Below are 144,179 nucleotides of genomic sequence, written 5' to 3' on the forward strand. Positions count from 1 at the left end.
TTATCTTTTAAGGGAAAATCATTGGCATGGTATAGGCTATGCGATGATATTGGATCATGGAATTGGAATCGTTTGAAATCGGAGTTCCACCAAAAAAATTATCCTATGCATCTAGTTCATCGTGATCGGAATTATATATATAATTTTTGGCCTCGTGAAGGAGAAAGTATCGCTCTATCTTGGGGGAGGCTTAATTCAATGTAATATTCATGTCCCAATCATGAGCTCTCAGGAGAAATTATTATCCAGAACTTTTATGCTCGGCTTTCTCGTAATGATCAAACCATGCTTGATACTTCTTGTGCTGGTTCCTTTATGAAGAAGACTATTGAATCCGGTGGGATCTTTTGGAAAGAATTGAACGCAACTCTGAAGATTGGGAACTCGACAAAGGTAAAGAGTCAGGTATTAAACCTAAGTATGATAGTGTTAAATCTTTTATGGATACCGATGCTTTTCAAAAGTTTAGCACTGAATCTGGACTTGACTCTGAGATAGTAGCCGCCTTTTGTGAATCATTTGCTACTCATGTTGAACTCCCTAAAGAGAAGTGGTTTAAATATCACCCACCTATTAAAGAAGAAATTAAATAACCGGTACTAGTTAAAGAAGAAACTATACTTTATAATGTGGATCCAGTTGTCCCTTCTGCTTATATTGAGAAACCACCTTTCCCTGTTAGGATAAAGGAACATGCTAAAGTTTCAACTGTGGTTAAGAAAAGCTATATTAGAACACCTAAACCTAATGAACAAATTAAAGTTGAACATACTATTGCTATGGTTAAAGATCTCTTGGAAGAAGATATGGATGGGCATGTTGTTTATTTCTGTGAAGAAGCTCCTAGAATTGCCAAACCTGGTAAGAAAGATAAACATAGGCCTATTGTTGGCATGCCTGTCATCTCAGTTAAAATAGGAGATGACTTTTATCATGGCTTATGTGGCATAGGTGCTAGTGTGAGTGCTATTCCTTATACCAAGAAATTATGAATGACATAGCACCCACATAGATAGAAGAAATAGATGTTACTATTAAACTTGCTAATAGAGACACTATATCACCAATTGGGATTGTTAGAGATGTTGAAGTCTTGTGTGGAAAAACAAAATACCCTACTGATTTTCTTGTTCTTGGTTCCCCACAAGATGACTTTTGTCCCATTATATTTGGTAGACCTTTCTTGAACACTGTTAATGCTAAGATAGATTGTGACAAACAAACTGTCGGTGTTAGTTTTGGTAATGAGTCTCATGAGTTTAATTTTTCCATGTTTAGTAGAAATCTTCATGAAAAAGAATTTCCTAGTAAGGATGAATTAATTGGTCTTGCTTCTATTGCTGTACCACCTACTAATCCCTTAGAACAATATTTGCTCGACCATGAGAATGAGTTTCATATGCATAAAAGAAATGAAATAGATAAAAAATTTCTTTGAACACGGTCCTATGCTTAAACACAATTTGCCTATTGAAACTCTAGGAGGTCCTCCTCCACCTAAATGTGATCCTGTGTTTGAATTAAAAAAATTGCAAGACACTTTGAAATATGCTTATCTTGAAAGAAGATATATCCTGTTATTATTAGTGCTAACCTTTCAGAACATGAAGAAGAAAGATTATTGAAAGTTCTGAGGAAGCACCGAGCTGCTATTGGATATACTCTTGATGATTTAAAGGGCATTAGTCCCACCCTATGTCAGCACAAAATTAATATGGAACATGATGCTAAATCCATTGTTGATCACCAACGTCGGTTAAATCCGAAGATGAAAGAAGTGGTAAGAACGGAAATATTAAAACTTTTGGAAGCAGGTATAATCTATCCCATAGCCGATAGTAGAAGGGTAAGTCTTGTTCATTGTGTTCCTAAGAAAGGAGGTATGACTGTTGTTCCTAATGATAAGAATGAACTTATTCCACAAAGAATTGTTAGAGGCTATAGAATGGTAATTGATTTTAGAAAATTAAACAAAGCTACTAGAAAAGATCATTACCCTTTGCCTTTTATTGATCAAATGCTTGAAACATTATGTAAGCACACACACTTTTTCTTCCTTGATGGATATTCTGGCTTTTCACAAATACCTGTTTCTCAACCTGATCAAGAAAAGACCAATTTTACTTGTCCCTTTGGAACCTATTCTTATAGATGTGTGCCTTTTGGTTTATGTAATGCACCTTCTACCTTTCAAAGATGTATGACTGCTATATTCTTTGACTTTTGTGAAAAGATTGTTGAGGTTTTCATGGATGATTTCTTTGTTTATGGGAAGTCTTTTGATGATTGTTTAAGAAATCTTGATCGAGTTTTGCAAAGATGTGAACAAACAAATCTTGTCTTGAATTGGGAGAAGTGCCACTTTATGGTTAATGAAGGCATTGTCTTGGGTCATAAAATTTCTGAAAAACGTATTGAAGTGGACAAAGCTAAGGTTGATGCAATTTAGAAAATGCCACGTCCTAAAGATATAAAAGGTATTCGTAGTTTCTTAGGTCATGCTGGTTTCTATAGGAGATTTATCAAAGACTTTTCAAAAATTTCCAGGCCTCTTACTAGTCTCTTGCAGAAGGATATTCCTTTTGTTTTTTATGATGATTGTTTAGAAGCCTTTGATACACTTAAGAAAGCCTTAATTTCTGCACCTATTGTTCAACCACCTGATTGGAACTTGACTTTTTAAATTATGTGTGGTGCTAGTGATTATGCCGTTGGTGTTGTTCTAGGACAAAGAGTTGATAAGAAACTTAATGTTATTCATTATGCTAGTAAAACTCTAGACAGTGCTCAAAGAAATTATGCTACTACTGAAAAAGAATTCTTAGCAGTTGTGTTTTGCTTGTGATAAATTTAGACCTTATATTGTTGATTCCAAAGTAACTGTTCACACAGACCATGCTGCTATTAAATATCTTATGGAAAAGAAAGATGCTAAACCTAGACTTATTCGATGGGTTCTCTTGTTACAAGAATTTTATTTACATATCATTGATAGAAAATGAGCTGAGAACCCAGTAGTTGATAATTTATCTAGGCTTGAAAATGTTCTTGATGACCCACTACCTACTAATGATAGTATTCCTGATGAGCAGTTAGCTGCAATAAATGTTTCTCATGGTACTCCTTGGTATGCTGATTATGCTAATTACATTGTTGCTAAATATCTACCGCCTAGCTTTACATACCAACAAAAAAAAAGAGTTATATGATTTAAGACATTACTTTTGGGATTACCCACACCTTTACAAAGAAGGAGTACATGGTATTATTAGACGTTGTGTACCTGAGCATGAACAGGGACAAATCCTATGGAAATGTCACTCCGAGGCTTATGAAGGGCATCATGCTGGAGATAGGACTGCTCACAAGGTATTGTAATCTGGATTTTATTGGCCTACTCTCTTCAAGGATGCCCGTAAGTTCGTCTTATCTTGTGATGAATGTCAAAGGATAGGTAATATCGGTAAGCGTCAAGAAATTCCTATGAATTATTCACTTGCTGTTGAACCATGTGATGTTTGGGGATTTTATTACATAGGACCTTTTCCTTCTTCTAATGGGTATACACATATTTTGGTTGTTGTTGATTATGTTACTAAATGGGTAGAAGCTATTCCAAACCGTAGTGATGATCACAACACCTCTATTAAAATGCTTAAGGAAGTTATTTTCCCAAGGTTTGGAGTCCCTAGATATTTAATGACTGATGGTGGTTCACACTTTATTCATGGTGCTTTCCATAAAATGCTTGCCAAGTATGATGTTAACCATAGAATTGCATCACCTTATCATCCTCAGTCTAGTGGTCAAGTAGAACTTAGCAATAGAGAAATAAAATTAATTTTGCAAAAGACTATTAATAGGTCCAGGAAGAATTGGTCTAAGAAATTAGACGATGCACTTTGGGCTTATAGAACAGCATATAAAAATCCTATGGGTATGTCTCCTTATAAAATGGTTTATGGAAAAGCTTATCATTTGCCTCTTGATTTAGAACATAAAGCATATTGGGAAATCAAAGAAGTCAATTAGGATTTCAAACTTGCTGGTGAAAAGAGGTTATTTGATATTACCTCTCTAGATGAATGGAGAACCCAAGCTTATGAAAATGCAAAATTATTTAAAAAATAAGTTAAAATATGGCATGAAAAAAGAATTCAAAAGCATGAGTTTAAGGTCTGAGAATATGTTCTTTTGTACAACTCGTTTCAAATTCATTGCAGGAAAACTCCTCTCAAAATGGGAAGGTCCATACGTCATCGAGGAGGTTTACCGGTCTCGAGCCGACACTGAATAAAGCGTTATGTCTCAGGTACGCCTATTAATGTTGAAAGTAATATTATCCAAACTTTGACACCGGAAGAACACATAAAAGAGTCCTTTCGGAACACTCCAAAATCGTGAAAATAAGGAGGTACGTGATACCGTAAGTAAACGGACTCCGAAAAATCCGCAAAAATATTTTTTTATCAGTGTTGGAATATTTTTGAATTTTGGGAATAAAGAAACTTCCAGGAAGCCTCCCCTAGTGGGCACAAGACACCAGGGCGCGCCAGGTTTGCCTAGCGCGCCAAGGTGGGTTGTGCCCACCTGGGACACCATCTGTACTCCGTTTTTCTACCATATGCTTGTCCTCCAAGATAAAAATTGTATATATACTTCCCGAAACGGTTGGTCACTGTATCGCGGAGAAATCCTCTATTCTCTTTTCTTGCTATTTTCTGTGTAGACCTGAAAATATGTCTTCCCAAGACTCCAAGGGGCACTATAGCTAGACCTCCGAAGAAGATGAAGATGAATCGGTTCCTCCCCGGTTCAAAAACGAGAGCATGGGGGCATTATGCAAGAAGATAATAAAACTTGAGATAGATAATGACGAGTTAGGATAGATAATTTTATTCTCCGTCAGAAATTGGAGGAAGCAAAGGGCAAACCCTCCACCTTTTCACCACCACCACTGCTTGGAGATCCAAGGATAAGATCTCTTCTTCTTCACCAACATCACCTTCTTCACCAAGGAGAACTAAGTATCGGGTATGGGCACTCCCCTTGGCTTCCGCCAAGCTTGGGGGAGGTGCCCTGGTATCGTATCATCCCACTATCTTTTTGATTTTACTTATTTTAGTTCGATCCTTTTGCTTTAGATGAATAAAAGTTTTGTTCAATCCTTTCTTCTTTGAGAGTGCTTAGTGATATATCTTTGTAATTGTGTGCAAGTTATATAATATAAGTTTAATTTGAGTTTTTGCTTTCTTTAATCTCATGTTGCAAATAAAGAAAATAAATAAGAAAGGAAAGAGAGAAAGGAAATAAATCAATAAAATTATATACTAATCCTATGGTAGGTGATGGAACCACATAAGGAAAAGTATAAGTAGAAAATTTTATTAGAGATTGACAAACATAGCATTAGTCAATGATGCAACTCATGAAAGAATTAATAAGGGAAGAGAAGATTCACATATAAATATACTATCCTAGAAATCTTTTGTGATTGTGAGCCCTCATCAAAATATTATATGCCAAAATTATTGATGTTGGACAAGGAAGACAACTTAATGATTTATGTTTGTTCATATTCACATAGAAGTTATATTGTCATAGATCCTTTAACATGTGGTGCTTGCCCCCTATCTTTGCTAGCCAAAAATTCCGCACTAAGTAGAGATACTACCTGTGCATCCAAAAACCCTTAAACCCAAATCTTATGTTCAAGTGTCCACCATACCTACCTAGGGATTGATCAAGATCCCTCAAGTAAGTTGTCATCGGTGCAAAAAGGCAATAAAAATTGCTTCTAAAAGTGTGAGATCATTTAGTGTAAGAAAAAATTAAGCATTGCACGAACTTGTGATGGTGAAGAATAAAAGCGAGAGACTGCATAATAAAGGTCGCTATCACAAGGGGCAATGTAACATGACGTTCTTTCGCAGTAAGGGATTGAGCATACAAACAAATAAGTGCATGACAACCTCTGCTTCCCTCTGCAAAGGGCCTATCTTTTACTTTTATGTACTTACTTTTATGCAAGAGTCAAAGTTTTTATCTCTATTCCTTTTATTTTTCTCCTTTGGCAAGAATCATATGGTGAGGAGAGATCTAGGCACATATCTCCAGTTGAATATGGGTGGCATGAGTTACTATTGTTGAGATCACCCTTGAGGTGAGTATGTTGGGAGGCGAAACCATAAGCCCCTATCTTTCTATGTCTCCAGTTGAAATGTTTTTCTCATGGGTACGCGGTGAGTGTTAGCAATCATAGAAGACTATATGATGGTTGAGTATGTGGACTTGCCTAAAGGCTCCGACACGTGACTCTTCCTTAAAAGATGATGTAGTTGCAAAGTTGACTGAGAACATAGTTTGTTGGTTTCCAATAGATTTTTTGCTTTATAATTTGATTGTGTGATGAACTAATACTTATTCATGAGAAGTATATGATAAAAGTTCAATGATAAAAGTCCTGTGTTTAATTTTGTTGATGTTATAATAATCAATATGATGCTTCTATGTCTGTATTTAGTTTTTATCGACACCTCTCTCTCAAAGCATGTGGACATGTTTTTTGATTTCGGTTTTCGCTTGAGGACAAGCGAGGTCTAAGCTTGGGGGAGTTCATACGTCCATTTTGCATCATGTTTTCTTACTGTTATTTATGATGTTTTTATCCATAATTAAGCTTTTTGGAGTAATTCTAATGCCTTTTCTCTCATAATATGCAAGGTATACACCAAGAGGGAGAATTCCGGCAGCTGGAAATCTAGACCTGAAAAAGCTACGTCAGGCTACCTATTCTGCACAACTCCAAATGAGCTGAAACTTAACGAGCATTATTTATGGAATATATGAGAATTATTGGAGCAAATAACTACCAGAGGGGGCCCACCAGGTGGGCACAACCCACCTGGGCAGGCCCTGGTGGGTTGTGCCCTCCTCAGCCCACCTCCAGTGCCCATCTTTTGGTATATAAGTGATTTTGACCTAGAAAAAATAAGGAGAGGACTTTCGGGACGAAGCGCCGCCGCCTCGAGGCGGAACTTGGGGAGGAGCACTTTTGCCCTCCGGCAGAGCGATTCTGCCAGGGGAACTTCCCTCCCGAAGGGGGGAGTCATCGTCATCATCATCACCAACAACTCTCCCATCTTGGGGAGGGTAATCTCCATCAACATCTTCAACATCACCATCTCCTCTCAAACCCTAGTTCATCTCTTATGTTCAATCTTGTTACCGGAACTATAGATTGGTACTTGTGGGTGACTAGTAGTGTTGATTACATCTTGTTGTTGTTTACTATCACTACAAAAAAATACACTTCCATTTTTTGTCATAGTAGGTCACGTTTTTTGTCATGTGTGTACATCCATGACAAATTTATGACAGAATCAAGATAGTCATACTTGTGCTGTCGTAGAAGTGTTCCATGACATTACCAAAATTATCATCACGGAAGTGTCCACTTCCATGACGATAAATCGCGTGTCACAGAAGAGCTTTCGTCAAGGGTGACCGACACGTGGCATCCACCGTAACAGAACGCCGTTAAGCTATCGGGTCCGGTTTTGGATCCGATAACCCGTTAACAGCCCCGACCAATGGGGGTTTTCCACGTGTAAAATCATCATTGGCTGGAGGAAACACGTGTCGGCTCACCGTTGGGACAGATGTCATCCACTCATTGGAACCAAAGCGCCTATGATACGTCGACACGTGGCATGACCCAATAGAGGCCCATTCCTGTGAACAGGCCGGCCCGTTTGACTTGGTCAAAAGGTGGCGGGCCGGCCGACGGCAAGCCTGTTAATGGCCTGTTTGCATATAGCCCATTTACAGCCCGCTAACCCAGGGCCCGTTTATGGGCCGACCATAATGGGTCGTCCAATATAATTCCAGCCCGTTTTAACTTCCGCCCATGTATGGCCCATGACGTCTTTTGGCCCATATGAGGCCCTTAGTAACCCTCGACCCATTAACGACCCGTGGTAAAACTGGCCCATAATGAACAGTGTATCACTTTAGACCCATTAACGGTCCATTATTCTGTTGGGCCGTTTCTAGCCCATGTTATCTTTCAGCCTTCTCAAGGCCCATTTATTTTTGGGCTCATTTCCAGCATTCGGTTACTTATGGCCCGTTACTGTCATTTTCCGCTTGTGGGCCAAATTCAGCCCGTGCTTACAGTCGGCCCGTTCGTCGCCCGTTAATACGTTGGGACGTTTTCATAGCGTCATCAAATATAGCCGATTAACGACGGCCCATTATGGTCGGCCCATGAACGTATGATTCCAACTCTAGACTGTTTACGGCCATAAAGCGATATGTTATTGGCCCATGTTTGGGCAATCAATCATACGGCCCGTATAAGGCCCATTGATGATACGGCCCGTAGAAGGCCCATTGATGATACGGCTCGTAGAAGGCCCATTGTTTCTACGGCCCGTAGAAGGCCCGGTGTCACTACAGTAAATATGTAGCCCATGGTTATTGTGGCCTAGTTTTAAAAAATAGGTTATTGCAGCCACTAGCAAACCGCGGAAAAAGAACAGCACTGACTACAAGCAAACAAATAAACAAGACAACAAGGAAATAAATAAGCAAGCAACTTACGCTAGGCTATCATGACAATTACACATATTACATCCACTGGGCATCAAAGTTCGCCACCAGTGCAAATATAGGGAACAAAGAAGCATATCATATACACTGGTTGTCAAATTTGGCGACCAGTGCAAATAAACGCCGCAGCAAAACAAGTCCAGAACTAAAACCACTTCAGAAGATCTCAAGAAACAATATCCTGGGTACCCATAATGCTGGCAAGATGCTTAGCAAGCTTATTAACTTTCTCTTGTTTGGCACTTAAATCCTCCAGCGCTTGTTGTTGCACCAGAAAGTACGCATCTGAATTCTGCAGGGACTTCCTCAGTCCTTCAGCTTCCTGTCGCAACACATCTGATCGAAGTCTTTCAACTTGAAGCTGAGACTCAAGAAGACGAACTAATTCAGGAAGCAAGTTCGAAGAGCTTGTGCCAGCAGTAGTGGCCAGTAACTCGAACACTACATCAAGACATGACTTCTGGGTTCTCTCACTGTCATCAAGGTAGTTTTTATCAGCTTTCTTGGAGACCAACAGGGATGTCTCACTATCTTGAACCTTATTTGCATTACTTCCTTCACCATTGCATAACGGGGTATTGTTCTCCAATATTTTGTCCGCATTCTAAAAGAGAAACAAGCAGACACATCACAGGTTTACCATGTTGTATATGAAACTCATTTTGGTAAATCAGTTCAGTAGTAAAGTGCACAGGATAACAACATGAAACAAACATATATCTATGTACCATGGTCACTTTATGGTCTATATCATTCTAGTTTTTGTTGCCAAATCAAGATAGAGACACAGTTCAAATAATATTTGTTCAAGACAAAGCAGAATAGATAGAATATAAGTGTGGGAAACTATAGAGACACTTGTAATGTGCATGACATCAGAACATAACTCTTTATTCAATTGAAACTGAAATCAATATAGAGCAAGTTACAACAGCAAACCAGTTAAAGAAACAAGTTTAAAACATACTTGTTGCGCCATTGGAGTTCCAATTCCATCCTTCAAATTTGAAAAGAGTTGGTCTGAGTAAATACAGTGATGCAAGAGCAAAGGAGTATGAACCATAGCTACATAACCTGACCTGAGAACAATTCTTCTTCTCCTTTAAGCGTTGAGTTGGGATTCGGAGTGGTGGTCCTCGTGCTTTGGGCACTGCAATTCCCTTACTAACTTCTCGTGTTTGGGTGCTCTATGATGGAGACGGTGCTGTGCCAACTGGAACTGGGTTACTATCTGCTGGGGTTGGCGTTAGAAGGGGTGTAGCTGGTTCTCTGTCCAACTGGGTAGGGGTACAATCTGCGAGAGTCTGGTTTATGTGTGGTGGGGCTGGTTCTTGGGCAAGTACAACCGTGGTTCTATATGCATCAACTGGTAGCACTATCTTTTCTGAAGACCGTTTTGTTACTCCCTTAGATACTGCCATCACCCTCTCCAATTCAAATGGTTGATAAACAAGAAAAGTAATTGAATGTACAGACAGGATAGGGTGATGGCAGTATCTAAGGGAGTAACAATTGATGCATATATGGTAATTAACTGTCTAAACAGGATGGCAGTATCTAAGGGATAAGGGAGTAAACATTGCGATGCCATTTGATTAGTTTAGTAACAAGGTCTTCAGAGCAGACTATGCTCTAATTAACTGTCTAAACAGACAGGATAGGGTGGCATTCACACAAAGCATGTCTAAACTAATCAAATGGCATCGCAATGCAAGACACCATACGCACGATATGAGCAACATAACCCTGCCAAGTTAATTAGAGCATACACCTTGGGGGGGAATAGGACTGGTCATCTGTCTCTGAATCCCCCTCTAAGGAGCTATCCATAACCAGCGAGATATGCGCTTCGTCAGATAGCATAGTCTGCTCTGAAGACCTTGTTTTCACTCCAGAATTTTCCATCACCGTGTCAAATGGCTGATGCACATGAAGAGTAGTTGAATGTACTAACATTGTTGACAAATGTAATACGTAACCAAAAAATGGATGGCCTGATATAATTCACATATAAGATGACTGGCTAAGCAGGATGGCATTGCAAAATTCACATATATGATGCTTGGCTAAACAAGATGGCATTGCATAATTCACATGAACGATGAATAAACTAAATAGATGGCATTCACAAAAAGCATGTCTAAACTAAGCAGTTGACATATTTGATTTATAAAGTAAGCAATGCAAGGCACCATATGCATGAAATAACCAACATCAGCATGCCAAGTTAGAGCGAAGACCTCATGGGGTAAATAGGAGTGGTCTTCTGCTTCTGAATCCCCCTCAGAACAATTATCTTCCTCTTGATTACGATCCGAAATGGGTGGGGGGGGGTTGCCTTTGCGCCCACCATGGAGCGACGTCTGCATGAAATTTTATTGCCACGCAAGGCTCGTCTCTTTTGTTCTACATGTTCAGTTCCATTATGTACAATAACTGACATGCATAAGAATAAAACATAGTGAGATTACGTAAGGAGTGCATGCACAAATCCAGAGTGATGGTAGCAAACTGTGGATAGACCCAAAACCAATGATAGCAGGCAGATAATAGCTTTAGTTTAAAAATACAGATAATGGCTCCTTTAATGTTTGTTTGCACCCAACATGAAACTCATAGTAGACACCCAAGATTAACCGGATAGTACTAATTGCTGCCCCAATATGTACCCCACAACCATTTAAAAACTCAAGTTTCAGCATAAGTTTGGACTTGACTCGGAGTCTAATAGGTGAACACGATGACAAAGTAGCATGTCATCATATTAAGCGATGCATAACGTAAGCAGATACGGAAGAGTGCGACCTCTCTTGCGGACCCGTGTAGTCCTCAAGGTCATCTGCTCAGTTGATGATGGTAATGCAATTGTCATGGCTGCCGGCGACGGGGAAGAAGATCTGAGGCGGCAAAAGACAGTCTGGAGAGCGGATCCCTCTTGTGGTGAACCCTTCCATCGTTGGAGCAGTTGAGCTGGGGTGGAACATAGCACTGCAGGAGCAGGACAAACCACACAAGGTTTTCTTTGACACATATCTGTAATAGAAGTAATTGTGTAAGGGCTTGTTTGAATTTGAGGATTCTAACATTGCAGGGATAGGAAATAGACAGGAATAGGATTGGAATGCGTGTGCAAAATAGAGAATTTAAAAACACAGGATTTCTGCCAATCTGGGTGTTTGGTTGACAATAATTGGAAGATCACACGATGCAAAGAAGCATGGTGAGATTAAGCCAAACCACAAGAAAATGTACGGTTATAATGCTATTATGCTACTATCTCTTAGTCTTGTGCTTCATGAATAGGAATTTGAAAAGGAGGACAAGTGGAAATTAAAATTCCTACGGTTTTTCTTTCAAGGAGACACTAAAGGAACAAATCCTACAGTTTTCCTTTGCTCCATTCCATTGCACCAAATTCATGAAAAGTAGTACCATACGAAACTTTCCAATTCCTATGTTTTTCATTCAGTTTTCCTTTCAAACATTGGCGATTCTAGTAGGCAGGCTTGAGCAAGGAAAGCCTACACTAAAAAATGTTTTTGTGCTACTTCTATTACTTTGGACCCAGGCCACTGCCCTACTATCTCAACTCCCAGGGCCATCGACAAATGCACAGCTCAAACGCGCAGAGATAAATAATGATGGCGTTCAAGAGAGTCCATCACGGATAGCTAAGTTGCCTGGTACCACACTGCTTGTCATATAGTAGGATAAAATGATCGTATTTCCCGTTACTCCGTGTGCTCAGTGGACAATATATATAACATGTAGAGTAAAAAAGATATGCAACAAGTGTACAACCTCTTTGGCGAAGCCATGTCGATCTCAGCGTGACTGGATTGGCCGGTGAGGATGCTCCGGCTGACTTGGCTGTCGGAGGAGGGGAAGAAGATCTTAAGCGTCTGGAGATGGAGCCCGAGGTACTGCTCCGCTGTGATGGAGGGTTTCGTCGTTGGAGCAGCTCCGGTGAGTTGTACGACGCCGAGCCTGAAGGAGGACAAGAGAGACAACGTTAACCTGAGTGGAATTCTAATAGCATCTCCAATAGATGACGTAAAATACATAACCACAAAGTGCTAGATGTATACATCAGCCGCTCATCTCCGAACTTAACTGTCGAAACTGAATTTAACTGTTGAAACTGAACTTAACTGTCGAAACTGAATTTTGCTGTCGAAACTGAATTTTGCTCTCGAAACTTAACACACTAGAGGTGAGGCTACACGTCAGTCGACTGACTTTTTCATCTCTAGTCAGTCGATTTTGCAGCCGTTGGATACGAAATCAAGGGCCTGCAGTTCATCTTGAACCTCCAGCCCCCTGAGCTGCCAGCCACCACCGGCCAAACAGCCGCCCCCACCGCCAGTGGCCGGCGGTGCGCCGCCCCGCCCGCCCCAAAAACACTCCCCACCGCCACCCCGGCCATCCCTGTAGGCCCCCCCATGCCGAGCTTTTTCTCCGGCGATCCCCACGCCACCGCCCCACCACAACCAGTGACCACCGCCCCACCCTGAACCCTAAGATAGATAGTGGGGTACCTCTCTGGCGAGCCCACCTCCCCGCTACGGCTGGTTCTTCCTTAACTCCGGCGAGCCCCCCCCCCCCCACCCTCTGAAAATCGACTGACCCAAAAGTCAATTCAGTCGACTGAAGTGTAGCTAAATCGGAGCAGCATCGCAAGCAAGAGAAAGAGCAAGAGCAGCCCATGCAGGGCCCGAGAGCAAGAGCAGAGCAGTAGCGCGAGCGAGAGCTAAAGCAGCAGCAGCTCCTACTGATGTGGATGTCACCGCCGAGGGAGCGATGTCGTGGAGGAAGTGGCCGGCGACGCCGCCATGGATGGAGCCGCGCCGTGTCTGCTCGGGACCGAGCGCCGACAGCACCGTGAGATCGAATCAAGAAGAAAATGCGGCGATTAGTGTACAACCTCTTGGTGGCCCCGATTAGGCCGTAGCTTCATCCGAGGAAACGGTGATGATGATGCTCTTCCGGTGGTGGGAATGGAGGTGGCGCAAAAGACGAGGGGAACATCGGGGCATCTCATTGGAGGTGGAGGACGGGGTGGCTGAACCGGCGGGACGACCAGATCGACGACGGATCCTCATTCGGTACGGTGGATGAGGGACGTCGAGGTGTTGCTGTGGACGACGTCGTCAGGGAAGAGGCTCCGGCTGGGTGGCAGACGGAGGAGGGTGTGGGGCTTCGCGGGTTTTCCAGGCCTCGGTGTACGAATGGGTGGGCGAATGGGATGGGAGTGGGGAGCCATGGATTAGGGACGCGCTTGTCCGAAATGTGGGGTAAGTTACGAAAGTACCCCCACCGATTTGAGGCGGTTCTTTCGGTTTAGGGGTATCACGGGCATTTCACATGTCGGTATTTCACAGGAGGTGGGAGTTTTCACGCGCATTGTAATTTTGGAATAGCAAGGCGCGGGTTTAGATGGAGGGAGTTGTCGGAGCACAACGAGACAAAGATATATCTTAAATATTTCGAGCTAACAAGGCGCGGGTTGAAATTTCCGTACAAGCCTAACGTGTACTGTACCAAATTAATTCGCACTACAAATGTCATTCAGAACTTTGAATTCATGTTATGTTCAATTAAAATATTTTGCTATGTGTATAATGCATGCAACCTAGTACTCAAATGAATGTTTTAGTGCATTCCAAATGTATATACTACCGCTTCAATATGAACTAAATTTGAATTTGTTTCTCTATTTGAATAAGATCTACAATAATGATTGTTGTGAAGTCAAAGCATTTGAATTTGTTTCTCTGTTTTAATAAGATCTACAATCGTCATTATTGTCAAGTTAAACCATCGTTTGTATATTATCTTCACAGCACACCACATGATTAGTCTCGAGTTACATATGAACTATGTGTACTATATGAACTCGAACTCGGTTTTTTGAATCCACTTTATGTTGATTTCAAGTCATAGTACATTTCAAGCTCTAGCTAGATCTTCACAAACTATACCATGTCTCATATGTATAATGTGTTTATCACATTATATATGGTGCCCCACCCCCTACGCCTACAAGTTTTTAGATGTGAGTTGCAAACACCACACATTACCACAAATTCAAATAAAATGTGAGAATGTTCGATATATAGTATTGTTTAGATTGTTCGATATTTAGTTGTAAGCTACAAACACCACACATTACCACAAATTCAAATAAAATGTGAGAATGTTCGATATATAGTATTGTTTAGATTGTTCGATATTTAGTTGTAAGCTGCAAACACCACACATTATCACAAATTCAAATAAAATGTGAGATTGTTTGATGTATAGTATGGTTTAGATTGTTTGACATTTAGCTGTGAGTTGAAAACGCCATGCATTATCACATTATGGTATAACATGTGCAAAACCACAACACGCGTATCACCGCTATATTCATGCATGCATATGTTTAAAACACTATGGTCTCCTGTTCAAATATATGAATCCACTTTCATATCAAATTATGATCTTTGTTAGTCTCCTACAACCACACAATCCTCTAACCTTTGTAGATACCACTAACTTTCTCTCGTGCATGCACACGCCCTCCTCGCCCTCCCCCTCCCTCAGCATTCTATCCATCGCGCACATTAATTTTTTTCTTTAGGTCGTTCTCCCACAGTCTCCACAACTCCTTTCTGACACAGACCGATTGATAAACCTCTCTAGCGATGTGTGCCTACAATATACACACACACCTTCAATCTCCTTCTTTATGTGTCCTTGCCTCGTGTCTCTCATATGGTCCCACACACGTGTAAACTCTCGCCCCTCTTTTCATCGATCTCACAACCGCACACTCCTCCCCCTATCTAGCTACTAGCTCGGCCTCTCGCACCACCTCCTAGTTCCATTCTCTCTGTCTAACCGTCTCGCCGAGCCTTATTTGCCTCTAACAAATGGACGTACACCGACTGATCTCCTGCTATACATATAGCTAGCTAGGCCCTTATAACTCGTTTTCCCCACGCGTCGATCGATCTACCTCATTAGTTGTGTCTCTCCCTTCCTCCGACAAACAACAATTGATCTACCAATCTAGTTAGGTTTGCTTACCAAACACATGGTTCCCCTTCATCATCCATGGATGTGTCCCAAAAGATCTATCATGCACAGGCACACATAGAAACACATCCCCACTCTTATTGATAATATTGGAGTTCCACCCTCAGTTTGTCTAGTAGGCCTCTCCCACCATCTTCGAGAAGCAACTCCATCACCCATCCAGCACTCTACCCCTCTCCCTTCCTCTCTCTCTCCTCTCTCTCTCTCTCTTTGTCCCATCCTATTTCCCGTCCTTCAGTTATGTATGGACGTCGACCGATCTCCCTCAAGACATAGTTGGGTCTCTCCTTCTCAACACATATACGAGTCGTTCTACCTCTATAGTTAGGCCTCTGCCTACCCCTCCCCCACCCCCTCGCACACCCCCCCTGCCACACACAAACTTGACCTGTGCCCTCTAACGTTCCGGTAGCTAGGTCAGTCGCCCTATATCTTTGACTTGCACGCACACACAATTTCGATGGCTCTCTTCATTGATATCGCACCCACCCACTTGATCCTCTCTTCGACTCTATCGATATCTATGACCCCTCCCTCTCTTCACGTGGATCACCCGACCCTCTATATATGATATGGATAGGCATCCATTTCACACACATTGCATGCAAGATTTTGTTTGAGATGTCATCGAAACATATTCCCATAAATATATTCACGAAATCAACCTCCCCCCAAAACAAAAAACACTCACGAACGCACAAGCCATTTGTCTAGGTTTGTATCTCTCACACACACCCACGTAGGTGGGGGACGTGCACGAAGAGAAGAGGTGCATGTGTCGGCGTTCTGGGAACGGGGGTCCCTAGACTTGCCTGCCTGCGGCCTGCGGCGTGGCTCAAATGGGGGCCCAGCGTGGCCCATCTTCATCAACACAAGACTCGAGACCCTCGCGAGGGGCCAAGCCTCGCGGGGCGGACGACACGGCGCATCCTTAGGCGCAGCCTCCTCAGGCTAGCTCGCGAGGAGGCGGAGAGATCAAGGGTGGGTACCTCGCGAGGTGCCCATGACGCAAGCCATGACGACTCAGGGCGCCAGGCGCGCGCCAGCGCGCGCAGCGTCCTTCTTTCCTCTTTGGTGCAAAGGGGGCAAGCGCAGCTGCGGAGTACCGAGGCATCAGGCAAAGGTTGCCATTTCGGTGCAACGAGACCAAGACCAGGAGGACTACGAGACGGAGGTCACCATGGAGCCCAGCACGGCGTCACCACAGAGCCTTTGGCAGGCGGAGACCAACTTTAGTCAGGATAAGCGTACCTGCTGTCCCCCTTCAAATTAGCCCGCCATTGTTGGCTCCCTTCCCGCTCAATATTTGGGAAGAGGACCAGGGCCTCTATAAATAGGACCAGCCACCCACATAGCAAGGGGGTTCGGGACGGTCGACAAGTGAGAGTAAATCAGAGAGAGAGAGAGAGAGAGAGAGAGACAAGGGTGACTGAACTCCTCCCAGCAGTTCATCACCCCAGCCAAGAACAGACCCTCGCGAGGCTGTTCTTCCTTGTATTGTTCATCCTCATCAGCCCCAAGAGGCAATCCACCAACCACACACTGGAGTAGGGTATTACACCACAACGGTGGCCCGAACCAGTATAAATCTTGTGTCCCTTGTGCAGTTCTTCTGGTAGTTTAGATCCTTGCGAGACGGGGAGGTAGAAGGCGTGATCTCCGCGCGCACCCCAGTGTTCGAACCTTAAGGGTCTGCTGGAACCCGGGATCCGACATTTGGTGCGCCAGGTAGGGGTGCGCCGGAATTTGCCTTCTTACCGCTCCGCCTCCCGTCGCATCGTCATCACCATGTCCGGCGACTAGGCGGGCAACCAAGGTCCATGGGCGGCGTGGCCCACCTGCGCAGAGCTGCCCGCCTCGGGCGACCCCGCGCCCCAGGCAGCTCGTGGTCCGCAGGGCGCTGCGGGCCGCGGCCGATGCGGACAGGCCTCCGCAACCCTCACACCACGGCAAGCGCGGTCGGCGGCAAGGGCCTCCAATCACGCCGCGACCACGACACCCTACACCCGTCGGGAGCAGGCGAACTCGAGGGCCGCGCTGACGGTGGCCCGAGAGCTGCTGCGGTGCAGACTGCTGGAGGGCGGCCACGAGGTGCTGCTGGAGCGAGTGGCGGAGCTCCTGGGCTTCGCCGCCTCGGGGGCTCACCCCTTCTCCACCCGGCTCCCATCTCAAGCCCAGGGCGACCCGCGCGGGGGCTCCGCACGCGCCCGCGGACTCCAAGGCTACTCCGACGCCAGTGAAGCTGTCAGCACCGGGCCGGCGGCGGCGCTGCCCCCACCCGCGGCCCGCGAAGGCGAAGGACCCGACGTGACCCGTGGCCCCGGAGGGCGGCCGTGTTGCCACCCCGCAGTAGGCATGACAGGTGGGACCGCGTGGCATGAGGGGCATCACGGCGTGGCACTCGGGATGAAGGCAATGGAGGAATACGTGCCCCTCATGATGGACCAAGGACACCCTCACGAGAACGGACAAGGCTCGCTCCTCGGCCCAAGCTGGGGGGACGAAGCAATGGAAGCTGAGCCCTTCCAGGAGCCTCGGGACGAACCCGCTGGCCACGCTGGAGGCAACGATTATCGGGCACCGGTAACTCTTCAGGGGCAGGTATACGCTAACCATGGATCGCAGGAGGTGCAGGTCGCCACGGCAAGCAGCTGCCCCGCTCCCACAGTCTCCTACCCCTCGGGAGAAGGGCGCAGGGGGCTGCAGGAGAGGGGCCGGGATCCGACATCACCACCGCGGCGTTCGGAGCAAGGCGTTCTTAGGAGGTAGGCCCTCTGCTGGGGAGGTGCCTCAGGGCCTGCCCCTGGCAGAGGACCCGTGGTCATCGGGGGAACCGCTGGCGACCGCTCTACCCCATCGGGCGGCGTCCTGGGTTCCGGTCGTTGCTGATGGCACTAGAGTGTGGCGCAAGGCGGGGCCCTCGTCTGGCGATATGAAGCAAGGCCAGTACCTGTGAAGAAGGCCAAGTGCCTGTGAAGCTCGCCGCCCCGTGACACTCTCACGTAATAATGAGTGGGGCTGTACACGCCCCGGAGTCTAAGGGGTGCCGGCCTCAGGCCCTGGGGCTCCCTCCCACGCCCAGTGGACAGCACTTAGCTCCGCGCTGGTGAGAAGACGTCCAAGACTAGATTAGATGCCGGACGCGGCCTTTTGTCTGCTTTTCGTTGCCTTTTCCTTTGGTTGTATATTTTCCCCCACTGGATTTAAGTTGAATTTGGATTTGAGCTTTGCGTGTGTTCGGGGAAGGGGTGCTTGGTCTCGTTTGAACCGTTTCTCGCGTTCTGGTCACTGCCTCACCACAGCTGCCTCCCCTCACGAGCCCCTCACGAGTCGGGCCGGGCCTAGCTCGAGCGCAGCCCAGACTGCCGCTGTCACTCCCTCGCGAGATGACCCTCTGGTGCTTGTGGGGGTTGTCTTCTCATAAAAAGGCCCAGAGCCTGTGAAGCAAGGCGAGTGCCTGTGAAGCTCTCGCGTTCTGGAAAAGGCCCAGAGCCTGTGAAGCAAGGCGAGTGCCTGTGAAGCTCTCGCGTTCTGGAAAAGGCCCAGAGCCTGCGAAGCAAGGCGAGTGCCTGTGAAGCTCTCGCATTCTGGAAAAGGCCCAGAGCCTGCGAAGCAAGGCGAGTGCCTGTGAAGCTCTCGCGTTCTGGAAAAGGCCCAGAGCCTGTGAAGCAAGGCGAGTGCCTGTGAAGCTCTCGCGTTCTGGAAAAGGCCCAGAGCCTGTGAAGCAAGGCGAGTGCCTGTGAAGCTCTCGCGTTATAGAAAAGGCCCAGGTCCCGTAAAGAAGGCGAATGCCTGTGAAGTCATTGCGCTCAGGAAAAGGCCCGGAGCCTGTGAAGAAGGCGAACGCCTGTGAAGCCGTCCCGCTCGGGAGAAGGCCCAGAGCCTGTGAAGAAGGCCAACGCCTGTGATGTTTCTCATCAAGCAACGATCTCACATCCTGAGGACCCAACCAGAGAGCACCCGAGGCGTCGCGCCTTCCTGCAGGCCGCCTCGGAGCCAGCATGGAGCAAAGGTAAACCAGCTCACCGTCAGGCGCGCCCGCAATTTGACTACTACTGATATGATGGACACAGGTTTTTACATGAGGGGCTTCCCCTCCCAAAATGCTCTCACAAGCCATCAGGTCAAAAGCCTGAGTTCTATTCATGCAGGGTGAAAAAGATAGGAGCAATACACACTCAGTCGGACCAATCCCCCAATGCGTCCCCGGAAGCACCTCCCGAGCCTTCGCTGGGGTCGCCGAGCTCGCTATCGTCGTCTGCGTCGCCGCCAGCAGCGTCAGGGCCGCTCGCCGCGCTGCCCTCGTCAGCACCCACGATCACGTCGTCATCGTCCGAAGCGAAGGCCCTGACAAGGGCGTCCACGTTGTCTTTCACCCAGTGCGCCAGGTCACCTCGGACGGCCTGGGAGACTGGGGCGATGATAGCGTCAAAATCGAAGCGGGGATCCATGTTCTGGAGATGGCTGAAGACACGGGAAAAGGCGCGCCTGAGCAGAGCGCGGCTCCTCTCCTCCACCAACCTGTCGGCCCTGACCGACCGTGCCTCCAGCTGCGTCACCACAGCGGTGAAGAACTGCAGGTTGCCGGCATAGTTGATTGTGTGCGGCTCGCTGACGGCTGCCTCACAGATATTGCCCAAGGCAACGTTAGCCCTCTCCCTGAGCGTGGTGAGCATGGGGCCGTGCGCGTGCTCCAGGACTCGCCGCTGGCGTATTTCGTCGGCATTCTGACGCTCAACGGCCTCAGCCTCTTCCATCCGCTGGCGAAGACGGAGCACCTCGGCCTGGGAGGCGGCCAACTCCTTTTGTGCTGCCTCAAGGGCGGCCTGGGAGGCGTCGGACCGCCGCGTCGCCTCATCCCATTGGGCCCTCAGGGCTGCGGTTCTGCCCTGGCTTCGACCCGGATCATCCCCAGCTTCCCCTCGAACTCACGCTCGAGGCCTTGGCGCGCCGTCGCCACCCGACGACAAACCTCCTCCAGGACACGCGCCTCCTGCCTAGTGACATCGTCTTCCGCCAGCGTCACTAGGCGCTCCCTCGTCTCCAGCTGCTCGTACTCACGAGTGTGTTCGGCGGCTTCCAGCGTCAACACTTCTTCGCGCCTCTGGAGCCCGACCGGGTCGCCGGAGGCCACCCGCATCGACGCAAGGGCCAGCTCGCGCAGCTCCACTTGCTCCTCCAGTGAGTGGCACCAGATCAGGAGCTCGCGAGCCCGCTCCCCCGCCGCCTCTCGCCACTGGTCAGCTCTCCGGGCCTCCTCGATGGCCTGGGACCGGGCCACTCAGGAGGCCTCCAGCGACGCCTTCTCCTCTTCATCGTCAAGGTCACGCTGACGACGTGCGAGGGCGATGGCGGCCTCCAGCTCGCGCCTCCCTGTGGCCAGCCGTAGGCCCTCGGCCTCCAGGCGAGCGTCTTCGTCAGCAAGCACCTCCCCAAGCAAGTCCACCGCGTCGGCCGCTCGTCGAAGGAACCCTTGGCGGCGAACGCGGCGCTCCCGGGCGCGCTCAAGCACGTCTTCCACGCCATCATCTGCCCCAAGCAAGCGCCGGGGGCCGCGAATCATCGTTCCTCCTCCGGGCAGGGGGCTGGGGGCTGGCGCCCTCGCGACGGCCGGGCGCGCCGCATCAGAAGCCCGGCCTAGGGCCAGCCCGTCTGCAGATGAGGGGCGCAGGAAGCACCTCAACCGGTCGCAGTCCACGACCAGACGAGAAGCCCACGGCAGACTGGCTATTCCCTGAGAGGGCCCACGAAGGAAAATCGCGGGGAATGAAGGACCGCGGTGCACCTCAGGATGGTCCACCCCTTCAGACGCCCTCATCACAAGGGCAGAGCTGCTCGGAGCATTTGAGGACGGTAGAGAGGGCGAAGCCAAAGGAGGCGGCACCTCTGCTACTTCCGCGAGCTCGGCCGGAAGGGGCCTGCAGAGCAAGGATTAGTGAAAGCAACAAGGGGATCAGGAGCCAGAGAGGAAGAAGACTTACTCGTCAGTAGCGAAGTACTTCCTGTGCTTCAGCACGCGACAAGGGAGGTCATCACCCAGGGCCTCCCTCTTCCTCCGGAGGGCCTCAAAGTCCACGTGGAAGCGGCCCAAGAGAAGAGCGCAAGGATAAACCTGCCGCGAGGACGGAGCATCAGAGCGGTCCGCGTCAGGGGCGCCTTCCTGGCGCATGTTGTCCATTACCTCGCCAGAAGACGCGGCTGGGGCCTCCAAGGCCTCAGCCCCGGGCGCTGGGAGCGGCTGCTTGCCACCTTCAGCCACAGCGGCACGGGTCTTAGGAGCTGTCCCCTCGCGAGCGTCACCCGGCGCTGCCACCTCATCAGGAGCCCCCTCGGCCACTGGCGCCTCCTGCCTCCCTGCTCCGCTACTTGAGGAGGAGTCGCCTTGGCCGATTGGGAGGTCAGTCACCACCACTAGATTCTCGCGAGGTCCTTGGAGGCCGGCGGGGCAAAGCCCCCACTCATCAAAGACGGGCATCTGCCTCACGAAGTCATCCCTGTTCTGGCAGAGGTACAGCAGAGCTCCTCCCCGCTGGATACTACCGGGGTTGGGGTCGCCAGTCAGGACCAAAAGCATCGTCCTTAGCGCCGCGGGCGCCAAGTCTTCTTCCTGAAGCCTCATGTGATCACCATGCCCACTGAAGGCCCACATTCGATGAGAATGGCGCTGGAGAGGGGCAATGCGGCACAGCAGGAACTCCTTCACCACCTTAGGCGCTGTCACGTTGAGCGATCTCAAGAACGTGAAACGGCTCCAGACGAAGGCGAGCCATGGGCTCTTAAGTGTCTCCTGGCCCCAGCCTGAATTAGGTACGGCAGGCGAAGTTGGCTTCGCTAGCCGGGGGCTGGGCACCCCGACATCGACGTACAACCATCGCTCGCGGAACCCGGCTGGAGGCGGAGGGAGCTTGAAGTCAATACCCGAGGCCGCGGTCTTAGGCGCTGCGACGAAGCTCACGCACGCCGAGCGTTGAGTGGGATCGGCAAGGCGTAAAGAGAAGAAATGGCGCAGCAAGGCAACAGAAGGAAGGATGCCCATCAGCGCCTCGCAGACAAAAGCAAAGACCGAGAGGAGGGCAATGGATTCAGGACCCAGATGCATCATGTGGATCTGGTAATGAGAGAGGACGGCATTGAAGAAATTGGAGAAGGGGGGAACCAGACCCGCCCACAAGGCATCGGCAAAGTAATGAACCTCGGTGATTATCCTATCAGTGGGGAAGTGAGACGTAGGCCAGGCCGTCGTCCTCCCACATTCGTTGAAGACGGTGGCCAGAGCCGGACTGAGCTTATCCAGGCTCTCCAGATTGAGTATGGTTGAGCGGCCGACGGCGGGGGCCACCGACAGCGGCGGGCAAGATGGAGACGTGGGCTTCTTCCCTTTCTCTTTCCTCGTCGGAGCCATGGCGGTCGACAAGAGAAGGGAAGTGTGAGATGGGATTGGAGGCGAGAGCCGAAGTTCGAAGGGAGGAAGAACAAGGGACGTTCAAGCAACAGGAAGAGGGGCGGCTGTGTACAACTGCGGGGCAACCTAGCAGGGCGCAAAATAAGGGGGTGTGGGCAAACAGTACCGCCCACGTCCAATCAACCGCCACGCGGCGCCCCAGGCCGCAGGCTGTTAGGGCCCGCGGAGCTTCGCCCCTGCCCTTTCGCCTTTCAGCACGGCCAAGTCCGAGCGCGCCTTGGGCCCGGGGGCTACTGTCGGCGTTCTGGGAACGGGGATCCCTAGACTTGCCTGCCTGCGGCCTGCGGCGTGGCTCAAATGGGGGCCCAGCGCGGCCCATCTTCATCAACACAAGACTCGAGACCCTCGCGAGGGGCCAAGCCTCGCGGGGCGGACGACACGGCGCATCCTCAGGCGCAGCCTCCTCAGGCTGGCTCGCGAGGAGGCGGAGAGATCAAGGCTGGGTACCTCGCGAGGTGCCCATGACGCAAGCCATGACGACTCAGGGCGTCAGGCGCGCGCCAGCGCGCGCAGCGTCCTTCTTTCCTCTTTGGTGCAAAGGGGGCAAGCGCAGCCGCGGAGTACCGAGGCATCAGGCAAAGGTTGCCATTTCGGTGCAACGAGACCAAGACCGGGAGGACTACGAGACGGAGGTCACCATGGAGCCCAGCACGGCGTCACCACAGAGCCTTTGGCAGGCGGAGACCAACTTTAGTCAGGATAAGCGTACCTACTGTCCCCCTTCAAATTAGCCTGCCATTGTTGGCTCCCTTCCCGCTCAATATTTGGGAAGAGGACCAGGGCCTCTATAAATAGGACCAGCCACCCACATAGCAAGGGGGTTCGGGACGGTCGACAAGTGAGAGTAAATCAGAGAGACAGAGAGAGAGAGACAAGGGTGACTGAACTCCTCCCAGCAGTTCATCACCCCAGCCAAGAACAGACCCTCGCGAGGCTGTTCTTCCTTGTATTGTTCATCCTCATCAGCCCCAAGAGGCAATCCACCAACCACACACTAGAGTAGGGTATTACACCACAACGGTGGCCCGAACCAGTATAAATCTTGTGTCCCTTGTGTAGTTCTTTTGGTAGTTTAGATCCTTGCGAGACGGGGAGGTAGAAGGCGTGATCTCCGCGCGCACCCCAGTGTTCGAACCTTAAGGGTCTGCCGGAACCCGGGATCCGACAGCACGCACGGTGCACGTACTCCCGTCTCTTTCCCAACCACACCCACGTGGGTACACGGTGGAGCTCATTTCTGTATGAAAAGGCAGCCCACGTGGTAACTTGACACATGTACTGGTTGTCCACTAGATGGAGGGAGGATCGTCTACCATGGGTGAACAAACAAATTGTGACTTGACGCGTTATGTTAAAAAAGAGGCAAACCATGTGGGGCCTACCTTAGAGGCAAGGTTCTATACACTGGAGTACTTTTGATGTGTCCCGTCAACTCACAGAACAAGGAGAAGCTTGCTTAGTACGCCTTCGCCCCCGCCCAGGGGCGCGGTACCTTGCAGGATGAGGTGAAGCTAGCTTACTACGCCTTACGCCCGCTCTCTCGCCCACGCGCGCGGTGGCTCACAGGACAAGGAGAAAAATTTACTAATACTCCCTCCGTTTACTCCTCGTCCCTACCTTGGTTAGAGAGATTATCATATTGTTTGGAATATATGTCCTTTAGTAGATTTCAATATGAACTACTAGTACATACTCCAAACTCTGATGTATATATACATATTTTAGAGTGTAGATTCACTCATTTTGCTCCGTATGTAGTCCATATTGAAACGGATGTAATAGTACGCACTCTCCCTCGCCACTCGACCCTCGCCACGTGGTGGACGTGCAGCAATTCATTCGGTCTCATATAGCCAGAACGATATATACTGCAGTACCATTATTGCTCGACTTCCCGAAGAGGCGAAGAGCCAATCGCAAGGTTAATAGTTTGGAGATGCCAAGCGCAAGATTTATAGGAGAACGAGTAGTAGGTGTCGCGTCCTTTATAAATAAAGTTTTTTTCTTTAGTGGCACATACGCAATATAAATAGGTTCATAGGGAGAGAAAAGGAAACCGCTCCAGTATATACATAGGCATGACGAGCCTACACGGTTTGCTTGCTGGGGTTGCTCTTTCAGTTTTCACACTCTCTCGCACAAAACCACTGTGGCCACATCTCTCACATCCCGGTGGATCACGTCCGCCGGGGGAAGGGGTGGACGCTTAGTGTAGATGCGGTCGCCGTCGCTGACGTCGAAAACCCACTGTCGGCACATCCCGATCAGGGGTCCCAGCCATTCTCTCTCACAAAGCCGGTGAGGTTGCCTTCGTCCATTGCTCACTGCCGCGACGTGGGTAGTTGCCTCCTCCCGCCGCCCTCCTCTAGGTTGAGCTACGTCCCGACATCCCTCAGGAACAACTCCCTTTACAGCCGGCTTGCACCGCTGCTCCAGCTGCCCACATCACTCCATGTGGATATTTCTCTACTTCTTTTCCCCGCACATACATCTACTGGCTTCTACGTACTGTATTTGTGATGAGTTTATGTCTCATCAACTAGTCGCAGTAAACTTATTATAATCACGCTTCTTCAATTTGTTTGCCACAGAGATGCTCATCTCGATTTTGGTGAAACTGCACAAAATGATCTGGTAGTCAAAGGGTTGCAAACTTCATTTCTTAGGAAGTGCCGACATTGCAAGCAAATTAAAGCCTAGTTAGGGTTTACGGTTCAAGGGCTAGGGACTTCATGGATCGTTTTTTATTTAGTTGTCTCTATTTCAATGGCTAGGGACTGCATGAGTAGTAGTAGTACTGTACGCCTTACGCCCGCTCCCTTACACACGCGCGCGGTGGCTCGCAGGACGAGGAGAAAATTTTACTACTCCCTCCGTTTACTCCTCGTCCCTACTACCTTGGTTAGAGAGATTATCATATTGTTTGGAATATATATATGTCCTTTAGTAGATTTCAATATGAACTACTAGTACATACTCCAAAAACTGATGTATATAGACGTATTTTAGAGTGTAGATTCACTCATTTTGCTCCGTATGTAGCATAAAGTTGAGACACTTATTTTGGAACAGAGGGAGTACATATTTGCTATGATCTGTCAATCATTGAGATGCAATGGCATACATGTTAGTCTCCTTTGTATTCGATGAAATGTTGCAACGGGCAACCTTGGACGCAAGATACATGTAACAGAAGCTGGAAGCTTCATAGCATTGTACTGTCTCGCTGATAAATTATAGTACGTACTATACAAGTACTTCCTCCGTTCCTAAATATAAGTCTTTGTAGAGATTTCACCATGAACCACATACGGATGTATACAGATGCATTTTAAGTGTAGATTCATTCATTTTGTTCTGTATGTAGTCCACCTAGTAGAATCTCTACAAAGACTTATATTTAGGAACAGAGGGAGTACTATGTAAAGAGTTAGGTGTCGCACGGTGTCCAGAAAATATGGTGATAGTGTGATGTGGGCCATGTAATCACCGAGCCTGCGTGTTTTCACCGCTCTTGCACTCCTCCACCGTAAGAATGGAGAAATTTGTAATCTAGTAGCACATCCTTTCGCCGAAAGCGTGGGACATCCAGCAGTCCTACCACCTCAGTAGTAATGACCAATGAGCCATCAAATCACATAGACCCAGCAGTAAGTAGGACGGACGAAGCAACCATCACTCTTGAATCCGCTTTTCCCTTCAACGCAGGCGCCAATGAGAGGTCGCGTCCGCTCTGCCCGGGCATGAATCTGGCACTGACCACTTCGGGCGGGAAGCGTGCGCGGGCGATGGAGGGGCTTTGGGTGGGCCAGGCTGGTCAGGAGCGGGCGTGGCAGCTGTCCGCCTGTTCCTACCGGACGCCCGGAAACGAGAGGATGCACCGACTCTGGCGGCTAAAATCGTACACTACACACCATCTCTCTGTAGGAGTAGGTCGATCTGTCGCTCTCTCTAACACACACACATATTGTTAAACACACACACGCACACGCACACACAGGTTCATAGAATAGGAAAATCGTGTGAGTGTGAAGCCATAGGAAGTGAGATACAAATGGAGTACGTACAAGAAGAGAAGAGGTGACGAATATTCCATCAAACCTGGACTGAGGAGTAGTACTCCCTCCATCTAGGTGTTAAGTCATCCTACGGAAATCAGACATTCCCAAAATGTTTAGGCGTCATCCATTAACTTCGCATCTCAATCCCCTCCCGTCCTCGTTGCTAGCGAGCGTTGTTACTTAGGGAGTGTTTGGATCCTTAGCAAGAACAACTTATAGCATAGTTGGGCAAGGTTAGGCGTTTGTAACTGTTAAAATATGTTAGCTTTTGTGGGCCAGCTAGCTTGGGTGGGCTAGAAAAACCTTGGTAGCTCAGGAGAGCCAGATCGGCTCGCTTCCGATGGCAAACTTCGCGTAGTAGTAACATAGACTAGTAATATATGCATGTTGTACTAGTCCAAGTTACTCACCACTATGACCAGCCTAAGCAATGTAACAAAATGCGCCTTACTTTGCCTTGTTATCTCCCCCGGAAGTCCAATGCATGGAGTGCAACTATGCGTTGATCAATCAAAAAATCAAAGTCGGTTTGCATGCGAGTTAATACGTGGCCCTGCATGGTAGCTAAAACGGCATCTCTTAGTTGTTTGGATTAATTGTTGCATTTAGAGACAGAAATCAGGGCTTTGATTGGAGGAATGACTGGTCAAGTTTCTCCTTCTCCTCCAATATGCTTGCACCTTGGTCCCGCTGCACGTTCTAACGTGACTTATTACACCTAGAGGGAGGGAGTCGTACAAGATACGATGGCACACTGACTTATGTCGAATACAAGTGCCCAAAATTGTGTGCATGTTATAAGAAGGATTCACTTAAAATAGTGCGTGAGTGAACAGAAGCATCAATTGGACAGTGTTCCCGAGCATTAGCGAGATGTCTGAGGTAAGATACACCACTGGCGCTTTTAACTTTTCTGATTAATTTGTTTGTTTCACCCTCTGAATGGTGGGACCAGCGTACTACGTGGAGAGAGGTAAGGTGACTAAGGCTGCATTATTTCTACACCACTGTGGAGAGTCTTACCACCAAAGCCACATGACACGATTATGATTTAAATCCCAATGACTCTGACACCCACAAAAAAACATGGCATGCTTGTCACACGAATGCAGGAATGTATAAAAGGTTATTTTCCTCTCGTTGAACATAACGGGAGGGTTGTTTAGCTGGTTAGCCTGTTCGCTCATCAAACTTGAGGTCTCAGGTTCGATAACTACACTTGAGCATAATTCGTGCCAGGAGGATTCTTTGACTGGTCAAAATGGATGGATGCGGAGCTATATGATCTCATAGTGACCGTATAATCACCTCATCACGTATAAGCTGCAGTCTCGGCGCTTGTTTTCTAGGGTTTGCACTCTTCACACTCTCCATTATATATATACACGCTGGAGCCTCATTGCTTGTAGTTGCTCTCTTCACACTCTCTCACCCTCTCCAGATCTAAACAAGACTTCGTTGGCCTCTCTCTCTCTTCCCTCACTTTTGGTCTACTTGTAGTTGCTCTCTTCACACTCTCTCACCCTCTCCATATCTAAACAAGACTTCATTGGCCTCTCTCTCTCTCCCCCTCACTGCTGGTCAAAGAGCCGGCAGGATCCGTCCGCTGGGAAGGGAAGGAGGCTTAATGCTCTCGCCGTCGGCGAGGGAGGGAATCCACTACCGGCGCAGCTGTTCACTTTCACCAAGCAGCGGCGCGGGAGGGCCTCCGACCCCTTCTTCTTCGCCGCCGTACATAGTGTGGGTCGAACGTACTTCGGTCGCCCACCGAACCACACCCCAAGAATCCTAAGGTATAATTCACTTATTCCACATGCATTGCTCTAGCTGCATGTGGGCTTTTTCAGCTTCTGCACTCGAATCTAGGTGTTGGATCAAATAGAAAAGTAGTGGGGAAAGTTGTATACCATGAATCTAGGACGTGGTTCAAAGAGGAAAGGAATGGGGGAAAGTAGTGGGAAAGGTTGTATAGCATGAATCTAGGACGTGGTTCAAAAAGGAAAGGAAGGGGGAAAGTAGTGGGGAAAGTTGTATCGCATGAATCTAAGACGTGGTTCAAAGAGGACAGGAATGGGGGAAAGTAGTGGGGAAAGTTGTATAGCATAAATCTAGGACATGGTTCACAGAGGAAAGGAAGTGGGGAAAGTACTAGTATAGACTGGCTATCCAGCACCTGCGTTGGTCGAAAAGGGAAAACAATGACAAACACAGTACGCACATCTGTAATGAACTAATCTTTTGTTTTGGGGGACAAGGCTGTAGAGTTTGAGCAGGACTAGATTTGATGCGCTCGCATAGGGAAAGGTGTCTAAAGATAAGAAAACTGGGACCAACACAAATATGCTCCTTGGTTGTTTGTTCTTTGTTGTAACAGACTGTGCATCACCCCCGTACATCGGTAGATGCACATGGTGCTAGTGCATCCACTGTCCCGTGCAACTCTTTAGCTGTTGTTAATCTAAGGCCCTGTTTGGTTAAAAACTCCCTAGTCCCTACCTGCTTGGTTCCAGGGACTAAACATGGACTAGAGGTTATTAAATGACATTCTAAAAGACCATGTTACCCCTAGTAATGAACTAATAGAGACAAGGTGCGATGCATGGCAGGGGCAACTATTGGAAAAAGTCCCAAAAAGACTCTCCCTCGGGGTCTTCTTTCTTTAGTCCCAAATGCCCACTTTTAGTCCCTAAAAGTCCCTCCTATTTGGTTTAGATGGGACCAACACGGAGTTTTTTAGTCCCTCCACCAAAATGTTCCTGTAAACTAGCACCCTCTAATAATAACGCTGGAAAATTGATGCAATGCCATAGTTAAAACCAAATTACATGTTTAACGAATTTTATTGTTAATATAATCTCTCTGTTAATATTAGTCAATGCCACCATTTGAGTAATGCTACTGTATTGCTTTCTTTCCCATTTAGATAAGGTAGATGCTTCTTTTTGTTGGCTTCTGTGTCATCCACCGTTATTGACCACTAGTTGTTTCCTTTGCACATCTGTGTAAACAGGGTTATCTACTTCACCTCGTTGCCATTGTGACCTTTTGTTGCACTGCACAAAACACTTTTGTTTTAAGAGTGTTTTGTGCAGTTCAACCAAAATGTCACACCGACAACATTGGTTTATTGCTTGATCTTAGTGGAACTACACAAGAGGAGATCTTACTTCCAATCCATGTTGGCAAATTTGGTTCAGATCTTCTTCTTGTGAGTTGTTTGAATTCTGCGTCATGAGAGGTTAGTACTAGCCTTCTTTCACATGATTCTGCAGTGTGCTTTCATATGTTGTGCTACTTGTACGGTAATGTTGCTTGATTTTAGTGAACTGCACAAATGGAGACAAGACTTCCATTCCGTATGTGCACCGCAATATCCCATTGAGGTAAGATACGGATATTTCACAATTGTTGGCCTGTATTTTGCCACTTTCATCAGAAAATTAATGTCATTGTTTAGTGCTATACTTGTGCAACCTAATTGACATGCCAAATCTTACATTGAAGGCGATGCTTGTTTGTTATTGAACCAAGTGATGAAGGGGAAGAACAAGCGGAAGAGAAACAAAAATCAACTCCTGGTGCTGTAATGAAGCACTGCAACTGTGATGACACAAGTAATGATATAGTTTTGCATCTTAATTTATTGCTATGGCTGGAACGATTAATTGTTTTGCCACTGATTTGATGCCACTCTTAATGTAATACGTAATTATCTCTACTTGTGCAAACAGGGATCTTCTTTGAAGATACCATATATTTTAGTGGTACTGCACAAGAAGATGTTGGAAACATTAATCTAATCAAGGAGTATATAGTAAGCATGGCCACCATAGTAGATAGCAACAAATGGTTCCAGACAAGTGCTTCATCTGTATGCTCTACACAATAAGCCTCCTGACAAAGGTTTGTACTCACCCACTGATTTCATCCATATGATTGAGCTTTGTCATCTCTATTGGTGTTGTGCTACTGTTTAGATACTGCCATCAAAAAGTGGTATTGTCCTTGAGAAGTGCTTCATCTATGCTGTTTTAAATATTTCCTTTCCTTTTTTGAGCAAACAGGGATGCTAGCATTTAGTTATCCTCTTGTCTTTGCACCACAGGATCATCCTCCTCTGAAGAAGAATATGGAGTACGTGAAGTGACTAGTTCCGATTATGCCAGGATGAAGAAGCCCTGTCTATCTTCTCATCAGAATGAGCAGTTGAAGGATGGTTACATTACCCCCCACAAGAACAAACTAACTTTAGCTCAGAAGGACTGACAAATCTCCATTTTTCTTACTGTGATGCGCGAGTACCATGTTGTTCTAGGATTCTTTCTGGTGAGTTCCATTTTTCTAAAAGTGTGCTCTACATGGACCATGTCGGTGCCTGTTTAAACTGTTAATTCATAGTACAATTTGCTTTATACTAATCACTTTTTTGTATTTGTGCAAATAGGGTGCTCAGCTTGATTTCAATGGGAACTGCACAAAATGTTCATGAATACATCGAATCATTCATTTCCACCACAAGAAAGGAGGTGCCGATAAGTTCAAGGTGTTGCAACATATAAGGGCGAAATCATACAAGCTACGCGCGAATTTGGTTGATTTTGGTGGAACTGCACAAAAAGAACAGCTGGTTTATTTAGCACGAGGTGCCATGTCAATGTCCGAACTGATGGAAAACCCTGCCCATTCCACAATCGTAGGCATTTGATATTTTGGAATGGGAAAACCTTGTCAAATTTTGCTCAATGATTTTAGCAAGAAGACATGCGTTTGATATTTTCGAATGGGACGCCCTTTGCTGTCAACAGCGTCGATCCATTTTTTATTTATTCTTTAGTTGTGAAGTAAATATTGGCTCTGACATGTGAATCATTGAGATGCATAATCATCGATTGTTTTGAATGTTCTCTATGAATTGCCAGGCCTGTGTGTTTGATTGCAATGTACGGGAATGCTAAAAAGCTGCTCAAACTCTTTGTACTCCTTCTGTTCCTTTTTACTTCCCACATTGTGAAAGTACATACTTTTTTCTATATGATTGGTCAAAGTAGAGATACTTTGACTGCAGACAAAACTTGTATGCAGACTAGAAAGGACCGGATGGAGTACATGTGAAACTGTTGCAAACAAGGTGATCACCCTGGGAATAATGCTAGTACGTATTGTTTTGCATGTTCATCTAATGCCAGTGATACAAGAATTCGAACTAATCGAAATAAATTCATTCATACACGGTCGGATTTCATATAAACATGCCGGATTTCATTACATTTCATACATTCTTCAACTAAAAAGGGGTGTGCTGGAGGTATAATTAATTAACTGAAGCTACCCACATGTGTCATGTTGAGCCGAACAGAAGCTTCAGTGACTTAACTGAAGGTGCTGGTGCGTAACTGACATGTGGCCCAGATGCCTGTTGGGCCCACGTGTCAGCCAGCCAACTGCACCAGCAGTTAAGTAGAAGCAGCGTCCTTCTCCAACATAGCTCTCCGACTCCACGTCGCCGCCAAGAAGCTAACAGCCGTCAGTGGTCAGCCCGCCTAGCTTGGCTTCAACCGAGGGTAGCAGCGGTGGCCTTACTTGGACCCGAGCAGCGGCGACCTACCGTGTTCTACTCTTCCTCGTTTTCTGTGTGTGTAAGTGCACCTAGTGCCCCTTAGTGATTTTGGTGTATTGAAGACTTATAGGTTAAGGGACTGATGTGTTTGTGAGTGTACACAGGTCTATAAGTTTATGAGGAGTTTGATATTTATAGTGAAAGTTGACCCCTAAAAATGAAGTTCTTTGACCGAAGACTTTTGATTTCTGGAGACTTTCTGAAGACTTTGAAAGTGAAGAAATTGGTGTGACCTTGAAGACTTAGTATTCATTCGAGGAACATGGAGCGTGAAGATTTTTGTTTTCGTAGTTTCATTTTCTCTTTCTTGAGTCATAGGAAACACCGTACTGTTAAAGGGGGTCGAGGAAATACTAAGGAAAAATTTCCATGTGATGCTCAACTCAAAATCCTACACCTACCAATCCCTTCGAATGAAGCCATTGGAAATCTCATACAGTTCAGTCATATTCTTCAGTGACAGAGACGAAGTTCTTCTGGTCTCTGAGGAATTTGTTTTGACTGAGGAGTTAGGAATTCGCTAGTGCGGATTACCTACACCGTGAGGAACATGATAGCCCTGAGGAATTTGATACTCAAAATTCCGACCGTTGCTGTGCTATGCGCCAGCTGTCCCAAAATATCTACCCACCTAACGGTCATATCATTGAAGGACATTTATGTCTTATCATGTCAGGCTACTCCCTAGGCTATAAATAGCCGCCCCCTACAACCACTAGCTGGTTGGCTGCTCCGAGAGAAACTGACACTTGTCATTTGAGAGCATCCCATCCTTCGAGGACTTTGAGTGAAAATCATCAAGTGAGGAAAACCCAAACCCAAACACCTACAAACCCAAAGTCATTGAGCATCACTGAAGAGATTGATCCTGCGTGGATCCGACACTTTTTACCTTTGAAGACTGTGCATCTTCCAGACGGTTAGGCGTCATGGTCTAGAGCATCCAAGAGGAAATTGTGGATCACCGAGTGACCGAGTCTGTGAAGGTTTGGAAGTCACCTGAAGACTTACCACGAGTGATTGGGCGAGGTCTATGTGACCTTATGTAGGATCGAAAGTATGTCTAGAGGGGGGTGATTAGACTACTTAACCAAATAAAAATCTAGCCTTTTCCCAATTTTAGTTCTTGGTAGATTTTAGCAACATAGCACAAGTCAAGCAATCAACCTACACATGCAATTCTAAGAGTATAGCAGCAGAATGTAAAACAATTGCATATGAAGGTAAAGAGATGAGTTTGAGGGAGCAAACGCAATGTTGACACAGAGATTTTTTATATCCGTGGTTCCGATAGGTGGTGCTATCGTACATCCATGTTGATGGAGACTTCAACCCATGAAGGGTAACGGTTGCGCGAGTCCATGAAGGGCTCCACCCACGAAGGGTCCACGAAGAAGCAACCTTGGCCGTCGCCCACGAAGGACTTGCCTCACTAGGGTAGATCTTCACGAAGTAGGCGATCTCCTTGCCCTTACAAACTCCTTGGTTTAACTCCACAATCTTGTCGGAGGCTCCCAAGTGACATGCAACCAATCTAGGAGACACCACTCTCCAAGAAGTAACAAATGGTGTGTTGATGATGAACTCCTTGCTCTTGTGCTTCAAATTATAGTCTCCCCAAAACTCAACTCTCTCTCATAGGATTGGATTTGGTAGAAAGAAGATTTGAGTGGAAAGCAACTTGGGGAAGGCTAGAGATCAAGATTTATGTGGTTGGAATGGAATATATTGACCTCAACACAAGTGTAGGTGGTTCTCTCCCAGAAAATATGTATTGGAAGTGTAGGCATGTTCTGATGGCTCTCTCCACGAATGAAGAGTGGGTGGAGGGGTATAAATAGCCTCCACACAAAATCTAACCGTTACACACAAATCACCAAACTCGGTGGGACCGAATCATGAAACTCGGTCAGAATGATTTAGTTCAAAATGTGAACGTTAGGATTCTCGGTGGGACCGACATGTCAACTTGGTGGGACCGATTTCGTTAGGATTAGGGCATAACGTAATCTCGGTGAGACCGATTACACAAACTCGGTGAGACCGATTTTGGTAATGGACTAACAGAGAGTTGGTCAGGCAAACTCGGTGGGACCGATTCGCTCATCTCGGTTGGACCAAAGTGTTACGAAAGGGAAACAGAGAGTTTACATTGCAATCTCAGTGGGACCGATCGCTCATCTCAGTTTGACCGAAATGTTACGAAGGGAAACAGAGAGATTACAATCCCATCTCAGTGAGACCGAGATCCCTATTGGTGAGACTGAAAAGACTAGGGTTTCTTGCAGTGGCTATGACAACTGAACTCGGTGGTGCCGGATAGAAAGAATCTGTGGGGCAAAGTTGGATATTTGTTGTGGGACATATGTGGATATGAGAAAGTAGTGGAGGGTTTTGAAGCATATTACTAAGCATAATGAGCAAGCACCTCATTAAGCAACACCTCATCCCTTCTTAATAGTATTGGCTTTTCCTATAGACTCAATGTGATCTTGGATCACTAAAATAGAAAATGTAGAGTCTTGTGCTTTGAGCTTGAGCCAATCTTTTATCCTTAGCATTTTGAAGGGTCCACTTTCTAATCCATGCCATGCCAACCATTGAGCTTTCCTGAAATATTCATCTTGGATTAGCATTAGCTCAATGAGCTATATGTTGTTAGGAATTACCAAAACCAGCCAGGGATAGTTGCACTTTCAATCTCCCCCTTTTTGGTAATTGATGACAAATGATAAATAAGATTGAAAAGACATCGTCGCTTTGAGAAGTATGTGATAAGCAAGAGCTGCCCCTAAATTTGTGCATTACTTAAAATTTGCTTTCGAATGCAAATGCACAATCGATTAGGATCATGGGTTACTCTTCCATGTCACATACATCTTGGTGGAGCGCTCAAAATGATAGAGATTAAAAGCATGCACTCATCACCAAGCAAGTGAATGATCATATAAGGAATGTAAAGGATAGCATCATTCAACCAAACATTAATGTAGCATATGATCAACAACATGATCAACAAGTATCTCACAAGTAGCTCATACAAGCACACAATAAAGTTTCAAACAAACCAAATAAGTGTAAAGAGAGATAAAAATCAACAATCTCTCTTTCTCTCTCTCTCTATCGAAGCCTGTGATCTATACATTTTTCTTCCCGTTTGGCAACAAGTTACCAAAAAGTTCAAAAATGCATAGTGCTAAACGACTCTGAGGCTTGATCTTCGGGAGGTGGTGTAGAGAGAAATCTAAGGACGAAGGCTTCCGATGAAGTAGTTGAAGCTGATGGAGTGGGTGCTGGAGGTGGCAGTAGAGCTGTGGCTGCGGGTGCTGACACTGAAGCTTGAGTATCTATCACAAGCACTGCAGCAGACCTAGGACCTCACGCACTCTCTTGAAAGCATCAGTGGTAGACTTGCCCTTCTTCTCCTCTACTTCCTCCTACCTGCTCAACTACAATTTGGATCTCAGTTACCTTCACATCTAGATCATAGAATTTCTGCTCAACGATCCTCTCCAAACTCTCCTGGTTCTTAGTCGGGGTGGACAAGCCCTTCTCAATCCTCAAGGTGGATTGGATCAGATATCCAAGTTGATCTTGTTTGGATTTCAAGAACACTTGAGATGCCTCTTCAATACTTGGAATCTTTGCAGCTTTCTCTGCTCTTGCCTTCTCTCTCTTCTCATGTGCTTGAGCTGAAGATGTTTCATTTTCATCCATCACCACGGTGTTGTCTTCAAATTTAGGATATATGGGCAGGTGCTCCTTATCCAAAAGATATGTGCCTGCGCGCATATTTGAGTTAATGAGCTCCTTAATTTGTGGGGCATACCCACAACTTCTCTTCTAGTCAACAACAGTCCTCTTGATTGTCTCAACAATCAAACTCATGACCTTGAACTTCTGTGGGACATCAAATATGTGCAGCAAGTTTATAGCATGTCCTTTGATCATCTTGTGATCACCTGACTTGGGTAGTAGTGTGTGCCTCAGAATCCAGTTTATGGTAGGCAGACCAGACAACAAGTAGGGGACAGATCCAAACTTGTGTGTATCCAAAGCAACATCTGGGATCTCTTTATACATGTTGGCCATTGTGTTGTGGTCTTTCTTCTTCTCAGCATATACATCCAAGTCATCCTCACTTTCTTTTAGGGCATTGATCAACTGAGCCCATTCATCAACAGACGACTGGTACCTGGTACCCTCAGACATCCAAACAATCTTCCCATCTGGATAGAAATGGGCAGTGGATTAGAACTGCATGATCAGCTCATCATTCCACTTGGTGAGCTTTTGTGCAACAAATTCATCAACTCCACATGCCTTAAAACTGGCATACACTCCAGGATAGTGATCTTCATTCTTCTAGATGTACTCCTAGTCTACCCATCTCATATCACGCACAATGGGCTTCTTGTCAAGCAACACTGTCTCATAGAAGTCCTGCTGTTCCTTAGTGTGAAACATGTAGTCCACATCAGTTCTTCTCCTGATAGCATATGGATCAGATTCTCTCCATAGTCTCAATCCTGCATTCTTCCTGATTTTCATGTTTTCTGCAACTGGATGTGCATCATTGTGGTCAGAGATCTTAGGTTTCAGCTTCCTTAGCACTTGAGTTTCATTTTCTTTAGCAGCTTCACGCACTTGGGCCTTATTCTTTTCCTCAGCAGAACTGTTTCTAGTGCTTCTCTTGGGCTTTTGAGCTGGAGCAGTTGCCTTGGGAGCAGCTTTGGGCTTAGATAGAGCAGCCCCTGATCTGATTGCATCTCCCATGAGCTTTTGAGCTTTGGGTGCTGGTGCAGCATCCTCTTCCTCTTCATCATCATCTCTCATAATTGATGATCTGCCAAGAACTCTGGCAGTGGTCTTCTTGACCCTTTCCTTCCTTTTCTTGCCTTCTCCAACTGCCTCTTTAGATGGCTTTGAGATTTCAGCAGTGGATGCTCTGGCCTTAGACATGGGGACTCTCTTTGCTGGTGCCTTCTTATGCATCCCTGGCTTGACTACAGCAGATGAGCCATACTCCTTTTTCAGCACCTTTTTCTTGGAGCTGACTTTTTCCTCAACAGCCACATAATCCTCATCCTCTGAATCTGAGGTCTTCTTCTTTCTTGTTCTGGTGGCTGCCTTTGGCAAGTTACTTGGTGTGCTCCTTCTGCCATCATCTGATGAACTGGAGGGACTAGTGCCCTCACTTAGTTGAACCTGCTCCTCAGACTTGTTGTAGCTATCACTTTGGTCAGACATCATGCAGGAAAACTATCAGCAGACCCTGTGAATAGATTATAGATTAGGCAGAGTAGATGAGCATCACAAAATACAGGAGTTTTGCAAAACACTTGACTCAAAAACTTAGTTTTAGTTCTTCACAGAAAGCATTTCAGATCTACCGATTTGTAAACTCGGTGATACCGAAGCAGTTTTTTGGAACCTAAACTAGTGAACTCGGTCAGACCGAGTCACAGTTCGGTGGCACCGAGACTTCTAGGGTTTCACGAAGAATTGAACTCGGTCACACCGATTTGCAATTTTCGGTCAGATCGAAAACGTGTGTGATCTGGCCTAAGCCAAAATCGGTGAGACCGATTTCCACAACTCGGTCGGTCCGAGATGAATTTGGCGGAGACCTAACCCTAAATTTTCAAATCAAAACTAATCTACGGGATGTTTTCGCTGGACAGGATGATTTCAATCGTGGCAAAGATCATGGCAAAGCAATGTGCTAAGAATCAGAGTTATGGATTAGCACAAAGATCAAGTTCAAGAATAGAGTTATCTGCTCCTTATACTCCTCAGCGAAATGGTGTCGTGGAGCGCAAGAACAGGACTCTTGTTGAGATGGCCCGCACTATGCTTGATGAGTACAAGACGCTTCCTCGCTTCTGGCCTGAGGCAATTGATACTGCATGCCACATCATCAACAGGGTATATCTTCACAAATTCTTCAAGAAGACAACATATGAACTTCTCACTGACAAGAAACCCAATGTGAGTTATTTCAAAGTCTTCGGTGCTAAATGTTGGATTAGAGATCCTCATCACAGTTCTAAAATTGCACCGAAAGCACATGAAGGTTTTATGCTCGGTTATGGTAAGGACTCGCACACCTACAGAGTCTTCAACACCTGTCATCACAAGGTTGTTGAAACTGTAGATGTGCGATTCGATGAGACTAATGGCTCGAAAAGAGAGCACCTACCTCCTGTGATAGATGAAATACCTCCTGAGGAATCTATTAAGTTCAAGGCTATTGAGGATGTCCTTCCTACTAAAGAATCTGTTGAAGAAGTCATTCCAGAACATGAAGAACGTCATGCTGATGCACCTGAGGAAAATGGTGCTGGAGAAAATACTGATCAAATTCCTCAACGACAGCCTGCTCATCCTCGCGTGGAAAATGAAGTGTAGATTGAGAAAATCAATAGCAACATCAACATTCCAGGTCCTCTCACACGCTCAAGAGCTTCACATTTATCTAACTTTTGTGGGCACTTTGCTTTTGTCTCTATCACAGAGCCCACTAAGGTAGATGAAGCATTTCTGGAGCCTGAGTGGATTCAAGCTATGCAAGAGGAATTACCTCAATTTGAGCTCAACAACGTCTGGGAACTGGTCAAACGTCCAGATCCTTGCAAGCACAATATCATCGGCACAAAGTGGATCTACCGCAACAAGTAAGATGAAAATGGCCTTGTGGTGAGGAATAAGGCACGGCTTGTAGCTCAAGGCTACACACAGGTTGAAGGAATTGATTTCGATAAAACTTTTGCACCTGTTGCTAGACTTGAAGCTATTCGCATATGACTTTCTTATGCTAACCACCATGATATCATCTTATATCAAATGGATGTGAAAAGTGCATTCCTCAATGGTAAGCTTGAGGAAGAAGTATATGTTGCTCAACCCCCAGGTTCTGAAGATCCAAAGCATCCTGACAAAGTCTTCAGACTCAATAAAGCCCTCTATGGCCTCAAGCAGGCCCCACGGGCATGGTATGATACTTTGAAGGAATTCCTCATGAAGAAAGGCTTCAAACCTAGTTCACTTTACCCATCTCTTTTCACTAAATCTTATGATTGTGAATTGTTTGTGTGCCAAATATATGTTGATGATATTATCTATGGTTGTACTGACCAACATTATACTGATAAATTTGGTTATATGATGAGGGAGGAATATGAAATGTCTATGATGGGAGAATTGAAATTCTTCTTAGGTCTTCAAATTCGTCAACAACGCAATGGCATATTCATATCTCAGGAGAAATACCTCAAGGATGTACTGAGGAAATTTGGCATGCAAGATTGAAAAGGAGTCAAAATCCATATGCCCACAAATGGTCATCTATGCACTGAGAAAATGGTATTGACTTCGATCAAAAGGTATATCGCTCCATGATTGGTTCTTTATTGTACTTATGTGCATCTAGGCCAGATATTATGCTTAGTGTTTGCATGTGTTCCTAATTTCAAGCTACACCGATGGAATCACACCATAAGGCTGTGAAGCATATTCTTCGATATCTAGCTCACACACCAACAATTGGATTGTGGTACCCCAAGGGCTCGGCTTTTGATCTCATTGGATTTTCAGACTCTGACTATGCTGGTGATCGTGTGGACCGCAAGTCAACATTTGGCACATGCCATTCCTCGAACGATCCTTGGTCTATTGGTCCTCGAAGAAACAGAACTGTGTATCACTGTCTACTTCTGAAGCTGAGTACATTGCTGCTGGTTCTCGTTGTGCTCAACTACTATGGATGAAGCAAAATCTCAAGGACTACGTCGTCAACGTGAAGAATGTGCCACTCTTGATGAGGACATCAATACCCTTGTTACACCCATAGCCCCTACTGTTACATATACTGGACCAATTACTAGAGCTCGCGCACGCCAATTAAATTACCAGGTACTTTCGTTTCTTGGTAATGATTCTAATGTTCATGAGATTATGATGCTGCCTAAATTGGATACATTTGTTTTGCTTACAAATGAAGGTCCTAGCTTGGAGAAGGATGAACATTGGAGCAAGAACACGAATGGAGTTGATGGCATGCGCAAGGGGATCAAGAACGGAGTTACAAGTGATGATTTCAGGACTTTGAAGCCGCCATAAGGAGTGCATGAAGCCTTGGACGAAATATACAAGATGCCACTTCATAATATTCGTCCATAGGCTATTCCAGGTGCTGCGTCACCTTATTAATGGGCCAGGCCCATGTAATTTCGAAATACTTAAGTATAGGCTATTTTTAGAGTCCGTATGTGTGGGGAAACAAGAGTTAGGGTTGGTTTCGGACCCCACCCTCAAGGGCCACGAAATTCCCCTCTCTTCCTCCATATATACAGCCCTTAGGGCGTCGTTTAGACTTGGGTTTTGTTTAGATTAAAAGTTCGCCATAGCTGCAACTTCGCGTACTTCGTTTGTGTCCAACGACCAGACCAAGACGTCACAGAACCCCACCTTGATCAATAAAGCTTTCATCTTATATTCGCAATATCCGGATTGCAATCTCAGTTTCTTGCTTGTTCTTCGTTTGCTCGCAGGAAACAGGCCCTCGTGGTCAGGTTGATCGTGCTCCGGCGTGGTCAATAACCCCTCGGAAGTTGGTTTAGCGATTGCTAAGGCGCGACGTCTCGCACGTTCGTAGTCGGATCGTCAAGGTCGACTCCCACAGAAAACGATAGCCACCATCTCATCGAAACATCGGGACACCTTTGCCTCTATCAAGTGGTATCAGATTTCCAGGTTGCTCGGTGAGATTTTACAGTTTTTCGTAGATTAGATCGAGTCTGTTCTTCATACCTACAGTCCACGAAAAAGCCACACAAAAAAAATTAGGGTTAGTTCATCATATCCGAACCAATCTGAGCCTTTGCATAATCTTTTTAGGGTTTTTGCTTTGTTGAATTTGCGGTTGCATCGTCGTGTCAAGTTGCTGGTCTTAGAGTCTAGTCTTTTAGAGTTTCGAGTTCTGGTCATAAGTTGTCACGCCGCCGCCGCACCATCATCATCGCCCATCTACCACTTTTGCTTATCCGCCACCGCTCTGAATCCTTATCCATATACCACATACCACCACCGCTACCATATACCACCACCGCTGCCATATACCACCACCATATATCCACCACCAATCCGAGTTCTTCTCATATTAGGTTTGTTCTTGAGATCAATCTCAATTCCGATTCGTCTTTCCTTGCCTGCGTAGGTCTCGGAAAAAAAAAAAGAGTCTGGAGACCCCCGGGCAGTTTTTAGGCCAAAATTTTCTCGGGCAAAAATTTTTTTTCCCTATCCTATTTTTAGGCTTTTCTGAGTCTTTTGAGCCACGTGCCATCATAGTGATTTTTTGTCGCACTTTTTCGTCGTTGCTGCCCTGATTTCCGAAAAAAAAAAGTGGAAAAAAAATTTTCGTGCCCATCCTATCAGTTTGACGTGGGAAGAGTTTTGAGACACTCGCCATTATAGTAATTTTTCGCAAAAAAAAAAAAAAAAGAGGAGCGCAAAAAAAAAAGAGGAGCGCAAAAAAAAAAAAAAAGAGGAGCGCAAAAAAAAAAAGCGAAAAAAAAAAGTTCCAGAGTGTGCTTTTCCCTTATTTACGTGCAGCGCCGTGATTTTGTTAGTGTTCTAGGCTCGCGTCTCTAGCACGGTCTAGCCTAGGACCAGCACAGTACCGTCGTTGAGCGTTTATTCAACTTTGCATCTCTGAATTGATTATTGCTGACCCTTTTTGCTACCATACTATAAGCCTTCCCAGCTCCACATACCTCTACGTCGTGCGTTTGACTCTCCCTGGCAATCGCTCTATCCAAGCTTTTGAGAGTTTTGACTACAACGGTTGCCGATCACCGCCTGCTGCTGGGTAAGAACTGGTAAGAATTTGAGATTTGCTTGACGGATTTGTGACACCCGCCACCACCACCTCTTGTTAGTATTCTGTAGGATCATATTCTTGTGTGTTTTCTATTGTTGCTAACCATGGCAGGATCACAAGCCGACGAGACTGACTGGGAGAACATGACGAATCAGGAGTTGCATGATAAATTTCAGCAAATGATGAATGGACAGGTGCAGGATGTGCTAAACAGATTTGAAGAGGCCATGGAGAAGATAGATGACATGGAGAAGACGTTCGAAACAAAGCTCGATGACAGGTTTAATGAATTGCTCGCGCGTCTTCCACCACCACCACCGGCTGCACCTAACGCACCTCTACAACAACAACAACGACGACTACCTACACATCGTGAAACAGCCCTCCGCCGAGCGAGCCGTCTCCCTCTTGCACCTGGCCAAACTGTTGGTGCTGCTGTTGCTACTTCTGTGGCTCCTGCTGCTGATGCGGAGGAGGATGATTTTGCTGGCGATTACGAGGATGAGGTTGATCAAAATCAGAACTACGTGCCACCACCAGCACAGCAACCATCAGGTCGTCCACATGCAAATAATGGCAATGGTAGGGCTCACCCTCAGGTACGAGATCATGACCATCTCCCTAAACTAAAATTGAATATTCCACCATTTGAGGGTAGATATGTTCCTGATATATATCTTACTTGGGAGTTAGAAACTGAACAACGATTTACATGTTTACAATATCCCGAGGAGAGACGTGTTCCTGCTGCTGTTTGTGCATTCACTAGTTTTGCATGTGTTTGGTGGTCTGAGCATTGTAGATTATATCCCATTCCTGCTACTTGGGCTGCTTTGAAAACTGCTATGCGTACTCGTTGGGTTCCACCATATTATCAACGTGAATTACTTCAAAAATTGCAGCGCTTAAGACAGGGAAAAAATTCTGTAGAAGAATATTATCAGGAATTACAAACTGGCATGATTAGATGTGGTATTGTTGAGGAGAATGAAGCTATGCTTGCACGTTTTATGGGTGGATTAAATAGAGAGATTCAGACGATTCTAGAGTATAAGGAGTATACTAATATCACTCGTTTATTCCATCTTGCTTGTAAAGCTGAACGTGAAGTGCAGGATCGACAGGCATTGGCGCGGACTAACTTTTCTGCAGGTCGACCTTCTTCATGGACACCACGTGCATCATCTACTTCCACACGTTCTGCTTCACCGGCGCCTCCGTCGGCTGCCACCTCCAACCGTGATACAATAAAGCAGGCACAATCACCACTATCTGCCAAGAGCACACCTTCTGGGCCTGCAAAGAGCTCTTCTTCATCCATGGCATCAACAGGGCAGACACATGATATTATTTGTCGACGTTGCAAGGGTGGAGGTCATTATGCGAGAGAATGCCCATCTAAGCGTGTGATGATTGTTACTGAGGATGGTGGGTATGAGTCCGCTAGTGACTATGATGAGGAGACTTTGGCTCTTATTACACGTGACGAACACGGTGGAGACGATTCTGATCATGAGACGCAATACATGGCTCCTGAAGATGCTGACAGGTATGAATGTTTAGTTGCTCAACGTGTTTTGAGTGTGCAGGTTACACAAGCTGAGCAAAATCAGAGGCATAATTTGTTCCATACAAAGGGAGTTGTGAAGGAACGTTCTGTTCGCGTGATCATAGATGGAGGGAGTTGCAACAACTTGGCTAGCATCGAGATGGTGGAGAAGCTATCTCTCACCACAAGACCACATCCACATCCTTACTACATCCAATGGTTCAACAACAGCGGCAAGGTTAAGGTAACACGTACTGTTCGTGTGCATTTTAGTATCTCTACATATGCTGATTATGTTGATTGTGATGTGGTACCTATGCAAGCATGTTCCTTATTACTTGGTAGACCATGGCAATTTGATAAAAATTCTATTCACCATGGTAGAAACAATCAGTATACTCTTGTTCATAAGGATAAAAATATTACTTTGCTTCCTATGACTCCTGATTCCATTTTGAAAGATGATATTAATAGAGCTAATAAAGCAAAACAGGAGAAAACTAAGAGTGAAAATCAGATTGTGGCAAAAGAATTTGAGCAACAAATGCAGCCTAATAATAATAAACAATCTAGTGTTGCTTCTGAAATTAAATTGAAAAGTGCATGTTTACTTGCCACCAAATCTGATATTGATGATCTAGATTTTAGCAAATCTGTTTGCTATGCTTTTGTGTGCAAAGAGGCATTATTTTCATTCGAGGACGCGCCTTCCTCTTTGCCTCGTGCTGTCACTAACATTTTGCAGGAGTTCGCCGACGTCTTTCCACAAGACGTGCCACCGGGATTACCACCTATTCGCGGGATTGAGCATCAAATTGACTTAATTCCCGGTGCATCATTACCCAACCGTGCACCATACCGTACCAATCCAGAGGAGACGAAGGAGATTATGCGTCAAGTACAAGAACTGCTCGACAAAGGTTATATACGCGAATCCCTTAGTCCTTGTGCTGTTCCTATCATTTTAGTGCCGAAAAAGGATGGTACGTCGCGTATGTGCGTTGATTGTAGAGGCATTAATAATATTACTATTCGTTATCGTCATCCTATTCCTAGGCTAGATGATATGCTTGATGAATTGAGTGGCTCTACAATATTCTCCAAAGTTGATTTGCGTAGTGGTTACCATCAAATTCGTATGAAATTGGGAGATGAATGGAAAACAGCATTTAAAACTAAGTTTGGATTATATGAGTGGTTAGTCATGCCTTTTGGGTTAACTAATGCACCTAGTACTTTCATGAGGTTAATGAACGAAGTTTTACGTGCCTTCATTGGACGATTTGTGGTAGTTTACTTTGATGACATATTGATTTATAGCAAATCTTTGGAGGACCATTTGGAACATTTACGTGCTGTTTTTATTGCTCTACGTGATGCACGTTTGTTTGGTAACCTTGGAAAGTGCACCTTTTGCACCGACCGAGTATCTTTTCTTGGCTATGTTGTTACTCCACAGGGAATTGAAGTTGATAAAGCCAAGATTGAAGCTATTGAGAGTTGGCCGCAGCCCAAAACGGTCACACAAGTGAGGAGTTTCCTTGGCCTCGCTGGTTTCTACAGGCGTTTTGTGAGAGATTTCAGCACCATTGCTGCACCTCTCAACGAGCTTACAAAGAAGGATGTACCTTTTGTTTGGGGTACCGCACAGGAAGAAGCCTTCACGGTATTGAAAGATAAGTTAACACATGCTCCTTTACTCCAACTTCCTAATTTCAATAAGACTTTTGAGCTTGAATGTGATGCTAGTGGAATTGGATTAGGAGGTGTGTTATTACAAGATGGAAAACCTGTTGCATACTTTTCTGAAAAATTGAGTGGGCCTAGTCTGAACTATTCTACTTATGATAAAGAATTATATGCTCTTGTTCGGACCTTAGAAACATGGCAACATTATTTATGGCCCAAGGAATTTGTTATACATTCTGATCATGAATCTTTGAAACACATTAAAAGTCAAGCAAAACTGAACCGTAGACATGCTAAATGGGTTGAATTCATTGAGACTTTCCCTTATGTCATTAAACACAAGAAGGGTAAAGAAAATGTTATTGCTGATGCCTTGTCTCGTCGTTATACTATGCTTTCACAACTTGACTTTAAAATATTTGGTTTGGAGACCATCAAGGATCACTATGTTAATGATGCTGAATTTAAAGATGTATTGCAGAATTGTAAGGAAGGGAGAACTTGGAACAAGTTCGTTCTTAACGATGGATTTGTGTTTCGTGCTAACAAGCTATGCATTCCAGCTAGCTCCGTTCGTCTTTTGTTGTTGCAGGAGGCGCATGGAGGAGGATTAATGGGACACTTTGGCGTCAAGAAGACGGAGGATATACTTGCTACACATTTCTTTTGGCCAAAGATGAGACGGGATGTTGAGCGTTTTGTTGCTCGCTGCACTACATGTCAAAGAGCTAAGTCACGACTCAATCCTCATGGTTTATATATGCCTTTGCCTGTACCTAGTGTTCCTTGGGAGGATATATCTATGGACTTTGTTTTAGGTTTACCTCGAACAAAGAAGGGGAGGGATAGCATATTTGTTGTCGTGGATAGGTTCTCGAAAATGGCACACTTTATACCATGTCATAAAAGCGATGATGCTGTTAATGTTGCTGATTTGTTCTTTCGTGAAATTATTCGCTTACATGGTGTGCCAAATACTATTGTTTCAGATCGTGATACTAAATTTCTTAGCCACTTTTGGAGATGTTTATGGGCTAAGTTGGGGACTAAGCTGCTTTTTAGTACTACTTGTCACCCCCAAACTGATGGACAAACTGAAGTAGTCAATAGAACATTGTCTACTATGCTTAGGGCTGTTTTGAAGAATAACAAGAAAATGTGGGAAGAATGCTTGCCTCATATTGAATTTGCTTATAATCGTTCATTGCATTCTACTACTAAGATGTGCCCTTTTGAAATTGTGTATGGTTTCCTACCTCGTGCACCTATTGATTTGTTGCCTCTTCCATCTTCGGAGAAGGTTAATTTTGATGCTAAAGAACGTTCTGAATTGATTTTAAAAATGCATGAGTTAACTAAGGAAAACATTGAGCGTATGAATGCTAAATATAAACTTGCTGGAGATAAGGGTAGAAAACATGTTGTGTTTGCACCTGGCGATCTTGTTTGGTTACATTTGCGTAAAGATAGATTTCCTAATCTGCGCAAATCAAAGCTAATGCCACGTGCTGATGGTCCTTTTAAGGTTTTAGAGAAAATAAATGATAATGCATATAAACTTGAGCTACCTGCAGATTTTGGGGTTAGTCCCACTTTTAACATTGCAGATTTGAAGCCTTATTTGGGTGAGGAAGATGAGCTTCCGTCGAGGACGACTTCATTTCAAGAAGGGGAGGATGATGAGGACATCAATACCATTGTTACACCCACAGCCCCTACTGTTACATATACTGGACCAATTACTAGAGCTCGCGCACGCCAATTAAATTACCAGGTACTTTCGTTTCTTGGTAATGATTCTAATGTTCATGAGATTATGATGTTGCCTAAATTGGATACATTTGTTTTGCTTACAAATGAAGGTCCTAGCTTGGAGAAGGATGAACATTGGAGCAAGAACACGAATGGAGTTGATGGCATGCGCAAGGGGATCAAGAACGGAGTTACAAGTGATGATTTCAGGACTTTGAAGCCGCCATAAGGAGTGCATGAAGCCTTGGACGAAATATACAAGATGCCACTTCATAATATTCGTCCATAGGCTATTCCAGGTGCTGCGTCACCTTATTAATGGGCCAGGCCCATGTAATTTCGAAATACTTAAGTATAGGCTATTTTTAGAGTCCGTATGTGTGGGGAAACAAGAGTTAGGGTTGGTTTCGGACCCCACCCTCAAGGGCCACGAAATTCCCCTCTCTTCCTCCATATATACAGCCCTTAGGGCGTCGTTTAGACTTGGGTTTTGTTTAGATTAAAAGTTCGCCATAGCTACAACTTCGCGTACTTCGTTTGTGTCCAACGACCAGACCAAGACGTCACAGAACCCCACCTTGATCAATAAAGCTTTCATCTTATATTCGCAATATCCAGATTGCAATCTCAGTTTCTTGCTTGTTCTTCGTTTGCTCGCAGGAAACAGGCCCTCGTGGTCAGGTTGATCGTGCTCCGGCATGGTCAATAACCCCTCGGAAGTTGGTTTAGCGATTGCTAAGGCGCGACGTCTCGCACGTTCGTAGTCGGATCGTCAAGGTCGACTCCCACAGAAAACGATAGCCACCATCTCATCGAAACATCGGGACACCTTTGCCTCTATCAACTCTACTGTGACAATGAGAGTGCCATCAAGATTGCTCATAACCCAATTCAGCACTCGAAGACAAAGCACATTCAGATTCGTCATCATTTTCTTCATGATCATGTGTTGAAGGGCGTCATCTCTATTGAGCATGTGAAGACTGAAGAACAGCTAGCCGATATCTTCACTAAGCCCTTGGATGAGAAGAGATTTAGTAAGTTGCGGTGTGAGCTAAATATCCTAGAATCTTCGAATGTTCTTTGAAAAGGACACTCATCCTAACACTTATGCAAAATTGATGACTTAGATGTGCAACACATGAAGAAACGTTTTTCTTCAATCAATGAAGAATAACACTCTAAGTGTGAAGAAATTAACGAAGAATTTGATTCTCAGAACCCTACAACAATTGCACGCGGTGTCTGAAATCATCATTCTTATACGGTGGGTCACGCCACCACAAAATGTTGAAAATATTCAATTGAGTTTTTCCTCAGTTCTTTGAAATTCCTCAGTTGTTTTTCAACTTGCATTATCTTCACCATTTCCGTCGTTTTTCTTCATTGGCTATATATATATATGAGTTTGTGTCCTCTACAACATTCACTTATAGCTATTTCTTCATATTGTCTTTTCTACTAAGTGAATGTGATCGGACCCTTCCCCCTCTATGCTATACTCAACCCAATCTATTCACAAATTCTTCATGTGCGTTCTATTTGAAACTCGTTCAAAATCTTCACCGTGTCCTTGTCAACTGAAGAATTTGCGAACGGAACTTTTAACTTATCCTATCTAATTTTTTGTCTTTGCCGCTCAAACCGTTCCCCATCCCACGACAACACTTATCTATTCACCCACGATCCCACACGATCTCCACTTCTCAATACGTGGGTGATACATGTCAAGCGAATGAGAAGGGTCAGGGGCACGTTCGTCCAATTTCTTCGAGCGAACAGTTTTTTCACCGTGGCTATAAATACCCCTTCCCTTTCTCACTTCACTTTTACTCCGCTCGTTCTCACTCCAGCTCAAGCTTCTCAAACCCTAGCGCCGCCGCTACTTCATCATCGCCAGTGAGGAAGCGCTTCACTGCCTCGATCTCATCGCCGTCGTACTCATGCCGGCTGCGGATTTCTTCACTATGTCGCCACCGTAGCTGTCTTCCTCTGCCAAGTTAGGGCGTAGAAGATCTGAACTGACGAACTTCACATCTACACCTCTTAGTTCGTCGTGTTCTTCGTCCAGGGTAATTAAAAGTTATTTTTACTTCCCTCCTTGATTTGACAAATTTCTACAAATTCTTCAAAGGTGTTTATTCTTCAAATTCATCACACAGTGAACACCTCACATGTCATCTGTTCTTGATTCATTTCTCTAAGCTATATTTTTTCCAAGATTCCTCAATTGTGTGGATTTTCGATCTATACAACTCTGGAACCTAAGACAAAGAATGCTTAGTGAAATTCTTCAAGACTCATCTGGTCAAATTCCTCAAACTTGTTCTTTTTGAAAAACCACTAAGAACACATATGACCTCTCCATATTCCTCGCAACTATACTCTGTTCATAGGTACTCATGTCAGCTACTAAATCACTAGGTTCTCATCAACTTAACTCATTTGTAGCGTTCCTCGAAGAAAAGTTACATACATCTTCAGAGAATTCCATTGTTCAAATTCCTCATCTGAAGAAAATGGCTGATGGAAAGAAGCCACAGAAAGGAGGAAAGAGGCCTGAGGTCAACACAGCGCTTGAAATCCCTGATGATATTTATGCTGGGTACTGCACACCCCCTGAGGAGGACAAAAATCAGTGCAAGGTGCACATTCAAAAGATTGAGAGGAGATGGGCAAGAGAGTGGAGGGAGTACAGGTATGTTACTCCCAAGTACATGAAGAAATTCACTCTCAATCCTCCATGCCCAAGACCTCCATTGGCACCTGGCCAAGAAACAGATCCCACCAGCCTCAAGCGCGGTGAGGATTATCCTGATGAATGGGCCAAGCGCCAGGCCAAGCTAGCCAAAGTAGCTAAGGAAACAGTGAGGAAATTTAATGAAGATTCTGCTGCTGCTGCTGCCACTGCTGAGGCCTCTGCAAGCAAGCCAAAGAAGGCCATGCCAAAGAAGCCTGCTCACAAGCCAAGTGCTTCACCCTCAATGCCCTCATGGCCAAGTTCCTCAGCAATGCCCTCACGGCCAGACTCTTCAAAGCCCTCACGACCAACTCCTCATGCTGCTCCCAAGTCCTCAACTCCTCCGCCAAAGTCCTCAGCTGCTCCGACCAAATCCTCAGCACCTGTGCATCTCGCCACGTGCCAAAGAATGACAGGCATATCTATTGCCTCAGGAGCTTCTGCTAGTTCCGCAGCTGCACCAAATTCCTCAATAGGCCCCTCTCTGCTAGAGAAAAAGGTCACTGCCGGACAAGGTTCTCGCCCAAGTCCTCACAAGAGGCAAGTCGCCTTCCAAGTGACGTCCGATGAAGATGAAGCTGATGATGATGAACTTGCAGAAATCATCAGAGATAGGCAAGTCAGGGCCGCTAGAGCCAAGGGCACAAGTGCACCTATGCTTTTGGATCCAAAGTTGATCTTTGAGTACATTGATCTATGGCACAAGGACCCCAATACTCCTATGCCTGATTTCAAGCTGACTCCTGGCCAAAGTCATATGTTGACTCACTTCATTTAGGAAGAAAAATGGAATTTTGAGAAGGCCAGGCAGATCAAGAAAGCATAGTACAAGAAGGAGCGTTTCCTGAAGAAGAACGTTGTCTCTATGACAACTTAAGAACTTGTCACAATTCAATCAGAGATCAAGAAACTCAATGATGAATTTGACGCATATCGTGCTGACTGGCTTGGATCCAAAGTCAGGTTTGTGAAATTGACTGAAAAGTTCACTTCCACTGTTGTAGCCCCAACGCAACAAGAAATTCCTCAGGCTGAAGCATCTGCTCAGCCTACTGAAGAAAATGCCACCACCGCTGATGACACTCAGGTTGCTGAAGAAAATGCTAATTCCAGGGCTGATGACTGCATTCCAGCCACGAAAGAAACTGCCAGGGCAACCACTAGTGTTGTGCCTGAAGAAAGTGAAGACGTCAGGGCAACTGCATCAGTTGCGCCTGAAGAAATTCAACCAAATTCCTCTGCTCCTCCAGCGCCTACACCAACTCTGATCCTTCCATTTGCATCAGATGTGAAGAAGACTAAGGCTGCAGAGTGTGCATCAGTGAAGAAAAGGAAGGCACCAACTTCATCAGATTCTTCAGCCCCAAAGAAGATGAAGTCATTGACTAGCTCATTTGACAAACCAATTGATGTTGTTCCTATCTCAACCATGCCATCAAAGGACCTTGTTCCTTTTGATGAAGACTATGTGATTCCAAGTGAATCCGATGAAGAGAATCCTTCTGCTGCTTCGTTAGAGCAGTTGGATGAAGAAATTAAAGTGGATGAAAACCCTTCAACCCCAATTATCTCATCTCCCAAGCCTCAGTTCACTGCTGAAGAGGCCGGCGTTGAAGAAATGGATGAAGAAGTCGATGTGGACATTGGATGCACCACACCAGTGTTGAATGATGACTTTTGGGAAAGTAAGCACCCCAATTCTCCTTTGTTCACTCCTCTGCAACAAATTCCTCGGACCCTAGTGACTACTGAAGTTCAAATGGGATCGGAAGAACCTCGTGCAACTCCGTCCATCCATGAAGAAATTCCAGCCACTAGCGCTGATGAAAATATAAATGAAGAATTATAGTCCCAGGCTACCACTGAAGAAGTTCCTGAAATTCCTCAGCCCGTGGAACCTGAGATTGAGATCCCTGAGGTTGTGATGCAATTGACTGACACTCCTCACCCCAAGCCAAAGGATCCCTTCTCGAAGAAACACAAATTCAAGGCTGGTGACTTTTTTGGCGAGCATGTATTCTTCACTGACTACAACCCTAATGACTCTGCTCGTCTGAGGAGGAAGCATTTCTGGACTGCAAGCCAGGCCAACTTCTATTCTTCATTGCTTTTCAACAAGGACAAAATCTTCTACCATGAGCATATTCCTCATGTGGACATGGAATCATTGCCTTGTTTGTCTCCTGTGCTCGGTGTGCTTCATGACGCAGGACTCCTCAACTTTTTCTCTGACATTGTTGATTGGAATGAAGAGCTCATTCTTCAGTTCTATGTGACACTGCACATTACCGGTGATCCTGAAGACATCAACACCCGGGTCTTGGACTGGATGACCGATAATACTCATTAGAAGGCACCGGCCTCTGAATTGCTTCACGCCCTGCCCATCAGTCCACCTAGTGAAGGAGCTCGCTGCCTGTACCAAGAACCTGAACTCACTGCTCATTACATGCAAGTGTTAATGATGCCTCTAAAGCCTGATCAAGCCCCAAGAACCAAATTCCTCGTAAAGGACTTACTCTATGTGCCCAGAACAGTCTATCACATTCTGACGAGGACAATGAGTCCCATCAAAGGCTACGACTCATCTTATGAGGAAATTATTGGCATCATGAAGAATCTGCTATTCAATATAATTCATAGCACTCCTATCAATTACTATGATTTCTTCATGAGGACTCTGGCAAATGTTGCACTCTCTCCGTTTGAGTTGAAGCCTTATGCTCCTTGGATTATGAGATTCCTTAGAACAAGGTCTTCACTCAACTACAAGGTTGATTTTCAGAATCCCCTCAGCTACCTGCCCCCGATTGAAGTCCTCAAGTAGACTTATACCTCAGCTGATGAAAAGGGCAAGGCACCTCTGTTCATTGATGAAGGCATTCATCCATTGGATGGTCTGTTTCGCAAAGCTGCATCTTACTCCACCAATGATGACTCTGCCACTCATGATTCTGCTGCCAATGCACCCAAGTCTACTCCTCAAGCCACAGCTCCATGTGTGATGACTGACCGTGAGCTGCTTCTTAGTCTTCACCAGAAGTTGGATCGAAACCATAAATGGGTTAAGCATTAGTTTAGTCTATTCTTCACAACATGACTGCTAGTCATAATGCAGTGAAGAAAAACCATTACTACCTCCATGAAGTTTTCGATCGCACCTAGGCTGTCCTCCCACATCTGTATGGTGAAGAAGATCTGAAGAAAATGGGTCTCAAGGAAGATTTTGACTGGTCTGCACCTCCATTGAAGAAATTCAAGAAGGTCAAGGTTCCTTCTTTGGTGACCAGCTCATATTCTTCATCGCGTGAAACCGACGAGTTTGAAGACTTGGATGACACTGCGGCAGGCCCTACAACGACAAACGACCCCAACAACGCAGGCGCTCCTCCATTAACTTGATATTCTTTAGGGGCGTTAGTCCTCATTTTCAACCCTTTTGGTCATTAGATGACAAAGGGGGAGAAATTTGAGTTAATCTTAAAGCGGGTCTACCTATATGGGCATTTTTTCTCTAAGTTACAACTCTCGTTCTTTTGAAGACTTTGCTGGATCGAGTTGTAATCTTAAACTCTATGGTGGCCTGATACTTTTGTTGTGTTTTTCTGCATGCTTATTCCTCATTGATGTTAATGCACGCATGCTGAATTACATCAGTCACCATATTTCATCATGCATTTCAAATTCTTCATATTATCTATTAAATGCGTGTATGAATTACAAGATATAGGGGGAGATCTCCATGATACTACTCTTCAAAGTGTGCATTTCTTCAAAGCAAATTCCTCACTATGCACATCTTCAGGGGGAGTTCTTCTATATCTTGCAATCACATTCCTCAATTCCAGTATTTACACTTCATATGTTTATCCCCGTTGAAAACTTAACCTATATTGTCATCAATCACGAAAAAGGGGGAGATTGTAAATGCATGTAGTGCCCCTTAGTGATTTTGGTGTATTGAAGACTTATAGGTTAAGGGACTGATGCGTTTGTGAGTGTACACAGGTCTATAAGTCTATGAGGAGTTTGATATTTACAGTGAAAGTCGACCCCTAAAAATGAAGTTTTTCGACTGAAGACTTTGGATTTCTGAAGACTTTCTGAAGACTTTGGAAGTGAAGAAATTGGTGACACCTTGAAGACTTAGTATTCATTCGAGGAACATGGAGCGTGAATACTTTTGTTTTCTTAGTTTCATTTTCTCTTTCTTGAGTCATACGAAACACCGTACTGTTAAAGGGGTCGAGGAAATACTAAGGAAAAATTTCCATGCGATGCTCAACTCAAAATCATACACCTACCAATCCCTTCAAGTGAAGCCATTGGAAATCTCATACAGTTCAGTCATATTCTTTAGTGACAGACGAAGTTCTTCTGGTCTCTGAGGAATTTTTTCTGACTGAGGAGTTAAGAATTCGCTAGTGCAGATTGCCTACACCTTGAGGAACATGATAGCCCTGAGGAATTTGATACTCAAAATTCCCAACATTGCTGTGCTATGCGCCAGCTGTCCAAAAATATCTACCCACCTAACGGTCATATCATTGAAGGGCATTTATGTCTTATCATGTCGGGCTACTCCCTAGGCTATAAATAGCCTCCCCCCTACAACCACAAGCTGGTTGGCTGCTCCGAGAGAGACTGACACTTGTCATTTGAGAGCATCGCATCCTCCGAGGACTTTGAGTGAAAATCATCAAGTGAGGAAAACCCAAACCCAAACACCTACAAACCCAAAGTGATTGAGCATCACTAAAGAGATTGATCCTGCGTGGATTCGACGCTTGTTATCTTTGAAGACCTGCATCTTCCAGACAGTTAGGCGTCATGGTCTAGAGCATCCAAGAGGAAATTGTGGATCGCGGAGTGACCGAGTCTGTGAAGGTTTGGAAGTCACCTAAAGACTTACCATGAGTGATTGGGCGAGGTCTGTGTGACTTAGCTCAAGGGGATATACGGTGAGGACTAAGTGTCCTGAGCTGCGTGTTTAGGACTGGGTGTCTGGGACTATGTGTCTTCAGTTTTAAATACCTAGCCTCCCTAACCAGACGTACAACTGTCATAGCAGTTGGGACTGGTCTACCAAATCATTGTCTTCATCAAGCTACCTGGTTCCATTTCCTCAAACCTTCCATTTCCTCATTTATGTGTTGTGTCCTTGTTCATATCTTTTTGAAGATTTTGAATAAAGACTTTCTCTATTTCCTCAGTTCAATTTCTTCAGCCTGTTTGTCTTATCCTATGTTATCATGTGTTTACGCTTTCTGTACTCTGTGCTTGTTTTCATTTCATCATGAAGACCATGCTCATGCACTGTTATGTTTACTTCTGAGTAATTATTCCGCTGCAAGTAGTTCTTCACTCTGGAATTTCCTCACCCTGAAATTCCTCCGTGAAGACTTCATAAGAACCGCCTATTCACCCCCCTAGTCGATATAACGCACTTTCAGTGTGGTGCGGCCTCGCTGGCAACGGGGCGGGGCCTTAGCGGAGCCGGCGATGTCCTCTGTCTTGTTAACGGTGGGCGGCTCCTCGGCGGAGTGGGGAAATCCTCCCCCTAGTTGCCGACAGGGTGGTGCCTCGGCGGAGCCGGCGGTGTCCTCTGCCTCGTCGTTGGCACCGCGGGGCCACGTTGGAGCAGGGCCTCGTCGACGCTAGCGGAGCGAGGACTCGTCGGAGCCGGCATTGTTCTCTGCCTCATCCTCGGTCTCGCCAAACAGCGCCTCGCCCGCTTCATCGAAGTCTTTGTAGGTGGCCGCAGCCTCCGCCACCCGCATGCGGTACCGCCAGCGCTCGAGGCGGCCCTCGCGGGGGAGTGGTACGAGTCGAGCAACGCCTCCTACTCCGCCAGCTCCGCGGTGATCTGCTCCTTCGCCTGTAGGTGCTCCTGGAGGAGATGGTGGTTGTAGGCGGCGTCGGCCTGCGCCTCCCGGAACTGCTCCTCACACTTCTGCCTCACCGTTTACATATATTGGGCATGGGCCTCGCCAATGGTCATGGTGCAATGCACCGGCGAGGATGGGGAGGAGGAGGGGGTTGGCGTCGGATCGTCGACTACCATGTTCTCCATTGGGACGTCGTCGTCGTCCTCTGGCTGCCTGCCGGCCAGCCAGTCGGCAGCAATGGCTGCCATTTCCTTGTGGTCCGTCGTCCGCCCGTTAAGAAGAGCGCTAGAGCACGAGGAAGCCATGCTGGGCATTAGTGGTGTGGACAGGAGAATAGGAACGGATGCGGATGACTGCGGCTATGGCCGGCGCAGAAGTTTATATAGCAATGGTGGGCGGCGGAGGGATGGATGTGTGGCGCCGGAGTAGCCGCCTCGAAAACCGCATATCATTAATGTTGGAGGTAGAAGGACGGACGGACGGCACTTGTGTCATTTGAAGGCGGAGCAATTGCATGCACCGGGAAGCGGGGCGGGCGGCGCTGACCGTTTCGGGCGGAAAGCGCGCGGGCGAGGGAGGCGGTCTGGGTGGGCTAGGGCAGTCAGACTCGTGCTTGGCAGCGGGTCGGTCCAGCAGCCGGACATGCTGGCTCGCCACCTACCTCGCCGAGCTGAGCGACGATAATTAGACGATGGACGTAGCTTCCGACCAGGAGCCGGCGCCACTGTCTAAGCCGGTTCATGCCGTGTTCACCATAGAGCAAGTGCGGCCGCACTTCGAGGCCCTAATGGTGGAAGAGCTACTAGCTCAGGAGGACCTGTGCTGCAACCTCTGTCTCCCCAATGAGCACCGGTGAACAAGCGAATGACAATGCCGTCGCGGACATGTGGCCCTATGATCCTGGCTTCCCGAATTAGAAACGGGCGCTGTATCAGACCATCCGTAGGGCCCGCAACACCCTCTCTGCTGTCCTTTGAGTTGTTGCGCTCGCCGTGGCGCCGCCGTCTCGCATTGTCAACATGGTCAACAGACATGAGGATGAGGAGATGACTTTACTTGGAGAGGATGACAGTGGGAACCCACCAGGGCCATAGCCGCACGTACGCTAGTGCGTCCTTATTAGTATATAAAATAATATATTTTTTTGCTTCCTCCTGGTGTCCTGACATCAGGGTCCCACACCACTGTCAACCTCTGTAGTCAATAAAAGAGAGAATTGCACAACAAGAGGCCGACAGCTGGGACCAAGCAGCTCGAGCAGTGAGAGCACTGCAGAGTTTTTCTTGAGCGATGTTTTCGAGGTCTGAGCTCTGCAGAGTTTTTGTTGAGCAATGTTTAGCCCAGATATTAATTTTTCTCCTCTGAACAACAACGAAAACATCGCTGCAGCTATTAACTGGGCGGGCTGTGGCCCGTCTAGCCCAGGCCAAATATCCAGCCCAGATATTAATTTTTTTCAGCTGAAAATGGCTAGCCTGGCTATACTTTTTTTAGGAATACCCAGGCAAGGTCAAGTTGTTATTCTCCACCCCGCTGGGCTGCAAATCTTTCCTAGGAGGGATGCATTAGGCTTGACAAGAAAATGAGCTTGAAGAAATAATAAATGGGATGTAATTATAAAAACCAGACAATAACTATAAAAAATGCACCAAAGACGTAATTACTTTATAAAATATTATTTTTGGATATTGAAAATTTTAATTTCATTAATTGTTGCGAGCGCAATGTTTCGTTGGATTTTACGTAATATAAATTTAAATTTAAATTGTATTAAATCTGACTAGAAATTTCGGGATAAAAATATTTCGGATCCCATCAAAATGTGGGAAATTTTATTGAATTCTATTTTGAACGGTTCGTTGAAATGGGTTGTACTTTTAACAAACTGTAAATGGGCTATAGTAAATTCCATTAGAATTCAAAAATTGGCTGCACATTTTTTCAAATCTCAAATGTGCTATAAGTTCTCTGCCGCACACTTGTGGCCTTACTAAGTTGACGCGTCCCCTCTACAAAAAGAGTTGATCGGTATGCAAGGCTTTGTCAACTTATAGTCAACACATGCTTCTAGCAGCAGTGGCCGTTGGATGTCCATCCAACGGATGCCGTGCTTCTTCTTCAATCTAGGATATTCTAGCTTCACCCGCCCAAAAAATGATTCCTCCCCCTGACGTCTGGGGCACACCGTTTCGGAAGCTGGCCTGCGGGCCTACTAAGTTGACGCATACCAAGGGCTTTGTCAACTTAGTCAATATAAATGATTCTAGCTGCAGTGACCGTACGATGTCCATCCAACGGCCGTCGTGCTTCTTCAACCTCTGGTCTTCTTGCTCCAGCCGCCCAATGCAGCGCCGGTCATGCCGCCTGCTCCTGCCTCCCGTGGCTGGCTATGCTGCCGCGCAGGCCTTACCGCCCACTACTACTCCCACCATTGGCCAGGGCATCCCTCCACTCACCCACACCCCTTGTTATTCTGCGGCGACGGCAGCCTCACACCGCAGCCAAACCAGTGAACCTTCGTACTCCTCTCCGCGTGGGCATCCACTGCCGCGTCTTCCCCGGCTCCGCGTCGTCCCGTTCCTAGGCCTCGCCGTCGTCCACCGCCCTGGTGCTCTCGTCGCGGCGTGGTCAACGTGGTCAAGGAACAACTTCCATCGGAAGAGTACTATACATGGAGAGGCTGACAGCTGGGTCCATGGCAGCCGCAAGGAAGTGCCTCCTTATTACGCGGAAAATAATTATTCCTCCACCTGACAGCAGGGACCCACCGGACGAGCCATCGTATTTGGCGAAAAAACATTTCCCCCTGACTGCTGGGACCCACCGGATGGGCCACCGTATTTCGCGAAAAAATGTTCCCCCCGCTGTTAGCTCGGACCCACCGGAAGTGCCTCCTTATTACGCACAAAAAAAAGAATATCCCCCTACTAGTTGGGACCCACCTTGGTGGGTGGCTAACTTGTGGGCCTACTAAGTTGACGAGGATGGAGTGCTTTGTCAACTTAGTCAATATGAACGATTCTAGCTCCAGTGATCGTACGATGTCCATCCAACGGCCGTAGTGCTTCTTCAACCTCTGGTCTTCTTGCTCCAGCCGCCCGAAGCAGCGTCGGTCGTGTCGCATGCTCCTGCCTCCCGTGGCCAGCTGTGCTGCCACGGTGGCCTCACCGCCCCTACTATTCCCATCGCTGGTCAGGACCTGCGTCGACGGTAGCCTCACACCGTAGCCGAACCAGTGAACCCTCGTACTCCTCTCCACGCGGGCTTCCACTACCGCGTTTTCCTCGGCTCCGCATCGTCCCCTTCCTAGGCCTCGCCATCGTCCACTGCCCTGGTGCTCTCGGCGCGGCATGGTCAACATGGTCAAGGAATGGCTTCCATCGGACGTGGACTGTACGTGGAGAGGCTGACAGCTGGGTCCACGGCCGCAGCAAGGAAGTGCCTCCTTATTACGCGCAAAATAATTATTCCTCCACCTGACAGCAGGGACCCACTGGACGGGCCACCATATTTCGCGAAATAAACGTTTCCCCTGACTGCTGGGACCCACCAGCTACATCTTCGCACACAAGGAAGTGCGTCCAGGCAAAAACAAAAAAACGATCACCCCCCCTGACTGATGGGACCCACCAGCTACATCTTCGCACGCAAGGAAGTGCCTTATAGTTGGGACCCACCTAGTTGAAGTGTACGTAGCGTTGTCATTCTGGTCGCGAACGTGTATGTACATACTGGTCAATGTAGAGGCACGCACGTGTCGTAGTAGTGGCGCAGACGTAGCATGTACACGTACGTACATTGGCCAGGGTGCAAGAAAGTAAATACAGCCATGTGCGTACATACGGGCGGGGTCTCAAACGCCTACTCGCGCGTACGTACGGCCATGGCTCGTGTACATGGCTGGGTCCGAACGGAGAAACAACGTCGTCGTCGTGTTCATGGGGAGCCAACCGGCTGTGTCGGAACGGAATGCATCATCGTGTTCATTGGGAGGACTTGGATGGAACAACCGATGGAAACAAGGCCTGGCGTACCGCAGAACGGAGGAAACAACCTTGTGTTCGACCGGCCACATTCGAAATGGGATCCTGTTCATAGGGAGGGGTCTGGCGTACCGCAAAATGGAGGAAACGGACCTCCTACAGTCGAAACGGGGGTCCTGTTGATCGGGAGGGGTGTGGCGTACCGCAAAATGGAGGAAACAGACCTATGTTGGAGCGCTACGGCCGAAACGGGGGTCCTATTCATCGGGAGGGGTGTGGCGTACCGCAAAACGGGACTCCACGGGATATTGTTCATCGCCACCGTCGACCCCCTCCAGCCTCCACGGGCAACTGTTCATCCACCGCCGACCTCCTCTAGCCTCCACCTGCGACTGTTCATCCACGGGCTCCTGTTCATCTAGCCTCCACCGCGCACTACTCCACCGGCTACTATTCAACCAGCCCTCTCCACGGGCTCCTGTTCAACCACTCCTCCACGGGCTACTGTTCATCCTTCCCTCCACCGTCTACTGTTCATCCTGCCCTCCACGGGGTGGTCCTGTTCATCCTGCCCTCCACGGGGTCCTGTTCATCCCGCCCCAACCGGCTCGATCGATCGGGTCCTATTCATCGAGAGGCAACACCACGGGGTCCTGTTCATCCACCCCCACCGGGAACTGTTTATCCACCCCCCCCCCCCGCCCGCAACGCTCATTGTTCATGCAGAGGCAGCATCAATCGGCTTTAGTTAGCAGCAGTAGCGAAGGAATCGCTCGATCGGGTTCAGTTAACAGCCATCGATCGATCGCTCGGGTTCAGTAATGCGTAGCCTTCAGTGCAATCGCTCAAGTTCAGTTAGAGCCCAACGCCTCGCTCGGGTTTAGTTAGAGCCCAACGCCTCGCACCCACGCGCGTGCGGGTACGAGAGAAACGTGCATCGCTCGGCCCTGACCACCCACCATAACAGGGAACACCCTGATATTTTCCTCGCCCTCGCTTCTACCATGGTTTTTTCCGTCATGGACGGCCCAAAGAATGTCATGCAGCGGCGTCTCTGGCCCGCCCAGGACGAAAAGCCCATTTTCTGTCATGATTTTTTGTCATAGAAGTAGGAGCCCACCACATCTATGATGATACCGGGTTTTGTAACAATTATCGTCATAGAAGTGTCATAAGTATGACAGAAAAAATTCGTTCGGCCCAAAATGTCACGGATGTGTCCTTTTTGTAGTGTATATGGTTTATTTGGTGGAAGATTATATGTTCGGATCCAATATGATATTTAATACCCCTCTATTCATGAACATGTTTATCATTTGTGAGTAGTTACTTTTGTTCTTGAGGTCACGGGAGAAATCTTGTTGCAAGTAATCATGTGAATTTGATATGTGTTCGATATTTTTATACTATGTATGAAAGTGACTAGATGAAATTCCCGTGTACCCTCAAGAATGCTTTGCTTATCATAAGAGACCGTTTTGGCCTGTCTTTTGCCTCAAAAGGATTGGGCTACCTTGCTGCACTTTTGTTACTACTATCGTTACTTGCTCGTAACAAATTAACCGAACATGGCCTTAAAGAAATCTCTTCCTCGGGATTTGGTTGCTCAGGGAACAAGTATGAATATACTGACTTAAGGAAACCGTTTCCAACTCTGGTATCCTTTTTCCTATATTGATTATTCCCCCACCAAATTTCATATGATGAGACTGCTCGGTTCTGGGGTGGTTTGCTTCACTGTATCCACATCTTGATAGAACTTACCTTACATGTCCATGCTTATACTGGCTCCAATTCTTTTCATATCTGCTGACTTAGCTGAGTGACAAGTTATCATGACTGTGCTATATGCCCATCTCACAAGTCCGAGAGTGAATTCCGAGGGATGTGTTGTCCAGCACTGACCACCTTCCATGACGTTGTGAATAGATTTCCTGGTGAACACCCAATCTTTTTACTCCTTGCATTGGATTTCGCAACTAATTGTAGGTCCTCCAGGTTCAAAGCAGTGAGGTGTTTCATAAACGTTCCCCTGACGGATTCTGACTTCTCGGTAGAGTTTCAGAATCATCTTGACTGGCTCCACTGCCTTGAGTTTCAGATATGTACCAAATATTTGACTGTCGCTTGTTGTGGCCATGATGAAGGGGTATTGATGAGGACATCAATACCATTGTTACACCCACAGCCCCTACTGTTACATATACTGGACCAATTACTAGAGCTCGCGCACGCCAATTAAATTACCAGGTACTTTCGTTTCTTGGTAATGATTCTAATGTTCATGAGATTATGATGCTGCCTAAATTGGATACATTTGTTTTGCTTTCAAATGAAGGGCCTAGCTTGGAGAAGGATGAACATTGGAGCAAGAACACGCATGAAGTTGATGGCATGCGCAAGGGGATCAAGAACGGAGTTACAAGTGATGATTTCAGGACTTTGAAGCCGCCATAAGGAGTGCATGAAGCCATGGACGAAATATACAAGATGCCACTTCATAATATTCGTCCATAGGCTATTCTAGGTGCTGCGTCACCTTATTAATGGGCCAGGCCCATGTAATTTCGAAATACTTAAGTATAGGCTATTTTTAGAGTCCGTATGTGTGGGGAAACAAGAGTTAGGGTTGGTTTCGGACCCCACCCTCAAGGGCCACGAAATTCCCCTCTCTTCCTCCATATATACAGCCCTTAGGGCGTCGTTTAGACTTTGGGTTTTGTTTAGATTAAAAGTTCGCCATAGCTGCAACTTCACGTACTTCGTTTGTGTCCAACGACCAGACCAAGACGTCACAGAACCCCACCTTGATCAATAAAGCTTTCATCTTATATTCGCAATATCCAGATTGCAATCTCAGTTTCTTGCTTGTTCTTCGTTTGCTCGCAGGAAACAGGCCCTCGTGGTCAGGTTGATCGTGCTCCGGCGTGGTCAATAACCCCTCGGAAGTTGGTTTAGCGATTGCTAAGGCGCGACGTCTCGCACGATCGTAGTCGGATCGTCAAGGTCGACTCCCACAGAAAACGATAGCCACCATCTCATCGAAACATCGGGACACCTTTGCCTCTATCAGGTATGGCCTTACATGATAGTATCCGCAGACTTGACAGACTGTGGATCTCACAAAAGAATTTTGTTCATGACAGGATATCCTTTGATGATTCTCATAAGTGAGGACGCATGCCTCAAGACTGTTATTCACCCTTTTGATTATTCATTTTGTCGGTATGTCCATGGGGTTAGTAGGCTATGTGATGCTTTACCATAGTTGCCAGGGTCAAACTGTCGAATGGCCCCTCGGTCTGATTTGACAGACCTAGGTATTCAATACTAACAAATCTGAGCATATACGATTAACTGAGTGGGTTTTTTCCTTCATATGGGGGCCTTACAAAAATTGAGCAGACCCCTTAGGTGAATATTCATGGTGATCGATACAGACTCAGACTATCCGGGGTATCTGCACCACGTGGGTCAGGCAACAATTTTCATACCTGCATTGTCGGTCTTGGTTCTTCATTATTGTTCTCTTTGTTTGGATCCTTTGCTGAAAGAGCTTGGTTATATTGCTTCTTTGTGTGACCATATGTACAGTCCACGAAAAAGCCACACAAAAAAAAATTAGGGTTAGTTCATCATATCCGAACCAATCTGAGCCTTTGCATAATCTTTTTAGGGTTTTTGCTTTGTTGAATTTGTGGTTGCATCGTCGTGTCAAGTTGCTGGTCTTAGAGTCTAGTCTTTTAGAGTTTCGAGTTCTGGTCACAAGTTGTCACGCCACCGCCGCACCATCATCATCGCCCATCTACCACTTTTGCTTATCCGCCACCGCTCTGAATCCACCATATATCCACCACCAATCCGAGTTCTTCTCATATTAGGTTTGTTCTTGAGATCAATCTCAATTCCGATTCGTGTTTCCTTGCCTGCGTAGGTCTCGGAAAAAAAAAAGAGTCTGGAGACCCCCGGGCAGTTTTTAGGCCAAAATTTTCACGGGCAAAAATATTTTTTCCCTATCCTATTTTTAGGCTTTTCTGAGTCTTTTGAGCCACGTGCCATCATAGTGATTTTTTGTCGCACTTTTTCGTCGTCGCTGCCCTGATTTCCGAAAAAAAAAAGTGAAAAAAAAAATTTCGTGCCCATCCTATTAGTTTGACGAGGGAAGAGTTTTGAGACACTCGCCATTATAGTAATTTTTCGCAAAAAAAAAAAAAAAAGAGGAGCGCAAAAAAAAAAGCAAAAAAAAAAAAAAAGAGGAGCGCAAAAAAAAAGCAAAAAAAAAAAGTTCCAGAGTGTGCTTTTCCCTGATTTACATGCAGCGCCGTGATTTTGTTAGTGTTCTAGGCTCGCGTCTCTAGCACGGTCTAGCCTAGGACCAGCACAGTACCGTCGTTGAGCGTTTATTCAACTTTGCATCTCTGAATTGATTATTGCTGACCCTTTTTGCTACCATACTATAAGCCTTCCCAGCTCCACATACCTCTACGTCGTGCGTTTGACTCTCCCTGGCAATCGCTCTATCCAAGCTTTTGAGAGTTTTGACTACAACGGTTGCCGATCACCGCCTGCTGCTGGGTAAGAACTGGTAAGAATTTGAGATTTGCTTGACGGATTTGTGACACCCGCCACTACCACCTCTTGTTAGTATTCTGTAGGATCATATTCTTGTGTGTTTTCTATTGTTGCTAACCATGGCAGGATCACAAGCCGACGAGACTGACTGGGAGAACATGACGAATCAGGAGTTGCATGATAAATTTCAGCAAATGATGAATGGACAGGTGCAGGATGTGCTAAACAGATTTGAAGAGGCCATGGAGAAGATAGATGACATGGAGAAGACGTTCGAAACAAAGCTCGATAACAGGTTTAATGAATTGCTCGCGCGTCTTCCACCACCACCACCGGCTGCACCTAACGCACCTCTACAACAACAACAACGACGACTACCTACACATCGTGAAACAGCCCTCCGCCGAGCGAGCCGTCTCCCTCTTGCACCTGGCCAAACTGTTGGTGCTCCTGTTGCTACTTCTGTGGCTCCTGCTGCTGATGCGGAGGAGGATGATTTTGCTAGCGATTACGAGGATGAGGTTGATCAAAATCAGAACTACGTGCCACCACCAGCACAGCAACCATCAGGTCGTCCACATGCAAATAATGGCAATGGTAGGGCTCACCCTCAGGTACGAGATCATGACCATCTGCCTAAACTAAAATTGAATATTCCACCATTTGAGGGTAGATATGTTCCTGATATATACCTTACTTGGGAGTTAGAAACTGAACAACGATTTACATGTTTACAATATCCCGAGGAGAGACGTGTTCCTGCTGCTGTTTGTGCATTCACTAGTTTTGCATGTGTTTGGTGGTCTGAGCATTGTAGATTATATCCCATTCCTGCTACTTGGGCTGCTTTGAAAACTGCTATGCGTACTCGTTGGGTTCCACCATATTATCAACGTGAATTACTTCAAAAATTGCAGCGCTTAAGACAGGGAAAAAATTCTGTAGAAGAATATTATCAGGAATTACAAACTGGCATGATTAGATGTGGTATTGTTGAGGAGAATGAAGCTATGCTTGCACGTTTTATGGGTGGATTAAATAGAGAGATTCAGACGATTCTAGAGTATAAGGAGTATACTAATATCACTCGTTTATTCCATCTTGCTTGTAAAGCTGAACGTGAAGTGCAGGATCGACAGGCATTGGCGCGGACTAACTTTTCTGCAGGTCGACCTTCTTCATGGACACCACGTGCATCATCTACTTCCACACGTTCTGCTACACCGGCGCCTCCGTCGGCTGCCACCTCCAACCGTGATACAATAAAGCAGGCACAATCACCACTATCTGCCAAGAGCACACCTTCTGGGCCTGCAAAGAGCTCTTCTTCATCCATGGCATCAACAGGGCAAACACATGATATTATTTGTCGACGTTGCAAGGGTGGAGGTCATTATGCGAGAGAATGCCCATCTAAGCGTGTGATGATTGTTACTGAGGATGGTGGGTATGAGTCCGCTAGTGACTATGATGAGGAGACTTTGGCTCTTATTACACGTGACGAACACGGTGGAGACGATTCTGATCATGAGACGCAATACATGGCTCCTGAAGATGCTGACAGGTATGAATGTTTAGTTGCTCAACGTGTTTTGAGTGTGCAGGTTACACAAGCTGAGCAAAATCAGAGGCATAATTTGTTCCATACAAAGGGAGTTGTGAAGGAACGTTCTGTTCGCGTGATCATAGATGGAGGGAGTTGCAACAACTTGGCTAGCATCGAGATGGTGGAGAAGCTATCTCTCACCACCAGACCACATCCACATCCTTACTACATCCAATGGTTCAACAACAGCGGCAAGGTTAAGGTAACACGTACTGTTCGTGTGCATTTTAGTATCTCTACATATGCTGATTATGTTGATTGTGATGTGGTACCGATGCAAGCATGTTCCTTATTACTTGGTAGACCATGGCAATTTGATAAAAATTCTATTCACCATGGTAGAAACAATCAGTATACTCTTGTTCATAAGGATAAAAATATTACTTTGCTTCCTATGACTCCTGATTCCATTTTGAAAGATGATATTAATAGAGCTAATAAAGCAAAACAGGAGAAAACTAAGAGTGAAAATCAGATTGTGGCAAAAGAATTTGAGCAACAAATGCAGCCTAATAATAATAAACAATCTAGTGTTGCTTCTGAAATTAAATTAAAAAGTGCATGTTTACTTGCCACCAAATCTGATATTGATGATCTAGATTTTAGCAAATCTGTTTGCTATGCTTTTGTGTGCAAAGAGGCATTATTTTCATTCGAGGACATGCCTTCCTCTTTGCCTCCTGCTGTCACTAACATTTTGCAGGAGTTCGCCGACGTCTTTCCACAAGACGTGCCACCGGGATTACCACCTATTCGCGGGATTGAGCATCAAATTGACTTAATCCCCGGTGCATCATTACCCAACCGGGCACCATACCGTACCAATCCAGAGGAGACGAAGGAGATTATGCGTCAAGTACAAGAACTGCTCGACAAAGGTTATATACGCGAATCCCTTAGTCCTTGTGCTGTTCCTATCATTTTAGTGCCGAAAAAGGATGGTACGTCGCGTATGTGCGTTGATTGTAGAGGCATTAATAATATTACTATTCGTTATCGTCATCCTATTCCTAGGCTAGATGATATGCTTGATGAATTGAGTGGCTCTACAATATTCTCCAAAGTTGATTTGCGTAGTGGTTACCATCAAATTCGTATGAAATTGGGAGATGAATGGAAAACAGCATTTAAAACTAAGTTTGGATTATATGAGTGGTTAGTCATGCCTTTTGGGTTAACTAATGCACCTAGTACTTTCATGAGGTTAATGAACGAAGTTTTACGTGCTTTCATTGGACGATTTGTGGTAGTTTACTTTGATGACATATTGATTTATAGCAAATCTTTGGAGGAACATTTGGAACATTTACGTGCTGTTTTTATTGCTCTACGTGATGCACGTTTGTTTGGTAACCTTGGAAAGTGCACCTTTTGCACCGACCGAGTATCTTTTCTTGGCTATGTTGTTACTCCACAGGGAATTGAAGTTGATAAAGCCAAGATTGAAGCTATTGAGAGTTGGCCGCAGCCCAAAACGGTCACACAAGTGAGGAGTTTCCTTGGCCTCGCTGGTTTCTATAGGCGTTTTGTGAGAGATTTCAGCACCATTGCTGCACCTCTCAACGAGCTTACAAAGAAGGATGTACCTTTTGTTTGGGGTACCGCACAGGAAGAAGCCTTCACGGTATTGAAAGGTAAGTTGACACATGCTCCTTTACTCCAACTTCCTAATTTCAATAAGACTTTTGAGCTTGAATGTGATGCTAGTGGAATTGGATTAGGAGGTGTGTTATTACAAGATGGGAAACCTGTTGCATACTTTTCTGAAAAATTGAGTGGGCCTAGTCTGAACTATTCTACTTATGATAAAGAATTATATGCTCTTGTTCGGACCTTAGAAACATGGCAACATTATTTATGGCCCAAGGAATTTGTTATACATTCTGATCATGAATCTTTGAAACACATTAAAAGTCAAGCAAAACTGAACCGTTGACATGCTAAATGGGTTGAATTCATTGAGACTTTCCCTTATGTGATTAAACACAAGAAGGGTAAAGAAAATGTTATTGCTGATGCCTTGTCTCGTCGTTATACTATGCTTTCACAACTTGACTTTAAAATATTTGGTTTGGAGACCATCAAGGATCAATATGTTAATGATGCTGAATTTAAAGATGTATTGCAGAATTGTAAGGAAGGGAGAACTTGGAACAAGTTCGTTCTTAACGATGGATTTGTGTTTCGTGCTAACAAGCTATGCATTCCAGCTAGCTCCGTTCGTCTTTTGTTGTTGCAGGAGGCGCATGGAGGAGGATTAATGGGACACTTTGGCGTCAAGAAGACGGAGGATATACTTGCTACACATTTCTTTTGGCCAAAGATGAGACGGGATGTTGAGCGTTTTGTTGCTCGCTGCACTACATGTCAAAGAGCTAAGTCACGACTCAATCCTCATGGTTTATATATGCCTTTGCCTGTACCTAGTGTTCCTTGGGAGGATATATCTATGGACTTTGTTTTAGGTTTACCTCGAACAAAGAAGGGGAGGGATAGCATATTTGTTGTCGTGGATAGGTTCTCGAAAATGGCACACTTTATACCATGTCATAAAAGCGATGATGCTGTTAATGTTGCTGATTTGTTCTTTCGTGAAATTATTCGCTTACATGGTGTGCCAAATACTATTGTTTCCGATCGTGATACTAAATTTCTTAGCCACTTTTGGAGATGTTTATGGGCTAAGTTGGGGACTAAGCTGCTTTTTAGTACTACTTGTCACCCCCAAACTGATGGACAAACTGAAGTACTCAATAGAACATTGTCTACTATGCTTAGGGCTGTTTTGAAGAATAACAAGAAAATGTGGGAAGAATGCTTGCCTCATATTGAATTTGCTTATAATCGTTCATTGCATTCTACTACGAAGATGTGCCCTTTTGAAATTGTGTATGGTTTCCTACCTCGTGCACCTATTGATTTGTTGCCTCTTCCATCTTCGGAGAAGGTTAATTTTGATGCTAAAGAACGTTCTGAATTGATTTTAAAAATGCATGAGTTAACTAAGGAAAACATTGAGCGTATAATGCTAAATATAAACTTGCTGGAGATAAGGGTAGAAAACATGTTGTGTTTGTACCTGGAGATCTTGTTTGGTTACATTTGCGTAAAGATAGATTTCCTAATCTGCGCAAATCAAAGCTAATGCCACGTGCTGATGGTCCTTTTAAGGTTTTAGAGAAAATAAATGATAATGCATATAAACTTGAGCTACCTGCAGATTTTGGGGTTAGTCCCACTTTTAATATTGCAGATTTGAAGCCTTATCTAGGTGAGGAAGATGAGCTTCCGTCGAGGACGACTTCATTTCAAGAAGGGGAGGATGATGAGGACATCAATACCATTGTTACACCCACAGCCCCTACTGTTACATATACTGGACCAATTACTAGAGCTCGCGCACGCCAATTAAATTACCAGGTACTTTCGTTTCTTGGTAATGATTCTAATGTTCATGAGATTATGATGCTGCCTAAATTGGATACATTTGTTTTGCTTTCAAATGAAGGGCCTAGCTTGGAGAAGGATGAACATTGGAGCAAGAACACGCATGAAGTTGATGGCATGCGCAAGGGGATCAAGAACGGAGTTACAAGTGATGATTTCAGGACTTTGAAGCCGCCATAAGGAGTGCATGAAGCCATGGACGAAATATACAAGATGCCACTTCATAATATTCGTCCATAGGCTATTCTAGGTGCTGCGTCACCTTATTAATGGGCCAGGCCCATGTAATTTCGAAATACTTAAGTATAGGCTATTTTTAGAGTCCGTATGTGTGGGGAAACAAGAGTTAGGGTTGGTTTCGGACCCCACCCTCAAGGGCCACGAAATTCCCCTCTCTTCCTCCATATATACAGCCCTTAGGGCGTCGTTTAGACTTTGGGTTTTGTTTAGATTAAAAGTTCGCCATAGCTGCAACTTCACGTACTTCGTTTGTGTCCAACGACCAGACCAAGACGTCACAGAACCCCACCTTGATCAATAAAGCTTTCATCTTATATTCGCAATATCCAGATTGCAATCTCAGTTTCTTGCTTGTTCTTCGTTTGCTCGCAGGAAACAGGCCCTCGTGGTCAGGTTGATCGTGCTCCGGCGTGGTCAATAACCCCTCGGAAGTTGGTTTAGCGATTACTAAGGCGCGACGTCTCGCACGATCGTAGTCGGATCGTCAAGGTCGACTCCCACAGAAAACGATAGCCACCATCTCATCGAAACATCGGGACACCTTTGCCTCTATCAGGTATGGCCTTACATGATAGTATCCACAGACTTGACAGACTGTGGATCTCACAAAAGAATTTTGTTCATGACAGGATATCCTTTGATGATTCTCATAAGTGAGGACGCATGCCTCAAGACTGTTATTCACCCTTTTGATTATTCATTTTGTCGGTATGTCCATGGGGTTAGTAGGCTATGTGATGCTTTACCATAGTTGCCAGGGTCAAACTGTCGAATGGCCCCTCGGTCTGATTTGACAGACCTAGGTATTCAATACTAACAAATCTGAGCATATACGATTAACTGAGTGGGTTTTTTCCTTCATATGGGGGCCTTACAAAAATTGAGCAGACCCCTTAGGTGAATATTCATGGTGATCGATACAGACTCAGACTATCCGGGGTATCTGCACCACGTGGGTCAGGCAACAATTTTCATACCTGCATTGTCGGTCTTGGTTCTTCATTATTGTTCTCTTTGTTTGGATCCTTTGCTGAAAGAGCTTGGTTATATTGCTTCTTTGTGTGACCATATGTACTGTCAGGTGAAATATTTCGGCAGTCATAACCTTATCCACATTCAGATATATATATATATATATACATATATACGGTGGCGCTAAACTAAGCGAGCGCGTAAAACCAGTAATCGTACACTCCGGCCGCCCCAATTACCCGTTCGGCGCAAGTCCAACGCCACCAGCCCCGCACTTTACAATTGATGGTAAAACACTTGCAGAAAAATAGTAACGGGTTTAATTCTGTTACTGCTGGTAGTGCCCTAGATCCGTCCCGTGGGAATGTATTTGCTAATGACGGTAAAACAGATAGCAAATATGGTAATGGGAAAAGTAGGTTTACCAGATTGGACCCAACCACACTACTACCCATGGCTCTTACCATTTTCCATGGTAAAAAATATAAGCATATATGGTAATGGAACTAAAATCATTACACACGCCTCCCGCGACTACCATGATTAGGTCAATTTGCACTTAGTAATGAGTTAATGAACTTAGTAATCAAGTTTTCCCGGCGGCTTGTAATGCTTTTACTACCAAACACTAAGTATATTACCACTAGATCTCCACTCAAGGGAAGGTGTGATAGTGTCTGACATGTTTGCTAGAAAACACATGGTAGTGTTTACTATCAGATCTCCTGCAGATTTGAGTCATAATTGTTTTATCATTTTAACCCAAATGGTTGAGCAAGTTAGACATTATAATTCTCCTTCAAAATTTACCATATATTGATTATATTCTATAATGGCAGGCTAGATAGAAAGTTAAACATGTTAATTATTTCTCCCTTAACAATTACCATAAATTGATCATATTTTACTATAGTTGTAAACACCTATGTTCACATGCATATAACTAGCGATGAATTTATTACACTAGTCCTAGTTTTACTTTCTTAATATTTCCTGTCCATATGTGGTGTCCTATTACGAGAGATACAAGAAGTTTACTACTTTTCCCAATAATTTTACGATCAAATTTGTCTATGAGTGTGTGTAGTAACGGGGGCAACCGGTTTACTAGAATATACACATGTTTTACGTTCAATCATGGGTATAGGTGGCTGGAACGTGCGCACATCCAGATTAGAGGGTAGTTGGCTGACTTGGTACGGGATACGTGATTTGGCCAGCGCGTAGAATAAGATGTTTTGCGCGCACGCTTAGTTTAGCATAGCTATATATATAGTGTTACTATTCATCACTCAGGGTGCACAATAAGTTATTCTTCACCCAAGGTAATTTTACGGTCGTTTCATAAATAAATTACGTTTGGAATTCAAATAGTTACATTCCTATTCACTATGTAAAATTTGGCATAAAAAATAAAAATGTATGTCACCACAGAAGAAAATTTGCAGTTTATGTGTACTTTAAACTATGTTTTTGCATTTGCAATTTTACATAATATAAAATATATTTTACGACCATTATATATTTTCTAACGATCTCTTTTTACGTCGGAAGTAAGACAAAACTTAAGGAACGTAAAATTACGGTGCATTAATGGTAAATAGAGGGGGTGAAGAATAAATATTCCTCACCTAGAGTGACGAATGGTCAATCTATAGCAAGAGCACTGCAATAGACTAGCTAGTGAACTTCGTGTCGGAAAAAACTGCACGCGGTGTTTTTTTGGTACTGCTTTTGCTCTAATTTTTTAACCGTATATTAGAACGATGCATATAATATACCGTTGGAAAGCTATGGATTATGCGCAACTTCGCCATGTCGAACACCTTTTGAAATTCCTCGAGGTTTAACAGCAATTTCAAAAACGGTACGACGGATGACAAGTGGCAGCGAGCGTATTTTCATGATTTTTTCTAAACTGCTCATCGGAAGAAAGCAAATGATACGACGTTGGAAAGATATCATCGAGGCACATATTTTTCATATCTATTATTTTCTCTAATTCGTTACAGTTTAAGAGTAGTTTCAAATTTACTAAATCGCGGAATTATGTTTTTTTGAAATTTTTGGAATTTTCTTTACTGTTTTCGCTCTAGTTTTTGTAATATTTGTCAAAACGACGCATGTAATATGTCATTGGAAAGCTATGGACAAGGCACATCTTTCGTAAGTAGAAATGGTTTTGAGATTCCTTACAGTTTTAAGTTAATTTTGAAAATGATGCGGCAGACGACGAGTGGCTGCAGTCGTGTTTTGCGAAATTTTTATAAACTGCTAGTCAGAATGATTCAAATTATACGCCGTTGGAAAGATATCGATGAGGCGCAACTTTTTCATGTAGAACTCTCTCTCTAATTCTTTACGATTTAAGAGCAATTTTGAATTTACCGAAATGCGGACACTCTGTTTTTCGCGACACCAAAATCCACGTGGGTACTTCATCCGACTGAAAACCGCACTGTATCGGACGAAAAAACGCACTGCATCAAACGGGTAAGAGAACTGCATGGTTTATTTTATTCAAACATAATTTTTTTCAAGGATGAGAAAGTAGAGTGCACTACACATCGGGTGTAAATGAACCACAACACTATCAAGAAGTGAACCACATTACTTTTTTTTGCTTCCCTAACAATGTTTTTTCACTTACGGGATGAACACCACCATACGGCCGACCGCACTGCTTCAGACGGGCAAGTGAACCCCGTAAGTTTTCTCTTTTTTCAAACTTTTTTACGCTTATTTGTGAACCTCATGGTCAAAGTTAGTGAACCGCGTGGCCCAAACTAGAGAACTGCATTGTTTCGGTTGGTGAAAGTGAATCGCGGGGTAGAAACTAGTGGACTTCACTTAAAAAGAAATGAACTTCTTTTCTCTGTTGATTTTTTTATTGTTTTACAAAGGGAATATTTTTACAAAGGGAACCACAAGAGTGCACTACAAACGTACATACACTGCATTGCAAGCATACAGAAAACTAGTGAAATGGCCACATGCGACAATACAAATTGTCTTCTAAAAAGACACATGACCGATGGGGTGTACTGCAAGACATACACACACACCGCATTGTAGGCATATACAAAAGGAACTGCATGCACATGATGCTTCCTTTTTCTTGCATATAAAAAAGTACAAGTGAACCACATCGAAAAAGAAAGAATACTGCTTGTGGTTTTATTAACAGAAGAGAGGCACCAAATTCTTGTCACAAACAAGAGCGAAACAACAAACTTTTCCAGTTTCCTTTTTGGACCGAAACGTACTGAAGCACAATATGAGCTGCACTGCACACTGAGCCTTCGGACCATGAGACATGTTCACGAACTGCATTACACGAGGGCAATGCGAGGGTGCCATTGAGATGAGCGCACGGCTTTGGCCGTTGGGCTGCTCGTCCACTACAATAAACACGGCGCACATCACGAATATACATGCCCGCACTGCAAGACAATTCCAACCCACATCACATAACGTGCCTGCCAAACCACTTTCTCAAGGAAGTGCACTGCACGCCGCGCCGCCGGAAAGCTTCGAGCGTGCCTGCAGAACTGCTCTTCTCACGCATGGCTCCAGGGCTTTTTGTAGGCAGTGCTCCATGGCGGAGGAAAGTGATACAGTGGGGACTCATGTGGGACGAGCAGTGTAAGGCACACATCATCCAGCGAACTGCACGAAGGAATCGAACAGCATTAGAAAATTCACTACACTGAATTCACTAGATCAATAGCAAAAATCTGAAAAACAGAAGAAAAAAGTGAACTCCAAGCCGCGGTGAGCTACTACTCATCCTGGATCTCATTTTTACGACAGAGGATGAAGGTGGTCAGGGGCGACGACCTTGTTGAAATTCAGAATCCAAAAAATATTCACATCGTGGCTCTTCGGACAACAGCTTGCCCCCGCCAAACCACGAGTAGTTGTCGAGCGAAGTGCGCTCTCATCCTGCGCGCCAGCGCATTGCTAGTCCGGGCCGGCTGGACTGCAAGGGGAGGACCTGGTGGAGAGCCTGGGCGGTGCGGATCCCACCAGATCTGGAGCCTGGAGGGGTAAGGTGGTGGCCGCGGGCGAGGGTGGCCGCGCGGCGGGGCCGGGAAGGGGTATGGTGGCAGAAGAAGTTAGGACGAAGAAGAAGGAAATAAGAGAGGGGAGGAAGACTCGCCTCTGGTGCCATTGTGGTCGTCTTGCGTGGCCGCGTGGGGTGGGTTGGGCGGCGAGGACCTGAGTGAAGGCTGAGGGGACAGCGGCCACCAGGGATGCGGAAGGTGGCTAGGGGGCGGCGGGTCTGCCAGATCCGTCCTAGTCGTCGGGGGGTGCGAGGCTGGTAGGTTGGATCAGAGTGGTGGAGGGAGTTGGGAGGAGTTGGCGTCGGCGGGAAGAAAGGGCTGAAAGGGGGTGGTGCGCCGATGGTGGTTTGGGGTGGGCCGACACAGAGGAGAAGGTGGTGCGTGCGAGGTGGAATGGGGTGCTGTTGCAGGCAGAAGTAGGCAGGGTGAGGTTGGGTTGCTGTTGCTGGTAGAAGGAGGCGGGTCGGGGTGAGGTGTTAGCAAAATAAGAAAGTGATGTGCAGAATAAGGTCTTAAGGGGTGTTGTTAGAATAGACCCACCCTATATATATGAGAATTTGATTCCCGAGGTAGACTTGTGTTCTGACTGATTCTTGTTTCTGACCAAACTGTTGCAGACCTGATTCTTGGTATTCACTGCCATATGATGTCAATTCACAATGTAATACTTTGCACCAATGTCCTATTGGGGATGATTGGATTGCTTATGCTGGAAACCAGCGAGAGTATCTTGTTGCGGAAGACTGGGTATCGTTCTGCAGAAGCTTTCCCCCTTAAAGACTTACTGGGGAAGGACTCGATACCTTATGCCGGAAGCTTTTGCGATTGCTTACTAAAGAAGCTTGAGTACATTGCACGGAAAGTCATCCATGTATCGTACTGAGGAAGATAGAGGAATCTTGCATTGGAAGCTTCTCTGGTAGCTTGCGAGGGAAGACTGGGTTGCTTACAACAGAAGCTTCTCCTTGTGATATGTGGACTGAATGCTACACACACAAATATATATATATATCATCTTAATATTTCTGCTGTTGATTACTTGTATGAAACAGGGTTTGCTGGACAATCCTCCTTTCTTAGTATACATGGCACATTCTTGCTTTCTTGCAGGTATATCATGTTTCAGAATCATCCTCAAAGAAGAATCAAACCTTGCATATGGACCATACCTTTGACTAAGAACATACTGTTGGTATTGCACACAATTTATCTTCTTCTTGATTTGATAATTTCTGCTATGAAGAGTGTACACTGAGGTAGACTTGATTATCTGCACAGTTGTGAGGAGTGCATGCTAATGCAAACTTGATTATCACCATCAAGATCAGATATTCCCTATTTCACCGCAGTTGGCTGAGAATTCCATACTGTTAAGCTGAGTTTCCAAATATTTGAACTCCTTCCTGATTCTTTGGCTCCAGTGTCGGTTGATGGGCGACTTTAATAAGAGGAAAATAATGTAACACCGAAGGCCCAAAGAAAGAAGCAAAAGAAACGACAAAAACAAAAGCACACAAAGCATGCAAATAATATAAATAATCAAGCAACATCACATATTACTGCTACTCACAACAATAATATGCATGCATACCTAAGCACACAAATCTCGCAGAAACTCCGGTATTGCAGTCTAATATGATGTGGCAGTGTGCACGAAAGTGAATTCTCGTGTGGGAGGGGTTGATGTAGCCAAGGCTACACCAAGCACTGGCAGAACAACAGTTGCATCGGGACGGATACACAGGTGAGGACGGACTTGGTGATCATGGGGTGGAACACGAAGGTCACGACCACATCATCATCAAGCGTATGGAAGGGAACCGTACACATCCAAAGAATTGGATGACAGGGCATGATAGCGGTGGAAAGCTGGACTTGCTGGCATTATCCTTTTCTGATCACAAGGATCAGTAAGGGTTGCCAAAGGGATAAGATTGAAGGCACGATTCGGGATAGAGACAAGTCTATCACCGAAAAGATATGGGTGGATGATGGAAAGATATCTATGTGATATCCGAGCATAACTCCTGCAAATAGTGTCTAGAACACTGGGTACCATGACATCACTCCGTTGGGACAGAGATGATGCCAAACACAGAAGAGCGGGCATGGGAAGAGGGATGGTGCAGGCAGTGGATCGAAACTGATGCCACCTACACTCACAAGATCACTACCAGCGACCAGATAATAATCTATATGCATGCTATGCAGTCAAACAAATGTAGCAATCAAGTGCAACAAACCAACTTGGCTCTATACTACCGCTTTCTAACGCTCATGCAGGCTAGGGTGTCCTATAGCCAGACCAGATCTGATACCAAGCCCTGTGGCACCCTGGCTCAGAGAAATCGGAATGCCCTGTATTCTAGCCCAGAGATCAAGGAGAAGTCTTCTGGAATATGGCACTGCTTAGCATAGAACAAATCAGCTCTTTATTACAATCTATATGGATACAAGGGGATTACATCGGCACAATGACACTACACCTGCCACGGTTGCTCCATGCAAGCAGCAGAACAACACGAAGTAGTGGAATAATTCTAGCAGCGGAACAACAACGACGGTGATGAACTCCACTCTGCAGGGACTCTGGCTAGAACGCTTATCCTAGCTGGCAAACAAGGGATCCACGGCAAATAAGCAATCAAATCCGGCATGACCTGCAAACTGGCATGACACGCCAGGTTAGTACATTGAATGTACTTGCAAGCTCACAACAACCAAGAGCAATCAAGACAAACAACAACATGGGAACTACAGGTTACTTAGAAATGATGAACATGATACTATCAGAACAACATGGCATGTACAAGGTGAACATGATACTGCTAGAATAATATGAGCATGGCAGGAACATATGAATATTATGATACTAGCATGCAACATGATGACGCTATCATGCACCAACTTACTCTGCTCAGGTTACCTCGTGACCATCACATGCACAAGCTTACCATCACGGACCTCACACGATTATCTCAGGATCAAATCAAGGTTGGTATTACAATACCGTAGTAATCATTCATGACCACAAGGAGCTTGACCATTACCCTTGACTCTCGCATAACACCACAAATATCCAACAACTTGGTATCCACGATACCACGGTGTTCCTCTCACGATCACATAAAGATCAACCAACTCCGATATCCACGATACCACTACGATCCTCTCACGATCACATAAAGATCAACCAACTTCTCTCATCATCGAACCAGGGTTGTTATTAAGCACATTATTATTATTACTGTTGACCCATAGTGTGACCGACTACGAACTGGGCTATCAATAGATTTAACACACACTCTGTAGAGGTTAGCACATTGTACCCACACCACGGAACCCATGGCCTTGCAGACCTATTCGGGTAGACAAATGACGTTTCGAAAAAACCGATCTACTACCATGACACTCTCCCGGCCACTCCGACAAACTCCCCTTTGGGCTAAGTCATGGGTGCCTCCCGATGTCAACTCATGACATCTGCCACCTATGTGGTTGGCCACCATCATGGGAAAAAATGGTCCCAAATGGGGACATGTGCACATAACCAAACTTGGGCTCACAAGGCTTATGTCCGCCTACCCGGCCAAGGTAGCGCATGCCCATAACCTTCCCTTGTTGGAGGCACCAGCGGGAGGCATGACAATAGACCCAGTTAGGAACCCCCCATAAGGAAAGTGTGGATGCACTGGTTAGCTCGATTTGGTGGCACCATGACTCAGCCAACAGTTGTTCAAGTTGATTTAAGTCCGGTTAAACTTGAATGCAATAAGGTGACCCATCTTAAAATAACATGATACAATTACAATGCATGGGCATGATATAAGCATGGAGGTGCAACATAAGCAATGAGCATAACAACAATGAAGCATATATCCAAATGAGCATGGCATACTGATGAGCATAAGCTTAAGACTACACATGAGCATAGCATGACCACTAACATCATAAATGAATACCATGCAAGAACATATCAATAATACTACCAAGTAAGCATGTAACCGACTCGATGCAATGGAACATGCATAGCAACAGTACTGGATAACAGACGATAAGCATGCACCGAAGAACATCACCGACACCACCATGTACTATTAACAAGCATGGCATATGAACATAATACTAGCAAGTAGCACAAGGTAACGAGATGCATCGAACCATCGCATGAAGGTGAACACCATCTATAAGCATTACCGAAACAACGATAGCAGTTGCAAACAAACAAACACTTATGTCAATTAGAAAACCATGGCTACTACATGGCTATCATGCAAGTGGTTGTCGTGGCTTGCCTGGGGATGGAGAAACCACCGGGAAGAAGTGCAGAAAGATCGTGGAAGGAATCGCCGGAAAAGTTTCTCTCCCGGAGGGGGCTGATTAGGGGCAAGGGCAAAGTGGTCAATTTCACTATGGGAAAGCATTATGAAAATGATACCAACATGATGGGCTCGTCGAGACAAAGAAATGGGCTTTGGATTCACCTCAATTGGAGTTACGAGCAAAAAGTTATGAAGGGTTGAAGACCAAGGACTATTTTGTAAATAAAATATTCACAGACAGGCCCCTGGCAGCTTGGCGGGTCGCGCACTCCAGCGAAATACACTTTCCCAGAATGCGCTTCTACTTATCCCAGTCAGCAGAGGCGGGGCCAGGCTGTGTGACGCTGACGGGCGGGTCCCACTCCTCCCTCTCTCTTTCTCCTTCGGCTCGTCCTTCTTCTTCCTCCCGCGTCGGACGAAGCAGAGACAAGGCCGACCGCCTCGACGAGGATTTCCGGCGACTCCGGCCACCACTGGTGGAGCTCAGGCCACCAGCGGGCTCGGGAGGAGGCCGCGCATCCGTCCTGGTGGTGCACAGACGTCGAGGAGGACAGGAGATGAGATGGCCACCGGAACAGAGAGCAACCGCGGCGACGCTGGATCTTGGGGGTGGCAGCGTCAAGCACTCCGGCAATGAGATGGGGGCTAGGAAGGGTCACTGGTGTGTGGGGAAGTGGCTGGAGAGGTCAGGGGGGAGAATGAGGTGTCGGTTGCCGCGATTTTGACCGACGGGGAGCGGTGGCCATGGTGACCAACCGTGGCGAGGAGAGGCTCTCCAGCTCGGGTGAGAGGCTAGGCCGGGCTAGAAGGAGATGGGGAGGAGCAAGAACACGACAAGGGGATGGGAGGTCACGGGGAGGAGCAAGAACACGAAAAGGGGGGAGCAGACGGGCTGCAGAGGTTCACGGAGACGAGCAACGCCCAGGGTCACCAGGAGGAAGAGGACAGAGGAGGAAGACAACGGCCGGCAATAGTTTGCCCGTGGGCGCGCAATGACGAGTTCCAACGAGCGAGCTATGGGAGGGGGAGAGCGGTCCAGGGGGCGGAGGCGGCATGGAGAACCCGCTAGACATGCACGGGCGCGCTGGAACGACGATCACAAGCAGGACCCAAGCAAAACGACGTCCTGGACGCGCTCACTTCATGCGAAGTCGGTGGTCACCATGGGCACTGGTGCACACAGTGCACGGTGGTCGTCCAAAACGTGTCTGGTGTGAAGTACCTTGTCACGCCCAATATGTGACTCAATCCTAAAGAGACTCACAGGTCCCACTAAGGATAGAACCGCATATTGACACGCTTTTGCAAGGTGGATATCATTACATCACCATTACATAATAGATGGGGATACATACAAGGCATACAAATGCCGCAAGAATACATCAATATATCATACAAGAGTACAACATCCGACTATGGATGAAACACAAACAAAACCTCTAACGACATCCACCCTGCTAGCCCAGGCTGCCGACCAGGAACCTAGCCCAAGATCGACGAAGAAGAAGAAGAACTCCAAGACAAGCAAACATCGCTCTCATGTCATGATCATCGCATTACCTATACCTGCAACTGTTGGTGTAGTAATCTGTGAGCCACGAGGACTCAGCAATCCAATTACCATGGGTATCAAGACTAGCAAAGCTTAATGGGTATGGAAAGGATAAGTGGTGAGGTTGCAGCAAGCGACTAAGCATTGTATGGTGGCTAACTTACGAGTACAAGAGTAAGATGAGAAACTACGCAAACGGTCGCAAACTAGTGATGATCAATAAGTGATCCTGAACTACTTACGTTCGAACATAACCCAATTGTGTTCTCCTCTCGAACTTCCCCGAAAAGAAATATTCACGGTTACGCACATGGTTGGTGCATTTTAATTGAGTTTACTTAAGTCCTCTACAAACGGATATTAACAAAGTCCCATCTGCCACATAACCGCGGGCACGGCTCTCGAAAGTATAAACCCAGCAGGGGTGGCCCAATTTAGCCCATGACAAGCTTACGAGCCGCGGAGACAATCCTCCATCGCGGTACCCTCCGATCAGACTCAAAATCCCGGTGCACAAGACATTTCGACAATGGTAAAACTAATCCAGCAAGCCCTCCTGGCGTGCCGACACCCAGATAGTAGCCGCGCGTATCTTGTCTCAGGCCACATCCGGATGGGTCAGCCTACAGGTATATACCAAATACCTCGGGTTTCCTTGAGGCGGCCCCGCAGTCTGCTCGTTTGGGAGCAACACCATCAGCACTGGCCCACTGCTATGTAGAAAAACCTCGGGTTCATGATGCCCTATGCCAGTTAATTATTAGGTTCAAGTATTATTATGGCAAATGTTAAGACCAATGTTGGGCCTTGCTGGAAGAGTTTTATTCAAAGTGAACTATCAAGATGGGCCCATAAACCCTCACTGTGTTAAGGACGCAAAATCAAGGAACATAACACCGGTATGACGGAAACTAGGGCGGCAAAAGTGGAACAAAACACCAGGCATAAGGCCGAGCCTTCCACCCTTAATGATGTAGGGTAGAACCCTAATCGCCCGATCTTTCACGAAAGGAGCGGATCCCATGAAGAACACGAGGAACACAAAGAGGGTAACGAGGCAAAACGAGGGAAAACACAAGAGGAACACTCAAACTAACAAGAATAAGTCACACATGTGCTAGATCCTTGGATACATAGAACGATACATGAATCCACAGACAACTAAGGATGATACAAGGGTAGCCGGTCTTCTCCATGAGGAGGTCTTGAAGTTCTTCTCTGAAAGGAGGTCTTGAATCCAAATGGATCTTCTCCGAAGAGGTCGCGGTCTCTCACGAGGAGTAGATCCGATGTGGATGAGCGAAGCTCTATCTCTGAGTATGAGCTAAACCAACGCTAACCCTAGGAAGTTGTACGGGATAGAGTATATATAGTCTAGGGGGAGAAGGGGATACACGGGCCTCGGCCCTTTACTGTGCGTAGACAGGGAGGCCGGACGTCCGGGCGTTCAGGCGACGCCGGATGTCTGCGCTGGGGGGCCGGATGTCCGGGCTGGCGCGGTGACATTTGTTGCTCTCGGGTTCGGAGGGGCCGGATTTCCGGGCCGGTGGCCGGATGTCCGGGCTCTCGGGAGGGGCCAGATGTCCGAGCTGCCGGGGCCGGATGTCCGGGGCCTGTAGCCTTCTGCGGCTGGGTTGCTGTCGAGGAAGGCGCTCCAGGGGCCGGATGTCCGGGGCCTGGGAGATGCTCTTGGCTCCTTCCGTTGGTTCTCCTCATCCGTGGACTTGGGGACTTGTACATCTTCATGCGCATCTTCAGGAGGACCCTCTTGGTACCTAATCATGCACAACACCTCGGACTTAGGTAGTAGCCATGTCTCATGCATATAAAGTGGAAGTTCGGAGAGGAGTGAGTTCACCGTATCTTCGATAGCTTTGGCTCGGGCTCGGGCTTGTGTCATTGGTCCAAGTGGTGCTGTTGGAGGTGTGGGTGCGTCCATGGGGATGATCTTGGGATGCTCCGCATCATCTCCCCTCCCTTGGGGAAGATCCGTCCTCGGATCAAAATCCTCATCACCATGGTAGGGCGACAGATCTTTGATGTTGAAGATGTCGATCACGGAGTACTTGTCACGAGGAATGTCGATCTTGTAAGCATTGTTGTTGTAGCGTGCAAGCACCTTGAATGGTCCATCCGCGCGTGGTCGAAGTTTGGACTTGCGTTCTTGGGGAAAACGGTCCTTGCGAAGGTGTAGCCACACGAGGTCACCATTGTTGAATATCATAGGGTGCTTGTTGACATTGAGCTTGGTCGCAAGGTGTTGTACTTGGCGCTCGATGGTGTTTCTTGTATCTTCATGCACCTTCTTGATATAGGTCGCTCTTGCACTTGCGTCCAAATTGATTCGCTCTTGGAGTGGTAGAGGTAGAATATCCAATGGTGACAAAGGGTTGAATCCGTAGACGACCTCGAAAGGGGACTTGCCGGTTGTTGAGTATCTTGCTCGGTTGTAGGCGAACTCGGCGATGAGTAGACACTCCTCCCACTCCTTGATGTTCTTCCTGATGAGTACTCGAAGTAGAGCGAAGAGTGTGCAGTTTGTCACCTCCGTTTGGCCGTCGTATTGAGGATGGTACGCCATCGAGAAGAGTAGCTTGATTCCGAGCTTGGCGCATAGGGTCTTCCAAAAGTAGCTAAGGAACTTGACGTCACGGTCCGAGACGATGGTTTTTGGCACACCATGGAGACGCAAAATGTCCCTACAAAAGATATTAGCAACATGTGAAGCATCGTCTATCTTGTGGCAAGAAATAAAATGTGCCATTTTTGAGAAACGGTCCACAACGACAAATATGGAATCTTTCCCATCTCGAGTTCTAGGCAAACCAAGTACAAAGTCCATGCTAATGTCTTCCCATGGTTGGTATGGAATTGGTAAAGGCATATAGAGACCATGATATTGAGCTTTGGACTTAGCTTTGCGACATGTAGAACACCGGTTGGTGAAGCTATTGCGTCCCGAAACATCTTTGGCCAAAAGTAGCTCTTCGAGAGCGTGGTGAATGTCTTGTCGCCTCCGAAGTGTCCCATTAAGCCTCCTCCATGGGATTCCTGCAAAAGCAACAAACGAAGAGACGACTCGGGGATGCAAAGTTTGTTAGCTCTCATAAGATAGCCGTCTTTGATGTAATAGCGTTCCCAAGATGTATTCGACAAACACTTGGCATAAGGAGTAGCAATAGTTGCATCATGCTCATACAAGTCTTTGACATGCTTGAAGCCAATGACATCTAACTCAAGTGGCGTGACAAGCATGCATATGCGGGAAAGAGCATCCGCTACGATGTTTTCTTTACCCCTGATGTACTTGATGACATAGGGAAAAGACTCAATAAATTCACTCCATTTAGCATGACGCTTGTTCAACTTAGTTTGTCCCTTAAGATACTTGAGAGTCTCATGATCGGTATGAATGATAAACTCATGGGGACGAAGGTAATGTTCCCATTCACGCACAATGCGGACTAAAGCATATAGCTCTTTGTCATAGATGGGATAATTGAGTTGTGCTCCGGAAAGTTTCTCACTAAAGTAAGCTATGGGGCGCTTCTCTTGCGTTAACACACCTCCTATGCCATTACCACTTGCATCGCAATGAATTTCAAAAGGCTTGTCGAAGTTTGGTAAAGCAAGCACGGGAGCATGAGTAAGCAAATTCTTAAGCTCATTGAATGCAGTATCTTGGGATGGACCCCAAACAAAAGGCGCATTCGTCTTACTCAAAGCATGTAAAGGCGAAGCAATGGTGCTAAAATCCTTCACAAAGCAACGATAGAAACCCGCAAGGCCAAGAAAACTACGCACTTGATGGAAGTTGGTTGGTTGCGGCCAAGTCTTAATAGCATTAATGTTGGACTCATCAACATGAACACCCTTAGAAGAAACAACAAAACCCAAGAAAACAAGCTTATCAACACCAAAAAGGCATCTCTCCATACTAGCATAGAGGTGACATGCTCTTTAATAGATTTGCTAAACACAAGAATATCATCAAAGTAGACCACAACAAAAATACCAATGTAAGGGCGAAAGACATGATTCATGAGGCGCATAAAAGTGCCCCGTGCTTCCGAAGACCCATAGGCATGACTAACCACTCATACAAACCAAACTTGGTTTTGAAGGCGGTTTTCCATTCATCACCCTCTTGTATGCGGATTTTATAGTAACCACTCTTAAGATCAATTTTGGAAAATATAGTGGCACCGCTAAGCTCATCAAGCATATCATCTAGGCGTGGAATGGGATACCTATAGTGAACGGTGATAGCATTGATAGGTCTACAATCGGAGCACATGCGAAAACTACCATCACGTTTTGGCACAAGAATGACCGGAACGGCACAAGGGCTCAAACTTTCACGCACATATCCATGGTATATGAGATGCTTTACTTGCCTTTGTATTTCTTTTGTTTCGTCGGGGTTGACACGGTAAGGAGCTTTGTTCGGAAGAGGTGCTCCGGGGATGAGGTCGATTCGGTGCTCAATGCCTCATAGAGGAGGTAGACCCGGAGGTAGCTCATCTGGAAAAACATCTTGAAATTCCTGCAAAAGAGAAGACAACACTAGAGGAGTGTGAGAAGTGTTAGTTTGTGATGCATTGTCCTTGCACACGAGGACGTAGTGTAGGACACTAGATGGGTTCTCACACACTTCTCTCATCTCACGTTTGGTGGCAAATAGAACTAGGTTCTTGTTCTCGCTCATCGTGGAGGCACTCAATTTTGGCTTGTGGTGCTCGCTCTCATTTTGGTGGCTCGCTCTCTCACTATGATCTCCACGATGGGTGGCTTGCTTGTCGGGAATCACTTGACTTGGCGACATTGGACGGAGGACGTACTCCTTTCCCTTCATCTTGAAGATGTAGTGGTTCGTTCGGCCGTTGTGTACAACTCCTCTATCGAATTTCCATGGCCGTCCAAGGAGAAGATGACAAATGGTCATTGGAACGACGTCGCACTCCAAGGTGTCTTCGTAGGTGCCGATCTTGAAGGAGACTTGTACTCGGTGCTCGATTTGGATAGTGCTGGAGTCACTAAGCCATTGCACTTTGTATGGATGTGGATGCTTCATCTTGGGCAATTGGATCTTGGAGAAAAGTTCTTCACTTGCGAGATTATGACAACTCCCTCCATCGATGATGACCTTGACGGATCGTCCATTGATGTGGGCCTTGGTGTGGAATATGTGGCATGGTTGGTCTTCTTCTTGGTGATGTTGGAGAGTCAAGACTTTGGAGACAACAACTGCGGGACTTGAGTCTTCATCACAAAAGACTTGTTCTTCTTCATTGTTCACTTGGCGGTGCATGGCGACTTGCTCGAGGGCTTCCATTTCGCCTTCGCTCATGGAGCATAAGTGCCATCGTTGTTGAAGACCATGGTTCGCTTGTTGGTGCACTCATAGGACTTGTGGCCTTGGCCTCCACAAGTGAAACACTTGAAGGAACTCGTCTTGATGGTCTCATTGGTTGGGGTTGATGATGCTGAAGCTCTCGGCTTGAAGTTGCTCGTAGGAGGATGGCTTGTAGTTGACGAAGCTTTCTTGGAAGTCGACTTGTCGATGTTGGAAGTAGAAGGTCTTGTAGTCGGTGTGAGAGTCGTTGAAGCTTGCTTATTGGAGAAGCCGTAGGACTTGGATGAGAACTTGGCATACTTGAAATCATCTTGCACTTGGCGTTCCGCTTTGGTAGCTTGGTGCACTAGCTCGATGAGATTTGAGTATGGTTGGAAGTCGGCGATCTTCTTGATAGGGTGATTGAGTCCGTTCAAGAAACGTGATTGTTTGCTCATAATCTTCCGTGACATTGGCTCTTATCATTGCAATCTCCATCTCCTTGTAGTATTCTTCAACGCTCTTTGTTCCTTGCTTGAGTTGTTGGAGTTTCTTGAAGAGGTCGCGGTTGTAGTAGGTAGGTACGAAGCGTGCTCTCATGACATCCTTCATTTGCGCCCAAGTAGTGATGGGTGGTTCACCTCTTGCCTCTCGGCGCTCGATGATTTGTTCCCACCAAATGAGGGCATAATATTGGAACTCAAGGGATGCCATCGCGATCTTCTTCTCTTCTTCAAAATTGTGCAAACGGAAGATCTTGTCAACCTTCAATGCCCATGAAGGGTATTCTTCGGGATCGTTGCTTCCGTTGAACTTGGGCATGGTGAACTTGAGCTTGCCGTAGAGTTGCTCTTCATTGTGTTGGGGTCGGGGATGATGATGCCCTTGTTGTAGATGATTGTTCAACTCGTGGTGCTCTTGGCGTGGAGGGTTGTTATCCTCATGGTGGTCTTATCATGTAGGATTTCTATTGTCTTCATGCTCTCGATGAACTTGATGGTGTTGGCGAGCTTGCGGAGGATCTTCGCGAGCTCGAAGAGGAACTTGACGATGCACGTGAGTGTGAAATCTTTGTTCTTGAATTTCTTCGTGATGTGCTTCCTCTTGTTCACGGGCTTGTCGGCTTCGGTCGGCAACGGCTCGACTTGAATCGCGTAGAGCTTGTTGCGCCGCAAGTGCTTGAGCGTCACGGAGTTGTTGTTCTTGACATTGTGCCTCGACATCTTGGGCATTTTGGTGTAGACGCGCTCGCTCTTCCTCTTCATGTTGGCGTTGTCGTTGCTGTTCTCGTGCTAGCACAAAGGCCTCTTGAGTTTGACATTGTCGGCGCTCTTGAGAGTCGGTGTCTCGTAGAGGATTGAGGCTTGCTTGACGGTCGGTGCGCGCGGCTCGACGAAGAGTGTTCGATGTCGGTGTACTTGAGCTGGAGAGGGTGAAGTCGGAATGTCGGCTTGAACGACTCCTTCTTGAAATGGAAGACGAGCGGTTGAGCAACAAAGCACGAATTTCGTCCATCCTTGCGTCATTCTCTTGCTTGTGATCATCGAGCTTGTGGTCAAAGTAGTCCCTTGTACATTGCTCAGAAAGTCGCAAGTCGGCGGCAAGGTTGTCGATGCGTTCACTCATAGCTTGTTTCTCTTGATGCAAAGCACGTTGTGCACCAAAGAGGTGACTCTTGGTGACGAAGGAGTTCATGTGAGTGGTAGAAAGAGAAGAACTTGGCCATGAAGAGTGGGTTGGTAGAAGTACTTGGCCTATCCATCATTCCAAAACAAATGTGAGTGGTAGAAAGAGAAGAACGAGTACCAAATGTACCTTGACCGAAGTTGAAAGTGGATCGAGGATCACTCCAATGTAGGACAAGGAAATAGCACAATTGGTACGTGTTCTTGTCGGTTTCTCACCCCTACACAAGTAAAAGCTTTTGGTGGAGCTTGGTTAGGATGGTGGCACAAAATTAGATGCAATTGTAAGTGAGCTTCAATAATGTTAGAAAAGATTCGCAAGATGCAATGTAACAAGTAGACCAAGCATATAAGGTACACGGAAACACACACGCAAAAAGATAAGTGGGGTTGTGCAACCAAGGGTGAGCCAAAATGTGAAATCCACAAAAATGCTCTTGTTGCACAACACTAGAGAGACGCTAGCACGATTGCACAATAGGCGGATACAAGAACTTGTGCACAACCTACTTAGCAAAAATGCAATGACTTCTATCCCAAATATGTTCTATGCAAGGTGTTTCTATGATATGATCCAAGATGATCGAGTATGACAATCTTAATGTTGAAAGATGCTATGGTTCTTGCTTAAAAGCTCTTTGCTTAATAGCTTGTTTGGCTCTTTGATGTTTGAGCTCTTTTCGCATGCAATGCTTGACGAACCAAGATAGAAAATGGGTATGCGATGACAACTTTGTGACACAAGAGATGATACCAAGATATGCAACAATGATGTATGTATGCTATGGGAAGTATGATCGCTAATGTGCACAAGTCTCGTTGCCGGCAATACTCAATGGCTAGTCTCGATGGGTAAGCAACGCAAAGGAGTAAGGCTATGATGGCTATCGATGTAATGGCAAGAATGATATGTCCAATACCAAGATGAGGTTATCGGTCTTGCTTCCGGTATGGTGTCAAAATGGTGGCACGAATACCAAGTCGTAGTTGAGGTGGTCGTTGTTGATGATGCGTTCGTGGTGAAGATGAGCGGCGGTGATGTCGATGTTAAACCGTACCTAAATAGCCGAAACACAAAAGGATACGGTACCGCAACTCAAATTCTCAAACCTCGAAGTAGAAATTGTGTCGGAGAGCGAAATGGTCCAAAAATGGTTGGGTTATGCGGAAGTGGTGTAGGTATGCGGAAGTATATATGGTATATGGTGGGCACCGGAACAAAATTTGGTGGAAATTGGGCGGAAAAACGGGTCGGTGGATGGAGATGTTGCTGCCAGGGGCCGGATGTCCGGGTGGAAGGCCGGATGTCCGGCTGGGGTTGGATGTCCGGGCTCTGCAGGCCGGATGCCCGGGCTCTGGATCCGGGGACAAACGGGGTGAACACCGCGTGGGGAGGTTAAATTCGGGCGAAATTCGGAGGAATTTGTGGATGGGAAAAGGGGGAAAAAGGATGGGAAGCTAGATCCACTCAAAACAAAGCAAATCCACGGATCCAAACCAACAAAATCTCAACACACCAACAAATCACAAAAAAAATTGGGGCTATTTTTGGTGGGGAATTTTCGAATTAGGATGAAAAACAAAAAATTAGGCTAGAAACACAACGGGGAGGCTCCGAAATCGTGATCAACCTTGCTCTAGATACCAAGATGATGTAGGGTAGAACCCTAATCGCCCGATCTTTCACGAAAGGAGCGGATCCCGCGAAGAACACGAGGAACACAAAGAGGGGAACGAGGGAAAACGAGGGAAAACACAAGGGGAAACACAAGAGGAACACTCAAACTAACAAGAACAAGTCACACATGTGCTAGATCCTCGGATACATAGAACGATACACGAATCCACGGACGTTCAGGCGACGCCGGATGTCCGGGATGGGGGCCGGATGTCCGGGCTGGAACGGTGACATTTGTTGCTCTCAGGTTCGAAGGGGCCGAATTTCCGGGCAGGTGGCCGGATGTCCGGGCGCTCGGGAGGGGCCGGATGTCTGGGGCCTGTAGCCTTCTGCGGCTGGGTTGCTATCGAGGAAGGCGCTCCAGGGGCCGGATGTCCGGGGCCTTGGACGGATGTCCGGGGCCTGGGAGATGCTCTTGGCTCCTTCCATTGGTTCTCCTCATCCGTGGACTTGGGGACTTGTACATCTTCATGCGCATCTTCGGGAGGACCCTCTTGGTACCTAATCATGCACAACACCTCGGTCTTAGGTAGTAGCCATGTCTCATGCATATAAAGTGGAAGTTCGGAGAGGAGTGAGTTCACCTTATCTTCGATAGCTTTGGCTCGGGCTCATGTCATTGGTCCAAGTGGTGCCGTTGGAGGTGTGGGTGTGCCATGGGGATGATCTTGGGATGCTCCGCATCACTTAACCAAGTATATATGTGCATTAACTAAATATAAGAGATATTGTGATATCCCATGATATCCATGTCCCAACATGGAATGATGCGGAGCATCCTATGATCATCCCCATGTACACTACGACATCTCCCTAAGCCCCTAGTGCCCACACTTCAGACCTCAAGCATACGCCATTGGACACAACGTGAACTCGCTCCTTTTCGAATCTTCCCTTTCCGCATGTAAGACACGGATGCTACCTCAAGCGCGGACCTTGTGCATACTCATGTCCACCCGAGGAGATCATGGAGAGCCTAAGGACCAAGGCCAAGTGTGCATGGGAGCGAGGGAAGGAGAGCCAGCTGCTACAGCCCACACCAAGCGGTACTACCGCTGAAGGCCCACAAGCTGTACTACCGCCCAACATCCGCTCTACTGCCGCTCACCCCGACAAACTCCTATGATCGAGCGGGACAAGTCCGGCACTACCGCCCAGACCAAGCGGCACTACAGCTAAAGCGGTACTACTGCCGAGGGTCTGGTACTACCGCCCTGCCTGTGCGCAGAGAACGGGCCAACGGCCCACGTATCCCCCTCTCACTTACCCCTTGGTGGACTTAGACTATATATACTTCTCCTGTCGTGGTATTCTCACGGGGGGTGCAAGACGACATATGCCACAAGGTGGCTTCGTGTGAGGGCAAGTGATAGAGGCAAAGGTGTCCCGATGTTTCGATGAGATGGTGGCTATCGTTTTCTGTGGGAGTCGACCTTGACGATCCGACTACGAACGTGCGAGACGTCGCGCCTTAGCAATCGCTAAACCAACTTCCGAGGGGTTATTGACCACGCCGGAGCACGATCAACCTGACCACGAGGGCCTGTTTCCTGCGAGCAAACGAAGAACAAGCAAGAAGCTGAGATTGCAATCTGGATATTGCGAATATAAGATGAAAGCTTTATTGATCAAGGTGGGGTTCTGTGACGTCTTGGTCTGGTCGTTGGACACAAACGAAGTACGCGAAGTTGCAGCTATGGCGAACTTTTAATCTAAACAAAACCCAAGTCTAAACGACGCCCTAAGGGCTGTATATATGGAGGAAGAGAGGGGAATTTCGTGGCCCTTGAGGGTGGGGTCCGAAACCAACCCTAACTCTTGTTTCCCCACACATACGGACTCTAAAAATAGCCTATACTTAAGTATTTCGAAATTACATGGGCCTGGCCCATTAATAAGGTGACGCAGCACCTAGAATAGCCTATGGACGAATATTATGAAGTGGCATCTTGTATATTTCGTCCAAGGCTTCATGCACTCCTTATGGCGGCTTCAAAGTCCTGAAATCATCACTTGTAACTCCGTTCTTGATCCCCTTGCGCATGCCATCAACTCCATTCGTGTTCTTGCTCCAATGTTCATCCTTCTCCAAGCTAGGACCTTCATTTGTAAGCAAAACAAATGTATCCAATTTAGGCAGCATCATAATCTCATGAACATTAGAATCATTACCAAGAAACGAAAGTACCTGGTAATTTAATTGGCGTGCACGAGCTCTAGTAATTGGTCCAGTATATGTAACAGTAGGGGCTGTGGGTGTAACAATGGTATTGATGTCCTCATCAGCAAGGCTGCTGCCGGAATATCCAGGGACGGGTATTGATGAGGACATGAATACCTTGGATACAACCAAAAATATTGCATACATGCATATTTGTCAGGTGATTTCTAATGCAAACTATTCAATAATCTATTTATGTTATCCAGAACAAAAATACTTCACACACTTTTGTGTTTTGTCTAATTGCAGGTGTATGGGACATTTGTACAATCCACATATGAAGATAAGGGAAAAGGAGAAGTTTAGGTTGTGTTCAAAAAGTCCTCTCACGTCACTTTTGGGCCAAGAGAAGATAGAGTCCAAGTCTCTCACGTTCTGGATTCAGATTCGGACTGCACAGACATACCTGACTCAAAACGCCAACAACTTTTTCATACGGACTCCGAATTGGGTGATTCTTTTTTTGTTGGAAACTAGATTTCGTGCTCTTTCTAACCCAATTGGATTCACCTTCAAATTCATCCGGAGCGTTGAGTTACGGACGAAACAATCTGACGTTGCAGCAGAATCCGAGTCAAACTACAAGCCCAAAGGTGTTGCATCACCTCCACTTGGGCCCATGAGCCTTGTACGACCTAGGGTTAGTTTTAGGCTGCCTTGGGACGTCCTCCCACCTCCTTGGCCGCCACCCCTTGCTCCTATATAAGTAGATCCATCTAGTAGCTTTTTCCTTGGGATTTGTTTAGTTAAAAGTTAGCCATTGCAACTTCGTGTACTTCGTTTGTGTTCAACGACCAGACCAAGACCGCTTCCGGATCCCCACCATTATCAATACCTCATATATATTTGCAATATTCAGATTGCTTTATCATATTCTTGCTCGTTCTTCGATTGCTTGCAGGAATAGACCTTCGTGGTCAGGCTGACCGTGCTTCCGGCATCGTCAGTAACCTCAGGAGATTGGTTTAGCGATTGCTAAGGCGCAACGTCGTGCACGTTTGTAGTCGGATCGTCAAATTCGTCTCCACCAAATCGATAGTTATCATCTCATCGAAAGATCGGGACACCCTCGTCTCTATCAAGTGGTATCAGTTTTCAGGTTGCTCGGTGAGAATTTCCAGTTTTCCTAGATTAGATTTATTTTCTTACCTATTGTCCAAGAAAAAGCCACAAAAAAGAGTTAGATCTATTCATCCTTGGTCCAAGCCAGTCTGAGCCTTTGCAATTTTCTTTTCATTGCTTGCATAGTTGAATTATCGGTTGCATCGTCGTGTCGAGTTGCTGGTCTTAGTGTCTAGTTCGTTTAGAGTTTCGAGTTCTGTTCACATTAGTCACGCCACCGCTGCATCATTATCTCTTCCGCTGTCCACCACCCATCCATCATTTTCCACCACGTGCTACCCACCATTCATTGTCATAATAATAGTTGAGATCGTTCACATCTTCACTTGATCCAATCTGCATCTTATCTAGTTTGTTTTGGAAAGAGGGAGAAAAAAAAGTCAGAGAAAAAAAGGAGAGAAAGAAAAAAAAGTGCGAGAAAAAAAAAGAGAAAAAAAAACAAAATTCGGATCTTTTCAGACTCAATCTCGTAGTTGAATTCGGATTGAAATCTGTTTTGTGCACTGTTCAGTAAAACAGCTTGGCTGTTGTTTCACATCATTATCTTTACTGCCGTTGTGATCTTCACTTATATCTTGCTGTCCAGAGCTACTTAGTATCCTTCATTGATGCTAGTTGTGCTACGACGTGACCTCATTAGTGTTCTAGGCTCGCGTCTCTAGTTCGGTCTAGCCTAGGACCAGCATAGTACCGTCGTTGAGCGTTTATTCAACATTGCATCTCTGAATTGATTATTGCTAATCTTTTGCTACCATATATAGCCAACCCAGCTCCACATATTTCTACACCGTGTATACGCACGTTCCCCTGGCAATCGCTTTACACAATCTTCGGAGTTATTTGACACCGCTGGTTGCCTGTCACCACCTGCCGCATGGTAAGAACTTGTAAGATATTGATATTTGCTTTACTGTGAGCACTTTACAACCACATCCTAGTAGTTCATAGGAACATTATTCTCGAATTTTGGTTCTTGTTTCTACTAATCATGACAGGTTCCAGAGATAGAAGTTCTTGGACGACGGACACATCTTCACCATCACGAGAGTTGGGACAACACACACAAGCATATGGTCAGGTTATCTCTTTACCATCATTTGAGGGTAGATTTAATCCTGCTATTTATCTAGCTTGGGAGCTTGAAGTAGAACAAGTTTTTAGTCACCATGATTTTTCTGAACTTGAGAGAGTACAAGCTACCATTAGAGCATTTACTGGTTTTGCTTCTGTTTGGTGGAGTGTACATTGTAAGAAAAACATTGATAACCAACCCACAACTTGGAAAGTTTTGAAAGCTGTAATGAGACAACAATTTTTTCCTCCTTACTATCGTCGTGAATTGCGTTGCAAATTGGAGCAATTAAAACAAGGCAGTAACAATGTTCATGCTTACTACCAAGAGTTCAAATCTTATATGCATCATTGTGACATAGAAGAATCTGAGAATGATACAATGAATAGATTTTTTGGTGGTTTGAACCATGATATTCAGGCAAGATTTCAGTATATTCCTCGTTGCATTACTGGTATGTATGTCCGTGCTTGTACCTTTGAGAGACAGATACAGGAGGATGCATTAGGTGACTACAACAACTACTATTCCAGTTCATGCTCACCACCGCCGGTGGGTTCCTCCATCATTGCACCTCGAATTATGAGCGCGGCATCATCTCAAGGGTATGGTACATTGTCAACGTCCGTACCTACATCAGCTGCATCTTTGCCACAAGGTAACAGTAAAGATATTGATGATATAACTTCACATGAGAAAGATGCATGCCTAGTTAACTTGAATGCGTCATGTATTGAGTTACCTGTTGATTTGAGCACACCACCTATTTTAGAGAGTGATCAAACAACTGAAATATCAACAATTTTGAGTGCACCCATTGAATTAACTGTTGATGCAAAAGAACTAATGTTTAATCATTTTGATATGGCCTCCAATCTTGGTGATGATTCTGTGTCCAATGACTTATTGCATGTTTGCTTATTTAAGCATGTTGTAGCATGTAAATTTGATGCAAGTAAGGTTTATTCACCAAAGTTGGGATGGTTTAAGGATGAACATTGCGAATCTTTTGAAATGAATAAGAGCTTCACTTATATGTGCAAACTGAGTTCTAATATTTTCATGCCTTCTACTTCTTGTGATAATTTTTTGGCTTTAGTTTTTATGAACTATGAAAGTTACTCATGTATACATGTGTCATACGTGCAAAAATCAAGGGAAGTTAAACTGGATGACATATACATATACAACATGTACACCTTGTCTCTTTTGTTAGCCACATTTCAGATTAAGCAACGCCGAGGACGGCTTTGTTTTCAAAAAGGGGAGGATGATGAGGACATGAATACCTTGGATACAACCAAAAATATTGCATACATGCATATTTGTCAGGTGATTTCTAATGCAAACTATTCAATAATCTATTTATGTTATCCAGAACAAAAATACTTCACACACTTTTGTGTTTTGTCTAATTGCAGGTGTATGGGACATTTGTACAATCCACATATGAAGATAAGGGAAAAGGAGAAGTTTAGGTTGTGTTCAAAAAGTCCTCTCACGTCACTTTTGGGCCAAGAGAAGATAGAGTCCAAGTCTCTCACGTTCTGGATTCAGATTCGGACTGCACAGACATACCTGACTCAAAACGCCAACAACTTTTTCATACGGACTCCGAATTGGGTGATTCTTTTTTTGTTGGAAACTAGATTTCGTGCTCTTTCTAACCCAATTGGATTCACCTTCAAATTCATCCGGAGCGTTGAGTTACGGACGAAACAATCTGACGTTGCAGCAGAATCCGAGTCAAACTACAAGCCCAAAGGTGTTGCATCACCTCCACTTGGGCCCATGAGCCTTGTACGACCTAGGGTTAGTTTTAGGCTGCCTTGGGACGTCCTCCCACCTCCTTGGCCGCCACCCCTTGCTCCTATATAAGTAGATCCATCTAGTAGCTTTTTCCTTGGGATTTGTTTAGTTAAAAGTTAGCCATTGCAACTTCGTGTACTTCGTTTGTGTTCAACGACCAGACCAAGACCGCTTCCGGATCCCCACCATTATCAATACCTCATATATATTTGCAATATTCAGATTGCTTTATCATATTCTTGCTCGTTCTTCGATTGCTTGCAGGAATAGACCTTCGTGGTCAGGCTGACCGTGCTTCCGGCATCGTCAGTAACCTCAGGAGATTGGTTTAGCGATTGCTAAGGCGCAACGTCGTGCACGTTTGTAGTCGGATCGTCAAATTCGTCTCCACCAAATCGATAGTTATCATCTCATCGAAAGATCGGGACACCCTCGTCTCTATCAGGTATGCGAGTAGCACGCGCTAGTTTACCCAGGTTCGGGGCTCTCCGGAGAGATAACACCCCTACTCCTGCATGTCTGAGTATATGTGGTATATCTGGTACAAAGTTGCTCCTGGAGCTGTATCTCGGGCATGCGTGCCCATGGCCGAGTGGCCGTATGAACTAGTGGCCATGCATGTGTGTGTGTGTGCTAGCTAGCTGTCTTGCTAGCTAGCATGCATGCGTGAGGCCCCTCCTGATAGATGGATGGAGCTAGCTTATATAGTGGTAGGCATGGGTGGTGGTAGCGTTGGTTGTAAGCTACCTTGGGTAGCTTACAAACCAAGCTATGTAGTGGCATGGTCTAGGCATGGTGCATGTCATGCTTGTCCCCTGGGGTACTTTATAAATCAGTACCCAGGGGACACAGTACACTATAGATGACATCATGGTATGGTCGTCCCATCGGTGTCTCGTTAGGCTGCAGTTGACTTCGGGCAGTCGGCCTGGCGGAGGAGTGGGCAGCCAGCAGTCGGCCTGGTGGAGGAGTCGGCAGCCAGCAGTCGGCCTGGTGGAGTAGTCGGCAGCCAGCAGTCGGCCTGGTGGAGCAGTCAGCAGCCAGCAGTCGGCAGCCAGCAGTCGGCCTGGTGGAGCAGTCGGCAGCCAATAGTCGGCCTGGTGGAGTAGTCGGCAGCCAGCAGTCGGCCTGGTGGAGCAGTCGGCAGCCAGCAGTCTGCCTGGTGGAGCAGTTAGCAGCCAGCAGTCAGCCGCCGGCCAAGTAGTTGGATCGAGGGGCTTTGCTAGCCCTGATGTCTTGAATTCTTGTCTCGCCGTCTTCGGGGTATCCGTGTCCAATTACTCCGACAGTAGCCCCCAAGCCTCCGGGCAACTTGGCAAAGTTGGGCGGAGGTTTCTTGGTGAGTGTTCATGGAAATAATCATGAAAAAGACAAAGTTAGTCAACGCAGATATATCTAATGTTTGCTTTTAGCATTGCAAGTTTTATGCGGAGGGTGCCGACTCGGTTTCGTCCGAGCCCCCTTAATCTTTTTCGTGTTCCCTCCGCTTTTTGGCTTGTGCTCTTGCTCGCCGGACAGCCGCTCTGCGGTCTGTGGCTGAGAGTGGGCCACAAAGTGGAGTGTACAGTACTCGGACTCTGGGAGTGGATTTAACCGAGCAGATACTCATAAAGGAAACGGTTGGGTTGCCCGAAGCGTTTCTCTTCCCAAACGTTTTTTCGCGTGAGGTGACCTCCAGCTTTTGGTCTCGCTAGCCGGACAGCCGCCCTGCGGTATGTGGCTGAGAGGTTGGCCTTTGGTACTGCACACGCTACTAAGCCGTCTGCGGGAAAAAACATCTTAGGCCAAGCGGCCAGCCCCCGGGCCAACTCTAGCTGGCACCGGGGCGAACAGTGGTGCAACTGTAATAAAAATGCGGAGACAGCCCCCGAGCATCGCTCACGGTTATCCGTGATTGCATGGTGAAAAAATATGCGGGTGAGGAGCTCACATTCGTTTTCGTGTTGCCGGGGCGGAGTTTGCCGAAGACAGCCGGCGTGGCTCGGCGCTCGCGGAGCGCACCGGCGCTCCCAATGTGTGTAGCATTCGAGCCTTTGGGTGCTCGAAGGGGGTCAGGCTCGACCGGCCAGGCGGCGATGCATCTTGCAGCTCCTATCTTCTTCTTTTTCTCTTCTGCCGGCTGCTCGGAGCCGGACAAAACTCTTCTCTTATTTGCAATATTCTGTGGGGGCGCGCCAGCGCACCCGTTGGGTGTAGCCCTCGAGATTCGGGTCGACTGCTGAGCTGTCGGGCCGGATCTCCCGGCAACTACTTTTTTCTTCTTCTTCGCGGGGGCGCGTCAGCGCACCCGCTGGGTGTAGCCCCCGAGATCTGGGCCGACTACTGAGCTATCGGGCCGGATCTCCCGGCAACTACTTTTTTCTTCTTCTTCGCGGGGGCGCGTCAGTGCACCCGCTGGGTGTAGCCCCCGAGATCTGGGCCGACTGCGGAGCTGTCAGGCCGGATCTCCCGGCGACTACTTTGTCTTCTTCTTCGCGGGGGTGCGTCAGCGCACCCGCTGGGTGTAGCCCCCGAGATCTGGGCTGACTGCTGAGCTGTCGGGCCGGATCTCCCGACAACTACTTTTTGCTTCTTCTTCACGGGGGCGCATCAGCGCACCCGCTGGGTGTAGCCCCCGAGATCTGGGCCGACTGCTGAGGTGTCGGGCCGGATCTCCCGGCAACTACTTTTTTCTTCTTCTTCGCGGGGGCGCGTTAGCGCACCCGCTGTGTGTAGCCCCCGAGATCTGGGCCGACTGCTGAGCTGTCGGGCCGGATCTCCCGGTGACTACTTTATCTTCTTCTTCACGGGGGCGCGTCAGCGCACCCGCCGGGTGTAGCCCCCGAGATCTGGGCCGACTGCTGGGCAGTCGGGCCGGATCTCCCGGTGACTACTTTGTCTTCTTCTTTTTCTTCTTCAGACGGCTGGGCGGGCGGACCCCGACACAGCAGTCGGGCTCTTTGCAGCCGGCCAAGTAGCCAACGGTCGGACGCACATTTCTTTTCTCTCTCTTTGTTTTTGAGCAGCCAGCTACGCGAGCGGCCCAACCCACTTTTTCCAGCCGGCCCCTAGGCAATCGGCCTCTTCTCTTTCTTTCTGTCCGGCTCCACGCGGCGAGCCGGACCCTCCTCTCTTTTTTTTTTCAAAGCCGGGAAGCGGGCGTAAGGACTCGGTCTGTCCGGGTGGCAGGAGCTGGCCGTCCGGGAAACGGGCGCGACCCGGCCATCCGGGTGGCGGGTGCCGGCCACTTTTTTTTCTTCTTTCTGGCCGACTCTATGTGGGCAGCTAGACCGCCTTTTTTTCTCTTTTCTCTTTTTTCCCAGCCGCATCCATTGACTTTTCTATTTTCTTTTCTTCGCAGCAGCCGGCCACGGGAGCCGAGCAGCGAAAGCCGGCAGGCGGTCGGAGCCGGCGAGTGCGGACCACCCGGCCGCGGCAGTGGAGGTGGCTCGGCGAGGCGTAGCCGGCCGGACGAGGCAGAGCCGGCGCGAGGTGGTGCAGCGGAGCGGCGCAGGAGGCCATGGGCGGAGGAGCAACCAGCGCGGGACGGCAAACCAGAGCCGGCGTGGCAAACGCGGCAACAGCTGGTGCGAGCGCGTGGAGGCGGAGCACCCGGCTGGCGAGTTGGCACGGTCGCGACAGAGTAACACATGGCCGACGCCGCGCGCTGGACGCGCGTGCAGGAGAAGCAAGCCGAGCCGGACGTTCCCGGATGCTTGACGAGAAGGCGGAGCCAGGTGGAGGAGCCCCCTCCAGGGGAGGCTGGAGCCATGGGCGGCACAGGAGGAGGCCGGACCCGGCGCGTGGAGCCGGCAGCCGGCTAGAGCGGCAAGCCGGCGGGAGCAAAGGCCGGATGCGGCTAGAGCGGCATGGGCGAAGTGGCGAGGCCAGGGCGAGGTCTGGCGCCGGGGCGCGCGTGGTCGGAGGGTGAGGGAGGCCGGGCGCCGCCAGACGACCCGGCGCGGGCGCGCGCGCAAGGCGCAGAGGAGCGGAGCGGCCCTTGGGCGCGGCACCGGTGACGGCCGGGGCAGCGGTGCGAGAGCCGGCCAGAGGCAGCTCGAAGCCGGCCCGGGCCGAGCTCGCGTAGGAGGCGGAGGCCGAGTTGCGCGGGAGCCGGAGCTGGCGAGGACCCGGCAGCGGCCGAGTGCACGGCCGGACGCGACGCTGCAGGCCGAGACAGCGGGACCAGGCGGAGAGGAGCATCCAGAGGTCGGAGGCGGGGCCAGGCGGCGCTGGCAGGCGGCCAGACTGGGACCGTGCGGTAGCCGGCATGGAGCAGCAGCAGGAAGGAGCGGCGACGTGAGGCGCGCGGACGGACGGAGTGCTGGGGCGGCTCAGAGGCGGGCCGAACAACCACGCGCAGCTCGATGCAGTGGCAGAGCCGTGCACGGCCGGGGCAAGGGTCGCGCGTGAGGCGCTGGGAGAGAGAGTAGCAACAGCGAGGCGGGCGCTGGGTGGAGCAGGGGCCGGGCGACGCATGCGTGTGCACTGTGGAGACCGCGCGGCCAACAACGCAAGAGTGAGATAGCACGTATACATATGTACGTAGAGATAGCCAACTACAGGATCAATCGAGCTGCCAGGGAGTTTGCTTGCTTGCTAGCTTCGCACACTCACGTTGTAGTGGCTATTGGATAGTGTGTAGGCAGTGTTTGGCTTGTTGGCTAGCATATGGAGAAGCAGACGCGCGCCGCACGTGGAAGGGAACGGCCGATCGAAACGAGGCCCCACGCGCGGCGCGCGCACGGATGAACGGCTGACGTTGCGGTGGTGATGGCGAAGATGGCGAGGCCGACGGCGAAGATGCGCCGCCCCACGCGGCCGCACCGGGAGCGTGTCGATGTCGAGCCCCCAAGCGCAACCGAAGAGACGACGGCGACGCCGCGGTGACGATGATGAAGATGGTGAGGCCGACGACGGGGACGCGCCGCGGTGATGAAGCGGACGCAAGCGGCGCGTGGATGGCCACGGACGACCGAAACGAGGCCCCGCGCGCGGCGCGCGCGGACGGACAGCCGGTGTCCCAACGACGGTGATGACGAAAGCGGCGAGGCCGACGACGAGGAGGCGCCGCCCCGCACGGTCGCTCCGGGGGCGGGTCGAAGTCGAGCCCCCGAGCGCTACCGGAGAGACGGCGCGACGCTGCGGCGGAGATGACGAAGATGGTCCCGCCCGGACTGGGAAACCAGCAGCAGCGCGGTAGCATAGTACCGCCCCACGGTGGGCGCCAAATGTCATGGTATTCTCACGGGGGGTGCAAGACGACATATGCCACAAGGTGGCTTTGTGTGAGGGCAAGACTGCTGCCGGAATATCCAGGGACGGGTATGCGAGTAGAACACGCTAGTTTACCCAGGTTCGGGGCTCTCCGGAGGGATAACACCCCTACTCCTGCATGTCTGAGTATATGTGGTATATCTGGTATAGAGTTGCTCCTGGAGCTGTATCTCGAGCATGCGTGCCCATGGCCGAGTGGCCGTATGAACTAGTGGCCATGCATGTGTGTGTGTGTGCTAGCTAGCTGTCTTGCTAGCTAGCATGCATGCGTCAGGCCCCTCTTGATGGATGGATGGAGTTAGCTTATATAGTGGTAGGCATGGGTGGTGGTAGCGTTGGTTGTAAGCTACCTTGGGTAGCTTACAAACCAAGCTATGTAGTGGAATGGTCTAGGCATGGTGCATGTCATGCTTGTCCCCTGGGGTACTTTATAAATCAGTACCCAGGGGACACAGTACACTATAGATGACATCATGGTATGGTCGTCCCGTCAGTGTCTCGTCAGGCTGTAGTTGACTTCGGGCAGTCGGCCTGGCAGAGGAGTCGGCAGCCAGCAGTCGGCCTGGTGGAGGAGTCGGCAGCCAGCAGTCGGCCTGGTGGAGTAGTCGGCAGCCAGCAGTCGGCCTGGTGGAGCAGCCAGCAGTCGCCCTGGTGGAGCAGTTGGCAGCCAGCAGTCGGCCTGGTGGAGCAGTCGGCAGCCAGCAGTCGGCAGCCAGCAGTCCGCCTGGTGGAGCAGTCGGCAGCCAGCAGTCGGCCTGGTGGAGCAGTCAGCAGCCAGCAGTCAGCCGCCGGCCAGGTAGTTGCACTGAGGGGCTTTGCTAGCCCCGATGTCTTGAATTCTTGTCTCGCCGTCTTCGGGGTATCCGTGTCCAATTACTCCGACACCTCCACATCCTCCTACTTAGGGTTAGCATTGGTTTAGCTCATTTTAGAGATAGAGCATTGCTCATCCACATCGGATCTACTCCACGAGAGAGACCGTGGCCTCTACGGAGAAGATCCCTTTGGATTCAAGACCTCCTTGCGGAGAAGAACATCAAGACCTCCTCACAGAGAAGACCAGTTACCTCTTGTATCATCCGTTGTTGGCTTTGGATCTTGTATCTCCCTTTGTGTTCATGGATCTAGCGCATGTGTGATCATTCTTGTTGGATTGTGTGTTCTCTTGTGGTTCCCTCGTGATTTTCCCCTCGTTTCCCTCCTCGTGTTCTTCGCGGGATCCGCTCCTTTCATGAAAGATCGGCCGATTAGCGTTCCCACCCTACATCATCTTGCTATCATGAGCCACGTTGATCACGATTTCGGAGCCTCCCCTCTTCGTTCTCTAGCCTAATTTTGTTGTGTTCTTCAACAAATTCGAAAATCCCACCAAAAATAGCCCCATTTTTTTGTGATTTGTTGGTTTGACGAAGTTTTGTTGGATTTGATCCATAGATTTGCTTGGTTTCAAATGGATCTAGCATCTCCCCAATTTTCTCCACTTTCCATCCACGAAATCACTCGAATTTTGACCTTGAAATCATCCTTTTCCGCCCCAAAATTCGTCCCGATCCAGTTCTGTGAATTTTCCCGACACGAGTGGTACTACCGCCCCACCAAGCGGTACTTCTGCCCCTCCCAGATTCAGCATTCCGAGTTTCACCGATTTGACCATAACTTTCATATCCAGAGACTGATTCTCGCGTTCTTAAGCCTGTTGAGTTGCTATTGACATCCCCCATCCATCTACATAGGTTTCAACACCATTTGACTCCATCCAATTTTTGGAACTTTGGCATCTTTGCCTAGGGCTTCCACCATAACTTCCGCAAAACAACCATAGCCTTCCGCAACTTAACCCATATTGATCCCCATTATATTAGTGGTTGTTTGAGTTGTGACTTGAATCTCCTAAGGTGTTTCGGCTACTTAGGGACAGTTGCTTCTTCATCAACGACCACTACCACTTCCGCATAGGCTTTCCCACCATACACTTACGCCACCCCAACTTAACTCAATTTTGTTTGTGTTGAGTTGTGCCTCCTAAGGTGTTTCAGCTACTTAGGGACCATGCTTCCAACTCCGACACCGTGTATAGTCCACCACCTTACCCTCCACTTCCTCATTGTGACTCAAAACCCATCATTGCATTTCCGCAATCCCATTGAGCTTCTGCAACCACCACCGCATTCCCGCTACCACCATTTGACTTTTGACTTTTGAGATTTTGAGTTCGCGGTTTTCGGTTTCCTAAGGTGTTTCGGCTACTTAGGGACGAGTCTCCATCATCTTGGTATCTCCATCAAGATCACAGCCACTCATCATCACCACAGACGGTAACCTCCATATCATCGTGGTATCGTCGTATCCCTCCATTGTATATTCCCTTGCCATTGCATTGATAACCCCTAGCTCATTTTGCGTAACTTGCCTATCGAGACTAGCCTTTGAGTATTGCCGGCAATGTTACTTGTGCACATTAGTGGTGTACACCTTCCATTACATACATACCATACCATATTGGTATCATATTGGTATCATCATATCATCTCTTGTGCCTCAAGTTTGTTCCCGCATATACCCAATCGCTATCTTTGTTTGTGCATTCCGCATTGTGGCCATATACAAAAAAAAAGAATAAGCTTTTAAGCAAAAGAGTGAAAAAAGAGCTCGTAAGCAATAGCCATAGCATCATACCACATTGCATATAAGATCATCTTGAATCACCTTGTGAGAAACATCGGGAACCACACATGCATAGCATACTTGGGATAGAAAGTTATCCATTTTGCATCTTATAGGTTGTGCACAAGTGTCGTATCCGCCTATTGAGCAATCATGCTAGCGTCTCTCTTGAGTTGTGCAACATGAGTGTTTTCCGTGGATTCCACATTTTGTGCTCATCCTTGGTTGCACGACCCCATTTATCTATCTCTATGTGTGTTTCCGTGTGCCACATATTGCTATTAGTCTACTTGTTTTACTTGCGAATTTGTGAATCTCTTTCAACATTATTGACTCTTGCTAACATTTTGCATTAAATTTTTATGCCACTATCCTCACCGAGCTCTACCATAAACCTTATTTGTGTAGGTGTGAGAAACCGACAAGAATTGGTACCAATTGTGCTATTTCCCTGTCCGCATTGGAGTGATCATTGATCCACTTTCAACTTCGGTCAAGGTACATTTGGTATTCGTTCTTCTCTTTCTACCACTCACATTTTTCTCTTGGAGTGATGGATACGCAAGGCATTTCATCTCCGGTCTTTGACAACAACAAAGGCGTAAACAACTACATCACCAAAGCGTCAATCTTCGTTCTCCAAAGACAAATGCAAGGCGCACAATCAAGATTGCGAGAGCGCATCGAGAACCTCTCCATCGACATTCGTCACTCCGAAGCAAGGAAAAGGGACTACATCGACAACAAGATTTCCGCACAAAAGGAGGAGCAAGATGCAAGGATGGAGGAGATTCAGACCTTGTTGATCAACCGTTCTTCCCCTTCATTATCCTCAAGGTCGCGACGTTCAAGTCATAGGTCTTCGGAGCGCAAAAATGATGCAAGCGCAAGTCGTCCATGTCCACATACCCATGGCGACCACCATCACTGTCGGTGTCAAAACCGACGGATCTCGGGTAGGGGGTCCCGAACTGTGCGTCTAGGCTGGATGGTAACAGGAGGCAAGGGACACGAAGTTTTACCCAGGTTTGGGCCCTCTCGATGGAGGTAAAACCCTACATCCTGCTTGATTAATATTGATGATATGGGTAGTACAAGAGTAGATCTACCGCGAGATCAGAGAGGCTAAACCCTAGAAGCTAGCCTATGGTATGACTGTTGATGTGTATGTTGTCCTACGGACTAAAACCCTCCGGTTTATATAGACACCGGATAGGGTTAGGGTTACATAGAGTCGGTTACAATGGTAGGAGATCTTCATATCCGTATCGCCAAGCTTGCCTTCCACGCCAAGGAAAGTCCCTTCCGGACACGGGACGGAGTCTTCAATCTTGTATCTTCATAGTCCAGGAGTCCGGCTTGAAGGTATAGTTCGGCTATCCGAACACCCCCTAACCCAGGACTCCCTCAGTAGCCCCTGAACCAGGCTTCAATGACGATAAGTCCGGCGCGCAGATCGTCTTCGGCATTGCAAGGCGGGTTCTCCTCCAAATTCCGAGTACCTGTTTGAATAAAGTCCGGTTTCTTATAGATGTTGCGCTCCTTAGCTTCTACGCCCAATAATGGCTGTTTCCCACGTGTCAAACGAATATGAAAAGTCTGAGTGTTTTTTCGTTCACACCCCTAGCCGGATAAATGAGCTGCCCTATTTAAGGGGACGAGGATTTAGATCCAATCCACACCTTCTCCCCTCCACGAGTGTTCATCAGAGCGCATCCGACAAAGGTCCATTCCACCATGGCCAGCCGCCTCAACTCCTCCGCTCACCCTTCCAGCCCTAAGCCTGGATATTGGGAGAGATGTTCCACTCCGCATAGCGAACTAGTGACGCTCCAGACCAAGGGATTTCTACCCCCGGCCTATATGGTCCCGGTTCGAGCCGGGCTTGCCATCTACAACGGCGGAGAACAAGCAGAGAATGCCCCTAATCCATCCAAAGGAGAGTGGGTGTGCCTTGTCCCTTACTTAATAAGGGGGCTCGGATTTCCCATCCACCCATTTCTCTGGGGGCTGCTGGAGTTCTACGGCCTCCAGCTACATCATCTCACGCCTGCCTCAGTATTGCATATCACGGGCTTTGTAGCCCTTTGCGAGCTGTTCTTGGGTATTGAAGCTCATTTCAGACTATGGAAGGAGCTGTTTTGCCTCGTGCCCCGTTCCAAGAAAGGGTCAATATATCAAGTGGGCGGAGCCGAAGTATGGCGCATCGCCGGGACCGGATATCTGTCCGGAACTCCAAAGAAGGCGTCCGAAGATTGGCCCTCGGAATGGTTCTATATAGAAGACGTCCCGCTGCCGGATCCTGTCCGGATCGGCCTCCCAGAATTCGATAGTGCTCCCTTAAAGAAGCGCCTAAGCTGGCGTCCACGGAGCCCTCAAAGGGAAAGTGACAGGAACATCGTTTACCTGATGGGCCAAATAAGATTGTTGGCCCATTCCGGACTAACCATGATCGGAGTTATGGCCGAATGCATCATGCGGGGGGTGCAGCCGCTTCAGTATAGAAGCCACCCCATGTGGGATTTCAACGGGGAGGACGACGCCACCCGCTATGGCCGCAAAGGGCCAGATTCAGTTACCGCTCTATTAAAGATCTTGTCCACTTTGTACAAGGGAGAGGAGGAGGAATTTCTCCGCGTCAACCCACAGGGTGGATTATCTATGCACAATCCCCCAAGCTGGGTAAGTGGTCGCATCTACTTGCTCATCCGTTTAGTGTTCCTATTGTTGAATACTTAGTCTGATGACCTCAACGCAGGAACTGCACCGGGCTGTTAAGGAAATAAGCAGCCCGCCTCCACAACCCGAGGACCCAGGACGGTCTCTTGACCCGGCCTCTCAAGAGGATCCGGACATATCTGTGGAGCTGATTGATGGAGTGTTCCATCAATTGAGCGAGGACAACACCTTGGTGGCCATTATGGCCGATTACCCAGGGCTAATCCTGACGCCCTAGGTACCTGAGATCGAAGTCCCAGTAACCCGGATAGGGGTCCGTCCATGCGTGTTCAATTTCCTGATTACAACCAAACTTTGCAGGGGAGGTTGTTGAGGCGGAACGCCGAACCTGCGGCGACAAGCCAACGAGGGGCCGCAGGGCCCCGTGGGCAGAAAAGAGGTGCAGACCAGACCAAGGCATCAGCGCAAAGGTATGGCGCGCCCCTCTATCCCAGTTGTTATACCTTCGAGGCACATTTGACACTCGCGCCCCCTTCAGGACAAAGAGACCTCGCCGGACTATATCCGGAGAGGCTGCCAATAGCGCCTCCACCAGCCAGGCTCCAAAGCCTGGTCCGGGGCGAAGGCGAACGCAAGGCGCGTGCCGGACGTTCCTCCGACGGAGGATGCGGACGGGTTGTCTGCCACCAACTCTAAAGTGGAAAGTGCCATGAGCCACAGGCGTCGCCGGACAATTCTTCGCGATGCTTGCTTCTCCCAAGAGGCGTTAGATGCCTTCAATTTGGGAGATGCGCACCTCCGTGCCGCTCAAAATGGTCTAGCCAGAGCCACAGAGCAATATGTAAAAGACATACGGGTAAGAAAATTTTGGTAAATATATATCTAGCAGTAGCCCCCGAGACTTGAAACAGTTAGAACAACTAGTTTAAGGATCATTTGATATGCATGTTCTTACAGAAAAGAATTCCCTACTGTCCCAGGAGCTGGAAGAGTGCAAAGCCCAACTGGAGGCCACACTAGCCGCGGCATGGGAGCCTAAGGAGGCCCCTTCTGGTAATATACATTTCGAAAGATAAGTATTTTGTGAAGCACGGCTTTCGTGCGAATCTGACAAATAAAATTGCAGATGGCGCCGGATTGAATCCGGAAAAGCAACATATCCTACGACAGCTAAAGGCTGGTGAGAGGGTGCTATTAAAGGTGATGGGGGAGAAGAACGTTCTCCAAGATGCCAACACCCAGCTGGGCGTCGAGCTGAAAGATGTTCGTGCCCAGCTATCAGACTCCATGAAGGAGAATCAGCGGCTTCGGCGCGGCATATTTAATAACTGCTTGAACGAACCATTTGAAAGAAATTTCGGCGGGGAAGTCGACTGACAGAGCAATGTCTGTAGGTGTGTTAACAGGTCGTCTGGCGGAGGAGATGCCCGGTTCTACGGGTGACCTTCTTCCCGAGCTCTTGCAACTGCTCGATCGAGTTCGGCAGGCGATGCGAGGCGTCGCCCAGGCCCTGTGGCCATCCGTCTCCATGCCCGAAGGTATTGGAGAGCTTGCGGAGAAGCTAAAGGGAGCACGACGGCGCTTCCAATTGTGGAAGATATCAGCCTGCCATCAAGGCGCTAGGGAGGCCTGGGCCATGGTGAAGACGCGTTACTCAAAGGCTGACCCCAACCACATGGCCGAGGTTGGTCCTATAGGGCCCGATGGGAAGGAGATCCCTGTAAGATTAGTGTACGGCCAAGTAGAGTTGGCCGCAAAGTACTCCCAGCAGGACTGTAAATTAGACAGCCTGTTAGATGGTATTGAAGAGGAATACAATCAGTCAAAATGACTATGTAATCGAATTGACATTTATAATGCCTTCTAGCCGGATTGTAGATCGTTTGTCATGGCCGACCTTTTCGCTTCAACCTCGGGGCCTGACGGTCCGGAGTGTGTCCGAATTCCCATGAGGTTATATACGAACCGGGGAATGCATGGCGACCAGGCATAGGGGTCATTAGTGCATGAACAGACAAGTGCCCGACTAGTTATGTTATATTACATGGTTAGTAAGAAACATCTTCCAGGGAGAATAGTTCCGTTAGGGGTTCCTTTCCCTAGGGGGCATGCCCTAAAGTGCATGTCCATGCTGCGAAAAGAAACACAGGAAAAACGCCTGGGGGCACATAGATAAAGGGAAAGATCATCTTTAGTTCACCGACCGAATATTCTCTTAAGAACACTAGCTTTCGGCTTCACCCAGTCTGAGGTACACGTCCGGCTGATCCGGCAGTAACAATCGCAGAGGTGCTCCCTTTACCACCTAGCCGAATAATCAGGAACGTAGGGGTAAACACAGGAGCCAGGCAACCCAACTTGGCCAAAACTTAAGTCATATCGATGCATATAATGGTGAATAAAAGGTACATGCGGAAGTTTGACACATGTGTTAGGCATGAAGCCCGTATAAATAAGCTTCTATTTAAAGAAGCCCCCAGGTTTACTGAGCGCGGATAGCGCGTCCATTTGTGAGCCTGTAAAGGTTATAAGAGAGAGAAAAAGGGAGAAGGAGAGAAATGTAAGACAGACAGTATATAAAAAATGGACAGAGTAAGGAGACGAACACAGGATCCGACGCTAGGCATAGAATCTTCGGAGACGGACTGCGTTCCATGGGTTCGGCTCGAGTCGGTTATCTGATGCATTTCACAGGCGGTATGCTCCACCAGTCAGGACTTGGTAAATTATGAAGGGACCTTCCCACTTGGGCTTGAATTTGTCCTTTTTCTTGTCCGGCAGGCGTAGAACTAATTCGCCAATGTTGTAATTTTTGGCCCGTACTTCTCTGCTTTGGTATCTTCGAGCTTGCTGTTGATAGAATGCGGAACGGGCTTTCGCCACATCATGCTCCTCCTCTAATGCGTCCAAACTGTCCTGCCGATCGAGCTCGGCTTCTCTTTCCTCGTACATGCGCACTCGAGGTGAGTCATGAATTATGTCACAAGGCAGAACTGCCTCTGCGTCGTACACCATGAAGAATGGTGTGTATCCGGTGGTGCGATTCGGTGTGGTCCGCAGCCCCCAGAGTACGGAGTCGAGCTCCTCTACCCAGTGTGTGTTAGATTCCTTGAGGGACCGCACTAGGCTGGGTTTGATGCCGCTCATGATAAGACCATTTGCACGTTCGACCTGGCCGTTAGTTTGTGGGTGATAGACGGAAGCATAATCGAGTTTTATGCCCATGTTTTTGCACCAGAGTTTTACCTCGTCGGCCGTAAAGTTCGTGCCATTATCAGTGATGATGCTATGGGGGATGCCGTAACGGTGTACAACCCCGGATATGAAGTCTATCACAGGTCCGGATTCGGCCATCTTAACAGGCTTGGCTTCTATCCATTTGGTGAACTTATCCACCATGACCAGTAAGTATTTGTGCTTGTGGGTTCCGCCTTTAAGGGGTCCAACCATATCAAGCCCCCAGACCGCAAAGGGCCAAGTGATGGGGATAGTTTGGAGGGCGGTGGGTGGCATATGGCTTTGGTTTGCAAAGAGCTGGCAGCCGGTGCATCGTTGGACTAAGTCCTGAGCGTCTGCCAGGGCCGTCAGCCAATAAAAGCCTGTACGGAAGGCTTTGCTTACCAGGGACCGGGCTGCGGCGTGATGACCGCCGAGTCCGGCACGGATTTCAGCCAGGAGATTCCGCCCCTCCTCTTCGGAGATGCACCTTTGAAGGACTCCGGTAGTGCTTTTCTTATAAAGCTCTCCCTCGTGGACTCTGTAGGCTTTGGATCGCCGCACTATGCAGCGTGCCTCATTTTGGTCCTCGGGGAGTTCTTGCCTAGTAAGGTAGGCGAGGAATGGTTCTGTCCACGGGGCGATGACGGCCATTATTACGTGGGCTGAAGGTGTTATTTCAATGGCAGAGCCTCCGATTGTGTCAGAATGTTCAGTGTCGGGCAGTGTGGTTGGGTCCGGGCTGTTATTGTTCGGCTCCCCTTCCCATACCACGGATGGCTTGAAAAGCCTTTCCAAGAAGATGTTGGGGAGGACTATATCGCGTTTTGCGCCGATGCGTGCCAGGACATCTGCCGCTTGATTATTTTCCCGGGCTGTATGGTGAAATTCAAGTCCCTCGAACCGAGCTGACATTTTTAGGACAGCGTTGCGGTAAGCTGCCATTTTTGGATCCTTGGCATCGAAGTCTCCATTTATTTGGGAGATTGCGAGGTTCGAGTCCCCACGCACCTCTAGGCATTGGATGCCCATGGATACTGCCATCCGGAGACCATGTAGAAGGGCCTCATATTCGGCTGCATTGTTGGAGTCCGTGTACAGAATCTGTAGTACGTATTGAACTGTGTCTCCTGTGGGGGACGTCAAAACAACGCCAGCCCCCAGTCCAGCCAACATTTTGGAGCTGTCGAAATGCATGATCCAATTTGAATATGTGCCGTACTCTCTAGGGAGTTCGGCCTCCGTCCATTCTGCGACGAAGTCGGCCAAAACTTGTGACTTGATGGCTCGTCGTGGCTTATAAGTTATGTCGAACGGGAGGAGCTCGATGGCCCATTTCGCGATCTGGCCCGTCGCGTCACGGTTATTTATAATGTCGTTAAGTGGTACTTCCGAGGCTACTGTTATTGAACACTCTTGAAAGTAGTGTCGTAGCTTCCAAAATGCCATGAATACTGCGTACGCAATATTTTGATAATGCGGGTACCGTGATTTGCAGGGAGTGAGGACAGTGGACACATAATAGACCGTCCTTTGAAGGGGAAATTTGTTTCCGTCCGCTTCTCGTTCGACGACGAGCACTGCGCTTACAACCTGATGTGTTGCTGCAATGTACAATAGCATTGGTTCGCCGGTGTTTGGCGCGGCCAAGACTGGCTTTGTTGCCAGTATGGATTTTATTTCGTCGAGTCTAGCCGTGGCTGCGTCCGTCCATTTGAAGTGTTCGGTGCGCCGAAGGAGGCGGTAAAGGGGAAGGGCCTTTTCTCCCAAGCGGGAGATAAAGCGGCTTAGAGCCGCCACACATCCGGTTAACTTTTGTATTTGTTTGAGGTCCTTTGGGATATCCAGTTGCGACAGAGCTCGGATCTTGGATGGATTTGCTTCAATTCCTCTGCTGGATACAATGAAGCCCAAGAGCTTTCCGGCTGGAATGCCAAAAACGCATTTTTTCGGGTTGAGCTTGATGTCGTATGTTCAGAGATTATCAAATGTGAGCCTCAAGTCGTCTACTGGAGATTCAACATGTCTTGTTTTGACGACCACATCATCTACATATGCCTCCACTGTTTTACCGATCTGGCTTGCCAAACATGTCTGAATCATGCGCTGATATGTTGCGCCGGCGTTTTTGAGCCCAATGGGCATCGTGTTGAAGCAGAATGGCCCATATGGTGTGATAAATGCCGTTGTGGCTTGGTCTGGTTCCGCTATCTTGATTTGATGGTAGCCAGAATATGCGTCGAGGAAACACAACGAATCGTGTCCTGCGGTCGCGTCGATAATTTGATCGATGCGGGGGAGGGGGAAGGGATCCTTTGGGCAAGCCTTGTTAAGATCTTTAAAATCAACACACAGGCGCCAGGATTAGTCCTTCTTTGGTACCATCACCAGGTTTGCTAGCCAGTCCGGATGTCTTATATCTCTGATGAATCCGGCCTCTAATAGCTTTGCTAGCTCCTCTCCCATAGCCTGTCTCTTAGGTTCGGAAAAAATGCCGGAGAGCCTGTTTGACAGGTTTGAATCCTGTTTGGATATTTAAGCTGTGTTCGGCCAGCCTGCGTGGGATTCTTGGCATGTCTGAAGGGTGCCAAGCGAAAATGTCCCAGTTCTCTCGTAGGAACTCTCACAATGCGGCGTCGACATCAGGGTTTAGCTGTGCCCTGATGGAAGCTGTTTTATTGGGGTCCGTTGGATGGACTTGGAATTTGACTATTTCGTCTGCTGGTTTAAAGGAGGTGGATTTGGATCTTTTGTCGAGTACCACGTCGTCCCTATTCACCGTAGAGCGCAGCACAGTCAGCTCCTCAGCCTCTAGGGCTTCGGATAGTGCCTCGAGGGCCAGTGCAGCTGTCTTGTTTTCGGCGTGGAGTGCTATGTCTGGATCACTAGCGAGAGTGATGATCCCGTTAGGCCTGGGCATCTTGAGCTTCATGTACCTGTAATGGGGTATTGCTTGGAAGATTGTGAATGCTTCCCGCCCTAGCAAAGCGTGATAACCGCTGCTGAACGGGGCCACATGGAACATGACCTCTTCGGACCTGTAATTGACCGGCGTGCCGAACACCACATCTAGTGTGATTTTTCCTATACAGCGCGCTTCTCGACTGGGGATTATTCCTCTAAAGGTTGTGCTGCTTCGCATGATGCGGTTCCAGTCTATATCCATTTTTTGAAGAGTTTCCTCATAAATGACGTTCAATCCGCTGCCGCCGTCCATGAGTACCTTGGTAGGACGAAAGTCGTCCACTATTGGACTGAGGACCAATGCAGCTGGTGCTCGGGTGTTTCGGAATTTAGGTTCATCACTGGTGTTAAAGGTGATGGCCGTGTCACTCCATGGGTTTATTGTTGCCACTTGGTAGACTTCGGCAAGGCTGCAGAGTGTCCTTTTTCGCACATTATTTGATGCGAAGGTCTCGAAGACTGTTAATACCGTATTGGTGTCTCTGGGGTGGCTTTCTGTGGCCTCCGGAATTAGGAGGTTTTCGCCAATTTTGGCCACCTGCCGGAGTATCCAACATGCCCTAAGGCTGTGAGTTGGTGTGGCGTCCTCTGTACTATGAATTTTACAGGGTCCATTAAGCCATCCTTCCAGTACGGTTCCATGCCCTGTAGAGGGTTTTTGCCTTTTGGTGTTTGACCCGGGAGTCTGGCGATGATGCACCCTTTTATTTCGGACTGGGCTTGCCTTAAGGGCCGGATTGTCCCAAAATTTTGTTTCGGTTTTCCGGGCGCTTTCCATCGCACAGTACTTTCGTACTATGGACGCTAAGTCAGCGAAGCGTGTAATATCACGTCGACTTATGGCGTTGAGTATTCCCTTGTCCGTGCAATTATTGCAGAAGAATGAAATTGCGTCTTCCTCGCGGCAGCCCTTTATCCTGTTCATAACCAGGAGGAATCTGGCCCAGTAATGATGTACTGTTACTTTGGGATCTTGCTTGATTTGGGATAAATCGCTAATGTTCGGGTGGGTGGGTGGAATTAAATCCGGAGCCTTACCCCTTATGAGGCTCAGCGGCCGAGGAATTTCCGAACTCGAAAATTTGGATTCCTGGATGTCGTTCAATGAATCCAGTCCGTCGCCTGATTCTAAGTTCAGGTCTTGAGTGATATCCTTCCCTCCGTGGACATCCGGCTTGGAGGGATCGGGAATCCGGACGTAGCGAGTCCTGAAGATAGATGAAGGGTTGCCGCACTGTCCCTCTACCACGGCAATGTGATGGGTGGCTTGGGGAGAGTTAATCTCTCTCAGATCAGTTTTAGGCCTAATCTGGTCGTAATCCGTAGCGACTCCCAGGGTGGCGAAGCGATCCAAGAGCTCGTTTATGGAGGAAAGCTCTATTGGATCTAACTGCTCGGCAAGTTCTGAGTTGACATGAAGATTGTTTTCGATGGCTCGAGAGGTCATCATCGGCGCAGAAGCCGAACAGGTGGTCATAAGAAAACCACCTAGTCGGAGGGTTTGGCCGACAGCCAAAGCTCCCTTAGCAACGGTGCCGTCTTTAAAGACGGGGCGAGGCATCCTTTCTGATGGCGATGACACAGAGGAACTCTCAATGAAAGCACCAATGTTGGTGTCAAAACCGGCGGATCTCGGGTAGGGGGTCCCGAACTGTGCGTCTAGGCCGGATGGTAACAGGAGGCAAGGGACACAAAGTTTTACCCAGGTTCGGGCCCTCTCGATGGAGGTAAAACCCTATGTCCTGCTTGATTAATATTGATGATATGGGTAGTACAAGAGTAGATCTCCCACGAGATCAGAGAGGCTAAACCCTAGAAGCTAGCCTATGGTATGACTCTTAATGTGTATGTTGTCCTACGGACTAAAACCCTCCGGTTTATATAGACACCGGATAGGGTTAGGGTTACATAGAGTCGGTTACAATGATAGGAGATCTTCATATCCGTATCGCCAAGCTTGCCTTCCACGCCAAGGAAAGTCCCTTCCGGACACGGGACGGAGTCTTCAATCTTGTATCTTCATAGTCCAGGAGTCCACCTTGAAGGTATAGTTCGGCTATCCGAACACCCCCTAACCCAGGACTCCCTCAATCACGTTCATGATTCACATCGTCATGAAAGGCAAGTCACCTACAAGCATCATGTGCACGACGATGACGAACGCCATCGAGCTCAAGCACAACAACGACACCATCATCATGAAGATGCTCGCCAAGCGCAAATGCACAAGTCCCAACAAGCCCTACTTCACGCCAAGGCCAACCTTCATGAGCATAAGAGAAGACCGCAAGACGAGCACCACCAAGACGGAGCTACGGATACAACAACCACTTCAGCATTTTCGCCAAGTCCTAGGCATCTTCTCCTTTGGACGTACGACATCTTCGCCTACTTCCCGTGAGTTCGCCAACATCGACATCATTAAGTACAAGGCGACCACCTATGAGTGAGGGCGACACTTCCATCTTTGGAAGCCCTTCAAGGAAGATGGCCGAGCATGGGAATTTCCCCTCGGCCATGGAGACGAGCTACGAGGTGCCACATCATATGGGCCTCCAACAACAAGACGGTGACAAGGCGGTCGAGCTAGGGCCATCCCCTTCGACAACGGCGACGAGCATGAACCTCTTAAACAACATGAAGATGGCGCCCATATTGGACTCATCCTCTGAGTCAAGCTACGAGACCGCACATGAGACCTTATCTTTGGTCTTAGAGGAGAGTGATGATGTGCCATCTTCGGCCTTCATCCATGGCTATGACTACAACATGATTGAGCATGGAGACATTTGGACCTATATCTCTCCGACACCCACATATGACGAGATGCCCCAATTCCCATGTGAGGAGAGACACCCCACCATGAGTGATATGAGTGACTCCACCATATGTGACATTTAGTGCATTTTCCATGAGAGGATGAGTGTGACCACCACTAGCCCCACACATGAGAGCATGCCACACATCCTATGTGAGGTTGAGAGCCATTTGAGTAACTCCACCAACCATACGAGTGAGAGCATCTAAAAGGTAGTGAGTGAGGTAGTTGACACGGCATGTGATGCCACTATGATTTCTAACGACCTAACCTCTACTCCGAGTGTGTTTTCTTCTTTGGTGCTAGGTCTCCTACATGATGACACACCTATCCTCGACGAGTCCATACCTCCAATGGAGACAACGATGGCCATGGTGGAAGAAGATGCACCACCCACATGGTTCCATCACGATGAACATGACCACGACTTGGTCTTCGACACCTCACCTACAACACATGAGCGATGCTCTAAAGGTAACATAGGTGATAGTGCTTCTCTTGTCCCACTAGTGGACTATCTCACCAATGATTGCTTGCATGATGTTGATCCACCTATTCCCATGCTTCATGCTAGTGCGACTTCTTCATGTCATGACTTACCAATTTATGATGAATATGATGATGAGCATGTTGATTTGCCTAGTTGTGATGTTATGCTCCATAGGATATCATGTGAAAATTCTATTGGTCACATCATGTTTGACAATCAATTGAACTTGGTCATATGCTATGAGTGAGATCTCCCATATTGCATCATTTCAATCTCAACATAGTAACTATGCATGCCTCATTAAAATAAATCCCATTTGCACTATGGCATAGATGACGAGGTGATGGTCATTGGCTTTTGTTTTTCATGTGATGATATTGCCATGCTTCCTTTACATGATTTGCGCAAATTCATCTCCTATACCATGCCATGATCACATTGTTCCAAATATGCTTTGTCTTGGATGTTGTCAATATTCTCCAAGTGGTATTTCCATTAATGCCCATGAGGAGACCCCCATAGTTTCCTCATACATATTAGGAGATTTTGATGCATTCCATACTTGGCATGATTCCAATAATTTCTTGCACCATATGCATTCCACGCATAACAATGCTCTAGATATTTCCCATGACGCATTACACAATTTGAGTCTCCATTATGCCATACATAACAACAAACTTCTCATGATGGATGACATGTTTCTATATCACGCATCTCATTTATTTGAGCATTGGATATTTTGTGCTAACCAACACAAGCACGTATGCATCATGATGGATGATGTGTACATACACCACGCACACACAATTTTCCCTTTGTCTTTGTTTTGTGTAGGTACTCATGAACAATCGTGAACCTCACAATCCCATGAATTGACGAAACGAGCTCTTGAGAGCAAAGATGACTTGGGATCTTGTGAACTATCCTTACCATCGTTCTCTTCGCGCAACGACTACACACATCTCTTCTACTTGGCTCTCACACGGCTACGGGCTATATATCACTTGTTACTTTATGCCCATTGTATCTTGTTCCCTTTGCATGCTATGCCTCTTTCTATGACTTTGCCATGCAATTGTGACCCTTGCTTGCATCTACCCATGATTCACCATTTTACTACTCCTATGTGTATTTGCATGCTTGGTGGAGATCCTTGTTGCTATTGCCATGTTTATCATGTGCCTCATGCTATTATTGCTTGTTGTGTTGGCAGAGTCATGATGTCCCATTTCTATTTACATATGGCCTCTTGCCAATACATTGATGATACTTTGCTCATATCCTCCTTTCAAGCATGTGCTATGTCATGTGAATTATTCATGCACACTATTTGCACCCATGACATGCTTGCCATGATTCCTCCTAGTATGTTGCATCTTCGCACTACTAGCTTGCTTGACATGATCGCTATGATTGCTTGCTTTGTCGCATCACCCATGTTCCATTCTTACTCGCTTTCTTGGGTTGATGACGTATATGTTCATGCCTCTCACTTGATTTGTCTTGATCATTGTCTCTTGTCTCCATTAGTTCCATATCTCATGTACCCTTGTATTGAGTGCCAACTTGCTATGCTTATTGATCATGGAGACTTGGAGATATTACTTATGATGCATGCTTGTTTGATTGAGCCTATTGTATATGGTTGTTCTTGCATCATATGCCTCCATACTATGAAATGCTCCCTTGTCCTTTCTTATGATGAGCATGATGCATACATTCGTTGGGTATCTTACCACACGAACAATAGGTTTTGCACTTACACTAACTTCATTTGTTTTTCCGAATGTTTGTCATGTTCTTTCATTTTGAAGGATTCACAAGGTGGCACCGTCATGAAACAGCTTGGTCATGTGAAGGCGTACATGATGCACAACACCAACATTTTCGACATCCTCATAAAGGTGAACTCATTCCCTTTGAGCCATCCTCAAATACGCATCTTGGATGGGTCATTCTTTCATTATTGTTTCCTTCTTGTTGTCTACATGATACATCTCGTGAACGGAGGAGCGACATTGGAGATTGGCTCCTTGGACATTCAAGTTGAGGAGCGCTCGGACTTATTGGATGCACCTTCGAGCCAACACTTCTACCACGACATTGAGCTATGGTACAACACCACCCATAACAAATTTGCATCTTATACATGGATTGACTCACATTATGATTGCCTTGTTGCATCTTGTATTTTGATGTCATCCATGATATATGAGCTTGTGCATTTCCTTAGCAAATTTGTTGTGATCTTTCTTGATGGCATATTCATACATCATGATCATATTGCCCACCATCAATTGCATGATCACATAGTCACATTAAGCACCAATTACCATGTTCATGATTTTGATACACCGTCCCATTATGACAACATTTTGCACAATGGTTTCTTTGATCACATTCACAATACATTTGTGTGCGCAATGAATGATTTTGCTCCCATGAACGCTTTGCATATCATTCTATATCATCTTGATAAGCTTCATGCGCTTTGCCACGAACAATCTTATGGCACGGACTCATTCTTACATGATGGACACGTTGTGTGCGCTAACCATTTTATTTCCGAGTGTCATTTGTGTTTGATCTTTTTGCATGTGTACCACTCCGGAGACACCTTGGAGTACTTGGATTACGCCTTGCCTTCCACTTCGTCCAACTACAAGTCCGTCCACGACAACCGTTACCATGGTGATGAGGTTTTTGATCCGAGGTCGGATCTTTCCCAAGGGAGGGGAGGTGATGCGAAGCATCCTATGATCATACCCATGTACACTACAACTTCTCCCCAAGCCCCTAGTGCCCACACGTTCAGACCTCAAGCATACGCCATTGTACACAAGGTGAACTCGCTCCTTTCCGAATCTTACCTTTCCGCATGTAAGACACGGATGCTACCTCAAGCGCGGACCTTGTGCATACTCAGGTCCATCCGAGGAGATCATGGAGAGCCTAAGGACCAAGGCCAAGTGTGCGTGGGAGCGAGGGAAGGAGAGCCAGCTGCTACAGCCCGAGCAGTACTACTGCCCACACCAAGCGGTACTACCGCTGAAGGCCCACAAGCCGTACTACCGCCCAACATCCGCTCTACTACCGCTCAACCCGACAAACTCTTGTGATCGAGTGGGACAAGTCTGGCACTACCTCCCAGACCAAGCAGCACTACAGCTAAAAGCGGTACTACCTCCCTGCCTGTGCGCAGAGAATGTTCCAACGGCCCATGTATCCCCCCTCTCACTTACCCCTTCATGGACTTAGACTATATATACTCCCCCACATCCTCCTAGTTAGGGTTAGCATTGGTCTAGCTCATTTTAGAGATAGAGCATTGCTCATCCACATCGGATCTACTCCACAAGAGAGACTGCGGCCTCTAAGGAGAAGATCCCTTTGGTTCAAGACCTCCTTGCGGAGAAGAATATCAAGACCTCCTTGCGGAGAAGAACATCAAGACCTCCTCACGGAGAAGACCGGTTGCCTCTTGTATCGTCCGTTGTTGACTTTGGATCTTGTATCTCCCTTTGTGTTCATGGATCTAGCGCATGTGTGATCATTCTTGTTGGTTTGAGTGTTCTCTTGTGTTTCCCTCGTGATTTTCCCCTTGTTTCCCTCCTCGTGTTCTTCGTGTTCACCGCGGGATCCGCTCCTTTCGTGAAAGATCGGCCGATCAGGGTTCCCACCTTACATCATGGAACAAACTGCAACTGCACCTGCAACTAGCAATGCTAAAAGAGGGGCTGAGCAAAGCGGTAACATAGCCAAACAACGGTTTGCTAGGAAGGGTAAAAAGGTTATAGGCTATCATGCCAATTTGGGAGGCTTGATCAATAAGTGGTAGGTAGCGCGACATAGCGATAGCATCGAGACAACTAGCATAGCAAAGATAGTTGTGAGATCCAAGGTGACGGTCATCTTGCCTAAAATTCCGCTAGGAAGAAGAACGAGACCATGAAGGAGAGAATCCCACGTAGTCGAACGAATCCTCACAATCGCAATGAAACAGGAACTACAGAGAAGGAGCACAACCAGAAAGAAGCAAACAACATGGTAAACACACAACACATAACATGGCATGGTGCTCAACCAAGTATGATGCATGACAAGGCTACATGATGCTACTCATGGCAAGTGATGATGCATACAAGAACAACACATCAAAGCAAGTTTAAATGAGGCCGGAAACAACACATAACACTTCCGGAAACTCCCCATATGCAAATTTCGAAATTGGTCCAGATCTGAACAAAAAATTATGTTAAAGTTGATAAACATCAAGTTAAAATGCACCAAGATGATCTACACATCTTTCTAGTCAAGTTACATATAAAATTCGTTTAATTCGGAGCTACGGCCTAGAAGATATGAGCAAAACAAGTTAAACATGACATTAACAGAAAAACAAGTAAATCAACATCACAAACACTCCAAAAATGGATGCAACAAGATAACATGAAACTACATGCAAAACTAAGCAAGTTTCATATAGAGTATGCTCAAAACGAAGTAACGGTTCAACACATACACTCAATACAAGTTTCACACACATTCTGCCCAAACCAGGAACTAGGCACTTTGCAATCAAGGGAACAACATGCTACAGGAAACATATGGACACATGTATGTAGATAACATGATTCAATTATCATTAAGGTTGAAGTTCATAGGCATCAGGATTAATCCAACATGATCAAATCAAAAAGCAACTTAATAAGACAGATTATAACTTAGTGAAAAACAGGGCACACATGTGAGCAGAAATAGCATGTTGGAGGCATGAAACAATGATGATATAGTGCAAGAACATAACGAGCAAAAGCATGGCATTAAGGTACAGGTTAAACATGGCAAAGCATGATTACTAAGCATCTCCAAATGAGCCCTAGATCAATGGCAATCAACAAGACAAGATGCAACATGATATAAGCTGATTCTCAGACTTGGAGGAAATCTGGGAAAGCATGGCATTGTGATGCTGACTTTGGAGGCACATAATAGCAAGCATAGCAACTTTAATAATTATGCAAAAGAAATGGACATGTGGTAGACATGATATACTTCAACTTTGACCATGCACACAAGTTCATATGATGCATGGAGTAACACTATGATACTTGCAAAAAGGAACATGTTGTTAACAGGATGACAGATTTAGCATCATGGCAACTTGAGAGCAAGAAAGAAACACACTACAACAAGTTATAAGGCACCCAAGGGCATGGCATCAAATTACATATAACAAAGATCAAATAACCTCAAGGCATCATATACATATGACTCATGTACTAGTGGCAACCAATAAGACAAGTTTGAATGTTGTAACAGTTTCAGCAAGTGTAAAATAGTAACAACAACATAACATGTTTGCAATCTTGGAACAGAGGTCATATGAAGTCCAAAATTATCAAAATTGGCATGTGGACAAAGTAAGCATAGCATACTTCAATTCATGTAATTGGAGCATCTCCAAAAGAGGCATTGTTTAATTAATAACAAGCTCACAATATGGCATCATGGAGTTAACAAAAAACTGGAACATCATTTAGGCATGTTCATGGCAATGAAAACATATGCTACAGGACATATATTAGGCATCAAAAGGCATGGCATGGTAGAGCATAACACGGACATCCAAATATGCCAACTAGGCATCTCCATATTATGCATGGAATTGATGGTAGCTACGAATTAACATGGCAACACAATGTAACAGCTACAGACAACAAAAATCACTAAGTCTCAGAAATCAGCAACATCAAGTAGCACACTTCACAAGATTGTGCTAGTCACCAAAAGGCACATAAAAATAAATGAATTGCACCACTGTAAAGATGGCATGAAGGTGCTCCTAAAACATGTTGACATAATGCTCAAAAGATAAACACATAAAATGCTATGAAAAACACAAATCAGCAAGTTACAACAATCTTTGGCAGGTTATAACATTTAGCACTTTGCAACGATGTTTAAGGCATCAAGATGGGCAGTAACATGCATGCAAATGACACTAGCATGTAGATCACTCAGAGATGAACAATTCGACATATCATACACCCAAATCGGAGCACCATGCATGAAGTTACAAGCATCAAAAATATGCAACATGATATGACTTTATTGGGACTTAGTAGTATTTAGAAAAAACAGGGTGAGCACGATTTAACTATCACACGCACGGTCGGAGGTTAGGGGAGGCTGCTCACCTCAGGCCCAATGGGCCGGATTGGTGGTTGGGCTGACGAGGCGAGGCGGACTGGGCCAGGGAGAGGTCCAGCAGGCCGGCACGACCCACGGTGGCGGCGGCGCGAGGTGACGAGCGGGGCGGTGCTACCCAGCAGGTCGCCGGCAAGCATGGAGGAGCCCGGGGACAGCGGATCCGGCGATGGAGCACCCGGATCAGGTAGCAGCAAACTCCGTGTGCGACGGAGAGGCGGGGACCGGCCGGTGGCGGAGGTTGCGGGCTCCAGCGGTGGCGGATCTAACGGCGAGGCGCGAGGTGGCGTCGAGGAAACCCGTGGCGGCGGTGGTCCGGTGTGGGAGGAGGTGAGGCGCGGCAACAGAGGCAGGTGCAGGGCGGCGTGGTCGAGGTCCGGCGCTCCTCTGGCGAGGTGAGGCGGAGGGGTCGAGGGATGGCGATGGGCACGTGGGGCGAGCGCGGGCAGCGAACGGGCTTGGCGGGCCCACGATGGGCTCGCAGGGCCTGGGAGAGGCGACGTGGCAGGGTGCGATTTGCTGGGGTGGCGGATGGACAGGTCGGACGCGGGATGGACATGTCCGGCGACGCGAGGAGGAAGAGGGCTATGGTTTGCCCGCAAATTTCGGGGAAGGGGACTAACTTATAGGTAGAAGGAGCTTGGAGAGGCCAAATGAGATGCGGTTTTCGCCCACACGATTATGATCCAACGATCGAGAGCATGCGGGGGGTTTAGATGGGCTAGCAGGCTATTGTGGAGGGGTGCTGGGCTGCAAAGAGAAGGAGGGGTTTCAATTAACGCGGTTAACTGTTGGGGGCATCAAACGACCTCCAAATGGAACGAACTTTGACAGGCGGTCTACCGGTGATATACCAAGGCCACTCGACAAATCGCGGCCCATTCTGAGAACGTTTTTATCCCGCGCAGGAAATAAGATCTGAGAGGTGCAATGGGTGCGTGTGAGAGTGTGGGATTCCAAAACGGACAACGGAGAAATAACCGGATGCAAGTTTTGAAAAACATGCAAATGCAATGCACATGATGACATGGCAAAGTGCAACACGCAAGCAAATGACATGGCAATGACGACAAATAACTGGAAGACATCTAGCGCATCGGACTCGGGGCGTTATAACTCTCCTCCACTAACAAGAGATCTCGTCCCGAGATCTTAGGAACGAGACGGAAGAAAAGCGGAAGAGGTGAAACAAGAACGCAAGTGAGAAGATGAAGAAAGTTGAGAGTACTCATGTAGAAAAGAAGAACGGCGAATATGACGAGAATCAAAAGCTCAAGGAATAAGATAGACTCTGAAACCACTCCGGTTAGGATAAGATAAAAAAGGAATAAGAACGAAAGAATTGTGATAGCATCCCGGTTGAACATGTAATGGAATAGAACATGAACTTGACAAGATGGAATGATACTTGACGAGAGGAACACACAATGCCTCCCAAAGAATTGAAAGAGTGGAATGAAAAGAACGGAGAAGAATATGATAACTTCTTCCACCATTGAGTTTGAAATCATCCTTACGAAGAAGGGTTGAACGGAGTTGTTGGAAATTCAACAATGAAAAGAATAAGCATGTTGTGGGCTTAAGGAAAACATCTCAAACCTATGAGGTGATAACCGGCCACAACCAAAAATGATTGAATAGCTGAGAAGAAGGAAGAGATGCAAAACTCCACTTCAAAATAATACGGAGAATTAATTGCACTTCGAGACGCAAGAAGAAAAAGATACTTGAGCTCCTCCAACAAAAATCTTGATGAACACTTGAAGAATAAATTAAAACCTTATGAACCACCGTGAAGAGCTCCGGTAACAAAAGGATGATGAGAAAGAATTGAAGGATGAAAAGAATAAGATTAAAGCCTTACAATGATTTAGATTAAGTTTCCGACGAGATAAGAGAGAAAAACTTGGAACTCCGAAAAAGTAAAGACGAAGAACTTAGAACCGAAATATTACTCATCATGAACAATCTCCGAAGGAAGGAATTAATCAACTTGATGAAATAAGAATAAGAATTATGTTATTCTTATCCTCCACCAATTAAATCGATGAGAAGCAAAGGATTTGCATACTACTTATTCGGGTTGGAAAAGATTGTAGTGAAAATCTTAAACGAACCACCGTGAGAATGAAAACAAACGAAGAGAAGAGAATGAATCTCTAGAAAGAATTAGAAAACGAACGAAGATACTTGAGTGATTCAAGAAGCAAGAGAACGAAGAGATCATGAACTGATTAAAGAATGCTTGAACGAAGCACCGGTACAAATATGGGAACGAACGAAGCTGAAAGCTTGGAACAAAGGAATCTTCTGAAATGGAAGCCTATGGATAATCGAAACAGAAAACAACCCCTGAAATACTCCAGATGGGTAAGAATAGAATCGCACGATTGGAAACAATTTGAGAGGTTAACATCGAGCTAGCACCGCGAATCTTCAAGAGAACGAAGCAAGATTTAGAGGAAAACTCTTCTTTGGTCTTCAAATGTTGAGAATGACGATCAGGAACACCAGCCAAAATATTTGAGATACTCCGGGAGAATGAAAGCGTAGAGGTTGAGACAACAATGAAAATGATTTGAAATCGATCTTGGAAAAGCATCTGACTGATGAATTTCATTCTTACGTCAAACTTCAAAAAGAATTTGAGAATAACTCGAGGAAAATTAGAAGAGTTAGGTAAGATCCTAGGAAAAGACCTGTGGGTTAGGGCCCACTGAAAAGAAACGTTGTTGGAAAGGATTGTTTGGATGAGAAATGATGCACTGGAACAACTGAAAGACTTGAATGAGGTGACAACCTTAAAGCAACTGAAGGCAAACCAATTTTGCACGTCGGTCCTAAACAAACGGTTTTAAACAGCTTTCCGCAATGGCATTTGGAACCGTCGCCAAGTGAGTGTGTACGATAGGGTGTCCTTCCCACACGACCCAGAAATCGTCTGGGATAGGCCCTCCTGGGACCCAGGTTGGGGCCGTGTGCGATCGGTCGAGGCATCGAAACCCAGTCATTTCCATATGTATGTACATCGCACACGATGAATCCCAGAAATCATTTCCGTAGGTATGTACATCCCACACGGTGAATCTCGGAAATCATTTCCGTAGGTATGTACATCCCACACGGTGAATCCCAGAAAAACATTTCCGTTCGTATGTTTATCACACACAGTCAATCCAAGGAATACGTTTCCGTTCTTATGTACATCCCACACAGTCAATCCAGGGAAGACGTTTTCGTTCGGATGTACAACACACATGGTTTTATGTATACGCTCGTGTGTGAAAGGTGTAACTATCACACACGCTCTGCCTTAGTTAACTGTTTGCTTTCATTAACTACATCACACACGATTTGATGTAGAAAACTGTGTGGCATTGGGCTATCCATCGCAAGCGCTTTTACTTCTATAACCGTTTGTAAAGGTCCATGACCATCTGTTCTATTTTTATTTTTGCCTGTAATTTATTATTCTAATTGGAAATTTTGAAATACGAAACATCCAATTCAAATTCTCAGCACAATGGTTCAACAACGAATCCATAAATAAAATTGTTAGTACAATATGTTCAGTAATTACAGGATTAGGCAGCAATTAACTATGATGAACTGCAGTATTTAAAGGCGGTAAAGGTGAAGAGACAAGTGTAAATCATTTTGACTGCCGACGGTGTTGAAGAAGCGGAATGCCTATAATGTGCCTTCCTGCATGCCATAGGCAAGAACCACTTTTGTCCAACCCCTTGGGACGATCGCCCACCCATCCTTCACCGCCTTCAGGAAGACTTCTAGAGCATTATCATGGTAGCATGAATTATATACTTTAACCTTAGTTGCCTCCACTCCAGTCATGTAGTTTGCAAGGTAATCATCAGTAAATAGCTTCAGAAACCACTAAAAAAAGAAAAATATCAGATACTGAGGTCTAATAGAGTAACTTGTTGTGGGCAGGGGAAATGGCAACACATTACTTACCATCCTAATGTTCACTGTTGTCTTCGTCAAAGTGTAAATAAAGAGCTTAATTCCAATCACCCATTTCTTTCGCCTAACAATCTTTCTTAGTTTCCTCACTTGTCGCTTGTTCATGAATATCTCATTGCCCCATATTCAAAAGGGATCGAAGCATGGATCAGTACCCCTCATATATGTACCTACAAGCAACCAGTAAATGTTAGAAGCTAAACTGAGATTGCACAAATGATGTAAAATACAACTACCTATGTTCCTAAGTACAAGTATTTTTTTTGAGATTTCAATATGAACTACATACTGATGTATATTGAATTATAGATATAGTTTAGATTAGAATCTAGATTCACTCATTTTGCTCCTTATGTAGTCTATATTGGAATCTCTAAAAATACATATATTTCGGAATAGATGGTGTATAAGACATGGGATGCAGCTAACCTCGATGGCAAACAACAGCATCGCCCATTGTAGCCCTGTGTAAGTACATGGAAAGCCAATGTTAACTACAACAGGGTTAACATCCACCAAAAATAGCAAATGGTAATAAAACGACAGCATCTGTAGTGATATCTTCATTTCAAAAGAGTAGCACGGTAGCAAAGGGATGGATTAAAAAATGGATACAGCTGTTAATTGCAACAGGCTTAACAACATCCTAATTCATGTTTTGTAAGTTTGTAGCCACTGAAATACAGCTCTTTAAAAATGAGTAAAACTATTAATTTCAACAGGCTTAATGGCCATTGAAACCGGTACTGATAAAAATGCAATTGGCAAAGTTAAACATCACAGGGCAGGTGATGCCAGAGCAGATAATGGACCAGTTGTCTATAAAAAGGTAGGGAAAAAAGCTCAAACGTGTTAGGCATGTTTACTACAACATGCTTAATACATCGACACTACAAAACATAGCCATTAATTGCAACTGGTATTGGTAAGATTGAACTGGTGGGTACATACTTGGTATGTCTTGAGAGGTAGTTGTTGGGGCACTTCATCTTGGCCAGAGCTCGCCCAAAGTCAACAGCGGCGGAGGCGAGCTGTTCCTCTGGGTCGAAGCGTGGATCAATGCCACTGACATGTGTACCTACAGGCAACCAGTAAATGGTAGAAGTTAAACTACAATTTCACAAATGATGTGAAATACTATAAGACATGGGATGCAGCTAAACTTGACGGCAAACAACAGCATCAACCGTTATGACCCTGCGTAAGTACATGGACAAGCATGTTAAGTACAATAGGGTTAGCATCCACCAAAAATAGCAAATGGGGCAGCATCTCTAGTATAACTTCATTGCGGAGAGTAGCATGGTAGCAAATGGACAGATTAAAAATGGATACAACTGTTAATTGCAACAGGATTAGCAACATCCTAAGTCATGTTTTGTAAGTTTGTAGCCATTGAAATGCAACTTTTTAAAAATGGATTCAACTGTTAATTGCAACATGCTTAATAGACATCAAAACCGGTAGTGATAAAAATGTAATTGGCATAGTTAAACATCACAAGGCAGGTGGTGCCAGAGCAGAGAATGGCCCAGATGTCTATAAAAAGGTAGGGATAGTAGCAAAAATGTGTTAGGCATGTTTACTAGAACATGCTTAATACATCGACCGTACAGAACATAGCCATTAATTGCAACTGGTATTGGTAAGATTGAACTGGTGAGTACATACTTGGTAAGTCCTGAGAGGTAGTTGCTGAGGCACTTCATCTTGGCCAGAGCTCGCCCAAAGTCAGCGACGGCAGAGGCGAGCTGTTCCTCCGGGTCGAAGCGTGGATTAGTGCCACTGACATGTGTACCTACATGTAACCAGTAAATGGGTAGAAGTTAAACTGCAATTGCACAAACTATGTGAAATACTGTAAGACATGGGGTGCAGCTCACCTCGACGGCAAACAAAAGCATCGGCCATTATGAGCCTGCATAAGTACATGGACAGGCATGTTAAGTGCAACAGGGTTAGGATCCACGGAAAATAGCAAATGGGCAGCATCTCTAATGATATCCTGAGTCATGTATTGTAAGTTTGTTGCTGGTATTGGTGAAATTGAGCTGGACACGGTAATATTTGAACATCACATAGTGTGTAGTACTGAAATAAACAAGGCACGGACATGCTTAATACATCAACCGTACAAATCATAGCCATTGCAAGTGGTATTGGTAAGATTTAGCTAGTCAGATCTTACATGTTAAGTCCTCGGGGTAGTCGCTGGGGGACTTCATCTGGGCCAGAGCCTGCACCATGTCAGTGGCGGCGGCGGAGGTGAGGTGTTCCTCCGGGTCAACACGCACAGCATCCATCGTGCCATGGACCGCCATCAGCTCCTGGCGGGGTGGATTTGGAGTCATGAGGATGTTTTGCAGGCACCATTTAAGCAATCAGGGTGGGGACGTGATAGAGATCGGTGGGTTACCTGACTGGATCCGAGCAGAACGTAGATGTGGTTGAAGTTGTGGTTGCGGCGGCGGCGGTTTAAGATGCCGGTAGGGGAGGCACGAGGGAGGGGGATACTGAGGGGAAGGGGATGTGGTTGGAGGAATAAATTCTGAAATCGCGTGCCTAACGAAAATTTCGGTGCAAAATTTGAAATTTGGACGGGGAAACACACAACGTAGACGAAGCGCATAAAATACTCATGTGCGAGAAAAAAGAAAGTTGGTAGATCCCGTCTCCAAAAAACGTACACGTGTACTTGATTTTTTCGGTCAATGGTACGCCTAGTAACTGACTTATGGGTCATTAATGCAAAAAATGCAGATGGGTACGACATAGAAACCGTATGTTTTGTGATCTTCTAATGATTAACGCAAAAAATGCACATGGGCACACATGCTAATCAACGCTCAAAGCCCTCAAAGGATGCTCTTACCGACATTGTACGTTAATACTACAAACTTAAAGTACTACTGGTAATTTGCTCTAATACTACAAACTTAAACTACTTTGCACATGCTGCCATCAGGGCATGCTGGCCAGACGCCGGCGTTCTCCTTCCCGGCCTTGTAAGTGGCAGCCCATCGTGCTTCGATCTCCGCCAAGCTCTCCTCACCGCAGCGTGCGGCCTCTTTTTTCTTGCGGTGGCGGGACTCTCTTTTATTGACTGCTTTCTGCCTTTTCCGCTCCTTCTGTGCAGCTTTGGCTGCCTCTAGATCCACCACCCATTCGGCCATGGCAGCCTCAAAGTCCGCCCATGTAACTGTCTGGCCGCCGGCGGCAATGAACTCGGCACGGCAATATGCCATCGCTTCCTTACCATGTGCGCGGTCGCGGGCGGCGATGAACTCGGCGCAGCGGGATGCCATCGCTTCCTTACTACCTACTGTGTGCCGCGGTGCCATGGACGACGCCTGGAGAGCTCTGGAACGGAGGGGCCGGGCAGCCGTACAGTGCGGTGGTATTCAAGAGCTCAACCACAAACGAAAACAGAAATTTGGCTTCCCTTACAATTTTGCATGTTCATTACCGCACACGGTTCATCTTCGTCGCTTTCGGAAACACTGTGCGCTGAGCCTATTGTGTGTTGCATTATGATTGGCCAGAACCCCAGCCACGCGGATCGCGCATGTGCACCATTGGATGCACCGCGATCGAATGACAATCCACGTCCCTCACATCACACCCGTGCACCTGTCGCTGGATTGGATTCATATGCGCTAAATGCCTAGAAAATGCACATAATTGATGCGGAGCATCCCACGTTCATCCCCATGTACACTCCGACTACTCTCCAAGCCCCAAGAGGACATATGAAGAGACCGCGAATATACGCCATTGGACACAAGGTGAACTCGCTCCTCTCTGAACCTTCACTTTCTACATATGAGACATGGCTACGACCTCCAACATGTGTCTATGCATGATCAGGTACTTAGAGGAAAGCCACGGAGCCACCACATCCAACGGACGAGCTAGTAAGGACGCCAAGTACTAGGACCAAGAGAAGAAGCTGTCCGATGTCTTCAGCCTCCGAACGATCGGACAACGCTGGACGTCCGATGCCTGGGCACTCAGCCAGCCAGAAGGGCCAGCTGACGGAAGCTACAGTGGCGAGACGACCGGCAAGTACCGGACGTCTGACACACCCTAGGCCCGGACGACCGAGCACCACCGGACGACCGGTGCCATGGCGACAGAATGAAATCTACGGAAGTCCGAAGACCACCGGACATCTGGACCGTCCTGAGCCTCCAGACGTCCGACACCCACCGGACATCTGACGCCTATCTGTGCACAGAGATCGGGCCCGAGGCCCATGTATCCCCCACTTACCCTTCGTGTCCCTAGACTATATATACTCCTCCACTCCTCCTAGTTAGAGTTAACAAAGGATTAGCTCATATTTTGTGTGAGAGCTTTGCTCATCCACTTGGTTACCTTCTCCTCGGAGATAGCGTCTCCTCGGAGAAGATCCCCCAAGCGGATTCAAGACTCCTTCACGGGAAGAACCTCAACACCTCCTCATGGAGAAGACCGGTTACCTCTTGTATCGTCCTCTATTGACTTTGGATCTTGTATCTCCTCTCGTGTTCTTAGGATCTAGCACATGTGTGACTTAATCTTGTTGGTTTGAGTGTTTCTCTTTGTGCCCCTTCATGATTTCCCGTCGTGTTTCCCCTCGTGTTCTTCGTGTTCTTCGCAGGATTCGCTCCTGTCGTGAAAGATCGGCCATCTAGGGTTCCACCCTACATCATCTTGGTATCTGAGCCATGTTGATCACGATTTCGGAGCCTCCCCTCGTTGTTTTCTAGCCTAATTTTGTTGTGTTCTTCCCCAATTTCGAAAATCCCCACCAAAAATAGCCCTAATTTTTTTGTGATTTGTTGGTGTGATGAAGTTTTGTTGGATTTTGATCCATGGATTTGCTGGGTTTTGAGTGGATCTAGCATCTCCTCATGTTTCCCCATCTTTCATCCACGAAATCTCATCAATTTTGACCCCAAAATCATCAAATTCCGCCCAAAATCGCGTCCCGGATCTCAAATCCCGCGTTGACCCCGATACACCGGACGACCGTCACTTTTACGGATGTCCGGAGCCCAGGAACGATCGGATGTCCGCAACCTTCCAGACGACCGGAACCCCCTAACCCGAGCCAAATTTACGGATTTCCAAGCACTCCGGACGTCCAGCCCCCGGGCATCCGTCCTTTTACGGACGTCCGTAACCTGTAGATGTTGACTTCGGCTGATTCTTATTTCGGCCATAACTAATTCATTCGAACTCCAATTTTGACGTTCTGTAGCTCGTTTTGAAGCTCTTGACATCCCCATTCCCACAAAAATACCACCAACATTATTTGACTCCATAATTGTTTTGGAACTTTGGCATCTTTGCCTAGGGCTTCCACCACATCATCCGCTACACCACCACCGACTTCCGCAACCTAACCAATTTTGTTCCCGATCGCATTAGTGGTTGTTTGAGGAGTGATTTGAGTCTCATAAGGTGTCTAGGCTACTTTGGGAAGGTTTATTCTTCATCAACCACCACAACCACTGATAGAGGCTAAGGTGTCCCGATGTTTCGATGAGATGGTGGCTATCGTTTTCTGTGGGAGTCGACCTTGACGATCCGACTACGAACGTGCGAGACGTCGCGCCTTAGCAATCGCTAAACCAACTCCCGAGGGTTATTGACCACGCCGGAGCACGATCAACCTGACCACGAGGGTCTGTTTCCTGCGAGCAAACGAAGAACAAGCAAGAAACTGAGATTGCAATCGGGATATTGCGAATATAAGATGAAAGCTTTATTGATCAAGGTGGGGTTCTATGACGTCTTGGTCTGGTCGTTGGACACAAACAAAGTACGCGAAGTTGCAGCTATGGCGAACTTTTAATCTAAACAAAACCCAAAGTCTAAACGACGCCCTAAGGGCTGTATATATGGAGGAAGAGGGGGAAATTTCGTGGCCCTTGAGGGTGGGGTCCGAAACCAACCCTAACTCTTGTTTCCCCACACATACGGACTCTAAAAATAGCCTATACTTAAGTATTTCGAAATTACATGGGCCTGGCCCATTAATCAGGTGACGCAGCACCTAGAATAGCCTATGGACGAATATTATGAAGTGGCATCTTGTATATTTCGTCCAAGGCTTCATGCACTCCTTATGGTGGCTTCAAAGTCCTGAAATCATCACTTGTAACTCCGTTCTTAATCCCCTTGCGCATGCCATCAACTCCATGCGTGTTCTTGCTCCAATGTTCATCCTTCTCCAAGCTAGGCCCTTCATTCGTAAGCAAAACAAATGTATCCAATTTAGGCAGCATCATAATCTCATGAACATTAGAATCATTACCAAGAAACGAAAGTACCTGGTAATTTAATTGGCGTGCGTGAGCTGTAGTAATTGGTCCAGTATATGTAACAGTAGGGGCTGTGGGTGTAACAATGGTATTGATGTCCTCATCATCCTCCCCTTCTTGAAATGAAGTCGTCCTCGACGGAAGCGCATCTTCCTCACCCAAATAAGGCTTCAAATCTGCAATGTTAAAAGTGGGACTAACCCCAAAATCTACAGGTAGCTCAAGTTTATATGCATTATCATTTATTTTCTCTAACACCTTAAAAGGACCATCAGCACGTGGCATTAGCTTTGATTTGCGCAGATTAGGAAATCTATCTTTACGCAAATGTAACCAAACAAGATCTCCAGGCGCAAACACAACATGTTTTCTACCCTTATCTCCAGCAAGTTTAAATTTAGCATTCATAAACTCAATGTTTTCCTTAGTTAACTCATGCATTTTTAAAATCAATTCAGAATGTTCTTTAGCATCAAAATTAACCTTCTCTGAAGATGGAAGAGGCAACAAATCAATAGGTGCATGAGGTAGGAAACCATACACAATTTCAAAAGGGCACATCTTAGTAGTAGAATGCAATGAACGATTATAAGCAAATTCAATATGAGGCAAGCATTCTTCCCACATTTTCTTGTTATTCTTCAAAACAGCCCTAAGCATAGTAGACAATGTTCTATTAACTACTTCAGTTTGTCCATCAGTTTGGGGGTGACAAGTAGTACTAAAAAGCAGCTTAGTCCCCAACTTAGCCCATAAACATCTCCAAAAGTGGCTAAGAAATTTAGTATCACGATCTAAAACAATAGTATTTGGCACACCATGTAAGCGAATAATTTCACGAAAGAACAAATCAGCAACATTAACAGCATCATCGCTTTTATGACATGGTATAAAGTGTGCCATTTTCGAGAACCTATCCACGACAACAAATATGCTATCCCTCCCCTTCTTTGTTCGAGGTAAACCTAAAACAAAGCCCATAGATATATCCTCCCAAGGAACACTAGGTACAGGCAAAGGCATATATAAACCATGAGGATTGAGTCGTGACTTAGCTCTTTGACATGTAGTGCGGCGAGCAACAAAACGCTCAACATCCCGTCTCATCTTTGGCCAAAAGAAATGTGTAGCAAGTATATCCTGCGTCTTCTTGACGCCAAAGTGTCCCATTAATCCTCCTCCATGCGCCTCCTGCAACAACAAAAGACGAACGGAGCTAGCTGGAATGCATAGCTTGTTAGCACGAAACACAAATCCATCGTTAAGAACGAACTTGTTCCAAGTTCTCCCTTCCTTACAATTCTGCAATACATCTTTAAATTCAGCATCATGAACATATTGATCTTTGATGGTCTCCAAACCAAATATTTTAAAGTCAAGTTGTGAAAGCATAGTATAACGACGAGACAAGGCATCAGCAATAACATTTTCTTTACCCTTCTTGTGTTTAATGACATAAGGGAAAGTCTCAATGAATTCAACCCATTTAGCATGTCTACGGTGCAGTTTTGCTTGACTTTTAATGTGTTTCAAAGATTCATGATCAGAATGTATAACAAATTCCTTGGGCCATAAATAATGTTGCCATGTTTCTAAGGTCCGAACAAGAGCATATAATTCTTTATCATAAGTAGAATAGTTCAGACTAGGCCCACTCAATTTTTCAGAAAAGTATGCAACAGGTTTTCCATCTTGTAATAACACACCTCCTAATCCAATTCCACTAGCATCACATTCAAGCTCAAAAGTCTTATTGAAATTAGGAAGTTGGAGTGAAGGAGCATGTGTCAACTTATCTTTCAATACCGTGAAGGCTTCTTCCTGTGCGGTACCCCAAACAAAAGGCACATCCTTCTTTGTAAGCTCGTTGAGAGGTGCAGCAATGGTGCTGAAATCTCTCACAAAACGCCTATAGAAACCAGCGAGGCCAAGGAAACTCCTCACTTGTGTGACCGTTTTGGGTTGCGGCCAACTCTCAATAGCTTCAATCTTGGCTTTATCAACTTCAATTCCCTGTGGAGTAACAACATAGCCAAGAAAAGATACTCGGTCGGTGCAAAAGGTGCACTTTCCAAGGTTTCCAAACAAACGTGCATCACGTAGAGCAATAAAAACAGCACGTAAATGTTCCAAATGTTCCTCCAAAGATTTGCTATAAATCAATATGTCATCAAAGTAAACTACCACAAATCGTCCGATGAAAGCACGTAAAACTTCGTTCATTAACCTCATGAAAGTACTAGGTGCATTAGTTAACCCAAAAGGCATGACTAACCACTCATATAATCCAAAGTTAGTTTTAAATGTTGTTTTCCATTCATCACCCAATTTCATACGAATTTGATGGTATCCACTACGCAAATCAACTTTGGAGAATATTGTAGAGCCACTCAATTCATCAAGCATATCATCTAGCCTAGGAATAGGATGACGATAACGAATAGTAATATTATTAATGCCTCTACAACGCACATACGCGACGTACCATCCTTTTTCGGCACTAAAATGATAGGAACAGCACAAGGACTAAGGGATTCGCGTATATAACCTTTGTCGAGCAGTTCTTGTACTTGACGCATAATCTCCTTCGTCTCCTCTGGATTGGTACGGTATGGTGCACGGTTGGGTAGCGAAGCACCGGGAATTAAGTCAATTTTATGCTCAATCCCTCGAATAGGTGGTAATCCCGGTGGCACGTCTTGTGGAAAGACGTCAGCGAACTCCTGCAAAATGTTAGTGACAGCAGGGGGCAAAGAGGAAGGCACGTCCTCGAATGAAAATAATGCCTCTTTGCACACAAAAGCATAGCAAACAGATTTGCTAAAATCTAGCTCATCAATATCAGATTTGGTGGCAAGTAAACATGCACTTTTCAATTTAATTTCAGAAACAACAGTAGATGGTTTATTATTAGGCTTCATTTGGTGCTCAAATTCTTTTGCCACAATCTGATTTTCACTCTTATTTGTCTCCTGTTTTGCTTTATTAGCTCTATTAATATCATCTTTCAAAATGGAATCAGGAGTCATAGGAAGCAAAGTAATATTTTTATCGTTATGAACAAGAGTATACTGATTGTTTCTACCATGGTGTACAGAATTTTTATCAAATTGCCATGGTCTACCAAGTAATAAGGAACATGCTTGCATAGGTACCACATCACAATCAACATAATCAGCATATGTAGAGATACTAAAATGCACACGAACAGTACATGTTACCTTAACCTTGCCGCTGTTGTTGAACCATTGGATGTAGTAAGGATGTGGATGTGGTCTTGTGGTGAGAGATAGCTTCTCCACCATCTCCATGCTAGCCAAGTTATTGCAGCTCCCTCCATCTATGATCACGCGAACAGAACGTTCCTTCACAACTCCCTTTGTATGGAACAAATTATGCCTCTGATTTTGCTCAGCTTGTGTAACCTGCACACTCAAAACACGTTGAGCAACTAAACATTCATACCTGTCTGCATCTTTAGGAGCCATGTATTGCGTCTCATGATCAGAATCGTCTCCACCGTGTTCTTCACGTGTAATAAGAGCCAAAGTCTCCTCATCATAGTCACTAGCGGACTCATACCCACCATCCTCAGTAACAATCATCACACGCTTAGATGGGCATTCTCTCGCATAATGACCTCCACCCTTGCAACGTCGACAAATAATATCATGTGTTTGCCCTGTTGATGCCATGGATGAAGAAGAGCTCTTTGCAGGCCCAGAAGGTGTGCTCTTGGCAGATAGTGGTGATTGTGCCTGCTTTATTGTATCACGGTTGGAGGTGGCAGCCGACGGAGGCGCCGGTGTAGCAGAACGTGTGGAAGTAGATGATGCACGTGGTGTCCATGATGAAGGTCGACCTGCAGAAAAGTTAGTCCGCGCCAATGCCTGTCGATCCTGCACTTCACGTTCAGCTTTACAAGCAAGATGGAATAAACGAGTGATATTAGTATACTCCTTATACTCTAGAATCGTTTGAATCTCTCTATTTAATCCACCCATAAAACGTGCAAGCATAGCTTCATTCTCCTCAACAATACCACATCTAATCATGCCAGTTTGTAATTCCTGATAATATTCTTCTACAGAATTTTTTCCCTGTCTTAAGCGCTGCAATTTTTGAAGTAATTCACGTTGATAATATGGTGGAACCCAACGAGTACGCATAGCAGTTTTCAAAGCAGCCCAAGTAGCCGGAATAGGATATAATCTACAATGCTCAGACCACCAAACACATGCAAAACTAGTGAAAGCACAAACAGCAGCAGGAACACGTCTCTCCTCGGGATATTGTAGACATGTAAATCATTGTTCAGTTTGTAACTCCCAAGTAAGATATATATCAGGAACATATCTACCCTCAAATGGTGGAATATTCAATTTTAGTTTAGGGAGATGGTCATGGTCTCGTACCTGAGGGTGAGCCCTACCATTGCCATTATTTGCATGTGGACGACCTGGTGGTTGCTGTGCTGTTGGTGGCACGTAGTTCTGATTTTGATCAACCTCATCCTCATAATCTCCCACATAATCATCCTCCTCCACATCAGCAGTAGGAGCCACAGAAGTATCAACAGCAGCACCAGCAGTTTGGCCCGACTGAAGAGGGACACGGATCGCTCGGCGGAGGGCTGTTTCCCGACGTGGAGGTAGTCGGTGTTGTTGCTGTTGTTGCAGAGGTGCGGCAGGAGCAGCCGGTGGTGGTGGTGGAAAACGCGAAAGCAATTCAGCAAACTTGTTATCGAGCTTTGTTTCAAATGTCTTCTCCATGCCATCTATCTTCTCCATGGCCTCTTCAAATCTGTTTATCACATCTTGCACCTGTCCATTCATCATTTGCTGAAACGTATCATGAAGCTCCTTGTTCGTCAAGTTCTCCCAGTCAGTCTCGTCGGCTTGTGATCCTGGCATGGTTAGCAGCAATAGAAACACACAAGAATATGATCCTACAGACTACTAACAAGTGGTGGTGGTGGCGGGTGTCACAAATCCATCAAGCAAATCTCAAATTCTTACCAGTTCTTACCCAGCAGCAGGCGGTGATCGGCAACCGTTGTAGTCAAAACTCTCAAAAGCTTGGATAGAGCGATTGCCAGGTAGAGTCAAACGCACGACGTAGATGTATGTGGAGCTGGGAAGGCTTATAGTATGGTAGCAAAAAGGGTCAGCAATAATCAATTCAGAGATGCAAAGTTGAATAAACGCTCAACGACGGTACTGTGCTGGTCCTAGGCTAGACCGTGCTAGAGACGCGAGCCTAGAACACTAACAAAATCACGGCGCTGCACGTAAATAAGGGAAAAGCACACTCTGGAACTCTTTTTTTTTCGCTCTTTTTTTTGCGCTCCTTTTTTTTTGCGCTCCTCTTTTTTTTTGCGAAAAATCACTATAATGGCGAGTGTCTCAAAACTCTTCCCTCGTCAAACTGATAGGATGGGCACGAAATTTTTTTTTCACTTTTTTTCGGAAAACAGGGCAGCGACGACGAAAAAGTGCGACAAAAAATGACTATGATGGCACGTGGCTCAAAAGACTCAGAAAAGCCTAAAAATAGGATAGGGAAAAAAATTTGCCCGTGAAAATTTTGGCCTAAAAACTGCCCGTGAATTTTTTTTTCCGAGACCTACGTAGGCAAGGAAACACGGATCGGAATTTAGATTGATCTCAAGAACAAACCTAATATGAGAAGAACTCGGATTGGTGGTGGATATATGGTTGTGGTATATGGCAGCGGTGGTGGTATATGGTAGCGGTGGTGGTATATGGATAGAGATTGGTGGTGGTATATGGATACGGATTGGTAGTGGTATATGGATATGGATTCAGAGCGGTGGCGGATAAGCAAAAGTGGTAGATGGGCGATGATGATGGTGCGGCGACGGTGTGACAACTTATGACCAGAACTCGAAACTCTAAAATACTAGACTCTAAGACCAGCAACTTGACACGACGATGCAACCGCAAATTCAACAAAGCAAAAACCCTAAAAAGATTATGCAAAGGCTCAGATTGGTTCGGATATGATGAACTAACCCTAATATTTTTTTCTGGCTTTTTCGTGGACTGTAGGTATGAAGAACAGACTCGATCTAATCTACGAAAAACTGTAAAATCTCACCGAGCAACCTGGAAATCTGATACCACTTGATAGAGGCTAAGGTGTCCCGATGTTTTGATGAGATGGTGGCTATCGTTTTCTGTGAGAGTCGACCTTGACGATCCGACTACGAACGTGCGAGACGTCGCGCCTTAGCAATCGCTAAACCAACTCCCGAGGGTTATTGACCACGCCGGAGCACGATCAACCTGACCACGAGGGTCTGTTTCCTGCGAGCAAACGAAGAACAAGCAAGAAACTGAGATTGCAATCGGGATATTGCGAATATAAGATGAAAGCTTTATTGATCAAGGTGGGTTTCTATGACGTCTTGGTCTGGTCGTTGGACACAAACGAAGTACGCGAAGTTGCAGCTATGGCGAACTTTTAATCTAAACAAAACCCGAAGTCTAAACGACGCCCTAAGGGCTGTATATATGGAGGAAGAGGGGGAAATTTCGTGGCCCTTGAGGGTGGGGTCCGAAACCAACCCTAACTCTTGTTTCCCCACACATACGGACTCTAAAAATAGCCTATACTTAAGTATTTCGAAATTACATGGGCCTGGCCCATTAATCAGGTGACGCAGCACCTAGAATAGCCTATGGACGAATATTATGAAGTGGCATCTTGTATATTTCGTCCAAGGCTTCATGCACTCCTTATGGTGGCTTCAAAGTCCTGAAATCATCACTTGTAACTCCGTTCTTGATCCCCTTGCGCATGCCATCAACTCCATGCGTGTTCTTGCTCCAATGTTCATCCTTCTCCAAGCTAGGCCCTTCATTTGTAAGCAAAACAAATGTATCCAATTTAGGCAGCATCATAATCTCATGAACATTAGAATCATTACCAAGAAACGAAAGTACCTGGTAATTTAATTGGCGTGCGCGAGCTCTAGTAATTGGTCCAGTATATGTAACAGTAGGGGCTGTGGGTGTAACAATGGTATTGATGTCCTCATCAACCACTTCCGCATAGGCTTACCCACCATACACTTCCGCCACCCCAACTTAACCCAATTTTGTTTGTGTTGTGTGTTGTGTCTCCGAAGATGTTTCGGCTACTTAGGGACCGTGCTTCCAACTCCGACACCGTGTATAGTCCACCACCTTACCCTCCATTTCCGCATTGCCTACTCGCAAAACCCATCATTGCATTTTCGCAATCCCTTTGAGCTTCCACAACCACCACCGCATTCCCGTTACCACCATTTGACATTTGAGATTTTGAGTTCGCGGTTTTTCCGTTTCCTAAGGTGTTTTGGCTACTTAGGGACGAACCTCCATCATCTTGGTATCTACATCAAGAACACCGTCACTCATCATCGCCAAGGACGGTAACCTCGATATCATCTTGGTATCGTGGTATCCCTCCATTGTATATTCCCTTTCCATTGCATTGATGACCCCTAGCCATTTTGCGTCACTTGCCTATCGAGACTAGCCATTTGAGTATTGCCGGCAACGTTACTTGTCCACATTAGTGATCGACACCTTCCATTGCATACATACCATATCATATTGGTATCATATCATCCCTTGTGCCACAAGTTTGTTCCCGCATATATACAATTGCTATCTTGGTTTGTGTATTGTGCAAAAGTGGCCATACAACAAAAGAATAAGCTTTTAAGCAAAAGAGAAAGAGCAAAAAAGCTTGTAAGCAATAGCCATAGCATCATACCACATTGCATATAAGATCATCTTGGATCATACCACCGGATCATCATACACATAGCATACTTGGGATAGAAAGTTTATCTGTTTTGCATCTTATAGGTTGTGCACAAGTGTCGTATCTGCCTATTGGGCAATCGTGCTAGCGTCTCCCTTGAGTTGTGCAACACGAGCGTTTTCCGTGGATTCCACATTTTGTGCTCATCCTTGGTTGCACAACCCCATTTATCTATCTGTGTGTGCATTTCCGTGTGCCATTCATTGCTATTGGTCTACTTGTTGCATCAAATTTTACATCAACATTATTGACTCTTGCTAACATTTTACATCAAATTTTTTGTGCCACTATCCTCACCGAGCTCCACCATAAGCCTTATTTGTGTAGGTGTGAGAAACCGACAAGAATTGGTACCAATTGTGCTATTTCCTAGTTACATCATTGAGTGATCATTGATCCATCAAAGTACATTTGGTATAGTTCTTCTCCTTTCTCCACTCATATTTGCTCGAGTATTGTGATGGATAGGCAAGGCATTTCATCTTCGGTCAATCTTCGATCTACAACACCAAAGCGGCAATCTTTGATCTACAACGACAAATACAAGGCGCACAATCAAGATTGTGAGAGCGCATCGAGAACCTCTCCATCGACATTCATCATTCCGAATCAAGGAAAAGGGACTACATCGACAACAAGCTTTCTGCACAAAAGGAGGAGCAAGATGCAAGGATGGAGGAGATTCAGACCTTATTGATCAAACGTTCTTCCCCTTCATCATCCTCAAGGCGACGGCGAGCAAGTCAATCATCTTCGGAGCGCAAAAATGATGCAAGCGCAAGTCATCCATGTTCACATCTCCATGGCGACCACCATCACGTTCGTGATACACATCGTCATGAAGGGCAAGTCACCTCTAAGCATCATGTGCACGACGACGATGAACGCCATCGAGCTCAAGCACGACAACCACACCATCTTCATGAAGATGCTCGCCAAGCGTAAATGCACAAGTCCCAACATGCCCTACTTCACGCCAAGGCCAACCTTCGTGAGCATAAGAGAAGACCGCGAGACGAGCACCACCAAGACGGAGCTACGGCTACAACAACCACTTTGGCATATTTGCCAAGTGCTATCAAGGCATCTTCTCCTTTGGACGTACAGCATCTTCGCCTACTTCCCGTGAGTTCAACTACATCGACATCATCAAGTACAAGGCGGCCACCTACGAGTGAGGGCGACACTTCCATCTTCGGAAGCCCTTCAAGGAAGATGGCCGAGCATGGGAATTTCCCCTCGGCCATGGAGACGAGCTACGAGGTGCCACATCATATGGGCCTCCAACAACAAGACGGTGACAAGAAGGTCGAGCAAGGGCCATCCCCTTTGACCACAGCGACGAGCATGAACCTCTTCAACAACATGAAGACGACACCCATATTGGACTCATACCTCAAGTCAAGCTACGAGACCTCACATGAGACCTTATCTTTGGCCTTAGAGGAGAGTGATGATGTGCATCTTCGGCCTTCATCCACGGCTACGACTATGACATGATTGAGCATGGAGAAATTTGCACCAACATTTCTCCTACAACGACATGTGACGAGATGCCCCAATTGCCATGTGAGGAGAGCCACCACCCCACGAATGATATGAGTGACTCCACCATATGTGACATTGAGTGCATTTCCTATGAGAGGATGAGTGTGACCACCACTAGCCCCACACTTGTGTGCATGCCACACATCCTATGTGAGGTTGAGAGCCATTTGAGTGACTCCACCAACCATACGAGTGAGAGCATCCAAGAGGGAGTGAGTGAGCCACAACACTTAGTGATTGAGGTAGTTGACACGGCATGTGAGGCCACTATGATTTCTAACGGCATAACCTCTACTCCTAGTGTGTTTTGCTCTTTGGTGCTAGGTCTCCTACATGACGACACGCCTATCTCGGCGAGTCCATACCTCCAATGGAGACGATGATGGCCATGGTGGACGATGATGCACCCACCACATGGTTCCATCGAGATGAAGATGATCACGCATTGGTCTTCGACACCTCACCTACAACACATGAACGATGCTCTAAAGGTAATATAAGTGATGGTGCTTCTCTTGTCCCACTAGTGGACTATCTCACTAATGATTGCTTGCATGATGTTGATCCACCTATTCCCATGCTTCATGCTAGTGCGACTTCTTCATGTCATGACATACCTACTTATGATGAATATGATGATGAGCATGTTGATTTTCCTAGTTGTGATGCTATACTCCATAGGATATCATGTGAAAATTCTATCGGTCACATCATGTTTGACAATCCTTTGAACTTGTCATATGCTATGAGTGAGATCTCCCATATTGCATCATTTCAATCTCAACATAGTAGCTATGCATGCCCCATTAACATAAATCCCATTTTAACTTATGGCATAGATGACGAGATGATGGTCATTGGCTTTTGTTTTTCATGTGATGATATTGCCATGCTTCCTTTACATGATTTGCGCAATTCCTCTACTATGACATGCCATGATCACATAGAACCAAATATGCTTTGTTTTGGATGTTGTCAATATTCTCCATGTGATGTTTCCATTAGTTCTCATGAGGAGACCCCCATAGTTTCCTTATACATATTAGGAGATTTTGATGCATTCCATACTTTGCATGATTCTCATAATTGCTTGCACCGTATGCATTCCATGAATAACAATGCTCAACATATTTCTTGTGATGCATTACACAATTTGAGTCTCCATTATGCTATACATAACAACAAACCAATCATGATGGATGACATGTTTCTATATCACGCATCTCATTTATTTGAGCATTGGCTATTTTGTTCTAACCAACACTTGCATGTGCGCATCATGATGGATGATGTGTACATATACCACGCACACACAATTTTCCCTTTGTCTTTCTTTTGTGTAGGTACTCACATATACTCGTCAACCTCTCAATCCTAAGAGTTGACGAAACAACCTCTCAATCCCAAGAGAGCAACGACAATTTGGGATCCCGTGGACTATCCTTACCATCGTTCCTATTGTGCAAGGACTACGCACATCTCTTCTACTTGGTTCTCACACGGCTATGGGCTATATATTACTTGTTCATTTATGCCCATTGTACCATGTTCACTTTGCATGTTATGCCTATTTCTGTCTTTGCCATGCAATTGTGACCCTTGCTTGCAGTTACCCATGATTCACTATTTTACTACTCATATGTGTATTTGCATGCTTGGTGGAGATCCTTGTTGCTATTGCCATGTTTATCATGTGCCTCATGCTATTGTTGCTTGTTGTGTTGGGAGAGTCATGATGTCCCATTGCTATTTACATATGGCATCTCGCCAATACATTGATCATATTTTGCTCATATCTTGCCTTCATGCTTGTGATATGTCTTGTGCATTATTCATGACCACCATTTGCACACATGAGATGCTTGACATGATTCCCTCTAGTATGTTGCATCTTCGCACTACTAGCTCACACCACTTGATTGCTATGATTGCTTGCTTTGTTGCATCACCCATGTTCCTTTCTTACACGCTTTCTTGGGTTGATGACATATATGTTCATGCCTCTCACATGATACATCTTGTTCATTGTCGCTTGCCTCCAATTGTTGCATCTATGCTTATTGATCTTGGAGACCTGGACACTTTACTTGTGATGCATGCTTGCTTGATTGCGCCTATTGTATTTGGTTGTTCTCGCATCATATGCCTCCATACTATGAAATGCTCCCTTGTCCTTTCTTATGATG

Source organism: Triticum urartu, chromosome 3A (assembly GCF_056163025.1).
Source record: "Triticum urartu cultivar PI428250 chromosome 3A, HENAU_Tu73, whole genome shotgun sequence".
Classification (NCBI taxonomy): Eukaryota; Viridiplantae; Streptophyta; class Magnoliopsida; order Poales; family Poaceae; genus Triticum; species Triticum urartu.